This window comes from Chanodichthys erythropterus, chromosome 13 (assembly GCF_024489055.1).
Source record: "Chanodichthys erythropterus isolate Z2021 chromosome 13, ASM2448905v1, whole genome shotgun sequence".
NCBI classification, from domain to species: Eukaryota; Metazoa; Chordata; class Actinopteri; order Cypriniformes; family Xenocyprididae; genus Chanodichthys; species Chanodichthys erythropterus.
In genome coordinates this window covers 50,695,581-50,804,384 of record NC_090233.1, presented here as the reverse complement: position 1 = coordinate 50,804,384, position 108,804 = coordinate 50,695,581, and the positions used below count along the sequence as shown (strand labels likewise).

Below are 108,804 nucleotides of genomic sequence, written 5' to 3'. Positions count from 1 at the left end.
ATTTAACAGATGACTCACTCCCAAAGTTGTTTTGGTGTGTATTTCGATTTTAAGAAACGCTGCTCGTTTTCTGCACGAAAACGTATGAGCCTGCGTGTTTCCTCAGGAGTCCCTGATTGATACAGAACATACAATACTGATGAATAAGCACGCAAACTGAATGCACTTTTTGTTTATATCATTTAACGTACACGTATTTACGGACGTAACCACAACAAAACAATACATTAATCAGGCATGTGGCAAAAAGACAAGTTAGCGAAATCAACGCGTGTTTCAATAAAATATAAAAAAATATATTGTGGAACTATCATAAACTAAACATTAGCGAACTTTTTTCATAGCGATTTTAACAAATCTTTTTTGGAGAACATAACCGTATACATGAACACAAGATTAAAGGCAACATAAAACAAGTGATTATTTATTACTAAAATACTGTTTTCCATAAAAAAAATACTTACATTTATGGGTCTCTCTGCTCGCCTGGTCGGCCATGTTGGAAATTTATCATACCCCTTCGTCTAAAGTGTGGTCCCGAAAAATCTTCGTTTGAAGGGCTACCTGGCCCTTCCCCTCCAACCAAATGAGAATTGGGACACCCCTACCCCTTCACGTGAACACGCGAAACAAAGGGGAAGGGGTAAGGTGTAGAATTGGGATTGGGCCTTAGTCTATCTTTTTATGCTCAGGTTTACTGTAGTCAGCCGGATCTGGGCCATATCCATATCAGATGGAGGACTTGAGCCTAAACACGAGCACAACATATATCTGAAGAGTCGGCAGAGATTGCGTCAAATATCCCCTGTGAAGGCCTCATCGACACGACAGCCATCGGCACACATCCTCAACTAACCCGTCTCCATACCAGCGTGATGAATACGATCTGACTTCTTATTGTCACGGTCACCATCTATCTCACCTTCCCTGGACTCCATTTCCCATCATCCCTCCTGTTGCTCACCTGCACACACTCAGCAATCACCTGCACCTGATCTCCATCACCTCACCAGCACAGCAGCATTTAAGCACTCACTTCACCCTAGCACTTTGTCTGGTCTTGTTTGTATATGGACCAGTTTCAAGAATGCACATTGGCCATTGTTTACTAAATCATAGTATGGTCAGGATTGGGAAACACCAGACTGGATATTGTGACAAATGTAGATCAGAAAATATGGAAACAGTAGAACATATATTATTAAAATGTGAGGCATATGATAGAGAAAGATTTAAATTATTTCAAGCATTAAGAGAAATGGAAGTTTTTTCTATTAAAGCATTATTAGGTAATGGTCCAAAGCAATTTAAAATATATGAAGAAGTATATAATTTCTTAAAAGATACACATTTAATTAACAGGATTTAGGTCACTACTACCATAATGTTATCCACACTCCAATCCAGTAGGTGGCGGTAATGCACCATTTTAGTTTGGTTTGCCAACTGCCATAAAACTTAAAAGAAGAAAAAGAAGAAGTATATGGATGGACATACTTACTTCTGGATTGTGTATACGTTATTCCTCCATCATCTCTCCTGATCCTCTATGTCTCCTTCATCTCCTTAATCACCTGTGTCTCCAGCATCTTCTCCTCTGGACTCCAACGACTCTCCACTCACCTGCAAACCAAGAACTGTCAGTATTATGATTTAATAAAACTCTCATATTAATTTCTATGTTGTTGTGAGTCTGTGTTCACAGAATCATAATCCTGCACTGTTCGCTGTTGGCCAGAGGAGAACCGGCCCCCTGACTGAGCCTGGTTTGTCCCACTGAATTTTTTGGAAATTTTGAATTTTTTTCCCCATTCTGTCGCCGGATGGAGTTTGGGTTCCTTGCCACTGTCGCCTCTGACTTGCTTAGTTGGGGACACCTAATATTCAACAATGTTTTTGATCTACCTGCATTGTATGCAAAATGAACTGAGCTGGATGATGACATCACTATTTTTCTCAAGAGCTGCTGTATAGATGAATGAACTAATTTAATAACTAATGATTTTTACAATGGAAATTAATCAATGCTATCAGTGTAAATCTGCTTTAAAACAATCTGCATTTTAAAAAGCGCTACATAAAAGGTGACTTTTTACTCGTGTGACTCTAAACGGCTCAAGGCTGTAAGGAATTTTCCTTTTTACACTTTAAAATAGTACTTCTAGTGAAAGCCAAATCATTTAGCTGAGTGAACAAAACACTGCAGTTGTGCTGAGCTTGGACTTTCAAACATGTAAAAATATACTGAATTAGGGAAGCGAGAGTAATTCACATGTAAAATCTGATCTGTTCTAAGGATAATTTAATATGATTTGCTGGGCAAATAAGGCAGATTGTACAAATGAACAGAACCAACGAGATGCTATAGGAGCATGAGGTTTGAGTCTGCCCTGAATAATACTGTGTCTTGCTTTTAATGTGCATGAAAATACTAATAATCAATCTTTTTAAACATACTGATGATTGTGTGTGATTTCTTTTAAAGTTCAATGAATGTAAGGTAAATAGAAGTTTTACACCACTTTTGTTTGATGATGGTCAGTTACTCTCCTGTAGCTCAGTGGTTAGTGCAGGGGTACTCAACAGGCGGCCCGTCAGCATTACATTTGTGGCCCGCATCATGCTACATATAAATGTATATTTATTATAATTTGCGTCCAAAATTAGCGTGAATATTACTTCCGTTTTTTTACACGAACACAAGGGTAGGCGTACAGTGCACGTGACGCTGTAATCATCAGCAGAGTAGTGATGGGCATTCCGGCTCTTTTTCGTGAGCCGGTTCGTTTGACTCAGCTCCTTGAAAAGAGCCGGCTCTTTTGGCTCACAAACGGCTCTTTAAATAATACATGTTTTAACTATGACTTTGATTATGATAGGTGTGAAAACAGTTCTAATTAAATTATTAAATGAACTCATACTCACAATGTCTCACAATTTCTTTAAAAATGCATTGATTTTTTATTAAAAAAAATACTATTAAACATTTGTATTTAAATTACAACTTTTTAATGTATAGAACCAACATTCAAAACAAATAAAATCTGAACAACATAATAGAACCCATATTAAATATTAAAGAAAAATAAATAACTGAAAGGATTAAACTGGTCCCTCTTTTTCTCTTTTTTTATTGCCATATGAGCTCTCACTAGTTAGGATATATTATTCATAATGAACACACACACACACACACACACACACACACACACTGCTGGCCATATTTTTATTTTATGAGAGATTTGCATTCAGAAATGCTGTTTTTCCTGTCCTCCGAGTTTCGACTACAGACCGTGAGGCTGATCAGACAGTCGAAACGAAAGAGTGTGTGTGCTTATATAGCCTAATTATAATTTTTTGTGTTGTTCTTTGAATTATTAGTCTATTGTTTTAAATAAAATTAAAACCATTCATTAAATAATGATTTAATTTCTATAGGCTATATTTTGAAAAATAGAGTCGGCTCTTCAGATATGTGAGCCGGCTCCCGACGTTCACATAAAAGTTCGCGTTCGCGAACGACCCATCACTACAGCAGAGATGACGTGTAGTGTACGCGCGCAGCACAGTTTTTCTAACCGCAAAGAACAATATAAACTGAAGGCACTTTGCACGCGCGCATTGAATAGTTTTTGCACTAATTTAGTTTGTCCACAAGGTGTCAGCACTGAAACGGGCTGTTGTTTCAGTCTGAAAAGAAACGAAGACAGAACAAGAGTAACAACAGAGCGCTCGTTTGAGGGGATTAAAAGATTCCAGCAACTCTAATTTAAACAAGTACAAAGAGATTTTATTGTAACTATTTGAGCGAAAAAGACTAGACAAGCATGAATCTCTCTAGTGCGCATGTGTCGAGCACTTTGTGTTCGTGAACGCCACCAAAGGCTCGAGACTGTTCGCGCAAGTAAAAAAACAAAGTACCCTTATTTTTACATGATGAAATGCAGTTGACATTCCTCAAACTTTGCAGTGTGTAAGTTGCCGAGCAGCATGAAAAACACACCTTTTATTCTTAATGTCAATGTGTTATAAACAGAAAGCAAGCAGCGCTCCCATTACAGATCTGTCATCACATCATTGAGCTCACGGAGAATATCTGATTTATCATGTTTACAACGTTGGTTATAGTTAGATAATTCATGAGATTGTGATTGAACATTGAAAAAAAAAAAGATTTTTGGATTCTTACCAAATTAAAAGGTAATAATAATATAAAACGTTTATTCTCTGAGTATAAATAGGTGCTATAAAAAGTGTTAAAAAGGTGCAATGGAGTATAAAAAGACTATAAAAAAAAGTGCAATGTTTTCGTCTTATGGACAAACTCTCATCAGCCAGTGAACAACAGCCAGACCTTAAATTTCTTTTGAATAGAAATGAAATAAGGATGAATAAGGAATGAATAAGGATTTCTTTTCATCAGTTCTTGTTTTTCTTTATGCATTTGTACATTAAGAATACAGCAAGACAAGCTATTAATCATTTTTTTAAATGCCATTTATCATGTTAAGTGACACTTTAAAAAGGACACCATACTATTAAGACTTAGCTAGATAATAAACTGCACTTTTAGTAAATAAACAGTAAAACTACAAATATTGTCTTAAGTAGGCCTAAAAAGTCTTACGATCCAAGTTATAACTTGTGGCCCTTCGTGTTTCATTTGGTTGAAATGCGGCCCTCTTGGCCTCTGAACTTGAGTACCCCTGGTTTAGAGCATGGGACTAGCAATGCCAAGGTTATGGGTTTGATCCCAGGGATTGCACATGCTCAGATACAAATGTATAGTATAATGCAATGTAAGTCACTTTGGATAAAAGCGTCTGCCAAATGTGTAATTGTAAATGTACTACAGAAAAGCAGTTGGCTCATTCCTGGAGTTATACTCAAATACTGCAAAGGGTCATGAAATAAACATTACTGACCTTTTGTTGTTTATCCAGTCATTCAACTTCGATGTCATGACCATGAAACAAAAAAAAAAACAAAAAAAAACTTTCATAATACACGCAATATAAATGTGAATCGGAAAGGAACTGCTTACCTGGAGCAAACTCTACTCACAAGAAATCATCCACTCAGTCTTGCCTTAAAGGATTAGTTCACTTTCAAATGAAAATTACCTCAAGCTTTACTCACCCTCAAGCCATCCTAGATGTATATGACTTTCTTGATTCTGATGAAGACAGTCGGAGAAATATTAATAAATATCCTGACGCATCCGAGCTTTATAACGGCAGTAATGCGCTACCAAACGAGTATGAGTTGAAGAAAGTGTCTCCATCCACATCCACATCCATCATAAACATATTCCACGAGGCTCCGGAGGGTTAATAAAGGCCTTCTGAAGCGAAGCGATGCATTTGTGTACAAAAAAAAAAAAAAAAAAATCCATATTTAAAAAGTTATGAAGAAAATATCCAGCTTCCGCCAGACTGCCTTCCGTATTCAACTTTTTAAATGTATTTTGTAAAAACAAAACATTTTCCCCAAGGCTTACCAGATGAACTACTACATGAACAAAGGAATATGATTTTAAAATCACACACCTTAAACTTTTTGCCACTTTGCCCAGTTCCTGTGTGTTGGCCAGCACAAACTTTTCAAATGGTTCTGGATCTTTGCGGCCCATCTTCTCTTAAAATGTCTCTTGCCTGTCAACCACTACAAGATGGTCAAACAAATAAAAGAAAACTGGTCAAACAGAATCAGTGATTCTCAGTTACATTACTTTGCAATTTGTTGCATTAAATCAAAGCTAGTCGTGTCCTTAATTTTTGGTTATTGGTTGAGTCAGAAGTTGCCCAGCTCTATGAGACAGAACTTTAAGATAAATTACACACTTCAAGAAGTACTGTCATTTCTTACCTTCTCTGTGAGTGATGCGGTTGGGGGGAATGGGCCCTCGCACATGGATAATGCCACAGCGGTTTGGCATCTCATCCTCACTCGGGTACTCACAGGTGTTGTAATAATCAATCGAGTGTACGATACGCAGATAGAAGAGGAGACGATCCAACACCTGGGAGAAAACCAAAACATATTACGCTCCTGAGGAAATACAAACTTCATTTGTTAGTGGACCGAAAAAGCAACAAACTGAGATAAAGACCTGAAAGTCTGACTTAAAGTTCATCTCATCCAATTTCACTGACAGAATCAAATACATTACACATATATAGTAGTCAACATTTGAAGTAGATCAAAACCTTTCATCAGAGTTGTCCTAAAACCTTCCTCTTAGGACAACTTAGTTCTTAGGACAGTTTTGATTGTTTATTGCTGTGTGTGCATACTTGACGTCACTTTCACTTTTTATTTAGCACAAGAAGTCCCCTTATGACAATGAGAATGATCAAAAAACTTTGAAAAAAGGCTTAAATTTCTTATTTCTCGTATTTTTAGGGTGAAATATGTGCTGGACATGTTCTTGCATATCACACTTGTTAAAATCTCTTTCAGACCTTGACAAGTTTTTCATCTCTCTCCACAGTAATCTCGGTGGGATTTCCCTCTTTGGATCCATCCTCAGATTCGGCTCCTCCTGCACTTCCTAGAAGCTCTTCCTCCTCTGCGCTCACTTCCTCTATGAGGTAATCAGTGATGTTTTTCAGAATGGGGTTCTGAGCAGGAATCTTCAGAAAAATGGAGAAAAAACAAAAACAATTTTATATATAAAAAAATTAAGTTAAGATGATGCACCAAAGTGACTTTATCAAAACCAAAACCAATCAAAACCAAAATTATATATATAAATACAAAACGCTAATATCTAATCAGCCATACAGAGGGCAGTGAATATATGTTATGCCAGTGAAGTGATTAAAAACCAGTTAAAATCATTGCAAGAAGAAACAGAAATTCTCATGCACAAAATTCACAAGCAAAAGAATGTGTTCAGCCAAAGAAAGATAAGTCCCTAGTAAAATGCACAAAATGTGGATGCCCTGCAACAAAACAAATGCCCTGCATACAGACAGATAAAGCCTGTCACAAAAAGAATCATAATGCAAAAAAGTGCACGAGTCACGCACAATCAGAGAAACAACTGAAGAGAACTGTATGAAATCAATGAGAAGTGAAAAAGAAAGAACTGCAAACTGAAATGGAACAGTGGACTGAAACCCTCTTAGTATACAAACAGAAGCTGATCGTAAAATTAGACACAGGTGCAGACTGTAATGTCATGTCATAGTGCGAAAACTGAATGCATTAAAGATTGACAAATGACATGAGAAAATCAGAATGTTAACTAGTGACGTATTCAGGCCACAAGATGTCGACCTTGGGTCAGCAATGCCTTGAATGTCAGTACAAAGATGAGCTGTACACTCTTGAATTTCAGGTCATAGAGCAAAATGCTTGTGTAATTCTGGGAAGAGAATCATGCAACACATTGGGAGTAATAAAAAAATAATGTATGAAATAAAAGGAGAATTTGAAGATTTATTTACAGGACTGGGTTGTGTTCCAGGAGTACACCACATTCAGACAAAGCCTGAGGCCATGCCAGTGAGTCATGCTCCCAGTGGCCTTGAAAAAAGACATTGAAAGAGAACTGAAACATATGGAAGATATGGGTGTCCTCAAAAAACAGAGTGAGCCCACAGAATGAGTAAATAGTATGGTGACAATAGTAAAACCCAACAAGATTAGGATCTGCACTATCCTTTCAGAATGCTTGTGGAAGTTGTTGCAGAAATCTCTAGAGCTGAGATATTCTCAGTCGTGGATGCCAATCAGGGATTTTGGCATATCCGGCTGGATGATGACAGTTCTAAACTATATACTGTTAACACACCCTTAGGGAGATACAGTTTTACAAAGCTTCTGTTTGGGATATCATCAGCGCCAGATGTGTTCCGAAGGTTATTGTCCCAGCATCTGGAAGGAATGGAAGGAGTTGTTAAGGGGTTCGTTCACCCAAAAAATGAAAATTCTGTCATTTATTACTTACCCTCATGCCGTTCCACACCTGTAAGACCCTTGTTCACCTTCAGAACCCAAATTAAGATATTTTAGTTAAAATCTGATGGCTCAGTGAGGCCTCCATAGGAAGCAATGTAATTTCCTCTCTCAAGATCCATAAAGGTACTAAAAACATATTTAAATCGGTTCATGTGCGTACAGTGGTTCAATATTAATATTATAAAGCCACGAGAATATTTTTGGAGCGCCAAAAATAACAAAATAACAACTTATTTAGTGATGGCCGATTTCAAAAACACTGCTTCTTGAAGCATCAGAGCACAAGTGAATCAGCGTGTCGAATCAAGATTCGGATCGCGTGTCAAACTGCCAACGGCTGAAATCACGTGACTTTGGCGCTCCGAACTGCAGATTCGACACGCTGATTCACTTGTGCTCCGATGCTTCATGGAGCAGTGTTTTGAAATCGACCATCACTAAATAAGTCGTTATTTTGTTATTTTTGACGCTCCATTCACTGCACTTAACTGAATAACTTTTGTAGCTTTAATAAAAATATATCTATATTTTAATCTAAATGATGCAGTGAAGACTGAAGTGTCTGATAACTTCTTTGATTCCGATATGTCCTACCTGTTAGATCAAATCTTTAAAACGTGCTGTCTTTATGTTGTTTCTACATTAATTTGGAGATTAAATAAAAAATAAAAACATTAAAAGCTTTAATGTTAGGTGTGAATAATCGTGATTAATTACTAAAGCAAAGACAAGACACTAATCAATGGTCACTGATCTGGATATGTACATGTTCAAATATAAGTGCAGTGCTTGATTAAAATATCTCTGTTTAAGTTCTCACCTGTGATCTGAAGATCAGGTTTGACTGAAGTTTGATTGGAACTATGAACGTTCATCCAACTCTCCAGCTCTGACAATGTTCTTTGTTGATGAAAAACTGTGTGTGAAAACAAATTATTTTGTAAGCAGCATAATTTAAAGGCTGTATAAATGCATACCCCTACCATAATGTACATAATTTCAGTTTCTAACTCACTTTCTAATTTCAATTATTTGATTACATAACACATTTAAGTATGTTGTTTAATCCACTCACGGATGACAGAGGTCATGATCATGAAAATAATCATGCAACTCTTACTAGAAACACAAAGATTCCAGTTTTTCTGCTACATGGACGACCTGCAGAAAACAACACACCATGAGAAATAAAATTGTAATTTCTTTTATTTCTGATTCATTTTTGTATCAGCCTTTAAAGCGATACAGCCTTCCTGTTGCTCAAACAGTAGCACACGGCACTAACAACACTAAGATCATGGGTTCAGCTCCCAGGGAAAGCAAGAACTGATAAAAATGTGTATCTTCAATGCAATGTGGATAAAAGCGTCTGCCAAATGCATAAATGTGATGTGTATATGATCAGAAAAGTGTTTTATGAAATAATTCAATTATAGGATAAATTCCAAACAATGAATCATTACCTTAATAAATAACACATTATCCTCTGCTTTCACAGACAAGGCTTAAGTCTGGTTCCACAAGGATTATTTCTCATCTATTTTAAGATAAGAAATAATGAATCCTGAAAAAAGTATCACAGGTTCCAAATTGATAATAAATCATCATATCAGAATGATTTCTGAAGGATCATGTGACACTGAAGACTGGAGTAATGATGCTGAAAATTCAGCTTTGATCACAGGAATAAATTATATTTTAAAGTATATTAAAATAGAAAACCATCATTTTAAATTGTAATAATATTTCACAACATTATTGTTTTTTCTGTATTTATTATGAAATAAATGCAGCCTTAATGAGCATAAGAGACTTTGTTCAAAAACATTAAAAATAGTAATGTTTCCAAGCTTTTAACTGGTAGTGTAGGGATTTACTGCTTCCACTGTTTCTCATGAGGCCATGGGAGAGGAGTTATCTGAATGAATACATTATGATACCTGAGAATGGTCCAATAAAAAAAAAAATACTGTTGTTAACGTAATATATCTTGATGTTTGAGGAGCTTGATATGTAAGACAAAAGAGTTCACTGTGAGCCGTTTAGTGCTTGCTCTGCTTTTTATTTCCATGTTGCGAAATAGGTTTTGATTGAAATTACAAAATTGTAAACCTTTCACCCTTTGTTTAATAAAAGATATCTGCCTGTCTTGATGCAATAGACACACAAACACTTTTTGCTCAGTAAATCTGACTGAATTTAGCAGTTTAGAAAAAGATTGGGTTTTAGATTAATTTGGTTATATGTTTTTTAAAGAAGCCTCTTTTGCTCCTTAAGACTGCATTTATATTGTCAAAAAATAGTTTTTTTTTATTGTAATATTTTACAATATTACTATTTTCTATGTAAACATTTAAATACTGTATTCCTGCGATGCAAAGATGAATTTCTGATGAGTCTTCAGGAAAATAAAGGTCATGGGTTTGATTCCCAGGGTATGCATTAAGTTAAGGCTAAAAAATAATTTTTCATTTTCGATTATGAAAACAAAATAATTGACATAAAACAATTATTGTGCCGCTGCTGCACTCAGTCCAGCGCTCCACCTTTCCTTCACAGCAGTGCGCTTCCGTTCCTCCCTAAGCCAAAATTAACATCCAGTTCAGCCGAATAAGTGAGTGTTGTAAAATGCAGTCCACTGTTGCGGGGCATACTTGATATTAAATTACACATATCAAGAAATAAGACTTTGTTCATATCACCCACCAATAATCCTGTGAAATAATTGATTTCAATATTGACCAAAATAATCGCGATTATGATTTTTGCCATAATCGAACAGCCCTACATTAAGTGAAACCTTGAATGCGAATTGCTTTGAAAAAGTAAAGTAAGAAAGGTAACATAACTAACTGCAAATATTCTATATTTCAGTTAGACAGAAGCCACAGATACAGGATGTGTGAAGCAAACTTCTTCACCCGAGTGTCGAGGTCAGTTAAGTGCAGAAGAGACTCATCATCATAAGCAAAGAAATCATGCTTTGCTTGTGGTTGATCCACCAATACAAAAATTATACTAATATTAAACTTATTTCAAAAAGCTAGCACAATGTTTTTCATGCACATTTTCAGCTAAAGCAAAACTGGATGTGCTAAGTGATTTTAAATCTCTATGTCAGTAAGGTTCAATTAGTGTCCTAGTAATAAATTAATTTTTACATGATAAACCTAGTTTTTAATGCATCAAATGTCTGTACTGCCTTGTCTTCATTTCACTGCTTTTGTCCAACAAGAAAAATCATACAATAATCATTTTAAAATAATGACACATTTTGAAGTTTTCAAATCATTTATTTAATCACAATATTCAGGACCTCATTAAGATCCTTTCTATGGCATGACAGATAGGCAAGTTATTTTATTGCAGTTTATCAGTGTGAATCTGTTGATTTGTTGACTGTTGAACATTAAAGCGAGAAGAGTTCATTGGTAGAATGAGATATTAATTTGGTCATATTAGTAGTAACTACACCACAACATTGATAAACACATCATTAATGTGATTTGTAATTTACAAAATTAAAGAAAGACAAACAATTTCAGGACATTACCCAGACAAAAACTCAATACACTCAAAGCAAAGCCTATCTGCACAGTGTTTTTAGAATTTGATTCATTCAATTTTGACCAGACTTCGCTGCAGCTACATTCAGTCCTGATTTCCCTTTTCACATATGTACTTCAGTTTGGAAGAGCAGTGGATGTCATTAAGCATCCCATCATATGAAATTTGCCCACAATCCTCTCCTTCCTCTCCCTTCCCTCCCAAGCCATGGTCGGTCCATTCATCTGGCTGCCCGGGTCTCCAATGTCTGCAAAGATAAAATCTGTTACTAGGGTTGCCAAAAATAGCAGTTCGGTACCAAGTTGGTACTAAAAATTTTAAAATGTGATGTTACCAGCATTTCTGCCAAACGCAGTGGCCAATCAGAGGTCTTTAAGTTCATCAGAATCCGCTCAACACTGCTCAAAACACCTGAGTTTTCATTCACTGCACGCTTTAGAGCTCATTTCAGTTTTACCAACAAAGTGTAAACACGATGTAAATGAGAGATTCATTGTGCAGTGAAGACTTTTAACGGGAGTTTTCGGAGGGGTGTAGATCTCAGTGAGCAGTTGCTTCAGTGGTTATTTGCTCTGTTTATAATCCAATAACTCATATACAATTTGAATAAAACTGCAAAGTTTGTATTTACAACTGTATTGAAATGCACGATTGAATCTGAAAATGCAATGATTGACAGTGATATAACCATAGCAACAGACGGGGCAAAACAATCTGATATTTTGTCAAAATAGATGTGCATTAAATCTGACAGCAGATGTAGATATTTAATTAAATTGCAGTCTTTTGCGATTAGATAAGGACACAAGCCATATCATGCTTTTGATTTCAGTTTTTTTGACAGATACTTTGCCAAAGCAATGGCAAAAAACACAATGTTAGAGACCTTTTATGTTTAAAAACATTTTCGGTTCATTATGAAAATATGATGGGCTGCCAGAGTCCAGGTAATGAATAGTAAGCATTTAGTATATGCATCTCTACCTGACCTGGATCATGTTTGTGACCCATGCTGGCAAAATGATTTGAATGCGCACGGGCTAATTTCAAGTTACAGGCAAAACAAAAATGTCAATTATGTTCGAAATTGAGTTCGAAAGTTCATTAAGCCCTCGTCTAGCGATCATAATGTTCCAAATGGCAATTAAACATCTAAAAGTATCTTTATTTGTACATTTTCTGAGAGGAGTACCTTTCCTTTGACCTTGAAAAGTGCTGAGTGACTGGCGCTTCCCCTGAGCACAAGTTTGGTATCGTTGTAAAGCGCAGCATTTCTAACTTTGTGAATATTCATAGAGAATTCACGATAGCATGAGTCTGAACCAATGCAATGTAATTTTCAAACTCATGCTGATGTAAACAAAATGATTTTACTCGTGCTGGCTGACAGATCCGAAGCGCGCACACAAAGACGTCGCGATCCCAATATAGCCTACATATGCACAGAATTACAGTATTTCAAAAAATCTTTTTCATGTAAACATTTTCTGTCATGTCTTAAGTGAACATTTGGTTAACTGTCCATGCCATGCCACATTGATGCTGTAATTCATGCAAAAGGAGGCCCAACCAAGTATTGAGTGCATAGAAATGAACATACTTTTCAGATGCCTGACATTTCTGTTTAAAATATCCTTTTTTATTGATCTTACGAAGTATTCTAATTTGTTGAGATAGTGAATTGGTGGATTTTTGTTAAATGTGAGCCAAAATCATCACAATTAGAAGAACCATAGATTTAAAATACTTCAGTCTGTGTGCATTGAATTTATTTAATACACGAGTTCCACAATTTGAGTTGAATTACTGAAATAAATGATTTTATTGAGATGCACCTGTGTGTGTGTGTGTGTGTGTGTGTGTGTGTGTGTGTGTGTGTGTGTGTGTGTGTGTGTGTGTGTGTGTGTGTGTGTGTGTGTTGGTTTTTGTGGTTTACGAGGACTTTTGACCTGAATACGCACCGGCATTACGGGGACATTTGGGTTTATGAGGACACAGGCCATGTCCTTGTAATTCCGGCAATGTAGATGCCTTTCTCTATGTCCCAGAAGCACCCTCTCCAATTTTCGCGGCATGTCCTTATATACCACAAAAACCTGATTTTATACCATACACTGTGTATCCTCTGTGTACGAGAGTGCGCCCCTGCAGCCGGGTCCTGGTACTGTACCGGCGTCATCGAAAATTTGCATTTTTCACACAAGTGTAAGTATTGAGGCCTGTGACTGGTCAGATCGGTACTGGTAGGCGGGAAATCACGAAAACAAGATGGCGCCGACGGGCGGAGCCTAATTCTGCAGCTCCTATTGGTTGCATACGCAATGAACAACAGCAAGACAAGATGGCGCCAGTGGGCGGAGCTTCAATCAGCTTCAGCTTCAGCATAGGTCTGTATAACAAGCGAGTTAATGCAAAATACTAATTATTTAAGTGTTATTGCCTATAATTTTTTATTTGTGAATTAAATATATGAATAAATAGTGATCCTCGATTAAAAATATCCCTTAAATGTCATGTAATAAAGTATAAAAATAACTTGAATGCTGTTTACTCAGTATTTATACAGTTTATTTAGCTCGTTAGCATATGCTATTCATGTAAACACAACCACACATTAACTCGTGCGCTCACATCACATATATTTATTATTATTATTTTAATCCCGCGTATATTATATTAAGTATGGTTTATAATAAGAGTCTTCGCGTTCATTTCCTGTTTGGGCCGGATAGAAGCTGCACCTGAGAAGACATCTGAGCACCTGATGGAGGCTACTATTATTTTAAAGGTAAGTTGTTCTGCTTTTTAAATGCTTGTGGGTCCGTTTGGCTTGTTTGTTCATGTTTTGTAAGCTCTTTGCAGCTCGTTTTACAGTTATAAAACAGCTAGCTCGCGATGCTAACGGCGCTAGCGAGATTGTGATTGTGTTTAAAGACTGTCAGGAGGGAATCAGCGATGCTTGTCATTTAAAGCTGGTTTTCGATTAAACTATAATTGTAACTGCATCATTTTCTGATCGCATGCAATAACCTAGCCAAGCCATCATAATAAGGCGTTGTCATGACTACAGTCTGAAGGGGACGGCATTTCACCCAGTACAGTATCCTCACATACCAGCCTACTGTAAATATTACTACAGTTCTGCTTGATTTAAAGACATTAAGAAACAAAGATTTACTGGCTATGATAAGATGTATCAGAACTGTCAGTCTTATTCAGTCAAATTAATGCTGTCAGTATTATTGTCTATAATTTATCAATTGTGAAAATTTATGAAGGAATATTGATCCTCAATTATACATAATTCTTAAATATCATACAATAAAGTATGAAAATAACTTGCTGTTTACTATAATTTATCTTTTGACGTTTATACTAAAAACAGAAGATGACAGAAGACACATCAGATCATGCTGAAGTGAAACAGTGATGGAGAAAGCCCAATCTCAGGAGGAAGACATACAGTATTCACAAAGATTCATCAGTGATTTCACCTGTGTCAGGTATATTATATGTTATTTACAGTCATGATTTTACTTGCTTTATTATTAAAGGTTAAATGTTACTCAGGGAAATAGGGCTACACAATATTGCAGAAAAACTGACATTGCAATATTTAGTTTTTCTGCAATTTATATATTGCGATATGAAAACAATTCCACCAGATGAATTGAATAGCACTATTTGAAAATAATTAATCATTCTAGGATGATTGGGATCATTTTGTAGGGTAGTGCATCTGCTTAGAGAATAATAAACGAATTACAAGCTTAGATAAACACAATAAAAATAAGATACAAATTAAAATAAGCAGTGCTTTATGTTTTTCAGGTTAATCTAACTGTATTGAGGTACACACATTGAGGAAAGCATGTATGGGTCCAATATTATATGCATCCGTTTTCTTAATTGTTTACAACACAGAACCAACTGTTTTCGCTGAGAGTGTTTGTTCAAGCTCAAAGATAAGAGAAAGAGAACTGAACTCTGTGTTCACGTGCTATCTGTCTGTCAGAAAACAGCGCGAGTTCCAGTCATAGTGCGTTTGATGTTTAAATTGACAGGACTTAAAAACACAAGCAAATGACATTTGTAAAAGTCACATGCGCTCTTAACCGGGGGCAGCTGGACCGTTCGGATCAACTACGATCCCTACACTTGACATTGCACATCCTGTGATGTGACTTTTGTGGATGCACACATCGGGATACAATGCTAAAACCATACATCGTGCAGCCGTAGTCCGTATGGATCGCAGATCAACTATGATCCCTATAGCCTACTTGACTTCATTTGTACTGCAATGTCACACCCACAGATAGGTATCAGTGACAAAACTATATATTGTGCAGCCCTACATGGCTTTATATATGCATTAGGGCTGCACGATATATCGCATGCTTTTGTCACGCGCATTTCTTCAGTAAAGCCGGTTCCCTGATTACCGCTAAATCACCATCACCTGCTTTCAAATGGAGCGCCATTTAATAGACAGAGCCGTAGATCACTGAAAAGCCACGCAATATCGCGTTCATTATCGAAGGCGATTCATCTGCGATATGAACGCGATATTGCGTAGCTTGTCAGTGATCTACGGCTCTGTCTATTAAATTTGAAAGCAGGTGATGGCGATTTAGCGGCAATCAGGGAACCGGCTTTACTGACGAAATGCGCGTGACAATCACATGCGATATATCGCCCAGCCCTAATATGCATCACATTACATGCATGTTCATGGCAGTATGTGAGGTGGTGTGTAGCTTTACACCTGTTTTATGAGGACACGTGTTTTATGAGGACATCATGCGAACATGTTCTTCATGTTTGACTTGACTGAAGAATCTCTGTGTGTTGTTAGATTGACACAAGCCTGGTCTATGAGGACACTCGTTTTACCGGGACTCTGGGGTGCACCCATATGGAAGATTGGGATTGATACTGATAACCCATAATTCACAGCTCACTGTAGCAAATGTCAATATTGAAAACTCATTATTGTGTTTGTTAGATTAGATATAATCATTTTAGAAGTAGGTAAAAAGAAGCACCCTCAGTTGAAATTGACTTTCAATGAGTAATACTGCAATGAATAATTGTTTTTTTTTATTTTGTTTTGATTTTTATTTGCTTTTCTTTCTTATTTTCAGATGGTAACTGAGAAGAATCAGATTCAGAAGAATAAGATACAGCAACAATAAAGGTATCAAATAAAAGTAAAGTAATAATTGAGTTAGTCCTTAAAGGTGGTAAAGAGGATGTTTTGTTTTATACATTTTTGCAATATTACTTGAAACTGTGTTTACTAACTGATAAAAGACTATTTATTAGGTGCACTGAAAGTAATAATATTAATATACATAATCTGTGCACGAGGTAGGGCCTTAAAAACATCAGCCAATCGTGTAAACGGTTGGCCCTCTGGCTTGTCAATCACTGCCGTGACGTTCCTTGTGAGAGACGAGCGCGGCTGCGCTCCAGTAACTTTCCAAACTCCACAGGCGCCGCATGCAATGTTTTTGTCAGGAGACAGGAGTAACAGCTGCAGATTATGAGTTACCTGCGGTGAGTCCGACATAATGAATCCACTAACACGACACAGCGAATGCCGGTGGTAAACACTCGTGATCTAATACTTGTGCAGGAGTTTTGGGAGGCGTTCCCGTGAAATGAGCTGTGAAGGAGGGGAGCTGTTCTTACGCATGCGCTCATTTCAAAAACTCAGTAACAGTCTTTGGTTTCTCAGTCGACGAAAAGATCCTCTTTAGCACCTTTTAAAGAATAGAACAGATTTCAGTGTTTCTAAGAAGCAGATTGTTTGCCACAGTTATCAGTCACTGAATTATGATTGTGTGTGTGAAAAGTGAGTCATGATCACTTACTGTACAACTAGCACACCTCGTTTCACCACTATCACTCTCATACATACCCCTAACCTAACCCTAACCCTAACCCTAACCCTGAACTCAGGGCGCCATCCAAATGTATCTAGTTATCAGTGTCCCGTTAAAACTAGTGTCCTCATAGACCAGGCTTCTGTCAATCTAACAACACACTGAGATTCTTCAGTCAAGTCAAACATGAAGAACATGTTCTCATGATGTCCTCATAAAACACGTGTCCTCATAAAACAGGTGTAAAGCTACACACAACCTGACATACTGTGATGAACACACACACATAATGTAATGCATATATAAAGCCATGAACATTACCATGGGTTTTTAAATATTGAAATATTGATTTGAAATGGATCTATTATGTGATCTTGTATATGATCTTAAATCAATATTTCATGTGCACATATTTATTGATCGGAAGCTGTGAATGGTTGACACTGATCATCCTGTCCATGTTTAATTTGCATTAATTACTGTCTAACTGTACATTACCCCTTTGATATATTTCATATATACTGAAGGTTTGCAACTCTTAGTTGAAGTGATTGTATATAAAGCTTTATTTCTTATTTTCAGATAAGCCGTGAGACCCCGCTGTCATCAGTGACGATTGTGCTGCTCTTACTGTGGGCCTACACCAGGTAAGTGAGAGTTGTGCTGTAAGAGAATGAGCAAATGTAGCAGAGACTCTTGTGAGATCTAGGCTGTTAACATATTCAGACCAGTGTTTATGTCTAATTTGATGTTTGCAGACTCTCAGTGAGGTTGGACCCTCTGCTCTCAAAATGAACACTCTGTCCCAGTCAGAAGTCAGAGATGTACAGAAGGTATTGTTTTTCTTTTTGGAAATCAAATTAGGCATGTGCTGACAGGAAAATTTGGGCCAATTTTGATAACCAATAATTTTTTATATTTGAAAGGTGATAAATGATACATTGGCAGATAAATCTAAATCCAAATTCTAATATACTTTGAGAGCCTGATTACAAAAACAATAGACCGTGTCCCAAACACTTCAGCATAAATCAAACATATACAGTACAGCAGTCTAGTTTGATCCAGTATAAGATTCCTTTACTTTTACAATTATTTTGACACTACCATTCAAAAGTTTGGGGTCAGTAAGAATTTTTAATGTTTTAAAAGAAGTATCTTCTGCTCACCAAGTCTGCATTTATTTGATTAAAAATACAAACAAAAACAGTAATATTGTGAAATATTATTCCAATTTAAAACGGCTGTTTTCTTTGTTAGTATACAGTAAAGTGTAATTTATTCCTGTGATCAAAGCTGCATTTTCAGCATCATTACTCCAGTCTTCAATGTCACATGATCCTTCAGAAATCAATCTAATATGATGATGCGATGCTCAAGAAACATTTATTATTATTATCAATGTTGAAAACGGTTGTGTACAATTTTTTTTCAAAATTCTTCGATGAATAGAAAGTTCAAAAGAACAGCATTTATTTAAAATAGAATATTTTCTAACATTATAATTGTCTTTACTGCCACTTTTGATCAGTTTAACTTATCCTTGATGAATAAAAGTATTGATTAATTTTATTTCTATCCCCCAAAAATAAAATTAAAATTCTTACTGACCCCAAACTTTTGAACGGTAGTGTTTAATGTTACAAAAGATGTAGATTTCAGACAAATGCTGTTCTTTTGGACTTTCTATTCACCACAGCATCATAAAAAAATGTAAATAACTGTTTTCAACATTAATAATAATCATAAATGTTTCTTGAGCAGCAAATCATCATATTAGAATGATTTCTGAAGGATCATGTGACACTGAAGACTGGAGTAACGATGCTGAAAATTCAGCTTTGATCACAGAAATAAATTACACTTTACTGTATATTGACATAGAAAACAACTGTTTTAATTTGGAATAATATTTCATAATATTGCTGTTTTGTTTGTATTTTTAATCAAATAAATGCAGGCTAGGTGAGCAGAAGATACTTCTTTTAAAACATTAAAAAAAATCATACTGACCCCAAACTTTTGAACGGTGGTGTACATTCATATGGCCAATTTTCTTTATTTAAAAAAAGTGTCAACACTTTACAGTAAAGTTTATTGTTAGTATTAGTTAACATGAGCTAACAATGAATGGACAAATCCTGTCGAAGTTTTATTAATCTTAGCTAAGGTTAATCTCAACATTTCCCAAGACATTTTAGGATCCAGTGTTTTATCTGTTAACCTAAAATATGCGTGTTCATGTTAGTTCACAGTGCATTATTAACTCACATTTACAAGGGTTTTGCTCAGTTGATTCACGTTAGTTAATACAATAACAAATGAGACCTTATTGTAAAGTTGCAAAAAATATATATATTGCCTCACTACTACTACTACTAATAATAAATAAAATTAAATAAAAATGCAAACAAGTTATTGGTCAACATTACTTAGGCTACATAAAAAGAAACACAATACATGTGCTATGGATGAATAAAATGAAAGCCTGTTGGGAAATGATTTACTCAAACCATATTGTTGATGAAAATAAGAACAATACAAGTTGTAATGTTTTTGAAAAAAAAAAAAGTGTATATAAACATCTTTATTAAACATCTTTAGCATTACTGTTTCAAATAACACTGTTTTAGCATGAACCTGAAGAGCTGAATGAACACCCATAAACCAAAGCGCTTTGTTAGATGGTTTTCGCTCAACGGGATGCAACTTATATATGATAAAGTAGATATTTATACAAAAAAATTACAACTTATACCTGCACAAACTCATGCACAGATGTACATGAATTAAGTCACAAAGTGTTCTGGATACGCTCCCCACAACAACACACTAAAAAACGGCAACTAATCCAAAATAATTCACAGCGTTTTATTACAGTCGTGTTCTCATTATAATGTTATGTATATATGACAGTCCCAGCTATAGTTATTAATGTTATCCATTGCTGTTTGAGTGCGCATGCTGAAGAGATGATCACCGGTAGGCCTACAATGAAGCGCTTTCCTGCCGCGTTCATTAACTCAACCAAATGCATCCTATATGAGTTTAATCAGATATATACACAAAATAAAAAAATTCAACTTATAATTCCACAAAAGGCTGCGAATGCACAAGCAAACTGACTGTGCTAGTCATAAAGGTGTAACTCCGCAGATGTGCTCTTCGTGTAACAACGCTCTGATTTCACAGATTTGTGATTCACCGTAACTGTATCTTCCTTCAAGCAGTTCAATACTATCATGGAGAACAACGCACATCATATAATCCATTATTTATCAGTGTTAAAATATCTGCCTAGTTCGGACTGAGAATGATAACATTAAAATGAGCATTTATCGGCCAGTAAGATATGGTGGCTGATATATCATGAATCCCTGATTGGTTATGGCAGTATATTTATAGAGTTTTAACTATATGCATGATTTTAATGTTAACTTGTCACTGTTTTAAATGTGTAGGTCACTACTATAACGCATTAGTTTGATCACTATTAAAACGGAGTGGTTTAAAATGTACCATCATACCTGAAGACATTTGTGTTGAGCATGTGAACACAATAGCCAATCGGATGCGTTTGTTAGTCTGAGTTTTTGCTTAGCGCGAGTGCTGCATGTTGAATCCTTTCATTATAACCAACAAAGTATTGACACAATGCCAATAAAAGATGCACAACGTAGACAGACACACACACACAACTTCATTTATTATAACGGACGTTTCTGCAGAAGTACAGCTTTGTGTTTCTCGTGTTGTAATCGATAGCTTCAGTGGCTAATATGGCAGCGATCTTTGATTTCTGTAGGCCTATATAACACATTTGTTTATGCTGCTAACTACACATTGCATAGTTTCTGGATTGACAAATGTATTTATATGTGCAATTAAATCCAATTGATGCTGATAACCATAGCAATGGGTGGAACAAAATAATCTTGATGCTGTGTGTCAAATGATCTTTTTATTAAGTATTGGAGTGTAAATGTAAAAAAATAATAGACCTCCCACTTTTGCAATGTAATGTATTATTTTGTTCATTTGTTCAAACTGGCCACTCAGTGACTTTTTACTTTTAAATGTACAGATATTTAAATATAAAATTGTTCTAAGCTCTTTCTTTTGTCATCTGTCCTGACAGAATTAATTATTTCATTTGTGAATGAATAGGATATGTTAAATTCCAAACTTTTTCTTCGCATTTATTGTGGAAAACCCTGTAATGTAAAATAGTTTTCATTGTATGTTTTCAGTTGACAGTGATCAGTCAGTGTTAATCAGTGTTAAGTTTCTGTACTGCTTCATTTGGATCATCTCTGAATCCTTTGTCTGTAGTAGAATGTTTATTTTTCTTTCTTTACCTTGCTTTCAGGTGAGCCCTGAGAAGGACCAGTTATCAATGGACAATCAAGATGGTGTTAGACGGAGAAGGTAATAAAAAGAGCATTGCATCCTTTTAGAAAATGGTAGTCTAGTGAGAACTTTTTCACATAATCTTTGGGCCTGTTAACACCTGGTCATTTTATGTGTTTTTTTACTGATTTGTTCAAACAATTTCATTTACGATTGGCAACATAAATGTGTCTGTACAGAATCAGGGGCCATATTCACAAAACATCTTACGGCTAAAAGTAGCTCCTGACATGCCGATTTATGAGAAACTCTATAATCGGCGTGTCAGTCCTAATTTTTGCTCTTAAGAGTATTTCACAAAACATTTTAGTGCTAAAACTAGCTCCCAAATCTGTAAAAGGTTAGGAGTAGTCAGAGGACTCCTAAATCACTAAGACCAAATCACAAACAATCCTAATGGCCGTTGATGCCAATCCGCCCAAAGACACTGAACACTATTGAGACAATAGCGATAGAGCCTTGGGTGCTGAACCTTTTCTTCATACATGTAATAAATATTTGGATTTATAGATTTGAATTTATGAAAAAATGCCAAAAATCTATAATAAATAAATAAATAAATAAAGTCCAATTACCTGTAGCAGTTGTTTTCACAAATTCACACTTACAAATAATTGAATAGAGTAAAAAACCAAGTGTAATAAGTGTATTTGGCGTCCTGTTCAAGGCGGTCGAGGGATCAGAGTTTGAAAATTTAGCCCAAATCCATATTACTTCCTCATATCTCCACTGAGAGTAAGGAACGGGGTGGCGACGGGATGCAGAAAACGGTCGAGGAAACTATAGGTGAGATCGGCTCTAGTCAGTGTATATATACCTCCTCTCGAGCCAATTAGACTGCTTGAACACGCTCCTCCCAAATTTTGTTTATAAAACATCATTTGACGCTTGAATTCTGCAATCTCTCGAGACGCAGACATGTAAGAGGCTGACAATTAGCTGAACGTATACTAGTTTAATTGACCCTTCACCAGGAGTTTGATTGACAAACAATCTAACCAATTATAACGCTAAATCCACCATCCAACCAAAGCTGTCAGGAGTTTAAGATTAACCTCGGTGGACTTGGAAAAATGGTGTACTGATGTCTTTCTGTGTTTTAAACAACATTCCTTCTGATGTTCATTCATGTTTATTTGATGCTATAAATGAACTAGTAGGAAGAGATGATCGATTCACGAGCCGCTTGAGCGGAGGCGCTACAGCGATCTGTCTTCAATTCCCTTACTATACGCAGATTTAACAGTATTCACATCATTAAAAGCTACCGCTATGAGCTCCATTTTATTGATCATGAGCAGCATCAGCACTGGTCAAATCATTTATTCTCACATTTTTTTAATGAAGATGATTGTGTGTTGAGCGTTTTCGACTTTTTAAGTTTCATTTGAGGTATTTTGCACGTCAGCTTACTGAAGAGATACTCATCTGTTCATCTGCGCCAACGCATGCTGCAGTAATGCTGTCATATCTTTCTATAACATGCCTATAACACATTCTCACATGTTTATTATTTAGTATTTTTGGGAGGAGTAAAATGTATTATTGTATAAATGTATATACAGCTATGGAAAAAATTAAGAGACCACTTAACATTGATTTCTGAACTTGGAGTGGTCTCTTAATTTTTTCCATAGCTGTATTGTTTTAGACAACGTCCAAAGTGATTTGAGCGATCGGATTTAAATCCGTCTCGAATGCGTTTTGGAGGGCATTTACACCTGGTCTTTCTATTATTGCATAGCAATCCATTCAGAGAAAATGCATGAAGTGAACAGGTGTAAACAGGTTTAAAAAAACGTTTAAACCAAATGAGCTGAAAATATTTTTATATCCCTCATAATAGTGCTGGGCGGTATGACCAAAAATTTATATCACAGTATTTTTCAAAATTATATCGGTTTCACAGTATATGACGGTGTGTGTGTGTGTATATATATATATATATATATATATATATATATATATATATATATATATATGACTGGGCGTTAACCACATTTTCTACTGATTGAGAGAGGAAATACATATATATATATATATATATATATATATATATATATATATATATATATATATATATATATATATATATATATGACTGGGCGTTAACCACATTTTCTACTGATTGAGAGAGGAAATACTGCAGTAGATTGACTAGAATGCCCTGTTTTACTGTCATGATGAGTGAATATTGTAGAAAAATTCTACACTAGAGTTAATACAGGTTTACAAAACCCCACAAAATGATGCTGTGGGGAGACAACAACCAATAAAACTCAGACCTGCAACACATTCATTACAGACACATGAATATTAAAATATGTCCATGGAGATAGGAAAAAAAGAAGAGTTGAGGGCACCTTAAGCATTTTAAAAATCTAACGCTATATAAAAACAAACTGCCAAAAATAGGGAGAAACGCGGAAAAACATTTAAACTAAGGATATTTTCAGTACATTTAAGAGCACTACAGTCTCTGAACAAATGACACACGTAAGTTTAACACAGAAAGCAGTTAAATAAAGCAGTTACATTTTTTACCATTCTTCTTTGAATTGTCAGTCTATTTCTGTGTTGCAGAATAACCCATCGTGTCATCGCGGTGGTGATCAGACGTACAGTTCAGTGTCCTTTGCATAACGTTACATTTCATTTGAAGAAGACGTGATGAAATATGTGCGAATACACGCTGCTGGCTCATGTTTAGAGCACTAGAGTATATGAAATAGGTCCATAAAAAACGTAAACAGGCTCGCTCCGGTCTATATAATATGATCCATGTGGAGAAAGTTGTTAATCTCATCACGGCGCTCCGCGCAGAAACCGCTCTATCTCGCGCGCTGGTTGAATTCTCAGCTGTAATCAAGGGCTGAATCCGAAATCGCCCCCTATAACCTCAAATAGGGCATTATTTGAGGCGACAGCCATTTGTAGTGGCGTCCGAAACCATAGTGGACGTTATTGAGTGCACTCGTTCAATCCCACAATGCACCACAATGAGTGTACAGCCGATGCACACACAACGGCTGTCCGAATTCACTCATTCGTTTTCATTCATTCTTTCAAGTGAAACGGGACGCTCTCAAACAGTGACGGGCTGCGCCGCGTTCTGAACGTTGGTTAAGCGACACATACCGGTATTGCGGTATCATCAAAATTCATATCATAACAAAAATAAATACCGGTATTCGGTATGAACCGGTATACCACCCAGCACTACCTCAAAATAAGATAAATTTTGGTCTTTGTGTTTTGTTTCATTGCTTTGGCAAAGCATTTCAAACAAACTAAAATCAACAGCACAATGTGGCTTTGTGCCCTTATCAAATTGCAAAAGCTGATAATTTATTAAGACTGTAGTCCGTTGCGCTCCCCGTTTCAAAGTGGAGATCACACTTTGTTCACTCGATCATCTTGTGATTCGGTGTTTTCCATGTCTCAGTTCACAGGGAATGAATGTAGTGAACTCTATCTCAGCAGTTTAACATGCATTTGGGAACGCAACGAGCACCAGTTACACATTTCACATTCGCATTATTTACAAAATTTGTGTGGCCAGTTGTTTCAAGTATTTCACCTGATTTGTAATAAGATGCATTTATAAACCTGTTTTCACTGAAACAGCTTAAGCGAAGAAATGAAGATAGAAGTATTGTAATGTCGTATTGTAAAATAGTTTTTCATTTACAGTAGTAGTATATTTCTGTCTTGGCAATAATTCTAATAATAGTCATCTAAAAGTATTAGTTATTATTTTTATTTTTATTTTTATTTATTATTAAACAGCATAAAGTTTCATAAATTACTTTTGAAAACAGGTTAAACTGAAGATGTTCTTGTGTTTTAAAATTCTGTTTTTCTTCAAGATGAGATCAGTATGATGGATCCTAATGCCAGTGATCCTGATGAAAGCGTTTCTCAGGATGTTGTTCCTGCTGGAGCTGCGCAGGCGTCTCCAGTAATGCTGGTATGTGTTAACTAACAGGTTTATGTTTATTATTATTTTAACCCATTATTATTTTAGATTATTGTCATAAATACAATGCATAGATACAATTATATATTTATAGTTCAACTTAACATTTGTATTTTCACAAAAGAAAAATGGTTTTAAGCCAGTTATTTTTATCTATTGCTGTAGTGTGTCAGTAGGAAATATCAGTTTATATTTCCAAACATTCCTTTTGCCATTAATTGTAATAATTAATGAGCAATAATCAGTTATTATATACAGAGATTTTTGCACTTATATAGTGCAACTTTTCTATAAGAATATTATTGGAATCAGGGTTGCACCAACATTGTAAATCTGGTTGATACAAATGAGTTTATCATTTTTGTGTTGGTAAAAGACTTGGAGATTTTTAAAGGGTAGTTCACCCAAAAATGAAAATTTGATGTTTATCTGCTTACCCCCAGCACATCCAAGATGTAGGTGACTTTGTTTCTTCAGTCGAACACAAATGATGATTTTTAACTCCAACCATTGCCATCTGACAGCTGTATAATTGGTGTCAATGGGAGCACAATTTATGAGTCAAAAAAACATGCACAGACAAATCCATATTAAACCCTGCGGCTCGTGACGACACATTGATGTCCTAAGACACGAAACTATCGGTTTGTGTGAGAAACCAAACAGTATTTATATCATTTCTTACCTCTAATACACCATGTCCAACTGCGTTCAGCACTCGGTTAGTGAGGTCTGATCGCGCTCTGACAGCGGCAGTGATGTCTCGAGCATATACTTCAATGAGTGCTAGACATTACTTCCACTGTTAGACCGCAATCAGACATCACTGGTGTATTAGAGGTAAAAAATGATATAAATACTGTTTGGTTTCTCGCACAAACCGATCTTTTCGTGTCTTAGGACATAAATGTGCCGTCACAAGCCACAGGGTTTCATTTGAATTTGTCTATGTATATGTTTTGACTCTTATGAATTGTTTCCATTGACACCCATTATACAGCTGACAGACGGCAACGGTTGGAGTTAAAAATCATCATTTGTGTTCGACTGAAGAAACAAAGTCACCTACATCTTGGATGCGCTGGGGGTAAGCAGATAAACATCACATTTTCATTTTGGGGTGAATTATCCCTTTAACAGGCTAATAACATTTAATCTCCAGAATAATATTTTGTGTCACTTGAAATTTTATTTTTAGATATCAGGTGTATAACCAGTTTTAAGTTCTAGGTATTTGAGAGTTAAATCTTAGTTTCCTGATCAGTATGTAACTGATTTCTTGCAGATGTTCAGAAGATGCCCATTTGGAAAACTGCTGAGTTTGTCAAGGTACCTGAGGTTTAAATTAGAGTACGACCATCATTGTAAGTACATGAGCTTTGATAGAGTAGGAGCTTAATAAAGTATGTATCTGTACAGAGAATGAGAGTTCGGCAGAAATTAAAAAACGGAAAGGAAAAGGACAAGACGGAAAGGACACAAAAGGTTTGCTGGTCAGATGCTGAAGTTACAGCTGTAATTGATAATTTTAAGGAACATATGACCAAAGGAAAAATTGTGGACAAAACACAAGAGATTTTGTAAGAAATCAAGGAATTAGCTTGAAAAAAAAGCACAAAATAAGTGATGTTGCATTGTGTCTCATTTGATGCTGTTGTATAAGGATTATTATTTTAGTTGTTGGTTATGTTAGTTTCATTCTAGAGCATGAATATACTAAGACTTCACTCTGTAAATCTCTAAAGTTTAACTGTTCTTTAAAGCAGTAGTTTGTCACAAAAACATGACAATTTAATATTCAACATTATTATTGATCTGACTGCATTGACACTATTGTATGAGAACTGAACTGAGCTGGACGATGACATGACTGTTGTCTCCAGAGCTGCTGCTGCTGCTGTATAGATGAAGTGAACTAAATTAATAACTGATGAGTTTTACAACGTAATTGAATCAACACTGAACTGACTCTGGCTGAACAATGACACAATACTCTTCTGCTGTACAGCCCAAACAATCTTTGTTGAACAATGTTCCTGTTATGAGGGCTGCTTTGAAACAATATGTAGTTTAAAAAAGCGCTTTATAAATAAAGGTGACTTGACTTGACTCAACAATACTTTTCACATTTTTCAAAGTTTTGACTGGTTGCCATTTCAATATGTCAAAACATTAATATTGCTGTATGCTTTCTGATTACACAGATTACACAGTTGTCCATGTGTTATTGACCTAGTTTTTTAGTTGTGGATTTCATTTTCCCCTTAAAATGCCATTCCATGATGGTATTACATGGTTAAAACCGGAAAAACTCAATGTTTATGTTGTTATTTTAAGTCATAATTAAAGTACTTCTAATACACACTGGTCCCTGTAATGTTGGAGTGTGTCAGGTGTGTATTGTGTTTAAGATCAGGTACTCATTAATCACCTCAGTCTTGCTAATACACCATATCGTCAGGTTTGTGTGTTGTGTGTGGTCATGTACCATTAAACACACTGGTCCCTGTAATGTTGGAGTGTGTCAGGTGTGTATTGTGTTTAAGATCAGGTACTCATTAATCACCTCAGTCTTGCTAATACACCATATCGTCAGGTTTGTGTGTGTGTGTGGTCATGTACCTGTAAAACACACTAGTCCTTGTAATCCAGAGAAATGACATGTTTTGTGTATTGTACAATAGGTGTCCTCATAAATCAGGTTGTACCCAAAAATCACAATTATGTCATAGGCGGGAACATTTTTGGATGGGCGGGAATGTCCTTGTATACCACTGATATGTCATGTTGTCATATTTTCCGTTCTGTTGTGTGTAAAGAAACTTTAAAGCCAGATGTGTGATCTGCAGATCAAAACAAAATTTTTGATAGTTTTATCATCACTGTAGGGCATCGGGAAAGGTGTGTCCCCCTAAACCACAATCCTACTGGTTTGAGCATCAAAGTCCTCGTAAACCACAAAAACGTGTGTGTGTGTGTGTGTGTGTGTGTGTGTGTGTGTGTGTGTGTGTGTGTGTGTGTGTGTGTGTGTGTGTGTGTGTGTGTGTGTGTGTGTGTGTGTGTGTGTAAGTGTAATATATATATATATATATATAACCAGGGATTTTAAGGTATGGTTGATAGATGATTTTGTTTTGGAACCTTCAGAAAACTTTTACTTTATCTCAAAATTGACTTTGCTGACTCTATCGATTTCAGACAGCTGTAGCTTAGTCATTTTTTTGTCAGATACCAACAAATCATACATCATTTATTGGGGTTTGTTATAGAGATTAACAATTTGAAAATTTGCTCATTGCGACTCATTTTGCCAGAACGGGTTACATTTGGTCATGAATGTGAGTTCTCATTAATAAGACTCTCATTATTTGGACATCCTCTTTTAAAGGGAACCAAATATCCAGTCCTCTATATATTCAACTCACGCTTTACTGGTATAAGGAGTGTCATCCGCCCATCTCCACTTCCCTGTGTTCTGGTCCGTTAGACCGACCCAGTACTCTTGTGGTTTGACGAAATTGGTAGCAAATTCCTAGGAAGGGAGATAAAAGTTAATCTCTGAAAGGCAGAATGGAAGGTATGAAAAGGGTTTTTGTGTGTGTCTGTTACTCACCCACTCCTTCTCAGAGCCTTCTTCTATTTTTAAGAGTAATGCTCCCTGTTTTTCACAGTAATCTTTTGCTTGGGTCCAGTTCATTGAATCATCAGAGAACAGGTAACAGCTGTTGCTGAATGGGATCCAATCAAGTTCAGAACAGCCTGATGGAAGTGAGTCTATGTAAGAGAGAGAGAGAGAAAGAAAATGCATAATGGTATAATCAGAAAAGACACTTTTTTTATTTCATCATTCAACATTTAATCAAAACATCAAAGTAAAAAAAAAAAAAAAAAAAAAAAAAACGTCTTAATTAGACATGACTAATTAAACTATTATTGAAATTGATATAATTTTCATTTTAGTTAACCTCCCCCATTTGGGCAGGAAGTGTTTTCTTGCCTGGTGCACCCTCATTATGAACTTTATTAATAAAATAAATGGTTATTCTTCTGCATAACAGCATTAAAACAGAAGCTGCATATATTTGAGCACAATATTGCATCTTGAATTTAGAGTTTACTCACTGGTGAATGACAGTTTATAAGAAACCTTTCGAACAGATGATCGTATTTCCTCCAATGAACGCTTCACGTCTGTCAGTGAGCCTGACATGTCAACTTTAGTTGAAGACAAAAGTCAGAAAAATACAAAATATCAGCACAATTACTTCTAATATGGGAAAAGCTTAATTCTGCAGAACAGAATATTTATTTATGTTTATATTTAAATTAGTATGTGAGTTTATTTTAATTAACATTGTAGGTCTTACTGGAGATGCGGTGTGTGCGTGAATAAGACCGTAGAGAAAGAAGAGATGACATCAAACTATCCGCTATTGGAGGGAAAAAAAAGAGAAAGTTTGATCATTTTGGCCAAGAAACATACAGCTTCAGACACTTGATATGTTGTTTTAAAGTACATCCAGCACTCACCCAGATTTTGTAGGTTTTCCTCTTGTTTGGATGTGTGTGAATTCAGTGATGAGTGAAGCTCAGTTATCAAGGTCTCAATATTAGACAACTTCTTTTCGTGCATTTCTTATGGATATAGGGTGAGAGGGACAATTAATGCTTTTTAGGCACTTATAATATAATATATAATATAAGTCAGTTAAACTGCCTTGTAATCTCTTACAAAATAAGACATCAGGGTTAAAGCAAAGTCAAGACACTAACCGTTGATCATTGGGTTACTTGGTTCAGACGTATTCAAATATGAACTCAGGCTGGACACCAAATCCTGCAGCTCAGAAACCTTCTTTTCTAGGTCAGTACCTGTCAAAAACAATTATTAACCCTTGTGCGGTCTTCGTTTGGGAAGTACACTCAGCCTATATATATATATATATATATATATATATATATATATTTTTAACAAATGTAATTTTACTCTGTTTATTAATGTGTTTAATAATTTACGTTTTTGGAGGTTTTATCATATTCTTTAAATTTGTATAAATAAATTTAAATTTTTATTCATATATATATATATATAATATATATATATATATATATACACAAAAACAGCTTTTTATGTAAAATTCACTTTATAAGACCAACATTTCTAAATTTTATTCATGGGGATAACATGGATAATTAGACATGGTTTAGTGTAAGATTGTTTTGCCCATCTTTTTGAAAATGCAGTTTTAAAAGTAAAAAAAAAAACAAACCAAAAATGTTTTTCCAGTAAATGGCTGCAGAGCTCCACTATTTGCTATTTGACTGACTTAAAAACATCTTTTCACAAGTTTTTTTCAGTTAGATTCATATCTAAATATTATGAAATCACAAAAGCTACTTTTTGTCAAAGTTTAGTGTTTTTTAATATTGTTACATTATGATAAGACCCCACTTAAAAAATTGACAAAATTCATCCTCAAAAATCATTTTTGAAAAACTTATTTTTTCAGTACAAAAAGTAATTTTTATTGTTATAATTGTGATTTCATAATTAGATATAAATCTTGACTCGTGAAAAGATGTCTTTCAGTCAGTCAAATAACACATAGCAAATAGTGGAGCTCTGCAGCCATCTTCTGGTAAAAGTGATATTTTTTTTTTTACTTTTAAAACTGCATTTTTTAAAAGATGGGCAAAGATCTTACACTAAACCATGTCAAATTATCCATGTTATCCCCATGAATGAAAGTTAGAAATGTGGATCTTTTATAAAGTGAATTTTACATAAAAAGCTGTTTTTATATAAAAACCTACTGAACAAAATATTTATTTATTTATATAAATTTAAAATATTTGATAAATCCTCCAAAAACTGCACAAATATGAAGTAAAAACATTAATAAACAGAGTAAAATTACATTTGTTTTTTACAAAACAGTTATTTTGTTACAAAATTACATTTTGTTGCCTGGGGTCTGTGGAGACCCCAAAGACCCTGAGTGTGACTTTTTTTTCTACACTAATATAAAAAAAAAAGATATCACTCCAATTTTGTATTTATTTGTAGATCTAGAAAATGTTAACAACTGTACAAAGTTTCATGTCATTTGGATTTTTTTTTTTTTTTTTTTTTTTTTAGCAAAAAACTAAAAAAACCCTCAAAGACCCTATAAGGGTTAATTAAAATTCCATTGCCAAAACTGATGTGGAATAATGATGATGAAACGCTCTCACCTGTAGTCTGAAACTCAGATTTGACAGAGGTTAGATCAGACGTATGGCTGTTCATCCAGCTCTCCAGCACTGAGAACTTTCTTGATTGATTCGAAACTTTGAACCGAAACAGACAAGCAAACAATCTGTCATCTTAAATTCTTCTCCTTATATTCTAATGCAAATCTATAGAGTTTATTTGAGCTTGGTTCAGAGATAAAGATCCTTCATATCACAGTTACAGGGGTGTGTTTTCTCACTGCTTAACCACCATGGTACGATGCATAGGACTAGTCATGACTGTTTCCCAAAACCGCAGCAACTTTGTCGCACATCTGTCATTCAAACCACGTTAGTTGAATAATAATGTCAGATTACTGCTGTAAATAATGAACATGGCATCTGAGGACTGCTTCACTATTTCAGTTCTCCATTGTTTTGCTTTATTTTCAGATATTTCATTCAATTGCTGCATGGTTCCTCCTTCCGTCACTGGGGTTCCCCCTCGTACCAGAGCAAAAAACAAACAAAACAAAAACAAAAACAGCAATTCTCTTCAACTAAAAGATTTAGAATGTAATTTGTATATTTTTGTAATGAAAGATATAGAATTTACTACATGTTATGCTTATTTGCTCAAGAGTCCACATGCAAGAAACTAGTGCTGTTAACCACTGCTGGACAGTTCCAGCCACAAAGTTTTGCGATGCTGTTTGTGAATGCTCGAACTATGGTTTTGGGAAACAGTGAATCATTGAACTATGCTGGTAATGAAAAAATTTAACACTATGTAGAGAGGGACCATATGTAATCTGAGCAGAGTTGCTGTGCAGGTTCTTGCTCTCTGTCTTTATTCACCTTTCTTCCCATGGTTTCTCAACAGATGTTCATAAAAGTTCATTCCAATTCCATTAGCCAATTATATCAGTAACTGTAAAGAATAGTATAGTTCTAATAGTGGATATAATATAATTGGCTAATGGAATTGGAATTAACTTTTAACACAGTTTTATAACGAAGCCTATCTGCACAACAATTTAAACATGGTTGGCGTCCTCTGCTAGTTTGTGAAGCATTAAAGAACTATCTAAACTGCTAAACAACAGATTGGAGATTACAATAATATCAGATTTGTGTAATTTTAAATAAAAAATATGGATGAAAAATTAAATTAAGAAATTTACTTTTGCTATTGTTACATAAATGTTCAGTGATAAAGATTGGCGCAATTATTTCTATACAGTTGCATGAAAAAGTATGTGAACCACTTGCAGAATCTGTGAATAATTTTAATAAAATAAGAAGGATCATACAAAATGCATGTTATTTTTTATTTAGTACTGTCCTGAGTAAGATATTTTACATAAAAGATGTTTACATTTAGTTCACAAGACAAAACAATAGCTGAATTTATTAAAATAACCCCATTCATAAGTATGTGAATCATTGATTCTCAGTACAGTGTGTGGTTTCCTGATGATCCTCGACTGTTTGTGTGTTTTGTGATGGTTGTTCATGAGTCTCTTGTTTGTCCTGAGCAGTTAAACTGAGCTCTGTTCTTCAGAAAAATCCTCCAGCTCCTGCAGATTCTTCAGTTTTTCAGCATTTTTGCATATTTGAACCCTTTCCAGCAGTGACTGAATGATTTTGAGATTTTGAGGACAACTGAGGGACTCAAACTCAACTATTAAAAAAGGTTTAAACATTCACTGATGCTCCAGAAGGAAACACGATGCATTAAGAGTCGAGGGGTGAAAACTTTTGAACAGAAGGAAGATGTCACAATTTTTCTTATTTTGTTTAAAAATCATTGTTTTTCATTTAGTACTGCCCTTCGGAAGCAACAGAAGATACTTGCATGTTTCCTGGAAGAAAAATTAAGTACAATTTACCTTGATATTTGAATTCAAAAGTTTTCACCCCCCGGCTCTTAATGCATCGTGTTTCCTTCTGGAGCATCAGTGAATGTTTGAACCTTTTTTAATAGTTGTGTTTGAGTTCCTCAGTTGTCCTCAGTGTGAAAAGATGAATCTCAAAATCATTCAGTCACTGCTGGAAAGGGTTCAAATATGCAAATATGCTTGAAAACTGATGAATCTGCAAGAGCTGGAGGATTTTTCTGAAGAACAGAGCTCAGTTTAACTGCTCAGGACAAACAAGAGACTCATGAACAACCATCACAAAACACAAAAACAGTCGTGGATCATCAGGAAACCACACACAGTATTGAGAATCAATGCTTCACATACTTATGAATTGGGTTATTTTAATAAATTCAGCTACATGTTTGTTTTGTGGATTACATGTAAACATCTTTTATGTAAAATATCTTACTTATACTAAACAAAAATAACATACATTTATTATGATCCCTCTTATTTTATTAAAATTATTCACATTATCACAGATTCTGCAAGGGGTTCACATACTTTTTCTTGCGACTATATATTGTCGAAATACAATAAGTTTCATCACGCTAGCATGTGTGGAGGCATTTAAACCATGTGTGTTACAACTAACCCTGCGCTTCCTTACGTTGATCTAAAACTATTTTATAACAAAACCAAAGTGTTTTTGTTTTTTTCCATAGGCCTATATTTTAGAATTTTATATTAAAGGAATAGTTCACCCAAAAATGAAAATTCTGTCATCATTTACTCACCCTCAAGTTGTTCCAAATTTAAAGTTTAAATTTCTTTGTTGTGATCAACACAAAGGAAGATATTTGGAAGAATGTTTGTAATCAAGCATTGACTACCAGAGTAGGGGAAAAAAAGAAAAAAAAAAATTGCATTTTTGGGTGAACTATCCCTTTAATTGAGCAATTACTATTTGAGCAAATAATACTTTTAAAAACAAATTTGTCACACCACGGGACTGAACTTGAACTTGAATTGGAAGAAAAAACGTAACCAGTTATAGCACATAATATAAATATAAAGATTTCCCTTATACTATAAATTTGAATCTAAATCTTGATCATGAAATTAAAATTTCACATCTATATTATTTGTCACGCTAAAAACCACAAAGCCATTGCAGTCAATACCACTGCCAAATGAAAGCAGTCTAGTTGCAATACACTAAAGACTGTCGTTTAATCCACTCACAGATGACAGAGTTCAGGATCATGAAAGTAATCATGCAGACTGTTCCTAGAAGCACAAGGATGCCAGTTTGTCGGCTACATGGACGACCTGCAGAAAACAAAGATATGTCCTTGATTCATGTATATTCTTAGTTAATGATTAATAGCTCACTGGTTAAAAATCTGACATGTTAACCAACCTCCCTGTGAAAGAAATATTCTTGTCTTTCTCAATTCCAATTACATTTCAAATTTAATAATAAAAGCTGTTAAGACATTTAAATAAATGTAATTGCAGGAATTATTGAAATGTTTTCTATTTCACCTGAGCTGTAAAAGCCAAATTAATTTAATGCTTTAATAGTTTGTTTCTCACAGTTTATGTGTGTTCTAAATAGAAAGTAATGTTGTAAATATTCCAAACCTCTCCGTAATGATTTCTTGGATTCACATTCCATTTCCATTTTAATGTATTCTTCAGAACGATCCATTTCTATCTTCTGAGGTTGAAAAAAGGGGGAGCAAAAATTAAAAAGTGACTCTTGCTTCTTATTGTTAACTTAAAACAACACCTCTCTTATATACTTATCATTTATGAAATCTTGTTCCTTAAAAACATTAACTTCCACATCATTCTGAGGAACTGATATTCAGGGGATCCTGTCTGGGAAGATTCTATGCTGTTACCGAGAGACACAGAAAAAAAAAGTGCTAAAAAATTGCTAAACTTCTTTGCATGTACATTTTCATGACTGTCTACTTTAAATTATGCATTTTGTTGATTTGCCAACATTATAGCTATTATTTAGCTAAAGATTACCAGTAAATTAAAAATGAGTCCCATTTTATACATCTAGTTCATATGTGTCAAACTCGGTTTCTGGAGGCACAGTCTTGAAGTTTATCACTTGATCAAGTCATTGAGGATTATTTGAAAACTACAGGCATGTGTGTTAAACTCTTCAGGGCTGTGGCCCTACAGGAACTGAGTTCGACAATCCTGATCTATTGTCATTTCGGTTTCCTTTAAATATTCTCTGTCCTATGCATTGACTTGCTACATGATCTTTCTACATGTCTTTTTTCTGAAGGCGTTAAAAAAATTCCCCTTTACCTTTTAAAACAGCACTTCTAGTGAAAGTCAATATTTAGCTGAGTGAACAAAATACTGCATTTGTGCTGAGCTTGGACATTCAAACATAAAAATATACTAAACCAGGGAAGCGAGAATAATTTACATGTAAAACTGGATCTGAAACTGTTTTAAAGATAACTGAATATGGAGTTACGGGGCAAATAAGGCAAAATGTATAATGAGAACCACCTTCAATAAGATGCTGTTAGGAGTATAAAGTTTGAGTCTGCCATGAATAATCCTGTATCTTGCGTTTAATACTACACTCTAAAAAATGCTGGGTTGAAAATGGACAAACCCAGCAATTGGGTTGTTTTAACCCAGCAGTAGGGTTAAATGTTTGCCCAACCTGCTGGGTAGTTTTATTCAACTCAATTATTGTTTAAAAATTACTGTATTGCTTAATTAAAATTAACCCAAAGTATGTTGGAAATGAACATTTATTAATGTTCAATGAATAATTATTAAACAATAAACATTTATTAAATTGCTTATTAATACATTTATATTAAAACTATTAAACTATTAAATTTATATAAGTAAAATATTAAAGCTTATTAATAAACATTCACCTTTTGTCTATTATTGTTGCCTCTAATTGCATCTGGTTTTTAATTTCCCAACTATTTTGGGTTCATTTTAAGCTAGCCATATAGCAATTTTTAAACAATAGTTGGTTTAAATAAAACTACCCAGCAGGTTGGGCAAACATTTAACCCAACCGCTGGGTTAAAACAACCCAATTGCTGGGTTTGTCCATTTTCAACCCAACTTTTTTTTAGAGTGTAATCAGAGCTCTGAGTGGCTATCAACTTAATGCATCTAATATTTGGAGATGAATGAAAGAAATCAAAGTTCAAGGAATATTGTAAGAAGTTAAAAGGATTAGTTCACTTTAAAATGAAAATTACCCCAAGCTTTGCTCACCCTCAAGCCAGGCGTATACAACTTTCTACTTTTTGATGAACACAGAATATTAAAAAAAATAATTCTGATGCATCCAAGCTCCACACAGGGGTCAATAAAGGCCTTCTAATGCGAAGCGATGCGTTTGTCCAAGTAAAATATCTAACTTCCGCCAGACCGCCTTCGGTATTCAACTTAAGAAAGCGCAATGCCTCTTGCAGTTCAAAATGCTTGTGCTTTGTTCTACACCTTCTCTATTCAACTTATGAAAAAGCTTTTTTTGTGGAGTATGTTTATGATGGATGCACTTTCATGAGCCTCATTGGTCCAGTTCACTGCCATTATAAAGCTTGGATGCGTCAGGATATTAATATATCTGTTCATCAGAAAGAAGTCATATACACCTAGGATGGCTTGACTCATTTTAAATTGAATCCTTTAACTCAGCATTTGTGGGATGATGGTCAATTACTACAGAAAAGTATTTTACCTCATTCCTAGAGTTAGAAGAATTTGAAGTGCATAGAGCAATGACAAACATTCAAATGCACTCTAAAGTACAGCCAAAGACTTGTTATATGTGTTCTCAGGACCTTTGTTATATTATCCAGTCATTCAACTTCGATGTCACAACCATGAAACGCTGGAAAAGTGTTTATAACACGCGTAATACAAATGTGTGAACCAGAATGGAACTGTTCACATGGTGCAAACTCCACACAATTTAAATACCATTAAAGATCAAGTAATAAACTTGCTTTGTAAATTCACAAAATACAAGCTTCCCATTTTTCAGCAATGTTTACACAAATTGTTAATGCCATAAAAAAAAAAAAGGAATTTAAAAATCAAATTATACATGATTAAAATCAATTTTAATTTAATTTGAAAGACCAATACTGTACACAAAGAATCCAAATCAAAATTTTAATTGAAGAAAAAAAGGCCACAAGCTCAATCTATAACACTGAGAACGTAAAGGACATGCGTTCACTTCAGGTGGAGCGCTACTGAAAATACATGAGTGAACAGAAAGACAGTAATGAGCAGCTTCTGGAATGAAGGACAAGAAAATGCTGAAACTGTAAAAAAAAAAAAAAAAAGGATTAAAATGGAGAGAATAAAACTGGAGCTCTAAAAGAAGTCCACATCATCTGGTGCGTCTAAATCACGATATTCAATGATATTGCGAGGATCTCCGCGCATCATTCTGGAAAAGACCGATTAAAAGGATATTTTATTAGAGCTTATCCATTAACATCCTAAAAGAGTATATAATACATCACTTGTGTGTCCTGACTGCATTCAGATAAAACATACTGAAATACAAATCACCTCACCGATTGTTTCTAGGTTTTCCAGGGTAACCGCCTTGTCCGCGGAAGTTGTCGTAGTTGCCCCTGCCACCTCCACCATACTGGTTAGGTGGGTAAGGAGGTCCACCTGTTAAAGTTAATATGGCATAATTTAGCATTGATAAAGGTGACAGGGCTGGGCAAAATTTTGATTTACAGATGCACTGCAATGATGGTCTGTCAGTGCACAGAGTCAGTTAATTAACACTGCAAAATTCATGCAAATTCTGTACAGAATTGAGCGAGTATAAATGCTTTCACTTTTAAAAAGGAACTGCTAGATCTACCATAATTGTTGCACCAGAGTTTAAAAACTGAAATGCATTAAAATTGATTTGGAATTGCATCACGAATTCCAGATGATGATCATTCTCACTCTAGCTATACTTCAACACACACCTCCATAACCCATAACTGGAGGTCTGGGCTGGCCAAAACCCATGAGACCTTGAGGAGCCTGAGGTGGGAATGGGAGACCTCCGGGTGAAAGCACTCCTAAATAGAGAAAGAAAAATAGAAACGTTCATTTCATATCTCTGATAACATGATTTCTTTCAATACTGAATCAACATGATTGACAGATGAACTGAAAACAATGTGTAGAAACAATTTTCAAATTGCTTTTAAAATGACAAAGAAACACCAGGTAACGCTTTAAACTGAAATAGTATTTTCTTGTGAAACCAACTCGAATAATCTTTAAAAAGGGAAAATAATAATATTATAATATATATATATAATTTTTTTTCTTTTACAGCTTGCTTTACCTTGTCCTGGACCTGGAGGGGGTGGTGGCTTCATCTCTGGGATGGAGGGTCTTTTTGCATCCATCAGGAAGTTGTTGAAAAAGACCACCTCTTTCTTTACTTCCTCAATCTTGTCACCGTGTTTGTTTAGGATGTGCTTCCTCACAAACTCGGGGCCCTTGAGAGAGATTGATTGATCTTTTTATTGATTTTGTATAAAACAAAACATCCTCCTTAAAGCTTAAGGCTACCAGATGAACTATTACGTGAACAAAGGAACATGTTTTTAAAATCACCCACCTTAAACTTTTTACCACTTAGAGGACAAAGCCACTTGTCTTTGCCCAGTTCCTGTGTGTTGGCCAACACAAACTTCTCAACTTCCTGTTCTGGATCTTTGCGGCCCATCTTCGCTGCCTCATCTTCAGACAGGTTTTCCTTCACACTGAACAAGTGGCCCAGCTTCTCTTCAAATGTCTTTTGCCAGTCAGACACTACAAGGTGGTCAAACGAATAAAAGAAAACTGGTCAAACAGAATCAGTGATTCTCAGTTACATTTCTTTGCAATTTGTTGCATCTAGCCCTGTCCTAAACCTTTGGCTATTGGTTGAGTCAGAGACAGTACTTTAATGCTAGATAAATTACACACTTCAAGAAGTACTGTCATTTCTTACCTTCTCTGTGAGTGATGCGGTTGGGGGGAATGGGCCCTCGCACATGGATAATGCCACAGCGGTTTGGCATCTCATCCTCACTCGGGTACTCACAGGTGTTGTAATAATCAATCGAGTGTACGATACGCAGATAGAAGAGGAGACGATCCAACACCTGGGAGAAAACCAAAACATATTACGCTCCTGAGGAAATACAAACTTCATTTGTTAGTGGACCGAAAAAGCAACAAACTGAGATAAAGACCTGAAAGTCTGACTTAAAGTTCATCTCATCCAAAATAATGAAATATATAAGACATATTTATTGGAACAAGTGGCCCAAGATGAATCATTATAAATTAAACCTATTTTATGGGTTACAGTTTTTTGCATAATTACATCCATGACAATTTAGCACAAGAATTCCCTTTATGACAATAATGAGAATGATTATAAAAATGAAATAAATCTGTGCTGGACATGTTAAAATCTCTTTCAGACCTTGACAAGTTTTTCATCTCTCTCCACAGTAATCTCGGTGGGATTTCCCTCTTTGGATCCATCCTCAGATTCGGCTCCTCCTGCACTTCCTAGAAGCTCTTCCTCCTCTGCGCTCACTTCCTCTATGAGGTAATCAGTGATGTTTTTCAGAATGGGGTTCTGAGCAGGGATCTTCAGAAAAATGGAGAAAAATAATAATTACAGATAAAAATCTCAGTCAAGATGATGCACCAAAATTACTTTACTTTAAAATTACGTATTGAATTATTACATGAGACATGATACATTTCAGTAAGTTGTATTGTTTATTTAAACATACCTTCTGATGTTCATTCATGTTTATTTTGAGATTTAACTAGTAAACAGGAAGAGATGATCTGTCATGCCACAATACTGACAATCAAGCTAGTGTCCTAACAGCTGGCATGTTTCCTTATTGCACCTTATCCACATTGTGTGCATGAAATAGACCCTGACAGTCAAAACGCATCAGAGAATCCAGTGCTTCCCACAGGTTTGAAATATACTTGCGGTGGTAGCCGGGTGAAAAATCCTCCTATTACCCAACACAAAAATGGTCTACTACATGTGACAGACAAATAATGTGTGATTTTTAACAGTATTTTTATTTATTGAAATTAATTTTAATTACATAGCATACTATTACATTTAATTACATACTAATATTATGCATTGTGAATTATGTAAAATTACAGCATTTAAATGTTTATCCTTTTCCTATGTTCTCCTTGCTGTCATATAGTGTCTCTCTCAGTGAATGGGATAGATTTTACTTGTAAAATTTATAAAATGAATAATATATGTGTCAAATAATGTTCTTAGTCTTTTCTTCCTGTGGGGGAGACTACAATTATTTACTATGAATTAAATGGAAACCAAATTAAATACAATTTATTGTGTAACCAAAATACCAATAATGCCCAAAAGAAAAAGAAAAAACTTTTACTTTGACTTTTGACTACTTGACTTTTAATTATAAACAAGCCCGAAATACACCGGTACTCTTATTTTGAAATGTCTGTACTATTAATGGCTGATCCTTCAGATTCTTACAACCGTACAAAACATTTTATATAAAGGCTATGAAGTAGACATTGTAATAATTCATCAACTTGAGTTCATTAGCAATCGCTTGGCATAAATTTGCGCTTTTCACTGATTGAGAATCACTTTGAAGCAGTCTGAAGCTTGTAAAATGCGCAACAGCGCCACCTTGTGACTTTGCAAAAGGCAGCGCCTGTGGGAATGTCAGCGGGAGTAAACTGTTCTGACGCACACATAACGATCAGGTACTAAACGACTAACGTTAGCTATTCGATCGCGGATGGTTTCATTGATAAAGACAAATTTTGGTGCATCACTAGTCAAGGCTATTTAGAATTGTATCAGTCTGAGGTTGTGCAGGTGAGAATACCTCTAGAGCGGCTGTCTCTTCTCTGGGTTTGTGGCTCCAGAGCCTCTCCCTGTCATCCAGTGCATGGATCAGTTTGGCAGCCATCTTGATGTCATTACGGAGAACCTGCTTATGCTGAGTGATTCCATTCACATTACGCACACGACGTGCCAAATCTCGATTGACTCCGGGAGCCAACTCACAGTCCCGCAGCTGGTCAAAGAGAAACAGGAGGAGAGAATGAGCGAGATGTTTGATATACATGATGGTTCTGCGGCCGCTGATTCTAGAACTCACCCGGATGTTCTGCAGGTTCCAGCAGATCTCTTTGATGTTCACACTTCTGTCAAAGGTCACCCAGCAACGCCTGAAAAACCTGATTCACACACAGATGAGTCAATTCACACATATTTCACATGGATTAGTTTTATAATCTCGCTATGAACTTTTTGAAGCGTCAAAGTGTCAGTTGCGTAGCTGTCAACGGAGGAACAGAATTCAACTTACCTACGCTCTGGCTGTGGTTCTGACAAACAAACACGCATAAATCCTGGATAACGTCGACACAGCTGCCAAAAAAGTGCCAAGTCTTTTAGTCATCAGCATTCAACAACAACGACAATAACAGGTAAATTCAGCAGTGTTTGGTGTGAAAACTCACAGCGACGATCTCCGCTTTAGATATGGTTGGAGCGATGCTCCTCATGAAGAGAGAGCAGGTCCTGTGAAGAGGTCGAGGTCGTGGAGGCTGATCATCCTTCGGCTTCTTCTCCTTTTCTTTCTCCCTTTCCTTCTGCTCATCCGTCCGCTCCTTTACATCAGCGGCTTTAAAAGACCAGAAACATGGTTGTCACAACCATGGGACTTTGACACTGATTATTTACTGTAAGAAGTCTCGACACTGACCTTCCCCCTCCTCTTCTTCCTCTTCCTCCTTATCCTCTCCCTCGTCGGGTTCTCTCTCTTTCTCGGAGGGTTTCTCAGAGCAGTGAGAGTTTGAGTCGGAGTCAGAATCGGATTCACTCTCAGATGCACTGGCTTCATCTTCACTGTCTCCACTGTGCTTCCTTTTCCTCTTCTTACTCAGCTAGTGAAAGACAATTTGCCACAGGAGTTTACATAATTAATGGGAAGCACTGGAATGGCAATATACTGAATTGCATTGAATGCAAGTACAGTCCAGCCCAACAGATGGCGCATAAACTACCCAAAGCGGCAGGACTTGGCCAACTAACCTTCTTGGGTTCTGGGATTGGTTCGGCAGGTGCTTCTTTCTCATTCTTCTCTCCTTCACTCCCTCCTGCAGAAGCAGCTGCATCCTTCTCAGTCCCCTCATCACCCTCTCCCTATTGAGATACAAAATTTAGGCATCGTTCTTCCAAATACTGCATGATCCTTTGCTCCATTTTGAAACACTCACTCACCATCTTCTCCTTTTCAACAGAAGGTTTGCGCTCAACATCCACAGGCCTGGGCTCATCCCGTTTGGGAGGTTCAGAACCAGGTCCACCAGATGAGAGTCTCTCACGCTCCCTCTCCCGCTCCTCCTCTTCCTCATTTGGCAGTTCTAAGATGCGCAGGTCATTTTCCCCTCCTCCTTCCATCTTTATCACGGCTAACAAAAACAAAGGAAAAGCATGCATTGAGGAAATGTACATTAAAGGCCCTGATATAGGATGTGGCGAAGAGACATTGTGATTGGGTATGGGAGTGGAATTAATGACCACACATTTGACAAAACATTTGAAAATACATGAACAGCAGTTTACTGATAGTGAACATCCTGACGCCACTCACACTTCTGAGATCGATGTTTAGATGAATATGCAAATATGTTAATGAGATGATTTGATTTACGTGCAACCAAGTCAAATAATGTTTAGTGAAGTTTTAAGTATCAACTGAAAAGAGCACAGATTTTGGGTAATTAAAATGAAGACTGTTTTTAAAAAACTAGAAATAGATACTGTCAACCCAGATAGTGTTCAGAAAGCTGACATTTATCTGTTGTAGCTTTTACACATTGTGCACACAAAATACTGACATTTAAGTCGTGCCACTGGAGAAACACTAATCAAATGTCACCGTTCCATTCAAAACGGTCCAATGAATTGATTTTTTTTTGCATCAACAAATGGACAGTTTTGAATGACATGAAGGTGAGTAAATGACAATTTTCATTTTTTTAAGATTAAAATGAGCATGCAAATGAAAAGCACTTCTCCATACCTGCATCTAAAATCTTGGTGATTTGTGGAGCACGCTCTATGTCCAAAGAGACGGGTTCAAACCAGTTATTGTCCATTAGATACATGTAGACGCTCAACCGGTTCTGTAGAGCACTGTGGGATTCTGCTTTGCGCCTCCCAGCCTCATCCGGGTGGTACTTTGAACGGAACCTGACAAGTGGACAGAGGAGAAAGAGGGAAAAATGGGGTGTTTGGGGAAGAAAACAGTGCGTTAGCAACTATTTCCCAGTCATGCAAGCTCTAACCTCAAATTAGTAGTCCTAACCTGCCTTCTAAATACATCTAATGCTTTGATAAATCTAATGTCAGCCAACATTTTTTTAAACTAAACAATTATATCTAACAACCTTATCCCACATAGTTGTCCCACTTTCTGTCATATGAGCTCTGTTCCAAAATTACTGAGCTGCCTACACAGGCAACATAAGCATGCTACCAAAAGTTCAGCAGCATAATTTTGTTGCCTTGCAAGATTTGTTCTTTTGACTAGATTCAAAGACAGCACTGCATGTTTCCTTCCAAGTTGAGAAGAGGAAAATAAAAATAATATAAACATATATTCAGCAATATGTCATTGCCAAACTGCAGAGCAATTCAAATCATTCCACTAATGAAGTTTTGTTCCAGTTAAGATGCTGCATTAGAAGGTAGCTGCCTATTCGGGCAGTAGACAGCTCACTAGGTTTTTGAACAGAGCAGGACACCAATCTGTTGGCTAAAGTTAAGTGCACTTGTCAGTCATAAAACAGAATATAAAAAATAACATGTGTGTTTAAGTGTGTGTGTAATACAGTAACACTCACCACCAAAGAAGAAAAAGTAAAAAATTAAAAACAATAGAAACTGATGCATTATCAAGAAATCAAAGCCAAACAGTTGGGTGAAACATTTTCCATTGTGTGCACTAAATTTACCTGATGTACTCCCCGCATTACAACACATTTACACTGAGAGCGGTCTTCTCAGAGGAGTGTGTACATTTGGGGGGGGGTTTTGATTGATCCAAATATCAAAAACGAAAAAAGAAAAGGGAAGAAAGGCATCACACACTACAGAAAAGAAAAAAAAAAATCTTTCCGTGAACGCGGCGGCGGGTTTGGATTGTGAGTGTTCGGCTGTCTAGCTAAGAGCCCTGGTACTTGGATTCTAATGGCAGCTGCATTGTGCGCAGTGCAAACCCTGACTAACTAACAGCGACTCCTGCGATGGGTCCAAGAGCTTTTCTCATCTTCCAATGCCTTGTGGTGATGGAGGGGAGAAGGATTTGTGTTAATTTGTAAACCAAAAAACAATATGCAAAAACCTGAAATGAAATGAATGTTTAAAACATCTGCATCAAGTCAATGACGAGACCAATTCAGTTGCTGTAAAGACAAACTGATGTCATTATAGACATTATCATTCGAACTTATGACAAATAAATGATGAAAATTTCAATGTAAACAAACAAGCCTCAAAATACTATGGTAATTTATTAACTATGCATGATGCACCAAAATTTTAGCAACCAAATATATTTGGTCAAAAAATGAATTTGTCCAAAACAGTAATGTTTAATTATCACTCCTCTGATGGTGCGTTTCAACCTGAGTCAGTGTCTATTTTCACTGTATCCGCATCACTTCAAAGCGCATATGAACTGATCATCTCGTCCTCTATACTACTGGTTATAGCAGGAAATAAACATGATCAGATGGTGTTGGGGGAAAAAAAGCAGTATCATCTCTCAAATTACAGTAGTCAACGTTTGAAGTGGATTAAAAAAAAAGTTCTAAGTTGTCCTAAGAAGAAGGTTTTAGGACAACTTTGATGAAAGATTTTGATCCACTTCAAATGTTGACTACTGTATTTTCGCTTTAGTTTTTTAGCTAAAAAAATAAATAAATTTCAGTTTCGGTAAAAACATTTCGGTGCATCACATATTTGACTACAAAGTCGCACTGATAAGTACAAAAAGACAAAACTCTATGGCCTTTTAACAATTAATCCATTCTAATTAGAGGACAAATGTAGTTATAAACAGAAGTGTCAAATCTTCAGAGGTGCAGGATGCAGAAATTAGCCTCTTCTTTGTTGAGATGCAGGACTTGTTTCGCCACTCTCTTGCGATCGCTAGCTTTATGCACAAACATCACCTAAGCAAAACACTAGAGCATAAACAGCAACTGTTGTCGTACCACTCTTCATCTTTATGGGCCAGGAAGAAGTCCTGCATCTGCTGACGCCTAAAATCGATCTTGTACTCATTGTAGCGTTTGACCGACTCCGTCTCATCCACAGAGTCATCCAGAGACAGCAGGAACTCCTTAAAGGTCTTCATCACAGGAGGGGGAGGACCAAGATCCATATCGTGGATGTTTCCCAGCCTGGAGGAAGACCAGAGAGAAGAAAGGTTTAACACGGAGGTTAAATGATAGACTTTAGAGATGCTCATTTCCTTCCTGCTCACCTGGCCTGAATGGGGATGCCATGATGGGGCTGCATGAGGTGCATGTCAGGGTGACCCCACGGCTGAGGAGGGGCATAGCTGGGTCCTCCACCACCTCCATAACCCAGATCATAGCCACCATGGTAAGGGTCACCTCCATGATCATCCCTGAGAATACACATGAAAGAGAGGAAGAGCGATTCTAAGACAGGGGTGTCAAACATACAGCTCGCAGGCCGAATACAGCCCACAAAAGTGTCCAATCTGGATGATTTGAAGAATAATAAAAAAAAATAAAAATCAAAACAGAGCTGCATGGTCCACCAGCTATATCTCCAGTTTAATCTCAGCTAATCTCTGTTCTGGCAAACAAACTGGGCACTCCAGCAATATATGACAGGCTAAACAAAGTTATTCTTTTTCTATGCAAGTTCTTACCAGTCTCTCCTCATGCGCTTCTGCTGGGGGCTCATGTCATGACGTGGAGGGGAAAATCTCTCTCGTCTGCCCCTTTCGTAGTCCCGATACTCTCCTCGGCTGCGCCGCTCACGGCCCCTGTCCCACTCTCTAGCCGAGGGCCGCCAGTAAACGACAACGACAAGAAATATATATAAAAATGTGCAAACATGCAAGCCTTTTGACTAATGTCATACCCCAAGAAATTAAAATAGACAACATACCCCAACTGAATTATAAATACCACTTGCCAAAGCATGCAATAAATCACAGTCAGTTGTGCATACAGTAACACTTTGCAATCAATTGGCTGGAAAAATAAGAATGTTAAAACTGATGCCTTGTCCAAATACCCACAATTGCAGTCTTGGCCACTTGAGAGCTTGTGCATGCATCAGGAAGTAAGTGCTTAAAGGGTTAGTTCACCCAAAAATTTAGACCCTTAAGACTTTCGTTCATCTTCAGAACAAAAAATAAAGATATTTTACTTGAAATCCGATGGCTCCGTGAGACCTCCATAGGAAGCAATGTCACTTCCTCTCTCAAGATCCATAAAGGTACTAAAAACATTTAAATCGGTTCATGTAAGTACAGTGGTTCAATAATATTATAAAGCGATGAGAATATTTTTGGAGCGACTTATTTAGTGATGGCCGATTTCAAAAGAATGCTTCAGGAAGCATCAGAGCACAGTGAATCAGTGTATCGAATCTGCTGTTCGGAGCGCCAAAGTCACGTGATTTCAGCAATTGGCAGTTTAAAACGAGATTCAAATCTTGATTCGACACACTGATTCATTTGTGCTCCGATGCTTCAAGAAGCAGTGTTTTGAAAATCGGCCACCACTAAATAAGTTGTTATTTTGTTATTTTTGGAGCTCCAAAAATATTCTTGTCACTTTATAATATTAATATTGAACCACTGTACGCACACAAACCGATTTAAATATGTTTTTAGTACATTAATGGATCTTGAGAGAGGAAATATCATTGCTGGCTATGCAGGCCTCACTGAGCCAATGGATTTTAACTAAAATATCTTAATTTGTGTTCTGAAGATGAATGAAGGTCTTACGGGTGTGGAACGGCATGAGGGCGAGTAATAAATGACAGAATTTTAATTTTTGGGTGAACAAACCCCTTAAATGTACACTAAACCCACACTACTACACTATTCGAGGCTAAGCGTATCCCATCATGCATTTTGTTCGGGACCTCACATGCCCCGAAATCACGAGATGTCAAGGAAAACATACGACTGTAAGTTTGTTATATATATATATATATATATATATATATATATAAATAAAACAAAGTGTTAAGCATTTTATTGATGCAAAAATGAGTAGGCTATATGTATTTTGTACAACATTTGCAACTGCTTTTTATCAATCAAAGAAGCTCCACAATTTTAAAATAGTGTCTTCTGTTAGTTACATAGTGACCGCTGAACAGACATTTAGAAGAGTATTTTAAAATGCAGAGTACTGAAAACAATAATAATAATAATAATAATAAAAAGAGCTGTAAACACTTGCATTATTTGAAGCTGTAAAGTGTGGTGTTGCATGGTTTCAACAAATTAATATTATAGTTTTATATACTGTTGACCGCTCTCTTGCGCAGATTAATTCCCTCTTCCTCACCTGTCATTCCAGTCATCTCTCCGGCGGTCCTCCCTCTCCCGCGAACGATCATAGTCGCTCCTCTCTCTGCGGAATTTGTCTCTGCGTCTGCGGTCGTACTCATCATCGCTGTCGGCCATGGCGTTTAAGGAGGAGTATCAGAAAAGATTTGCTGTGATACACAACAGTGGAAATGAATGGTTATTATTGGTAGATTTTTATCTAGACCAGATCTTACAATGCACAAATCACAAATTCATCAAAATTCCAATCCCACATTTCTCTTAAAGGGATAGTTCATCCAAAAATGAAAATTATATCATCATTTACTCACCTTCAAGTTGTTCCAAACCTGTTTGAATTTCTTTCATCTACTGAACAGAAAAGATATTTTGAAGATGTCAGAAACCAAGGCCCCATTGACTTCCACAGTATTTTATTGCCATAATATGCAAGGCAGTGGGGTCCATGAACTGTTCGGTTAAACATATTCTTCAAAATATATTCTGTGTTCAGCAGAAGAAACAAACTAATGACAGAATTTTCATTTTTGGGTATCCCTTTAAAACAATGACTCGACACTTCCTATTTTTGTTAATAGCTTGTCTGCAGACACAGAGAGGACTGTATGAAATTAATAATACAACCATGAATACACATAAATCACATCAGTAACACACAGACTATGAACACAATAGGCAGCGCCATGCGCGCGCGCCGAAATCGTATGTCCCGATAAATCAACCATCAACTTAACCAGGAAAACCAGTGTAGTGTAAATTATCGACCATTTTAGACACCCAAATAACATGTAACGCGATTATTCATAGAATAATCACAGATTAAGAACAAATGGCGCGTGTTCATACCGGCTCCGTCGAGTTACGTAAGGGAAAAAAGTCGCTAACCGCAACAAAGCGGGACACGTTCAGACAAATTTGGATAAATATAACGTATAACTCTCAGTAAATGTTAAAAAAATATGGTAAAACACACAATATTAGTTTTATGTCCAATACTAACCAATAACTTGGTTTAAAAGGCTTTACCGAGGCGAGCTCCCGCCAGCGCACGACCGTCCTAAACTACAGCAGCGGAAGTGACGATCAAATACTGAACTACAGCGCCACCTTGTGACTGGATGACCGCAATACTGCTGAACTATGGAATTGGAAATGTGTGTTTTTTTCTTTAACCCTTTGATGCACAAGCTATGAAAACCCCTTCTAATGCGCAACATGGGTAAAAAATGACCCGTATTCATTTCCTATGTAATTTCAATCATGGTTGAGTGTTTCTTTGCTGAATCTTTGAAAGAAATGTATTTTATCATTAATTTATTCCAGGTATTCCTTAAATATCTTGTTTTTGATTGACAAAAATCATTATGTTCATTTTTTCTTTCTTACTTTATAAACAAACACAGTTTTTGTCTGTCTACATCAATTTTACACACATGGGTCAAAAATGATCCGTATTCATTTCCTATGTAATTTCAGTCATGACTGAGTGTTTCTTCGCTGAATCTTTGAAAGAAATTTATTTTATCATTTATTTATTTCAGGTATTACTTAAATATCTTGTTTTTGATTTTCTACAAATAATTATGTTTATTTTTTTTTCTTACTTTATAAACAAACACAGTTTCTACATCAATTTTACACACATGGGTCAAAAATGACCCGTATTCATGTAATTTCAGTCATGACTAAGTGTTTCTTCGCTGAATCTTTGAAAGAAATGTATTTTGCCATTTATTTATTCCAGGTATTCCTTAAATATCTTGTTTTTGATTTTAACAAATCATTGTGTTTATTTTTTCTTTCTTTTTTTCATAAACAAACACAGGTTTTGTATTTCTACATCAATTTTACACACATGGGTCAAAAATTACCCATATAGAAACCTTTGCAAATTTTCGCAAGAAGGAACATATTTACTGCAGACAACTGTTCATCCGCCACACATTTCATGTCTCAACATGGCTGCTTTTGAATATTTGATGGATGAAAGACATATTATATTTCATATAATAGGCTGTATATTATATTTCATAATTTGTATTTTTTGTCATAAACCAATGCTACTGGTCACCTTTTACATCTATCAGTGTTCCTGAAAGTAACAGTTTTGAACAAGGTTTCTGTCCAACAGGGAAAATATATAATGAGTGTATCGATCAACAGTGATTTTGAATTTCTTTATCTAGAGTGTTAATGGCTGGTCCTCAACAGAACTGAGGTGGATGATGACATCACTGTAAAAAAAGCTGAAAGTGTACTTTGTGAACAGTCAAACGCAATTTAAATGTGTATGTGCAGGGTTGCACATACACAGTTACAGAAATCCGATGGAAATTATAAAAAGTTACAAAAATCTGTATGCTGACCCTCACGTACACATAAAAAGTGAAGTATACGTTGGCCTTTAGAAAGGTAATGACACACACATTCAAAAAAATTCATTCAAAAAGAAAGGAAAAATGAAAATAAGGATTTGGTTATTGAGTAATAGATGGAATAATGAATGATAAAATTAATTTATTGTAATATATGCGATATAGAAAATAACTAATTCGGGTCACTTTTGACTCATGTTGTATTTGTCCAAAACTGTTACATTTCAGGAACGCTGACAGACATAAAGGATGACCAATTGCATTGATTTATGACAAAAAATTAAAAATTATGAAATATATAGCCTAATATATTAAATATAATAAGACTTACATCCATCAAATATACAAAAGTAGCCTTGTTAAGATGTAAAATGTGTGGCAGATGAACAGTTGTCTGCAGTAAATATGTTCCTACTTGCAAAAATTTGCAAATCTTAAAGATTTCTATATGGGTCATTTTTGACCCATGTGTGTAAAATTGATGTAGAAACTGTGTTTGTTTATAAAGTAAGAAAGAAAAATAAACATAATTATTTGTAGAAAATCAAAAACAAGATATTTAAGTAATACCTGAACTAAATAAATGATAAAATAAATTTCTTTCAAAGATTCAGCGAAGAAACACTCAGTCATGACCGAAATTACATAGGAAATGAATACGGGTCATTTTTGACCCATGTGTGTAAAATTGATGTAGACAGACAAAAACTGTGTTTGTTTATAAAGTAAGAAAGAAAAAATGAACATAATGATTTTTTTACAATCAAAAACAAGATATTTAAGGAATACCTGGAATAAATGAATGATAAAATACATTTCTTTTAAAGATTCAGCAAAGAAACACTCAACCATGATTGAAATTACATAGGAAATGAATACGGGTCATTTTTGACCCATGTTGCGCATTAGAAGGGTAGTGATACAAAAATGATTTTTATTAAAAAAGTAAGAAAGAAAAAATTAAAATGAGGATTTGTGATGATCAAAAACAAGTTAATTGAGGAATACCTGGAATACTGAATGGTTAAAATAATTTCTTGCAAAGATATAGAAAATAAAAACTCAGCCGGGTCATTTTTGACCCATGTTGTGCATCAAAGGGTTAAGAAAAACACAATTATATGGAGCCTCGCACATGACATGCAAGAAAAAAGTAAATAGTGTGCATTTTTTTGTAAATCGAGGGATCAAATAGTAAATAGTGCACACATTTTAGTAAACGAGGGAACAAAATAGTAAATAGTGTGCATGTTTTAGTAAACGAGGGAACGAAACAGTAAATAGCGCACACGTTTTAGTAAATCGAGGGAACAAATCAGTAAATAGTGTGCATGTTTTAGCCTACTATTTTTTTCCCTCGATTTACTAAAAAGTGCGCATCATTTACTATTTCATTCCCTTGTTTACTAAAACATGCGCACTATTTACTATAGTGCGAAACAGTAAATAGTGAATGAAATTGTAAATAGTGTGCATGTTTTCGAGGGAACGAAATAGTAAATTGTGCGCATGTTTTAGTAAATCGAGGGAACAAATCAGTAAATAGCGTGCACGTTTTAGTAAATCGAGGGAATAAATCAGTAAATAGTGCGCACGTTTTAGCCTACCATTTTTTTCCCCTCGATTTACTAAAATGTGCGCACCATTTACTATTTCATTCCCTCGTTTACTAAAACGTGCGCACTATTTATTATAGTGCGAAACAGTAAATAGTGAATGAAATTGTAAATAGTGTGCACGTTTTAGCCTACTATTTTTTTTCCTGCGTGTCATGTCTGGGGCTCCATACAATTAAACTAATCATTAACGTGAACATATTTTTAACTATTCTAAAATATTAACTATTAAAACTAGTAATTTTACAAGGATTTTCAAACAGATAATTTGTTTAGACTGATAAACTTGCCGATAAATTGTGACACTATTGTAAAATCAGGGGTCGAGACAAGATGGTGGCCAAGACAGACGTTGAAATGGTTTTTGCTTTGTCTGGCTATCACCAGACCAAGCTCAATTTAAAAGAGTGGGGGTTCAATCTTCAACTGGCTGGCGGCAGCAGCCACTGACAGGTCACATGACCTGGTGGCAGCTGCCAGTCTGATTCTGGCAGGTCACGTGACCTGCCAGTGGCGCAGGTGGCAGCTGCCAGTCTTGATTCTGGCAGGTCTGTCAGCGGTGGCTGGCAGAGTGTAACGCGTTCCTTATTTCTATCGTTGCATGGAAATACATAATTGTATTATTATTAATATAATCTTATGACTCTATTCTTTTGTATAATTCACGTTTTAGATGGGTTTATCTCAATTAAAGCAGTAAAATGACCGTGATCTCAACTGGTGGAAAATGACGCTCAGCCCAGCCAGCCACTGCTGAGACGCGAGTATAACGCGCTCTCTAATCACTTTCGCTGCATGAAAATACATAATTTTATTATTATTAATATCATATTATGACTATATTGTTTTGTATGATTGACGTTTTAGATGGGTTTATCTCAATTAAAGCAGTAAAATGACCGTGATCTCAACTGGTGGAAAATGACGCTCAGCCCAGCCAGCCACTGCTGAGACGCGAGTATAACGCGCTCTATAATCACTCTCGCTGCATGAAAATACATAATTTTATTATTATTAATATCATATTATGACTCTATTCTTTTGTATGGTGGACGTTTTAGATGGGTTTATCTCAATTAAAGCAGTAAAATGACCGTGATCTCAACTGGTGGAAAATGACGCATAGCCCAGCCAGCCACTGCTGAGACGCGAGTATAACGCGCTCTATAATCACTCTCGCTTCATGAAAATACATAATTTTATTATTATTAATATCATATTATGACTATATTGTTTTGTATGGTGGACTAGCATTATTCACATAACTGGATAGTCCTTCAACCAATCAGATCAACGATCCGGGTGACGTACTTTTGCAGAGCGTCAGCGATGCAAAAACTCCAGACAGGTTTAGTTTGTATTGGTTTGTAGCATTGATCAGCGGTTTGCAGAAGCAGCAATGGCATCGAGCGATTTTTGCAGGTTGTGCAAAAAAACATGAAGGTGAGTGAGATTTAGAAATATTTGCCATAGAAAGAGCTCTGTACCTGCCAATAGCGAGCAAGGTGGATAAGCCAGTCTGTGATTGGTTTCCGCAAAAGTGTAACAGATGCAGCAGAAATGAATGTACGGGTTTCCCAGTCTAGTTTTTGCTTCTATCTTCTTTGAAACGACTTGTCATGGTTTAAATCTTAAAAAAAAAAAAAAAAAATTTGACATTCTCAAATGTTCTGATCATTTTTTAGTTCGACATATATTATATATATATATATATATATATATATATATATATATATATATATATATATATATATATATATATATATATATATATATATATATATATATATATATATATATATATATATATATATATATATATATTATATATTATATATAAAGGATTTATTTATTTATTGATAAATTATAATAAATAAAATAATTCTTCAGTTGTGCATAATGGAAGAAAATAATTAATGGTCGGTAATGGCGCGCTGGAGCGGAAACTTCAGATCTCTATATCATACACATCGACGTGAGACCCGCTCAATCCAGTGCAGCTGTAGTCGATCCGTGTATCTTACAGATCGGTGACGTCTCCGTGCGCGGCGCCTGAAAGAGGAATAATAATCAACCGAAGAGAGACGTGCTTCCTGCAAGACTCAGCAATGGATGTCAGTCGCTGCATTAAAACGCCCAGAGAATGGCTCGGCGTGCTGTGCACGCTACTTTTATTCTCCGAATCGGTTGTGTGTGACACTGCAAACGGGAGGAAGGAGCAGGAGTGTTATAACTACGCCGGTGGACACGTTTATCCCGGAGAGGCTTTCCGCGCCCCCGTCACTGATCATTCCTTACACCTGAGCAAAGCCAAAAGTGTGTTAATCTCAATTATGCACATGAAAATCACATGCATGCCCAATGTATGCGTTTAAATTAAAAAAAAAAAATGGGCTTAAGTATTTTTTGCAAAGCAACGTTATTGTGCATTAATCTCTAACAGCTGTCAACATATTAGCCTGTTAGCATTTTATATTATTTGGAAAATACATGGAGTGATTTCAAATGAACGTCTGTTTAATTGTTATAAAACTTATTTTGAGAGAATGAGAGTTGCATAAATTGTTCCAGCAGGATATTTTGTCTGAATTTGATGCATTGTCAGTATAATTAATTCACATCCGCGTTTGAGTTATTAATATCTGCTATTTGTTTGTGCAAATCGAGTCTTTCTCACTCAGTTTGTGTTTTTCGGTCGCAGCTTTTAAGGACACGTCATGGTTTAAGACTTGGATCCAAGACAATTTTTTCCAGCTTGCATTAGGAAGGCTATTGAATCTCTTAAAGGGACAGTGCTTCACATACATGCTGATAGATCTGCATTAATAATGTGCTAAACATTTTGTGATTCTTTCTTTTTTTTAGTCTCAAAGCCAGCGCCACACTGGGAAGGAACAGCTGTGATCAATGGAGAGTTTAAGGAGCTGAAACTGTCAGATTACAAAGGAAAATACCTGGTTTTCTTCTTCTACCCTCTGGACTTGTGAGCATACTTTGACTACATAATGTACACTACCTGTCAAAAGCTGCAAAACATTAAGATTTTTTAATGCATTTACAATAAGTCTCTTCTGCTCACCGAGGCTCTAAAATACAGGAAAAATGTGAAATATTATTACAATGTTTTCTATGTGAATATATTGTAAAATGTAATTCCTGTGATCAAAGCTGAATTTTCAGCATCATTACTCCAGTCTTCAGTGTCACATGATCCTTCAGAAATCATTCTAATATGATGATTTGATGCTCAAGATTTGCTGCCTAATATTTTTTTGGAAACTGAGATACCTTTTTTTTATTCTTTAATGAATAGAAAGTTAAAAAGAACAATATTTAATATTTTTTTGCAACATTATAAATGCATACATGTTTGTCACTTTTGGTCAATTTAATGCATTCTTGGTGAATAAAAGTATTGATTTATTTTTTTGAATGGTATTGTATCACGGTTTTCACAAAACCGTTTTCCAGCTGTTTTCAACATTGATAATAATCAGAAATGTTTCTTGAGCATCAAATCATCATATTAGAATGATTTCTGAAGGATCATGTGACACTGAAGACTGGAGTAATGATGCTGAAAATTCAGCTTTGGTCACAAACGATTTCTCGTGAATCCGATTACACAGCCTCCTTTGTCTTGATCCACAGCACGTTTGTGTGTCCCACTGAGATCATCGCCTTCAGTGATCGCGTGCACGAGTTCCAGGACATCAACGCAGAGGTGGTTGCTTGCTCCGTGGACTCTCAGTTTACTCACCTGGCCTGGTTAGACCACACACACTCTCTGGAGTGTTTTTGTAGTGTATGATATGTTATATAAGTGAGGACTAGGAATTGACTCATTGCTTTTTTCTATCAGGATCAACACACCCAGGAGACAAGGAGGTCTCGGACCAATGAAAATCCCTCTCCTTTCTGACCTCACTCACCAGATATCCAAAGACTATGGTGTCTTTCTTGAGGATCAGGGACACACACTCAGGTACTGAAACCAGGCCTTGTATGATTATTTCAACTTGTTTTTATCAATTGATTATTTTTATGACTGGTCACTTATAAATGCCCTTTAGAACATCTAAAATTCAGACGTTTTTGTAACCAGATTTTTGAATATTTTCATTTTTGGGCCTCATTGACCATATTGGGCCTTATTATTGAAAATTGAGTTTTACTAAATGTTTTTTCATCATCTATTTATGAGGTGTAACACTCGTGTCATGTTTTGGTTTGATACATGATACTAATGTCATAATGCTTTAAACAATGCCAAAATATTTAGAATTAATAATAAAAAAATATATATTTTAAGATATGATAAACAGTTAACAAAAAGTACTGTTCATGAAAAGGCTAAAAGTGGTATTACATCAGGGCTGAACTTGATTAGTATTGATTATCTAGAAGACTTCAAGTGGTAACTTCCAGGCTCCACGGAAACACAAACACACCACGAATGGAATGATGGACTCAGATGGGTTTATTCCCCTTAAACAGAGTAGCGTGAGGCAATATTAGTATACACACACAATCAGGCCTACTCTCTCATTCCTGCTTCTCAGTCCGCATACACTTTGCGTCCGAGCATGAACGCTTAAACTATAAACTATATTTAACATGAGATTGAGTATATGTAGTACTCAATTATCTGACATAACATGACAACGTAAAAGTAAAAACGTATTAAACATTAAATACATAACATTTGCAAAAGTTAGCATCCAAATATGCTGTGGACTCATAGAAATGCATATGTAACATTTACTATAAACTCTGAATTGCATCAATTTGATTGTTAAATCATGTACAACAAAGTTCTCTTTTTGCACAAACACACTATCATAGCATGAAAATGCACCACGAGGCAGTTAGTATGGAAGGTCTAGTATACACTCAAGTATACATGCATTCTAAATCAACTCGCGAATAAATTCAAATTACAAAATAAACATTTAAATTAATCACAGATTGAAACAACGTACCTTAAACGGAGTAGCGTGAGGCAATATTAGTATATACACACAAACAGGCGTACTCTCTCATTCCTGCATGGAAAAATACACGTGCAAACTTTTAACACGGTTAAAAGTACTACTTTCAAAGAAAATACGCTAATCACTCGAATACAAGTTATGACAGAAACTCTTAACAGTGTTTTAACATAATAAATGTAGCGATCACACTATAAAGAGACAGTTAATGCAGGATTATGTGAGAGAGAAAACTACCTGCTTCTCAGTCCGCACCGCATACACTTTGCGTCTGAACACGAACACTTAAAGGAGAAGCTATGGCTGCGTCCGAAATCGCATACTTCCCTACTATATAGTATGCGAAAAACAGTATGCGAGGCGAGTAGTATGTCCGAATTCATAGTATTCGAAAAACTGTAGGTGAGAAGTACCCGGATGACCTACTACTTCCGCCCGAATTCTGTAGTAGGCATTCGATCTGTCTATGCATTCGATGGACGCTGCGCTATCCCGTGATGCCACAGGAGAGGTTGATTTTCAAAAATGGCGGATATATTTCCCTTCGGTGTCTCACTAATTAAGGCCCCACCTACAACAATTGATAGGAACTCCCAATCGAAACCATTGAATACAGAACTTAATGAAAATTAATTTGATACAAGTTTTGCTGAAGTTAACCAAATTTACAGAACATTTCTCTTTGGAAAGAAATATCAAATTAAATAGATGTCTCAGGTCAACTGGCTACAATTAGGACTTTTTTTTCTCCCATATGCACAGAAATATTCCCAATTCTGCTTTGCTAATAATGCTGAATTATGTTAGACACTTATGCTTGCACTCTGCCCCTGAATACATACATTTAAAATATTGTATTAAATGATGAATTTTATTTTACATTTTTTTATTAATTATTAGTTTATTATAAAATAATTATTAATAATTATAACATGAAAGATTAATGCAACCTTCTGGTTTTACGGTATTTGATGCGTCACAGTGCTATTACTATATTTAATGCTAAATTAAATCTGTCTGAATTTCCATTATTGTATACAATACATACAGTAGCGCTACCCATGATGCATATTGTTGCATTTTTGTATTGCCATATATTGTGACATACTATTTATTGTTATACCCCTAATCAAAAACAAATAGAAAATCATAGACTTTAATTGCAGAACCTTGATTTTAAAGCTTTTTAAAGATTTTAAATCCGTGTCATGCCTGTTGAGTTGCATGGAAATGTTTTTATTCTCTGTTTTCTTTCAGAGGTCTCTTCATCATTGATGATAAAGGTGTTCTCCGGCAGATCACCATGAATGACCTGCCAGTGGGTCGCTCTGTTGACGAGACCCTCCGACTGGTGCAGGCCTTCCAGTACACTGACAAACATGGAGAAGGTACGGCATTTATTCTTACATTGCCTTCTTTATAAATTCCTAGTTTTATCTGACATGCATTTTTTTTAGATTTATAATCTTAAAATGTTGTTTACTAGAGCTGCCAATGTTAATGCATTGATTTATGAGAATAATTGTTTAATCTATTTCAATCCTTAAAACATTTGAATGCAAACACATGTTTGGGATTAATTGTTTGAACTTGTTTGAAAAAAATCATGGTCCTTCAAAATGGTAGACAATGGGTTTTCCTATTGCTTTACATTCAGGACCAAGTTATTGTTAACTAAAACTATAAAAAAAAAAAAAATGGTTTTCGATAGTTGAAATACAGCTGAAATGTTATAAAATACAAATATTCAATGACAAAAATAATCTTAAAAATTTGCATTTAATTCGAAATGTTGCCTTGGCAACTAAATTAGTTTAAAAAGAGTGAAAACAAAAAATAAATTAAAGCTATATAATAATATATTTTTTTTAAAACTAATAAAAATTACTAAAACTAAAATTTAAAATCGAGACTGGCAATATACAAATAATAGCGAATTCAAAAAGTGTAATAAATACTATAACAATATATAAGTAATACTAAAATGACACTGGTTCATGAACGTGATCAGACAAAGTGAATTATTATTATTATTATTATTATTATTATAATATTATTAAATAACTATCCATACATTTATTTCTAGTGATTGTGCTATGAAAGGTAATGTCCAAAATGTGAAATTCAGCTAAGAAATGGTTGATTGATAGGTTTGATTTAGAATTAAAGTAAACTAACCAAAGAAGTATTTTTTTGTTATTAAAAAAAAATATTACATGATTAAATAAAGTGTTTAAATAAAGAAAAAATAATATTCTTTAAATCTGTGGCATATCAGTATTCTTGTCAGTAGATTTAAATTATTTTCTATAAAAATTTTATATAATGATATACATTATCAGCCTAAATGTTGAAATGAAAATCCACCGCTATGTTCCTCATGCCAGAGTCCAGTATCTCTTAATCATATTTTATTAAATTTATATGGTTTAAGTTCTCTACACAAATGATAATACTCTGCAAACACTTTTTTTAATAGTCAACCGTGAATCCATGTGAGTTTTTATCTAAAGCAAATTTTAAATTGCTCTCTTAAAGTTTTTTGAACTTGTTACTCGCCATGAAAATGGCATGGCGTTAAACACCAACCAACCAGAATGTTGTAATATAAATGGCTTATATCATACTTGAATAAGAAGTATATGAGCATGCGCTGACATAAATGTAAGTGTTTTGGTGTTACTGACTCTCTGTGTCTGCGATGTCAGTGTGTCCCGCTGGATGGAAGCCTGGCAGTGATACGGTAAGATTTGACCTCAGATTTCAGTGTGTTTGTGTGAGCTCATGTATGTGTTTCTTTGTAAATATATAAAGTATCTCTCCCCCTCTCTTTCCTCACAGATTATCCCAGACCCCGCAGGCAAACTGAAGTACTTTGATAAACTCAAATAATGCAACACTTGCAGTTTCACTAGAGGAGTTTGTTCTGGTTTCTGACCAATTACTGTTCCCAAAGCACAGAATAAAATGAGAGTTTTGATAAACATGTAGTCTGTTTTGTCTCTGTGATACGTGTCTGATTTGTTTGAAGGCCAGAACAGGTTTCCCATGAAATGAATGAAATCTTGGCAATAAACAATAGAAAATTCTATTGAGAGTTTTACTGCATTCAAATTTCAGACAGTTTTGGGTAGTACTTCACAATAAGGTCTCATTTGTTGACATTTGTTAATGGATTAACTAACATAAAACTTTGTTAATGTTAGTTAATGTTCATGTTTGTTCACAGTACATTAACTAATGTTAACAGATAAAGTTTGGATTAACATGAACTAAGATTAAAAAATGCTGTAGAAGTATTGTTAATGTTAACTAAATCTTATAGTAAAGTGTTACTGAGTTTTGTGAAATAAATAGAAATTATGCCATGCCATGGAAATTAATTTGTCAAAGGTGTGGGAACCCTGAAAGAAACAAGCATGTATGGATCAGGGGCCTGTTTCAATAAGGAGGTTCAACCAACTCGGAGTTAAAACTTGAACTCTGAGTTGACTTAACTCAAGAGTTTCCAATCTCAGAGTTTGTTTCAGAACAGCTGAATTGAGTTAGTTCAGTCGACTCTGAGTAGGTTGACTTGGAGTTAAGCGCGTGCACCACGACTATGAAAAGCCATCATCAATGGAGCTCCGATATTACGATTCACCATGGCAACAGCACATGACAAAAGGACGTCCGGATACTTCAATGCAAGTTTAATTCTTACCATTGTTATAATATGAAAGGTGAAAACTTGTAGAATGGTAAGTTATTGAACTAATATTCATTTTCATGGTATCCCACATGCAAAAAAAAGAAGAGGAAAAAAATAATGCTGGATGCTATAATAAGAGAGTAAATTATTTTATCATTATTAAACACTCGTTAAGCAATTTACTTCCACTTTTAGAAAATTTTCTTCATTTTTTATGGAAAATAAATGCCTTTCTGATGTGATATGTGATGGGAAAAGGAAAAATACAAGCTCGGCAAAAGGCAAATTCGAACCCAGTTAATCACATCACAAGTTAATTGTTCGCACCCAACACACCACTGCCTACACCACTGCAGCCACAAGTACGCCTGTCAATTTTAACCTGGTGTGACATTGGTGGGTGGAGCTTCTGTAAATTTGTGCTTAGTAATAACCAAGTGAAAAAAAAAAGTATACTTGAGTGCATTCAAAAATTCTTAAATACAAGCAAGTACATTTGTAGTACATTCTTATTTTGGTGCTAAATAAAAGTGTCAAAGTTATACACTATAAATACACTATTTTAAATTATATTTGTACTTCAGTAGTACTTCACTGCATTTGGAAAAGTATACTAAATACCACTACTACTTAAATTGATTTTTAGTGCAATGAAATAAAAATATACAGGTATTATTACATATTAGTGTATTTGTTAAAAGTGTGCTTTCAATGCTTTAAAATTAGTTAAATCTTAGTAGACTTTTATACAGTAATCCTAAGTTTAAATGACATTGATTTTCTTACAAATATATTACTAATGTGCTAGTTATAAGTACATTTTCCCCCCAGGTGAAAAAAAAAGTGCAGTAGAATACACTTTCTTTTAATACACTTAGTACACTTCCATAATGTACTTAAAGTGCTCTATTTTTGTGCACTTATTTTGTACTTAATATACGAAAAGCTGTATTTTAGTACTTCTTAAGATAATCTTAAGAACATCTAAGTGTACTCAACTGTGCTATTTTGAGACACCATAAATTTGAACTAAAAAGTGTATTTTACTGCACTTTTTTTTTTCTTCAACTGTTGACATTCCGACACTTTCCGTTTGCATTAAGATTATTTTTATTACCACACTGGCAGATATTGATAATTTTACTTAAGTAAAATGCACTTAATTTAAGAATTTTTAGATATTTGTACTTGAAATAGGATGAAAAATACTAATTTTTGCAGTGTAATGAATGAGTCACCTATTTAAACATCACTTTCACTTTAAAAAGGAGGATACCGAAGGAAACTCTGGGTTTACTAAAGAAAACCTGCTCCCGACCAGGTTAGGTTCACAGAGTAAGTTACCATGGTAATTGACTCTGAGTATAAGTTACCTCTCTTTCAGAAACGGGCTTGACTTACCCTGCTTTCTCAGGTTTGACATACCTCCCATTCTGAAACAGAAAACCCAGAGTTTCCCTCATTTGGGTTAACATACTCAGAGTTTTCACTTAACCTCCTTTCTGAAACGGGCCCCAGATCTGTCTGACACTAGAGGGGGATGTGGATTCAGTTTTTATGGCACACAACTCTCAATCCTGTCATCAAATTAAAGGAAATAAACAGTGTGATGCTTTGCAGCTGCTGGGACTCTGAATAGGAACCATTTGGGAAGGGGTCATAAAGTGATTTTAATGTTTCTTGAGAGTCTCTTATTATAATGTTAATAAAGCAAACATAAATGCGTAAAAACAGTTATTTTCAACCTTTATACTGAGCCTCTGTCTGAAATTACCCATTTTTTAAGGCCTGTGCCTTTAAAGCTTGTCAGTAAAATGTTATTGAATAGGAAACAGTACTCACTGTTGCAAGAGTAAAATAATATCCAATAAAAAAAATTCATTTACTTATGGTTTGTGATGCAGCTGCTGTCAGATCCAATACAGTTGACTGCTTCATCTGTCAATAAAAGTTTCATAGTGAACTGTCTGTTACATCATGCCCCATTTACAAAACAAAATGCTGTGAACAAACATATAGTCCTGAACACATCTGTATACTGTATCAGTGTAGAAAGTGTCAGTGACTATAATGACTTCAGAAACTGAACACATCTGTATTTTATATATGGAAATGTGCTGTAAATGTCAGCCGTTAAGCAACTGAATGCCAGTGGGAGTGGCCTATGGTGCAAAGATGTATAACTATTGGTCGAGGTCTTTTGCAAATGAATTTACCCATTTGACGTCACAGATCCCACAATATCAGAAGGAGCAGTTATGGAGCTTGATTTAAATAAATGCTTTATTTATAATGAGGAGGATGCTTTAATCTATTAATTGCAGGATGTTTTAATGGTAAAAATACCTCGTATATGTCAAAAGATCAAGGAAATTTGATTTCTCATGTCATGACTCCTTTAATGAAAGGCCTATATTGCAGGAAACATGTGCAGCTGCCATAATAGTGTCACATTGTTAAAGACTAGATAAGGCTGTTAGTTGACCCCGTCTCAGACAGATGTGAAGGCCAAAGTGCAAACATATGAACTGCCAGATAATAAACTTATGTTAAATCATTATTAAAGCTGCAATTTCAGTATTATGAACTCGTAACTGAACTGAACTTATGCTTTAGATTTAGATGATCATTTTAACATTGTGATGAATATATTTGGGTTTCAATGGTCAGAAAATCTGCAATTGTCAGGAAATTGCAACGCCTAGCAAATAAAATCTGAAAAGTCATGGCTATTTCTATAATCAATCAAGTAGAGATTGTATTTTATACTTAATTGTATATTTAAAATGATAAAGTGTTAAACTTACTCCAGTAAGCACAAATGACTATAAACAGTAAATCACAGAAATTCATTGGTTATGAGGTGCAGGAACCCTCTAATACTTATAATGTAAGGAAAAAAACTATAGCTAATGTGTTTGAATGTCATTTCAGACCCGCTTTCATTCATGAACGAGACCTGCTGTACCACTGCAGTTGAGAATTGATGTAAACAAACTGCTGAATTTGTATCCCAATAGTTTGCATATATCTTTTGTTTTTGTAGCACTGCTGAAAATGTATATGCATGATAATACTCCATTATGAATCTCAAAATAGCCAGGACAAATGGACCAGTTTCTTTGTAATACAAAGGCTGGAGAATTGCTCCCCAGAGACCTGATTTTACTTTAGTACTTTAGACTGTTTTGATATATGCAGCACAGGTCAATCACATGTTTGGGTCAAAGGTGTGGTGCGAAAACTCTGGAAAGTTTTCCACGAAAAATAGTCCCAGTGTCATGTTTCAAGAACAATGGAAAAGTCAGCATATGAAGTTACTCAGTGCAGGAAATTGTGCTGTAATATTAACTTTATTAATTTTAATACATTAATATGTCATCCAGTTGCATGTGCAAACATTTCTACGTCATTCGCACCCGTTTATTTTAAGATCTTTTCACTCAAAGCATATATAAGAAAAATATTTGCAGAAACACTTCCAGATTATCAACCTGAACAGTGACTTCACTGAAGATGATGTTACTAATAAAAACATATCAGAGAAATATCCTGAGGCTGTTCGCATTTTTGCCGTAACAGTTTCCTTCAAACCAACTGTTAGTCAGGTTGTGTTGACAACACACAAGAGCACGTCATGGCAATATACAAAGACAAACTCATGGCAAAACAGTGCACAAACTTCCTCAAGCACACTGACCCTGAATTCTTTAAGGTTTGCATGTATAAAATCATGTGCAAACCTGAAATAGTATTTTTTTTATATATGATTTTATATGGGTTTTGCAGATTTCACGCATTGTTCATATTCATGATGTTTATTCGGTTATAAATTCATCTATCTTGTTTTGTGAATTTTGGAAAAATGTTTTTTAAAAGAAGAAATACTAGTATGCATTGATTTTCTAGGCTTTGAATTTAATTTCTATTACATTTATTGACTGATATTTAACTTTTTCTGACCAGACTATCCTCTTGCTGATTAGAAAAAGTGTCTAACTGTTTATAAATGTTAATTTTGTGTAAATATTATGTAAAATAAGTGTGTACATTTTATTTTTCTGTCATTAATGTGTATTATTATGTATATTTCAGCATTATACTGGCCAATCTGACCTATAGATATGCCTTAACAATTCGTTTTTACATATAATTTCAATATTGCCTATCTGCAATATTGAAATAATACACTTTATTAGGTAAATCAGGATTGTAATGTATTACATGACCTTTACATGATCTGCAGTGAATGTGCATGAACCGGACATCATCTTTCCAGAATGGTAAACATTAACCCACATAGCTTTAAGTGAACAAACAAGCCACTTTTTTCAGGAAGGACCAGATTATATTACACTGGGAGGGGCTTGAAGGTTTCTGCCCCTTTCTGAGCATCAATAAAAGGAGGAAACGTCCCGGCTTTGAGCACAGCTGATGCTTCACCAGAACAGCCACTGGATGCCTTTCCAAACGGGAGAGATCAGATCTCTGACCTGTAGCTGAGGGTAACCCTCTGAGAAGCGGATGAAGAAACAAATCTTACTATTTTTCACATACAGAGGACTAGTGAGCAAAGGAAAAAAGAGTAAAAGAAGAAAATGGCCAATTTTATATTGCGGAAAGCCGAACCCAAGGACGTTTCTGACATACTGCGACTCATAAAGGTGATGAATTCAGTTTGAAACCTGAATGATGCTGTATAACTATAAAATACTGATGATAAAGATGTGTTTGTGATGATGATATCTGAAGAGCTGCAGTAGTGCTGTCAAATCAATTAATCACATCTAACATTAAAGTTTGTAAATATACATACACACAAACAAACTTTTATGATAGATGTGATTAATTGCAATCAATCGATTTCATAGCACTACTATTTAATAATCCTAACCTTTTAACCTGAATATGTATCTTTCATATTAGGAACTGGCAAAATTTGAGGAAATGGAAGATCAAGTTATTCTCACTGAAAAAGGTAAGTACATTTAAAAGTACACTAGACGTCAGACGTTTGGAATAATAATAGTTTTTTTTTTTTTTTAATGTTTTTTGAAAGAAGTCTCTTCTGCTCACCAAGGCTGCATTTATTTGATGAAAACAGTAAAAAATTGTGAAATATTACAATTAATGATTTCTGAAGCATCATGTGACACTGAAGACTGGAGTAATGATGCTGAAAATACAGCTTTGACTACAGGAATAAATTACATTTTACACTATATTGAATTAGAAAACAGTTATTTTAAGTTGCAATAATATTTCACATTTTACTGTATTTTGATCAAATAAATGCAGCAGAAAAGACTTTCAAAAACAATAAAATTATTCAAAGCTTTTGACTGTCAGTGTAAATGCAATAACTTTCACAATTTGTAGCAATTTGTTTCACAACTCTTTTGCTCCTGTAGATCTCCTGGAGGACGGTTTCGGAGATCATCCGTTCTATCACTGTATAGTGGCTGAAGTGCCTAAACATCACCAGAGTGCCGACGGTAACACTGAACCTGCACAAACTCTTCACTTCAATGCACAATATGTTTTTTACACCCCCAATTCAGGTTGAAGTGAGCACACCTGGAGTGTGTTACACCCCACAGACGCTTGGGTTACCAAAAGTGTTTCTGTGCATAATGACACAAAACAGTGTTTGGTAACACTTTGCATTGCAGTGCCCGTGTTACGCATACTATAAACATGAAGTACATGCAGTTCGTTAGTATTAGTTCACCCAAAAATTAGATTTTAGGAACATTATAATTATGCACACTCCAAAAAATGTTGTTTTCCAGTAATATCTAAACATTACTTAAGATATTAAGTCTTTATTTTAATGAAATTAAGAGAGCTTATGCTTAAAACAAGAAAAAATATCTGCCAATATTGTCAAAAAAATCTATTTAATTCAAAGGGAAAACAAGATTATTTTTCTGACCCAATTGGCACATATTTGTTCTTGTTTTGAACATAAAGTGATCAATTTTTCAGAAAACAAGACTTAATATCTTAAGTAATTTTGCTTCTTAAGTGAATGTATCTTGATTTAAGAATGTTTAGATATTTGAACTGGATAATTACTCAAAAATACTGAGGAAGAACATTTTTGGGTCAAATTTGGGTCTGCTTCTACCAATTGACTTCAAATAACTTGGATTATATTACATGTATAGTTTTGGTTTGCTGTAGCTGTTGTTGTGTTGAAAAGAGTTGCATGGAAAATTTGGTTTAGAATGACATGAGGGTGAGTAAATAATGCCAGAGTTTCTTGTTTGGGTGAACTGTTTACCGAACTAACACTGTCACATGAACACTGGAATGTAAAGTGCCTTTTTTGTGCATCTGAACATTCATCACAGAGAATTTCAGCTGTTTGACCTTTGCCAAAAACGCTTATCCAACCCCCCTCTGTAATTTATTGTCTTCAGGCTACAGTCTCTTGCTTCGCCATGTACATTGCCCGTGGCGTGTACATGGATGGGCGGGGAGGTAACTGAAAGATCGGTTACATTAGTGTAACATATACAATAAACCAGAGGTAAGGCCCACAGCACCTGGGGCGTCAACAGCCTTACACCACACAACAATATGCCCAAAAATAACAACTTCCTTACAGAGGGATCATATGGATTTGTTACCATACTCACAACTAGGGATGGGAATTGCAAGGAATGAACGATTCCATCAATGAATCTTTTAGTAATTTTGAGGAAGTACAAATGGGCAAATGTTTGGGAAAGATTCTAATTGCATTCTAATTGCCATGGCAACGGCAGTGTTTATTTTGTAACCACATTCCATCTCCATCTGTGGAGGAATGAACATCATTAAAAGTCTTTCTAGTGTGTTTTGATTCCCAATCCTACTCTGCTGCACTGCAAAAACTGTTTTTCTTAATCAGTATTTTTGTCTTGTTTTCTAGTATAAATATCTAAACATCCTTAAATTAAGATCAAAAAATTACTTCTGATATTGAGTCTTGTTTTCTGAGAAATTGATAAAAATGAAGCAAGTTTATGCTTAAAAATAAGCCAATGGGGTCAGGAAAATAGTCTAGTTTACCCTTTGTATTAAGTTTGGCAGATATTTTTGTTTTAACCCATTTAACCGCCGGCACAAAAAAATAAAATAAATAATAAATAAATAAAAAAGTTCCCAGCCAGTGCCAGCATTTTTGATAATTTTCACAAAAGTTTCATGGCCCCTAGAATATTTTGTTGTATGAATATATGAATATATCAAAAGAAAAAACAGAGCCTCTGCTTTCAAACAAAAAGTAGCTTCATGCATTGTTTTGTATCAACAATTGAATGCGTGAAAGTTTCATTAAAAAAGGCAACATTTTGAACAAAAAGCTGAGAAAATCATTGTATTCAGAATGATGATCAAAACACAGATGGAGCAGATCGAGTCCATCAACATCCCCTGTGCTTTACAGTCATTAACCCTTCCTGAGTTAACATTTCATTCAGTAATGTTAGGCAGTTTTTATTTATACTGTTAATGTTATTTTACATACGCATAAGCAATGCTTCTATCATTTTTTTCTGCTTCATCTCCTTTGTTTTGATCCGGAGATTCTGTACTCTTTCAGAGGATTTGTAATAGTGCCCCCTGCCATATAACAGTGAAAACATGGATAGACGGAAAATTCTGGTTGGGAAAGAGTTAAGAACAGACTCACTTAATTTTGATACATTTTTCAGGAATCAAGTCATATCATTTTGCTTCTCAAATAAATCTGTCTTGATTTAGAGGTACGTTTACACAAAAAACGATGTAGTAAAAACTTAAACGTTTTTCATTCGCTTTTTCATGTAAGATGACAACGTTGTCATTTCCGCAAAAATGACTAAAAACGCTGTATTCTGCTGCCAGGCCAGTTGATGGCGATGTCACTTTGTAAAGAAACACCACGTGCCAATAGACTGAACACGTAACACACATGTGGATCACCGTTTTCACAAATTCACGTTTTTGTAGTTTTAGATGATAATGGTATCGTTTTCAAAAACTTGCACTTTGAATGCCATTTTCAAAAGTTTGCGTTTTCAGGCCCCCAAAACGCTGTTGTCCTGTAAATAAATGGCCAAAACACATAAATTGATTTACTTTTTAGTTGAAAATGTTGTGTAAATGACCCTTAAGAATGTTTTATATACAACTTAGTCTTGTCAACATTTTGTGTTCATTGAGATATTGCTTAAAATGTTACTTTTAAAAGGGGGTGTACTCATTTATGCTGAACACTGTATATACACTGTATATATATATACTGGAAATATGAACTGGAAAACAAAAAATACTAAATAAGGAAAAATATTTTTTGCAGCGTGGTATAAATGTTTAAATCAACACAAATAAACGTGAAAATAAAAATGTGAAATGACAGATTAATCTAAAATTTGACACCTGGAATGACGAGACTGTGGTGTATGCGAGGGTCGTGATGCCAATAATTTCACCCAAAATTAATTTCAGCAAAGCAAATTGCAATTTGTCTCCATGTAAACTCTGTCTTATCTGTGATTTTGAAGTTGCTACAAAATGTATTCACTTGCTGCAAACAATAGAGTGATTGAACCTTTTTTTCCAGGTCATGTGATTATTGGCTTTGCCATGTATTATTTCACCTATGACCCCTGGATTGGGAAGCTGCTCTACCTGGAGGACTTCTACGTCATGAAGGAGTATCGGGGTATGAATGTGACCTTATGCATTTGTGAATCATCAAATTGTCAGATTTATGAGACACCGTCATGTAACACACTTTTCCTTCTGCTCAAATTAGGTTTTGGAATTGGGTCTGAAATCCTGAAGAAACTGAGTCAGGTAATTTCCTTTATAACAGCTAAAGATCAATAGCTTCTATTTCTATGAGCTTTTCCTGTTTGTATATATAAATATACACGCAAAGTTTTATGTTAGAACTTTTATGTTTCGATTTGACAGCACTAATATTAACTAATACATTTTCATTTAATTGCAAACAAAAACATTACAGTGTAGCCTACTTCTTTTTTTTCACAAGAGTACCAAAGCTCAAAGTATACATTTCTAGTTAATAATTAGTCCCAGGTTAATGATCTGACATTATACAATCTTCATGACAGTATATCTTGTACTAAATCAGTGTTTCCAATCATTTACTGGCTCTCTGCAGACGGCGGTCAGGACTCGGTGCAGCAGTATGCACTTCATCGTGGCAGAGTGGAACAAACCCTCCATCGAGTTCTACAAGCGGCGCGGAGCTTCAGATCTCTCTCTGGAGGAAGGGTGGAGGCTCTTCAAGATCGACAAGCAGAACCTCCTCAAGATGACTGACGAGGAGTGAACCGGATGGCAGGAGGAAACATGTAGTGTTGTGTTTAGTCTATGATTGACCCTCTGGTGGACAGATCGTTCAGGGTGTGACGTTACTTTCAAAACCTTTGATTCTTACCCATAATTCTGTATAGCTGTCCTCTTTATATGTCATTGTGTTTTTTTTAAATAACAACAAGTATTAAATAATAAATGTATGCAAATTAGTGTATATATAAAGTAGAATGCATCATTAAACATTACATTTTAGAAAACTTGTAGTACAAAACAATTACTGTGATTAATCAATGATATCTATTTGTTAAAATTTTTACCCTGTTCACCCGAGTGAATAGGTGTCTCAATAAAAGCACTATTAAATATATTACTCAGTTTTGTTCCTGTCTGTTTTATTATGATGTTTGCTCATACTTACGATTTGAACAAACATCTAAACATTAAAGTCACAATGAATCAAAGTTGACATTTGTTATTTTTTTATAGAATATTGCCATATTTATTAAAAATTATCTGTGCACAACACTTTTCAATTCATGTGCCTCATAATCTTTAATCAAAATCCCACTTGCAGTGACTTCTGTTCTCTGATGACAAGTGCGTGCGGGGCAACCTGTCACTCACATGAGATCCACAAATAGCAAACCACAAGCATCCAATAAATTCCCCAAAGTCAAAAACAAGCCCCGCCCTACATCTGCTATTTTTCGAGAAGCTGTTTCACTGTTTTTTTGTTGTTATTTAGTTATCTATTAAGACAAACACTTCAATACAAAACACCACATGCAGTCCCTCACCTAATTAATTGGTTGAGTACAGTTTACAATATATTAAAAAAGAACAATATGTAATAATACAGACATTAGTCAAAACAGAGAAAGCCTTAAGCCTAAAGTTCACTTTTTACGCATACACGAGGCTCAGGGTACAGTGTGTGTGACGCGAATTTCATCATCAGAATCACATGCAAGCTACAGCGACAATGGAGGTCTACATAGACGAGAGATTGTGCGAAGAGGTTAGAAATTACCCTCATTTGTACAACTCTAGCATGAAAGAATACAAAGATGTTTACATTGTTTGTGACTTGTGGCGAGAGATTGCTCAAAACTGTGCATGCGCCGAACGCTTGTGTATGCTACGAGTCAAATGAAGTATACTTTGCAAGGCTGTGCATTCAACTGTGCGGCTTAAAGGTTCAACCTTAATGTTATGAAGTGATGAGAACACTGTTTGTGTGCAAAAACAAAACAAAAATAACGACTTTATTTGACAAATTTGTGTCTCCCCGTCTCTGCTAGGCTATTTTTGCTGCAGTCCGAACAGTGGTTCAGTATTGGCCAAAGCTGATCACGTGAACAGGAGCCGACCAATAATGAGCCGGCATTTGGACATAAACATGGAAATAAAGCACTGCACCAAGTGCATAACAGACTGACAGGGAAGAGGAAAAGTTTTTGAATAAATTTGTGCGCACAAAAAGTATTCTTATCGCTTCATAACATTAAGGTTGAACCACTTTAGTCACGTTGGCTATTTTAACAATGTTTTCAATGGAGGATAAAAAAAACCTCTTGGATTTCATTAAAATATCTTAATTTGTGTTCTGAAGATGAATGGAGGTCTTACGGGTGTGGAACGACATGAGGGTGACTGATTAATGACAGAAAATTCATTTTTCAATGAACTAACCCTTTAAACTGACCCTTCGCCGGGAGTTTGATTGACAGGTGATCTAACCAATCATAACGCCAAATCTGCTGTTATGTCCGACAAAGCAGTCAGGGGAGTTAGTAGATTAATGTTGGTGGACTTGAACTTGAAAAATGTTGTGTACTGATGCGGTTGAAACAACATTCCTTCTGATGTTCATTCATGTTTATTTGATGCTATAAATTAACTAGTAGGAAGAGATGATCTGTTCACAAACAGCTTGAACTGAGACACAGCGATCTGTCACTAAAAAATGTGAGACTTTAAATTTGAAAAATATAATAAAAAAATAATAAAAAGGGGGGATGTATGAAAATCGAGTCATGCATGTAGAAAATAATATGTGTGCTACTAACATGACAAAAATGCTCAATCAAAATACGTCTCACACGTGTGAGAAAACTCGACAAAAATGGACGCCAAATAGCAGAGGAGGACATATATTAACAGACGTGGAAGTTCGGAGTGAGTCAAAAACAGACTCCCAGAGGAGAGCTGAAGCAGAATGTGGTTCCCAATCCTGGTCCCGGAGGCATCCCAATTTTGCATGTCTCCTTTCTCCAACACACCCAATGTGCAGTGTTGGGGTGCCTCCAGGACCAGGATAGGGAACCACTGTTCTAGATGACTCGGGAACATCCAAGTTAATTTAATTTTAGAACAGTTTAGGATGTATGTTGTCCTCAGGTGTTTGTCCTCATGCGTCTCGTTGGGGAATGTTGTGCTGCTCCTTTACCACTGAATAGCAAAGCCCTACAGCGCCTAACAACTTGGCAGCAGCTTATACACAGACAAGCGTCTCTCAGTCCAGCTGTATTACAGTCTGTTGTTTGCTGGAGTGTATTCCTCTGTAAGACATTTATTAGAAATTCCTGGGAACAGAGCCAAACTGAATGATAATTACAGAGTTATTTGTAAAGGCCTGTCCGTTGCTGCTGTATATGCTGCTGCAGGCAGGTGGAATGTGACACTCTGTATGTTCAGGGGTTTTTTAAACTGTAATTAAAGGATTAGTTCACTTCAGAATTCAAATGTCCTGATCATTTACTCACCCCCATGTCATCCAAGATGTTTATGTCTTTTTTTTTCAAGTTGTAAAAAAAAAAAAGAACGTTTTTGAGGAAAACATTCCAGGATTTTTCTCCATATAGTGGACTTCACTGGGGTTCAACGGGTTGAAGGTCCAAATGACTGATGGTTTCTCTAGATTAGACTCTTATTCCTCGTCTGGGATCATGTAGAGCTCTTTGAAGCTGCACTGAAACTGACATTTGGACCTTCAACCCGTTGAACCCCAGTGAAGTCCACTATATGGAGAAAAATCCTGGAATGTTTTCCCTCAAAAACCTTCATTTCTTTTCCCCTGAAGAAAGAAAGACAAACATCTTGGATGACATGGGGGTGAGTCAATTATCATGAAGTGAACTAATCCTTTAAACTTAGAGATGGTTAATCTTGGAAATTCATCAATATGTGATGCAGGTTCTTTCTTTCTTGATTGTTTCATTACAATACCTTCCTGCCCTGTGACGTCTGAGACATCCTTACACACAGTTTTCAATAGGTCGGTTGCCTTATTTTACAGATATTAAGAAAAATACATGAATGCTTTTGTTGGGTCAAGTGTGCTGGAAATGACTCGGTCTCCATGTCGTCAGAGGAAACTCCTATAAGTCTCCCAATAAAGAATTCCAGCTGAGAGCGGATGTGAATGAGTCAGTGCTGATTGTATCCCATTCAGAAATACAGTCTGGCTCATGGACTGAAACTGTAACCGGAAAAACACTTGTGCTTGTGCTTGGATATGGGCTACTGTAAACATCCAGAGATATTGGGTCTAAAAGAAAGTTTGCAATTGTGTGTTTTATTTACACACCAGTTTTATTCAGAAGCCCAAACTGAGCAAAAAATGTGTTGAGGATATTTATGTGGCCAAAAAGGAAGATGAAATCCTGATGCTTGTAATGTACATCATTGAGATCTTTATAACAGTATAGCAGATCTGCCCATAATATGTATTAATAAGATGATGTTTAAAAGTTTTTATGGCCAAAGCTCTGTACACTGGTTTAAAAATGGACAAAACCAGCAACTGAGTTGGTTTAACCCAGGGGTTGGGTTAAAAATTTGACCCAACCTGCTGGGTAGTTTTATTTAACTCAACTATTAGTTAAAAATGACTGTATTGCTCACTTAAAATAAACCCAAAATAGGTTGGAAATTAACATTTATGAATAAGTTTAATGAATAATACTTAAACCATAAACATTAATAAAATTGCTTATTAATAAATGTTCACCTTTTGATTATTATTGTTGCTTCTAGTAATTATGTGTCTGATTTTTAATTTCCAACATATTTTGGGTTCATTTTAAGCCAGTCATAGTAACAATAGTTGAGTTAAATAAAACTGGCCAGCACGTTGGTCAAACATTTAACCCAACCGCTGGGTTTGTCCATTTTTAACCCAACTTGGGTTGTTTTTAACCCAGCATTTTTAAGAGTGTAGTTTTTATTGTGGGGGCAAAACATATAATGCAATGAATACAATGATGATTGAGAGATGACCAAAGCCTGATGATCATATCTGATCACATATTAAAATTATATTTCTAAAATATGATGTATGGATAATCAAATATACGTAAGTTGCTTCATTCAAGTAAGTGTCCATATAAATATTACTAACAGTACTAACAGTTAGTCTTACATTTACTTTATAAAAATCATTAAAGATTGCACAGCTAAAAGCACTGCATGAAATATGTATTTTGCATTGCAAAGACATTATTACACTGTTAATAATCTTATCTAACTTGACTACTCTTGGAGCACACATCACGCACATCCACTATATACTTGACACCCACTTAAAAACAAGAATAATGTCACATATAAATATTCTTATTTACATAATGGTGTTCATGTTTTTAGACTGATCACAGCTTTAAAGGGCAAGGTAATTAATATTCGTCAAGTATTTAAAGGATTAGTCCACTTTCAAATAAAATTTTCCTGATAATTTACTCACCCCCATGTCATCCAAGATGTTCATGTCTTTCATTCTTCAGTTGAAAAGAAATGAAGGTTTTTGATGAAAACATTCCAGGATTTTTCTCCTTATAGTGGACTTCAATGGGCACCAAACGGTTGAAGGTCAAAATTACAGTTTCAGTGCTGCTTCAAAGAGCTTTAAACGATACCAGACGAGGAATAAAGGTCTAGTGAAATGATTGGTCATTTTCGAAAAAAAAATTATATGCTTTATGTAAACAAATGATCGCCTTTGGAAGTGTTTCCGCTATTCTTCAAAAAGCTTACGCTGTATGTCCTACGCCTTCCCTATTCTGCTTACGGAAAAAAAGAAACTGGCGCTGCGTTCTTTCTGTAAGTTGAATAGGGCAGGTGTTTTTTTGAAAATGACAGATTGTTTCACTAGATAAGACCCTTATTCCTCTTCTGGTTAAGTTTAAAGCTCTTTGAAGCTGCACTGAAACTGTAATTTTGACCTTTAACCCTTTGGGCTCCATTGAAGTTCATTATGAGGAGAATAATCCTGGAATGTTTTCATCAAAAACCTTCATTTCTTTTCAACAGAAGAAAGAAATACATGAACATCTAGGATGACATGGGGGTGAGTAAATTATCAGGAAAATTTTATTTGAAAGTGAACTAATCCTTTATGGTTATTCAACCTTTGAAATACCTATCATTGCACACAGAGCTTGATGCATGCTAATGCATGCCTCTGTATATCAATATCTGTGACATCAATCTCCATTATCAAAAACAATGTATATCCATGGTTGCTCATCCAAAGAAGTATGCACACTCAGTTTGACCTAATGAGACACACTGACAAAAATAGTATCCCTACATCTGCAAACAAAGCATAATCACAAATGATAGTAATGGAAATATTTTAATATATCCTGTTTTCACTCAGCAGTGGATTAACCTTTGAAGTCTACAGTTTCTTCCTGCTCTATAGGTGTGAAGCGTTTGATCTCACATCTGCAGAGTTTCCGTGCATCTTTCTGCAGACGATGTAAACACATGTACAGTAAATATGGGAGTAAATGAAAACAGAGTTTTCATTTTTGAGTGAACTATTCATTTAATTGTTTGAATATTTGAGCTCAAGTAGTTGCTATAGCAGTTGAGATAGGCAACATGCTTTTGTGCAAACTGCGACATATGCTGTTCCTGTCTTTGCTTTATATAATGACACACTATGAGTACTAGAAAATAAAGCAGAGGACACTGTATTCTGCAGTCAAATAACCCTCTGACCCTCTCTCTGTCAGCGACGAGGGATTTACATGTCATAAATGTAGGAAAACAGTCAAGCTGACAGAGAGAATTAGAAAAGAATTAGAACAGAGAGAATTAGAGACACACATCCAAACTTTAATCGAGGATAGTAAGAATGCAGGGTCTTCAAATACTGTTTTGGATGCGACTAGCTTAGTGAACTCTGTACATTGTTCGGTTCCAGCTGTAGAGCCCGCGCAGCAGGGCACTTGGGTAACGGTGAGGTGGCCTAGCTACGGAAAACACCACTCTTCCATTCCAATAAGAACATCAAACAGGTTCTCCCCACTCAGTGACGCACCCACTGAGAATCCTGTTGAAAGTGCCCTAATTATTGCCGATTCTATTACACGGAACATGAAAATAGAGGCACCAGCTACCATAGTCACATGTTTGCTGGGAGCCAGAGCACCTGACATCAAAGCAAATTTAAAAGTGCTAGCTAATGCTAATCGTAAATACTCTAAAATTATTATTCACGTCGGCACAAATGATGTTCGACTTCGCCAGTCAGAGATCACTAAAATTAACATTAAAGAGGTGTGTGAACTTGCAAGTACAATGTCAGGAGAAGAAATTTGCTCTGGTTCCCTTCCTGTTTGTCGGAGTGTTGAGATAGTTAGCAGATTATCATCACTCAATGGCTGGCTGTCTAAGTGGTGTCCGCAAAATAATAGGTTTCATAGGCAATTGGAAAAGTTTTTGGGGCAGACCTGACCTGTTGAAAAGAGACGGTATTCATCCCTCTCGGGATGGTGCTGCTCTTCTCTCTAGTAATATGGCACATAGTCTTAGAACTGAAACATGACAAACTGGGGCCCAAGTCAGGAAGCAGACAGACTGGCTAAACCGACTGTCTGCTAGCTGCCTCATGTTACAGAAGTCAGATAATTCCCAACACATAGAAACTCTTACACCTAGATATTATCACATAGAGACTGTGTCTGTACCCTGAATTAGTAAAAACAAAAAAACTTCCAAACTCATTAAATGGTAAAAATTGAATTGATGTTCAACAAATAAAAAACAGACATAATAATGATAAACAAATCATAAAACGTGGGTTGTTAAATATTAGATCCCTTTCTTCAAAATCACTTATTGTAAATAATCAATAATCTAGATGTGCTGTGTCTGACAGAAACTTGGTTAAAACCAGACGATTACATTACTTTAAATTAGTCTAGTCCGCAAGGTTATGATTATCGACAAAATCCTCATCAGAAAGGCAAAGGGGGATGTGACGAGCAGGGCGGGCGAGAGCCGTGAGGGAACGGCGCGAGGCCGGTGACGCATGTGGTAATGAGCGTCACCTGCGAGGCGTGCCGGCCTCGAGTCTCTCACGGAGGAGCTCCGGAGGCATAAAAGGAGGAGCGACTACAATGAAGGACGAGAGAGGACCAGGCCTGGACTTTATTTTATGCTATATTATGTTTGTGTGGCCGGCAGACGTCCACGAGGGTCTGCCGGCATTACTTTCGTTTTGTTTGTTTATTTTGAGATTAAAGTTTTGTTGAATGTTCGCCGGTTCCCGCCTCCTTCTTCCCATATTTACGAACTGTGTTACATTGGTGCCGAAACCCGTGAGGAAGGAGGGACATGCTGTCGGAGAGCCCTCGCTGCTGAGGGGGATCGCGGTGCTGCGGAGTTCGGGCAGCGCGGGAATGTGAAGACCGCGAGAGGCTGCCCGAGGCGGTGGTGCTGGAGCCAAGTGGAAGGTGGGACGGAGACCCGGATGCCGTGCTCCTGGGACGAGGTGGGGTGGCTGCCATCCTGGACCTGGAGGGAGCGGAGGAGTCGCCGCTGTCTGCCGTGGACCGGAGCCTGCTGCCGTCCGCCGTGAAGGGGAGGAGCAGGGGACGGGGGACTCGATGCCGGCTGCCCTCAGTCGGAGGAGCCATCGCCGGCCGCCAGGAGGCGGTCGAGGATCGGGCCGTCCACCGAGCGTCCAGTGCCACCGCATGGCACCGCGAGAAAGAGCCTCTTGGCAGGCTGAGGACCGAGCGGCAGTGTGTCGGGGAACCGGACCAAGAATTTTTTTTTTCCTCTTTCTTTTTCCTCTCTCCCCTCTCTCGTTCTGTCGCTCCCCTTGCTTCCGTCTCCTTTCTCTCGTCTCGTCTGTCCTTACCCCCAGGTGCTGCGGCCGCCGAGACAGGCCCCGCGGGGGAGTAAGCGCAGTCGCGGGAGTACCCCCCGGCCTGCGAGGGGCGTTGGGGGTATGTGACGAGCAGGGCGGGCGAGAGCCGTGAGGGAACGGCGCGAGTGGTAATGAGCGTCACCTGTGAGGCGTGCCGGCCTCGAGTCTCTCACGGAGGAGCTCCGGAGGCATAAAAGGAGGAGCGACTACAATGAAGGACGAGAGAGGACCAGGCCTGGACTTTATTTTATGTTATATTATGTTTGTGTGGCCGGCAGACGTCCGCGAGGGTCTGCCGGCATTACTTTCGTTTTGTTTGTTTATTTTGAGATTAAAGTTTTGTTGAATGTTCGCCGGTTCCCGCCTCCTTCTTCCCATATTTACAAACTGTGTTACAGGGGAGGTGTTGCTGTAATTTATAGTAATATTTACAGTATTAGTCAAAAGTCTTTCAAATATAATTCCTTCGAAGTGATGGTACTTTACGTAACATTATGTAAGTTGACATTTGTGCTGACTACTGTATACAGGCCACCAGGACACCATACAGACTTTATCAAAGAATTTCAGAGTTAGTACTAGCTGCAGATAAAGTCCTTGTTGTTGGTGATTTTAATGTCCATGTAGATAATAAAAAAGACTCATTGGGATTGGCATTTGCAGACATTCTAAACTCAACTGAAGTTAGAAAACACGTGTCAGGACCCACTCATTGCCGTAATCATACTTTAGATCTAATATTGTTACATGGAATCGATATTGATGCTGTTGAAATTCTGCAGCAGAGTGATGACATCTCAGATCATTATCTAGTCTCGTGTATACTACATTTAGTCAAGGTGGCTAAACTGCCTCCCTGCCATAAATATGGTAGAACCATCACTTCTATCACTAAATATCGCTTTATAAATAATCTTCCCGATCAGTTTCATCGCCTTAGCATACCAGACATCTTAGAAGACCTCGATGTTGCAACAGAAACTATTGCCTCTGTCTTTTCCAGCACATTAGACTCAGTTGCTCCTTTGCTTTTAAAAAAGATTAAGGAAATTAATCCAACACCATGGTACAATGAGCACACTCGGGCCCTAAAGGTAGCAGCCAGAAAAATGGAGCGCAGGTGGAAGAAAACTAAACTAGAAGTATTTCACATTTTGTGGAGAGAGAGAATGATTGAGTACAGAAAGGCCTTAAAATCTGCTAGATCTGCCTATTTTTCAAAATGTTTAGAAGAAAATAAACACAACCCTAGGTATTTATTTGATACAGTGGCTAAATTAACAAGAAATGAAGCTTCGACTTCTGATGTTTCCAAACAGCACAGCAGTAATGACTTTATGAACTTCTTTACTTGCAAGATTGATAATATTAGAGAAAAAATTATAACTATGCAACCGTCTACTACAGTATCGCATCAGGCAGTGCATTGTAGTGTCCCTGAAGAAAAATTCAATTCATTTACTGCTTTAGGAGAGGATGAATTGTTTAAACTTGTTAAATCATCAAAATCAACAACATATATGTTAGACCCTATACTGACTAAGCTATTGAAAGAGATGCTTCCAGAGGTCATAGATCCTCTTCTTAATATCGTCAATTCATTTTTATCACTAGGATACGTACCAAAAACTTTTAAGCTGGCTATTATTAAACCTCTTATTAAAAAAACACAACTTGATCCTAGAGAATCAGTCAATTACAGGCCAATCTCAAATCTCACTTTTCTGTCAAAAATACTTGAAAAGGCAGTATCATCACAACTATGTTCCTTTTTAGAAAGAAATAGTATCTGTGAGGATTTCCAGTCAGGATTTAGACTGTACCATAGTACTGAGACTGCTCTCATTAGAGTTACTAATGATTTGCTCTTATCATCAGATCGTGGTTGTATCTCTCTATTAGTGTTACTGGATCTTAGTGCTGCATTTGACACTATTGATCACAATATTCTTTTAGATTTAAAATTCTGTTGGCATTAGTGTAATTGCTTTGTCATGGTTCAAATCATGCTTATCTGACCGTTACCAGTTTGTAGTAGTAAACGAAGAGAGGTCGTATCAAACACAAGTTAAATATGGAGTACCACAAGGCTCAGTACTAGGACCATTGCTTTTCACTCTGTACATGCTACCATTGGGAGATATCATTAGGAAGCATGGCGTTAGTTTTCACTGTTACGCTGATGATACTCAGCTCTATATTTCTTTGCATCCTGACAAAACTTACCTATTCACAAAATTAATGGAATGCATAGCTGATATAAAAATTGGATGACCAGGAATTTCCTAATACTAAATAATAATAACTAATAATCTAGAATACTGTCTAACACTTGATGGCTGCTCTGTTAAGTCTTCGTCGTCAGTTAGGAACCTGGGTGTGCTCTTTGATACCAATCTTTCATTTGAAGGACATGTTACTAGCATCTGTAAGCTAGAGTTCTTATTGGAACTAGGAATTATGACCATATTAGCCCAGTTCTGTCAACACTGCATTGGCTTCCTGTTAAACATCGTATAGATTTTAAAATCTTGTTAATTACTTACAAAGCACTAAATGGTTTAGCTCCTTAGTACCTGAGTGAGCTCTTAAAGCATTATAGTCCTTCACGTCTATTGCGATCTCAGAATTCAGGCCAGCTGATAATACCTAGAATATAAAAATCAACCACAGGCAGTAGATCCTTCTCCTGTTTGGCACCTAAACTCTGGAACAATCTTCCTAGCATTGTTCGGGAAGCAGACACACTCTGTCAGTTTAAATCTAGACTAAAAACGCATCTTTTTAACCTGACATACACATAACACATTCTCAATTTATATTTTCAAATCCATTAAAGGGTTATTAGGCTGCATAAATTAGGTCAGCCGGAACTGGGAACACTGCCTATAACACCAGATGTACTCGTTACATCAGAAGAAGAATGGCATCTACGCTAATATTAGTCTTTCTGTTTATCCCGAGGTTTACTGTAGTCAACCGGATCCGGGCCATATACAGGTGAGACCAAGGACCTACGCCTTGACACAACCACAACGCAGCCCTGAAGTATCAGCAGAGATTGAGTCAACTAGATCATCCACTGTGAAGGCCTCATTGACACAACAACCTGTGGCGCAGCTCCTCAACAACCGTCCATAAGAGTTCAGGAGTTCCTGAACCGTTCCTAAGAGCACAGTGGCCTCCATAATCCTTAAAAGGAAGATGTTTGGGATGACCAGAACTTCCTAGAGCTGGCCGTCCGGCCAAACTGAGCTATCGGGGGAGAATAGCCTTGGTGAGGGAGGTAAAGAAGAACCCAACGATTACTGTGGCTGAGCTCCAGAGATGCAGTCAGGAGATGGGAGAAAGTTGTAGAAAGTCAACCATCACTGCAGCCCTCCACCAGTCGGGGCTTTATGGCAGAGTGGCCCGACGGAAGCCTCTCCTCAGTGCAAGACACATGAAAGCCCGCCTGAAGGACTCCAAGATGTTGAGAAATAAGATTCTCTGGTCTGATGAGACCAAGATAGAACTTTTTGGCCTTAAAAAAAGCAGGCACTGCTCATCACCTGTCCAATACAGTCCCAACAGTGAAGCATAGTGGTGGCAGCATCATGCTGTGGGGGTGTTTTTCAGCTGCAGGGACAGGACGACTGGTTGCAATCGAGGGAAAGATGAATGCGGCCAAGTACAGGGATATCCTGGACGAAAACCTTCTCCAGAGTGCTCAGGACCTCAGACTGGACCAAAGGTTTACCTTCCAACAAGACAATGACCTTCAAGACTTCAAGACTTCACAGCCACGCCCTAGCAACCATTTAGAGTACCCTAGCAACCCAAAGCATAGAGGGATATCTTCAAATCTGAATATCATAGAGGAATGGTTTATATAATTCATACTGGCAAGCAGCCTTTGGAGTATCAACATTGGCAGCTGCCAAGCCACTCCCTAGCGACCAAACAGAGTACCCTAGCAACCATTTTGCAAGATCTATATCTCTGCATCAGAACATCGTACAGACATGGGGGTTGGCTTATATTGGCCAGCAGCCTTTGGAGTATCGTCATTGGCAGCTGCGAAGGCACTCCCTAGCAACCAAACAGAGTACCCTAGCAACCATTTAGCAAGGCCTATATCTCTGCATCAGAACATCATAGAGACATGGGGGTTGGCTTTTTTGACTCATGATAGCAAACTGTACTTGCAACATGCCACACATGCTAACAGTAAATAGCTACATGCTACTAGCAATTAGTTTAGGGTTTATGACACAAACAAGTAAAAATGTGTTAGTATCATGCTAATATCATGCTAATCATGTTAGCGTGCATTTTCTGTACATTTCATGTTGACAAAATATTTCTGTCACAGGGGATATATACAGTTTGTACAGTTAAAAAAAAAACATTATGTGTGTGTTTGTGCCTGCGTGTGTGTGTATGTGTGTGTGTCAAATTACATTTTTCTTAACAAGATTTTGTACAGACCTGCATTTTTCCACAATATATTCAGACACACCTGTTCAGTGGAATTCAAATAAACCTGTTTTGCATATCCATTGTTTTTTTTTTAGTTTTTGTTTTTAACTCTCATACATTTGGCATGAGGCAGAAGCTTTGTCTCACGATACACAACAAAATTTCCCAGCCAATAACAAGCAATCTTTTTCTGACTTGTTTAGTCTTACACAGATATACTTTTCTTAATTTGGGTAACATTTTAAAATACTGCTCCACCATTAATGAATGACTACAGGAACAAATGAGTAACACAATATCAACATTATGGTAATTATTATTAATTAACAAGACACTCAGATTAATGAATTAGTAAGTAATAGTGCTCAGTTGAATGAAGTACTTTACTATTAGCTAATCATTAACTCATACACTCGTATGCAGCTGTGCATAGAAGAGCACCAAAGCCAGCGACGATTTCCATCCTTCCTTCACCAGCCCGAATCCGTCAGCTCCCCAGAACCAGCCAGCCCCGAGATGCAGATTGACAGATCACGTCTTTCTCCAGCTGAGCGACAGAGGAGGCTGACCCAGGGTCTCTGTTTGTATTGTGGCCATCCTGGGCATTTCAGAGCTGAATGCCCCAATCGTCCAGTGTGATCTATGGTGTGTCATCCTTCCTACGTTCAATCATCAAAATCTACTCACTATTATTGCCAACCTCACTGCTGCTGATATTTGTATTCCAGTCAATGCCTTCATTGACTCTGGGTCAGCTGGAAATTTAATCTCCGGAGCCCTCTGTCGCCAGCTCAACCTCAAGACCATCAGTTCGCCGAAAGTTTACCAGATCCATGCAGTAACTGGTCATCCTCTCCATCAAGTTCGTCACATGGTGGGCCCTCTGCATCTGCAGATTGGCGTTCTTCATCAGGAGGAAATTCATCTGCTGGTTCTGGAGGATTCTGCATCTGACGTGATTCTGGGGCGCCCATGGTTGGAGCAGCATGATCCCATCATCTCCTGGCAGACAGGAGACGTCCTGAAGTGGGGTAATCAATGTTTTCCTGGATGTTTCCGGGTACTACTAGTTCCAAGTCAGGTTCCAAGTCAGGTTCCAAGTCAAGTTCCAAGTCTAACTTCAAGTCAAGTTCCAAGTCAAGTTTCAAGTCAAGTTCCAAGTCAAGTTCCAAGTCAAGTTCCTAGTCAAGTTCCTAGTCCAGCTCCAAGTCATGTTCCCAGTCCTGTCCAAAGAATTCCAAGCTCTAAGAAGATCCATGTCTGTGTTACGTCCATTGAGAGTCCATTGGAAAAGAGATCCATTGACATACCTGACTGTTACTCCCACTTCAGTGACGTTTTCTGTCCAAAGAAGGCCTCCAAGCTGCCTCCCCATCGGCCATGGGACTGCGCCATCGATCTTATCCCAGGTGAGCCAGTGCCCAGGGGAAAAAATCTATTCCTTGTCCATCCTGGAGGAGAAGGCCATGGAGGAATACATCACTGAGGCGCTATAACAAGGCTACATCCGCCCGTCTACTTCCCCTGCTGCATCCAGCTTTTTCTTCGTTGCCAAGAAGGACGGAGGCTTGCGGCCTTGCATTGATTACAGAGCACTTAACAAACTAACAGTCAAGTTCAGATATCCACTTCATCTCGTCCCGTCTGCGCTGGAACATCTCCGCGGCACCACTGTGTTCACCAAGCTGGACCTCCGCAGTGCATACAACCTCATCCGAATACACAAGGGGGACAAATGAAAGACAGCCTTTGTGACCCCTACTGGACACATATGAACTCGTCAACACCCCCTCCGTATTTCAGGATTTCATGCATGAGGTGCTCCGGGAGTTCCTGTACAAGTTTGTGATCGTTTACATCGATGATATCCTCATCTACTCCCGGAGCCTGGCCGAACATCGCCACCAAGTTGCGGAGGTCCTCCAATGCCTGAGGGACTTCAACCTTTTCCTGAAAGCAGAGAAATGCAGTTTCCATCAGCCCTCAGTGCAGTTCTTGGGTTATAACATCGACAACAGTGGCGTCCGCATGGACGAGAGGAAGGTATCAGCTATGAAGGACTGGCCCCTTCCCACCACTGTCAAAGAACTGCAGAGATTCCTTGGATTCACCAACTTCTATCGAAGATTCATCAAGAGTTACAGTACCATCACTTCTCCACTCACCAACCTACTCCGTGGTAAGCCCAAGTCTCTGTCCTGGTATCCAGCAGCGAAGAAAGCCTTCGAGGACCTCAAGACTGCCTTTACGACTGCTCCCCTCCTTGCCCATCCTGATCCAGAACTTCCCTTCGTGGTTGAGGTCGATGCATCCACCACAAGAGTGGGAGCGGTCCTGTCCCAGCAGCAGGGGAAACCAAGTAGACTCCATCCATGCGCCGCCTTCTCCCGCAAACTCAACCCGGCAGAGGTGAATTATGACATCGGCAACAGGGAGCTACTCGCCATCAAGCTTGCCCTGGAGGAGTGGAGGCTTTGGCTCGAAGGAGCCCGACATCCCTTTCTGGTGTTAACCGATCATAAGAATCTGGAGTACCTGCATGAGGCTAAAAGATTGAATCCATGTCAAGCAAGATGGGCATTGTTCTTTATGCATTTCAACTTCACCATTTCCTATCGCCCTGGTTCCAAGAATGTCAAAGCCGATGCTCTATCACGTATCCATAGTCCCGAGGAAGGTCCTTAAGATACTGAGTCCATTCTTCCAGAAAGCCTCATTGTCAGCCCCATAACCTGGTCCGAAGAAACGCTACCCGAGTCAAATGCGTCCACCAACACTCCACCGGGTTGCCCCCCAGGTTTGTAATACATACCACGGACACAATGCATTCCACTAATCCACTCCTCCCACGCGTCGCTGGGCACTGGCCACCCATAGGTCACCTGTGGCCCAAAATGGCAGCAGATGTCAGAAGGTATGTTAAGGGGTGCAGGGAATGTGCCATGTCCAAGAGTCCCTGTCATCTTCCCTCCGGAAAGCTACAACCTCTGCCCATTCCAACTCGCCTGTGGTCACATCTAGGAGTAGGCTAAAGATGGGCATACCTGCATAATGGTTGTAGGGGACAGATTTTCCAAGTCATGGCAACTGATTCCACTCCCAGGACTTCCTACAGCTCTGGCCACAGCTGAACTCCTCATTACCCATGTGTTCAGATATTTCAGATTACCTGAGGATATTGTGTCTGACCGAGGTCCACAATTCACTTTGCATGTCTGGAAAGCATTCTTCAAGCTCCTAAATGTGACCATCAGCCTCTAGTCCGGATACCATCCTCAGACGAACGGGCAGACAGAGCGGAAGATACAGGAGATTGGCTTTTTCCTGCGTACCTTCTGTCATGGCCACCAGGACTCCTGGAACCAGTTCCTGGGCTGGGCCGAGTACGGCCAGACCTCCCTCCATCAACCCTTCACTGGTTTCACCCCTTTCCAGTGCGTGCTTGGCTATCAGCCCCCACTGTTCCCCTGAGATGGGGAACCATCAGATGGATTACTGGTTCCGGGACAGCAAGAGGGTCTGGGACTCAGCACACCTCCAACTCCAGCAAGCCCTTAGGAGACGCAGGTTAACAGCGGATCTTCGCCGTTCTCAAGCACCTGTATATCAGCCTGGAGATAAGGTCTGGTTATCCACTAGAGACATCCGGATGCAACTTCCCTGCAAAAAACTGAGTCCCAGATTCATTGGCCCCTACACAATCCTCAGGCAAATCAACCTAGTCACTTAGCAGAAGTTGTTGAAATTCCATGAATTTCAGTTTATCCTTCATTCTGACTTATTTTGCCTCAAGCAGCGGACAGTAAAATAAGTTTCCATTAAATATAATAGCCTACTACTTAATCATAAATGTTTATATATGTAAATCAGAAACTGTATTTGAAACAAAATTAATAAGGATCAATAAATAAACACTGATACAAAAAAATAAAAATAAGAAATGACATTTATTGATTATGACTGATTTTATTTGACATGCACAACAACACAGAGTGATGGGACAGAAGCACACAGCGGCGTGCTGATTAACGGGTTCATATTGAAGAGTGGCTAACAAAGTAATCTTTTCACATAATCGAGTCGACTAGATCATCCATTGTGAAGGCCTCATCGACACGACAGCCAGTAGCACAGTTCCTCAACAAACCGTCCATACCGACGTGATGAATACGATCCTCAACTGGATGGAACTGAAATAAATACTTTGATTGTTGCGATCCTATCAGACTTATGATAGCAACATGATTCGTAACAAAGCACTGTTTGCCAGAGGAGAACTGGCCCCCTGACTAAGGCCGGTTTCTCCCAAGGTTTTTTTTTTTTCTCCATTTTAACCCTTAAACAGGCAAGAGTGGAAAATGATAAGCAAAAAATATTTTCATGATATTTTTTATATCATCTGAGCTTAAGTAAAACATATCCAAAAGAATTTTTGAAATATTTGATATATTTTGGATTTTATGAGTTGTGACTCCCAGGTCACGTTGCCTGATTAGGGTATAAAAAAAGGACCAAGTCATTAATCTGTTAACTGTTACTGGCCTACTTGCCACTGCATGCTTAAAACAATTATATCCTATACTTTACCTGATGTAATGTTGACAAATTATATATCATTCAAAAGCTTACGAACTCAAGATTCATCCTGTGAAAACCATTTTGAAATCGGACCTTGCTTTACCATAAAAATGGTACTTTAATTTCTTTTAGCAAGCTCCTCACCTAGTGGGTGGTGTCAGGTTTTGTATTACACAATTTATTTGAAAAAAAATTCTAATCTTGACAAAACACATATCATTGGAAAGAGTCTCACGGTCCCATCTGCCAACTGTTTTTTTGATATTGAGACTGAAATGTATAAATTTGATACAGGAGAATGCATTAAAAAAAAACACCCAGTGGCTATTTTTGGTACAACGCCTAAAAATATCATGGGAGGTTACATTTTGTGATATTAAATTAAAATTTAGAACACAAATTGGTTAGACATATGACTTTGATTTGATAGTAATTTTAGACTAAAAATTATTTTGTAAAATATACATTTTATATAAAATATTTACAGTACAGTCCAAACGTTTGGAACCACTAAGATTTTTAATGTTTTTAAAAGAAGTTTCATCTGCTCACCAAGGCTACATTTATTTAATTAAAAATACAGCAAAAACAGTAATATTGTGAAATATTATTACAATTTAAAATAACTGTGTACTATTTAAATATATTTGACAAAGTAATTTATTCCTGTGATGCAAAGCTGAATTTTCAGCATCATTACTCCAGTCTTCAGTGTCACATGATCCTTCAGAAATCATTCTAATACAAAATATTGCAAGCACCATTAATAATATCTGCATAATAATGCATATCTGTGTCCTTCTTTGCTCTGTGTTTGCATGGGGCCGGCCAAATCAGTGTGAATTAGCTCTAAGGGTTTCTTTGCCTTTCTGTCTGGCTCCGTTTCTTGTCTGAGGGAATTTTCCCTGTGTACACACTTCACATAACTGATTTTGTTTGACTGTGCTTCCTCTTATCTCCATGCCTCTGACTACACCTTGTAACTTTTGTACATCTTCATAGCTACAATGTTCCACTGAATGAGTCTCAGGTTGAAATGAGCTGTCGAAGCTTTATCACTTACAATGTGAGATGTCGCTCCAGCGTCTACCATGATGCCTTTCATCTTAACGTCCGAAAAATCCCAACATGTGGGTTACCACGTTTAAAGATGCTGGCAGGCTCTGTCAGACCATACTTAAAAATGTGGTGTAAGTTGTACCCCTGGGGCGCAAGACCTGCCCAAGGTTGCTCCATTTACCTACTATAGTGAAGCCATGCCCATGAACCAGGAAGTGACTGTGTTTTTCCTACAATGGTAAATTACATAGGGATTTTGTATTGAACATCACTCTGGATCAAAATGTCATAGGTCACGTTCACACAGAAGCAGAATACAGTTGTCAGTCCTGTATTTGAGTCACTAATACGGTTACGTTCACACCCAGCACGGTTATCTACGGGTGTGACAACCGCATTCTGTAACCAAATTCACACTGGTAAATTTTCAGGGCTCACAACCGCATTCTCAGAATTAATGACATGGGTATTACAACATAAACATTCCTGTGTCCTCGTAAACCAAATGGCTTAAAAAACATACTAAACAGTGGGGTTTTTTTTTCTTTTCAATTTAAAATGTTGAATGTTTTCTGTGATGGGTAGGTTTAGGGGTAGGGGTAATGTAGGGGGATATATACAGTTTGTACAGTTAAAAAACCATTACGCCTATATGGAATTAAACCACATATACAAGTGTGTGTGTGTGTGTGTGTGTTTGTGCCTGCGTGCGTGTGTGTCAAATGACATTTTTCTTAACAAAATTTTTTACAGACCAATCTATTCAGACACACCTATCCAGTGGAAGTTCGGTGGAATTCAAAGATACCTGTTTTGCATATCCAATGTTTTTTTTTTTTTTTTTTTTAACTCTCATACATTTGGCAGTAAGCACAAGCTTTGTCTCACGATACACAACAAAATTTCCCGGTCAATAACAAGCAATCTGCTCATAGGATTTTCTGAACAACTTTTTCCGACTTGTTTAGTCTAACACAGATAGACCTTTTTTAATTTGGATAACATTTTAAAATACTGCTCCACCATTAATGAATGACTACAGGAATAAATGAGTAACACAATATCAACATTATGGTAATTATAAATAACTAACAAGAGACTCCGATTAATGCATTATTAAGTAATAGTGCTCAGTTGAATAAAGTACTTTACTATTAGCTAATCATATACTACTATTTTTCATACCTCTTAGAGAACTACTAAGAACTGCTGTATACAGGTTCATAATTAATGTGAACAATGCATGCTTTATTCTAAAGTGAAGATCATGGTAACCTGCAAGCAATTGAGGTTATTGTGAGGTTTTGGATTGTAATGATTCAAACGTTACTACATCCTTCAGGAATTACTATCCAAAACCTTTAAAAACCCTCATATGCTTCCAGTGATTTCAGTCATTATTAGGGCGCTAACATGGTTTTCACTTTAGAATACTGATACAAATAATTGGTAATTAATTTGGTAATATTTAGTGTGTTTACCATGATCTTTACTTTGTAATTAATTATTCATTGTGCATTATTAATTTTAATTATATCCCTGCCAGGGTTCGGAAAGTTGAATGTATTTCACTACAGATTACAAAATACATGCTTTAAAAAGTAATCTGTAACGTATTTTGTTACATTACTCAAGTTTAGTAACTTAATCTAAATACTTTAGAATACTTTGAAATACTTAACACAAAGGACCATATTAACTTGATGTTCTGTTTTAAGTTTACAACCTGTAAATAAAAATGACCTCTACCCACCAGGATTTGGTTTTCCACTAAATTGTATTTTTAACATCAGTTACAAAATATATGTCTGCAACTTATTAGACATAACCTATGTGTTGGTAAAGAATTTCAATATCTTTATAAAAAAATAAGAAAATATTTGTTTCTTTTAACATTACATCCATTTATAATTACTATTGATATATCATTCCTAATTATTTGTTAAGATGTGCATCAGAGGGCAGTGGTGTAGTCTAGTTTTTTGTAGTGAGTATACTGTGAACAACCCCCCCCCCCCCCGTTGGTCACGAGTTTATGGTCAATGAATATTGAAATTTGTTCTGAGGTAACATTACAGGCATGAAAACCGGTCAGGGGTGAAAAAGGTGAGAAGGATATTACCCCTCTAGGGGGGTCCGGGCACATGCTCCCCCGGAAGAAAAATTTAAATATTCCACATTTTAAAGCATCAATCTGATGCATTTTGAGATGCTTTTTTTGCCAACCTGGGGAGAGCTGGAGAAACTTAACTTCAGCCATGAGTCAAAAATTATTATGGCCTCCTTACTAAGTATTATGCAAGCCATTTCATGCCAGCCTGTCACTGGGTCTAACATTTACAGTATATTTGGGGGAAGAACCTAGCGCTATGATTGGTCGAACTCTTCTTCTTTTGCTGTTGCTTGATTTGAGGACTGTGCGTGCACAGAGGCGTCATCAGGTTTTTGCGTAGCTTAGAGTTACAAATCGTACCAGCGTACTTTGAAGTCAAAATGCGTATCCGCTACGTAAATTGTGTACAGGTTGGCAGGTCTACTTATTAGAACAGTGGACCACTTTACCTTCTGCCTTGTCAGTCCCCTCACCTCAAAATCTGACTCTTCAAAAACAGTAGCATTAGCTAATAATTTTCCACCGGAGCTTTAGCTAGCTGGCTAACATTGTGTTCTCTCCTACTGTGTTCAATGACTCAATTCATCAAGCTGTAGCTAACGTTAGCTAAGTCTATGTCAACAGAGCTCCTGGGTAACTTATATACCAGAAAATATTAAAATTATTGAAACCATTCAGGGTTCAACACTAAGGATTTTTTCTGCTGGCCCAGTTGGGCCAGTGATTCAAATTTTTACTTGACCCGCCGAAATTTTCCGGGCCCCACAACAAAAAAATTAATAAAAGTAAAAGACAAGAAAATGGGCCTATAAAATAAGCATAGTTATTGATTTCATTGTTTTTGATAAATTTAACTTCAATACATAAGGTTATGACACCAAAAGCTACTAGATTTATTTTAAATATTATTAGACAAATAAACAGTAAGTAGTAAAATAGTAACAAATAATCAAATTACGAGTAATAGCACAAATAAATACAACAGAACAAACATATTTATGAAATGGTGCTTTTCAAGTTTTTTTATGTAGGTTTAAAAAGAAGATTTTCAGGTACAGAAATTGTAATCTAATGTATAACTATATAATAGATAACTTTATTAAAGTTAATCAAGAGCAGTTACAGATGCATAAAAATGTTTTTAATGTTCAAAATATAAAACGTTAAATACTGTTATTTGAAATTTTTAAAAAAGGAAGACACTTTAAATGTGAAATTTAACCCGCCAGTAGGTGGCAGCCAATCACTGTTAATGAGCGAATCATTGAGATTCAACTGATTCATTCAAGCAGCTGATTCATTCAGGAAGTGTTGCTCAAAGACGCAAAACAATTCGGTGGACTTTGGAACTATTTTCGTTGGTGAAATACAGCGAAACAGACGATTTGGTGTCTAAAATGTAAGTCACTTGATATTAAGTTCTTGTTCATTAAATTGTATGCTGAATAAAATCAATATCACATTTGTAATCATGCTAATATTTGGAGAAAAACGGAGCTCTTTGTGTAATATTGATAAACTTTATTAAATTATATATGAAATATATACAGGGCCATTTTTGCCCCTTATCTTGAATTTTGGGGGCATTTTAATAGACTAAATCACGCAGTGAAAGCGTACACTTTAACCGTAACAATAACTATGCTGTTTCTAGTAACATAAGACTGTTTTTGTAAAGTGAGGGACATACTCGATAATTTCAGAACGTTAAATCAACAATTAGCCTACGATATTATAGACGATATATAACGCACACCCTACAGCACTGGCCCGATCGGGCAAGTGACCGGTGCGTCTACTGTCCCGAGCGTCGTTCACACTGGCCCCGGGCCATCGGGCAGTCCTGTCGAGCCCTGCCATCACTCACCAAATTCAGTCAGGTAAATCGCCGAGGACAGGCGTGCTTTCAGCTTCTGATGGTGGTCTGTGATGCAAGGCCCTTCGCGTTAATAGCCATATCACCCTGTAGCCCAAGACTGGTTGCCCACTGAAGCTAAGCAGGGCTGAGCCTGGTTAGTACCTGGATGGGAGACCTCCTGGGAAAACTAGGTTGCTGCTGGAAGAGGTGTTAGTGAGGCCAGCAGGGGGTGCTCACCCTGTGGTCTGTGTGGGTCCTAACACCCCAGTATAGTGATGGGGACACTATACTGTCAAAAAGCACCGTCCTTCGGATGAGACGTTAAACCGAGGTCCTGACTCTCTGTGGTCATTAAAAATTCCCAGGATGTCCTTCGAAAAGAGTAGGGGTGTAACCCCGACATCCTGGCCAAACTTGCCCATTGGCCTCTGTCCATCATGGCCTCCTAATCATCCCTATACACTGATTGGCTTCCTCACTCTGTCTCCTCTCTACCAATAAGCTGGTGTGTGGTGGGCGTACTGGCGCAATATGGCTGCCGTCGCATCATCCAGGTGGATGCTGCACATTGGTGGTGGTTGAGGAGATTCCCCCTTCAATATGTAAAGCGCTTTGAGTGCCCAGAAAAGCGCTATATAAATGTAAGGATTATTATTATTATTATTATTATAATATTTCCATGCACTCGCGCGCCCTTCTGGCACGCGCATCTGTTCACAGTTCACTGAATCGCAGGTCGCAGTTCACCGAATCAACCCCCCCCCCCCCCCCCACATTTAAAAAAAAAAATTCTCATCGAATCTACACGATTCAAGTAAGTCACCTATTTTGGTTTCAAAACGGCGAATTTCGCCGAAAGGTGAGGGATTTCCATGCCTGAACATTAGCCTAAATTTGACGTTACGTGACATTGTTTACAAGCTGTTATTAACGTCTTTCCGCAGTTGAAACACCGATTATGCGAATACACAAGACATGATATGGATTTCATTAAGTTGTTCTGTATCTTTTAACATACCTTTAGAAGTTCATTCATGTTTATTCAACGCTGAAACTGGTATGAAAACGGAGTAGAGGGTCAGTTCATGTGTGCTTTACGCTACCGCTTCTCTTGAACTGATAAGGCACATCAAAGAGCGCCAAAACGGTATTTATGTTTTGTTTTTTTGTTTTTTTTTTCGTTGCAAAATGGGCAGAATTTGAAATATGAAACTTTGTTTCATGTCAAAAGCAACAAACCACAAATCTTATTGTGATTTATTGGATGGTTACATATCCTTGTGCTTTTTTAAGTGGGTATACGGAAATCCTTGATCTTTCCTAGTGGGTATACGGCGTATACCTGCGTATCACGTAGACTACACCACTGTCAGAGGGATAACAAAATATTAAATAACAACAATAAAATATTGTTAATATGGGTTGTTTATACGTGTATTAACCATATAAACAACAAACAGCAGAAAAAAAACTTTTCAAAATAATCCTTTATTTCATATATATATATATATATATATATATATATATATATATATATATATATATATATATTTTTTTTTTTTTTTTTTTTTTTTATTAGTGATGCACCTATTTTGATTTGTCATGGCCAATAGAAGCAAATTGGCCGATTCTGATACTGGTTGCAGATTTTTTTAAAGCAAATTTATTTGTTGTTTATTTGTTCAAAAAATATGTGTAGCTCTTAGATATTAGATATTAGAGGCAAACACTGCATTTTCTGACTTTAGCTTTGTGAGATTATGCTACGTAAGACACCTGCACAAAACACAATCAGCAGACGGACTGAATGAAATGCAAATTCACTCTCTGACAGTAGGTGGCGCTTATGGAACAGCAGTGATATAGCGTTTCCATGGTTACCACTATACACAAAGCAGCGTGCTGTGCTGGAGATAAGAGGAAACACCATCAAAACTTTTCTGAAGACAGTTCCATTCAGAGATACATTCATATCAACTCCAATTCAATATTTATATTACTCTTCCTATATTTCGTGAACAGCGACCTTGTGCATGGTGCAGTATTTTCTCTGCGGGCGCGTCTGTTCTCCTTTTTGTGTCCATATTCAGCGTGTGCCTGTGTTAACATCCTGTTGACAGACTTTGTAATAATTTCCCAACATTTCAGGAAATATTTACTAAGCAGTTTGTTTGCAAGCCCGGAATAAAAGATAGACCAAAATAAGACAAAAAAACCTTTGGATTTATGACCAGTGGACTACTGCATCTCTATTTTTGATCATGAACTCGAGTAGGGCCTACACGCCGTATGTTATACACTTGGAATTAATTATTAAGATTTAAAGTTTGTCTGTAAAGTACACCAAGAAATTGGCTTTATAAAACATTATTTAACAAATGATTAATTGGATGTTAATTCTATGAGGATTTTGTGTTATTTTTCAGACCTATAAATTCTTATAAATTAAACGTAGGCTAATGATAACCATACAAAGCTCAACGTACGAGTAAATTGGAAAATAAGGAGTAAATAAGGAAAATAACATTTTAAAGACCAAGAACAGCTTAGGCCTACCTCAAGATGCATTTTCAGATTAGATGTTGAATCCTGAAGCCGATAGAAGTTTTGTTGCAGGTAGACATAGCATTGCACTATGATGTTACTGTACATCCATTTTCATGTTTATAAGTAAAACTGTCTTTGAATTTCCACAAGAGAAATGCATTATGCCTTGTTTTCCCTTCCATTTTTTACGTGCAATCTCATGTCTGCACTCAGCAGGTTGCTTTATCTGAACAGGCTGCGCGCTTTTTTCTTTTTCTTTTTAAGCGGACAGATCTGAGAATCATCAACATTGGCTCGTTGGTTAAAAATCCTCAAACAGCTTATGTTAATAGCCTATTAAATGAAATAAATGACATTAAAATTCAAAGTAATCACTTTGGTAATCTAAAATACTTTTTCAATGTAACTGTTATTTAATTACCATCTATTTAAAATGTAACTGAAACGAAATACAGTTACTCAAATTTTGTATTTTAAATACGTAACGTTGTTAAATGTATTTCATTACTCTCCAGCCCTGAACCCTGCTGTCTTGAACGCACCTACCGTCATACACACGACTTCCCACCTCGTAAATACGAACTTCCTAGGAGGACTTGAACGCACCATATGACATTGTGATCTAAATTTATGTTCAATAAAAAATCCCTATGTAATTTCCCATAGTAGGAAAAACACACTGTTTCATGGGCACGGCTTCACCATAGTATGTCTATGAGGAAATTTGGGCAGCTCTTGCGCCCCAGGGGGTACAACTTACACCCCATTTTGAGGTATGGGTAGGCTGCACCGTCCTCCATGATGATAGGAAGGGGGGGTTCTTCTGCATCACCAGGCGAAGAACAGATGGATGGTACGTTTTTAGCAGGGACACAAGGAATGTGGGGTGAATTCTGATTTCAGGAGGAAGTTGTAACTGGTAAGTGACTAGGTTGATTTGCCTGAGGATGGTGTAGGGGCCAATGAATCTGGGACTCAGCTTTTTGCAGGGAAGTCGCATCCGGATGTCTCTAGTGGATAACCAGACCTTATCTCCAGGCTGATATACAGGTGCTTGGAACGGCGAAGATCCGCTGTTAACCTGCGTCTCCTAAGGGCTCGCTGGAGTTGGAGGTGTGCTGAGTCCCAGACCCTCTCGCTCTCCCGGAACCAGTAATCCACTGCCGGGACATCTGATGGTTCCCCATCTCAGGGGAACAGTGGGGGCTGATAGCCAAGCACGCACTGGAAAGGGGTGAGACCAGTGGAGGGTTGATGGAGGGAGTTCTGGGCGTACTCGGCCCAGCCCAGGAACTGCACCAGTGCCGCCCGCCACTGCAACTTCAAGATTGCCGACCCATTCGTACTCAGTCGCCACATCTTGTCCGTTCACACGAAGGAGCAGCAGCAACCGCCGCAACAACCGACTCCACCCACTTCGGAGTCGCCGCCACCACAAGCCCCGCCCACAGAAAAGAGCGCCCCCAAGAGGACTATAGGGGCGGCGCAATTAGCAGCGCCCACTGTAAAGAAAGCCGGCGGCGCCAAGGGTCCGCGGGAAAGGCGGGTGTATCAGTGTCAGTATTGCGACTACAGCACGGGAGACGCGTCTGGCTTCAAAAGACACGTTATTTCCATCCATACTAAAGACTATCCTCACCGCTGTCAGTACTGCTCGAAGGGCTTCCGGAGGCCTTCGGAGAAAAACCAGCACATTATGAGACACCATAAAGACATGGTGCCGGCAGAATGAGCACCACCTCTTCCTCCGCTCACTTCCATAAAGACACTAAACAACCATTGATTCGAAATCCCTCATGTTAGGAACCTCTTACAAAGACCTCTCATGCATAGCAGTGCGTGTGTGTTGTGTCTGTATGCGAGAGTGTGCATATGAACTTGCTTTATGCTTAATGATCACATGGTCTGCAGTCTTAAAGGAACAGTTCACCCTAAAAATGTAAGGGGTCATCATTTACTCGCCCTCATGTTGTTTAATACCTGCATGACTTTCTTTTTACCAAGGAAGGTAAATGGTATTTTAGAGAGAATATCCTGGTTCTACTTTTTCGTATTATAAATGTATTATTATTATTAAAATATTGCTTTAGTAATTTGCAGCAAAGAATGATAAACAGGTAACCAGACAGGATCAGGAAGGCAGACATGGAATAACCGCTCAGAATTGTTACGGGGTAATCAAGACTTCACCATGAGGTGGTGTGTGTGACAGTCCTTTATAGTCCTGGTAATGAGCTGCAGCTGGGTGTAGTGATTAGTGTAGTGATTGGTGGAGTGAGTGCAGGTGATTGGCAGAGAGCATTATGGGGAATGTAATCCAGGAAGTGACAGGAGCAGATGGTGATCGTGACAACTATACTATACTATATTGTTTATACTTAAACTTTGTAATTTGTTTATACTATAGCTGTTATATTATCACAGCAATTATATAACTACCACAATAAATTAATTCAAGTACTTTACTATAGTATGGTTCAAAAACACTATAGTATTTACTATAAATTACTATAGTATTTTTTCAACTGGGTTTAAATGAACATTCAAAACAAAAGGTTATGATAAAATTAAGAAGTATATGAATATTTAGTGTTGTTAAATCATTCTACGATCATTAGATATTCATGCCAGTTTTTTTTTTTTTTTTTTTTTTTTTTGTCGCTATGGACCGTGAAATTATATTATAATTAAAAATAATAGTTCTAATTTAATATTAATTCATTATTATAGTAATTTTGTGTTCTCTCAAGTGCTGAAAAAAAAAACTAAACTACAGTCAAGTGTAAAATGTTTATAAAAGGACAGAATCAGTATCTCATACTTCATTGGTTGGCAACTTTACACAATATCCGAAACTACTGCATCTTTGATCTGGTTCGTACTGGTTATCTCGCTGTACTACTACTGATGATGTGGATTCAACTCAGTACTTCCTGTCGCTGACGTCAACGCCCAGCATATAAATAGCGCTCGAGCTCAGCGTTCAGACAAAGCGCTTCCGGCGACGACTTCATGTAATTCTTCACTGACAGGGTGAGAAACCCAGACTTTCAGCTGAGGGTAGCCCCCTTGGAACCGAATGAAGAAACAAATCTTACTACATTTCACATACCGAGGACTAGTAAGAAAAGGGAAAAAGAGTAAAAGAAGAAAATGGACAAGTTTATATTACGGAAAGCCGAGCCCAAGGACGTATCGGACATACTGCGACTCATAAAGGTACAAACAGAGCTACGGCGCATGCGTATAACGTTACGCATAATTATATTTTTACTTTATTTTTTTATTTTTATATAAATGTGTATAAAATGTTTGTTTGCGGAATAATTTACGCCATTTAATACATTTTAGGAACTTGCGAAATTTGAGGAAATGGAGGAACAGGTCGTCCTGACCGAGAAAGGTACACAATTGTTATTCGGTCTCCAAAATCGAGCGTTTTCGTTTCAGTTTATGATATATGGATGTTTTTTTGAACGTATGGTGATTATTTATGCCTGTTTATTTTTTTAGAGTTGCTCGAGGACGGTTTCGGAGATCATCCGTTTTACCACTGCGTCGTCGCTGAAGTACCGAAAGATAAACAGTCTCTTGAAGGCAAGTTAACGACAACATCAGTGTTTTTATATCAAAAAATAACTGAGCTACACACATTCTCATTGTGGATACAATATTGTTGGAATTTTTTACAATTTATCTTTCTGCGTCATGCGTAAGAAATGACGTCAGAGCCGCTGAATCAGCGTCCCGTTAGTTTCTCTTCTCTTTAATCCTCATGTTTTCCACTTCAGGTTATACAGTGGTTGGCTTTGCCATGTACTACTTCACTTATGACCCCTGGATTGGGAAGCTGCTTTATCTGGAAGACTTCTATGTGATGAAGGAATTCAGAGGTATGAATAATAGATTCTTAAACTGCTGTAAACAAAGAAGAATTGCTTTGAATTGGTCATATATAATGTATCTTTCTGCTATTCAGGTTATGGGATGGGCTCTGAAATCCTGAAGATGCTGAGTGAGGTATACATAATGCATTATATTTTCTGCATAAATATTGCATACATGTTTTCTTGTTAATATGGGTTTAAGTCATTTTAAACTGATTTATTCTAATCTTTTTGTCTGTAGACGGCAGTGAAGACTCGATGCAGCGGCATGCACTTCATCGTGGCCGAGTGGAACACGTCCTCCATCGAGTTCTACAAGCGGCGCGGAGCTTCAGATCTCTCCCACGAGGAGGGATGGCGTCTGTACGAGATTGACAAGTGCAACCTACTCAAGATGTCATCCAAGTAGACGCCAGTGCAGGAGGGAAAAGTTAAAGGAGCATTTCAACAGCAATAGAGTAGATCAGTGTTTCCCAGCCCTGGAGGCACACCAGCATGACACGTGCTCCTAATCAAACGCACCTGATTCAACTTGTCAGCTTGTTTGTAGAGACGCCTAGACCAGAAGTAGAAATGTGTGCTGTTGGTGTGCCTCCAGGAACAGAGTTGGGGAAAACAATAGTTGATACACCTGCAATGTATCGTTTTTAAAATAAAGCTTATACTTTAAGAATGAGACCGTGTGATTGATCACTGATTGATCCTAGTGAAGGTTTTGTTGCATCAGGATGTAAAAGAAACGCTAGCAACTCTTATGTTTTGGTTCTTCGCTGCAGAGTTTTCTCTGTGACGTATTTCAAATTATAAAATCATATCTTGACATGTCGAAAGTAACTTTCTTCTAACAGACCGGTTAAATGTCACAAGATGCTTTCGAATCGCTCTTGCGGTACTTTCATAAAACATCGTCAAACCAGCATAATGACATACTTTAGAAAATGTTTTAATCATATGATGCTGTTTGGGAACAAGCAGACGTCTAAATCAAGACAAAACCAGTTCAGAGGTGGTTTTAATGCTTCCAGTTGCAGATTTGTTTGTGTAGAAAGAGGAAGTTCAGACTCAAACAGTACATGCTAACCCCAAATAATGTTTCCTCTTAACTTTTTTTTTTTTTTTAATATAAGTCAGAAAACACACCACCACATCACACTGTGTATATATATATATATATAATTTATTAGAGAATTTTTAACACAATCCCAGTAGTTTAAGTTAAAAACCTTCCAGATAGACCACTAACTCCTCCCTGATTGAAAAGAGGAAGTGGCTAGTGCAAAAGCAGGTCATAAAAGCGAGCGAATGATGGAGATCCCACATCAGCCGTATCACAATAACCTGAGACGTGATGATGTACCTATAAACAAACAAACAACACAAGGCAAAGTTATGCTGATTTCTGAGAAAGTGAAGATTTGGTAGTACTGTGAAAAACAGCACAGCTCAAACAAAACACGCCTGAATGTCATTGCATTAGTTATCAAAATATTACACCAAGCAGCATAAAACGGTTAAAGCAAAACATTTAAAAAGGTATTGTGTTCATTTGTGATTGGATGAAAATGTTCATTAATGTGATTTTCGACACCTGTGTAAACTGACTTCCTACATTCACTAAAACGACAGCTCAGAAAAGTGGGTTTTATTGTGGGACACTCACTGAATAAGGTAATCTGGCAATTTTACTATCATTTAACATGTTTTATGTGTTATCAATTATCAGTGCAATACGGAAAAGGGCTTTATATGACTTCATAAATGTTGTTTATCCATTTTGTGCACCTGTGTCATGTTTATTATTTTGTACCTAAGCTTTGGTCTCCCCGCTGGAACTCGTTTCCGCTTGATCCTATTAAAAACACAAAGTGAAGTTAAAGCTCAGTGTGTTTCCAAACACATCTGCTGTATCTGTAGCTAGAAACACAAAGGTCATGCGTTTGATTCCCAGGGAATGCATGAGCTTATGTAAAAATGTATAAGAAATATGTGTAAGAAGAGACAAAATCACCTTCTGCTGACTCTTCTTTGAGGCTGGTTTGTCTTTGATGAGCTTCTCCACAGTAACATAAGCCTGAAGTGCCAAGTCGTATATGGAGTCTCCTGTTTTCTGTGTGGTGGAAAGATAAAAAAGGTCACTTCAGTGTAATGAGTTATTCACACATACAGGGATTTATTTCCCACTGGAAGTGTGTGTGTATGTGATCTATATAATTGCCTTTCCAAAAGCTTATATATATATATATATATAAGCTTTTGGAAACCGGTCTTAAATGCATTACCTGTAAAAAATAAAATTGTATTTTAATTTCACAAAAAATGTGTTTTCTTGTTGCTTAAAATTCAAAGCATTTCAGCATGATATCATGAACAAGATTTTCATGTACAGTGCTCGGCGCAAATGAGTACACCCCCTTTGAAAAGTAACATTTTAAACAATATCTCAATGAACACAAAAACAATTTCCAAAATGCTGACAAGACTAAGTTTATTATAAGATGTTTAACTAATAACAAGAAAGTAAGCTTAATAATATCAAATTAGCTTGATGCAAAAATGAGTACACCCCACTGAAGGTCTCTGGAGTGATGAGACCAAGATGAAAGATTTTGGAGCTGGTGCCTTCAAAACTGTATGGCATCGCAAAGGTGAGGAATACAAAGAGAACTGCATGGTGCCTACAGTGAAACATGGTGGTGTCAGTGTCCTTATGTGGGGCTGCATGAGTGCTGCTGGTGTCGGGGAGCTGCATTTCACTGATGGCATCATGAATTCACAGATGTACTGCTCTATACTGAAAGAGAAGATGCTACCATCACTCCATGCCTTTGGTCGTTGTGCACTTTTCCAACATGACAATGATCCTAAACACATCTAAGGCCACTGTTGGATTTCTGAAGAAGAAGAACAGGGTGAAAGTGATTCAGTGGCTCCTGATCTGAACCCAATTGAACACCTATGGGGAGTTGAGCATCACTCTCCATCCAGCATCCAGTCTCTAAAAGAGCTCATTGTTGAAGAATGGAAAAAGATAATGTTGCAAAATGTCGCCAACTTGTTCATTCAATGCCTAGAAGACTTGGTGCTATCATTAAATATCATGGAGGACACACAAAGTACTAGATGTAGTAGTTTTTGTTGTGGGGTGTACTACCCTAATTTGAGTAAAACTGAAAAATGTGTAATCTAAGTTATATTATTAACCTTACTTTCATGTTATAAGTTAAACAGATCTTATATTAAACTTAGTCTTGTCAACATTTTGGAATAGTTATTGTGTTCATTGAGATATTGCTTAAAATGTTAATTTTCAAAGGGTGTACATATATAATATATATAATATATATAAGGGGTGTGAGGAGACTAAACCGTGACGAGATTTCTCGTCGAGGCGAAAAGTAGTCTCGTGATGTTGCCATGACAGAGTGGTAGGATGATTAGGAAAGAATATGGCACCGCTACATTTACATTACGCCTCCACTGTCGTTTTGCTTTGTATTTAAATAAAAAAACATTTAATTCAGTTGGATAACGGTCGCCGCCGCTCCATATTTACAGAGTTACGCGATCGTGAAAGTGAAAGTAAACACAAGCGTTCATTCAAACGCGATTTCAATACCCGCATTTTGAAAGCGGCTCCCTGATGCATGCAAATATCTCTCAATATGAAAGCTATTTTAGGCTGGACAGTGTAGTTGTAACCATCTCTCAGCTTTGTATATTGAGAGAGTGCGATTATGGTTGCACTTATTGTAGTGTTACCATGAAAACGAGTAACAGTTTTCTCTTAAACTTATTAAGCACAAACAATAAGGTTTCATTTGTTAACATTAGTTAATGCACTGTGAACTATCATCAACTAACAATGAATGACTATTTTTATTAACTAACATAAACAAAGATTAATAAATACTGTAGCAAATATATTGCTCATTGTTAGTTGATGTTAGTTAATACATTAATGTTAATAAATGAGACCTTATTGTAAAGTTAACATTTTTATTTATACTGTTTTTATTTCTATGATCCGTTTGTGGAAAGGAGGTCAGTTAGGAGGTCTAAAGTTGTAGAAGCTCATAAATCATGTACAGTAAGGTCTGAAGAGACAGAAATCATACAGAAGATAAGTCAGTCAGCTGAGTTTTGTGGCAAAACCTTTTACAGTACTTGAGTATTGTTGTCTTTTACTGCATATGATAATTCATAATCAGAAAGCAGAACTGAAATGACATTCATTACAAGATGATTAGTTAAAACATTTCAAATACACCTGCAGAATATTTTTTTTCTAGTCATGATTTCACCATTGAGGATTTCTTAAAAATAGTGTGTAAAAATCTTGTCTCGTGAGATACCTGTCTCGTCACACCCCTAATAGATATATATATATATCTCCCCATTTTGCTGCCAAAACAGCCCTGACCCGTCGAGGCATGGACTCCTCTAGACCCCTGAAGGTGTGCTGTGGTATCTGCACCAAGATGTTAGCAGCAGATCCTTTAATCCTGTAAGTTGCGAGGTGGAGCCTCCATGGATCGGACTTGTTTGTTCAGCACATCCCACAGATGCTCGATTGGATTGAGATCTGGGGAATCTGGAGGCCAAGTCAACACCTCAAACTTGTCGTTGTGCTCCTCAAACCATTCCTGAACCATTTTTGCTTTGTGGCAGGAGCATTATCCTGCTGAAAGAGGCCACAGCCACCAGGGAATACCGTTTCCATGAAAGGGTGTACATGGTCTGCAACAATGCTTAGGTAGGTGGTACGTGTCAAAGTAACATCCACATGGATGGTAAAACCAAAGGTTTCCCAGCAGAACATTGCCCAAAGCATCACACTGCCTCCACCCATGACCTTGTCGCCGGTTCACCACTGTTCCTTCCTTGGACCACTTTTGATAGATACTGCAGACCCGGGAACACCCCACAAGAGCTGAAGTTTTGAAAATGCTCTGACTCAGTCGTCTAGCCATCACAATTCGGTCCACAAGATAATGCAAGTACACAAGTCAACAAAATATATAACACTGTTCTAGTGGTTTTTGGATATTTGAATCCAAAAATCATACATTTTGTGCCTTTTAAGAATGTTTAGATATTTGTACTGGAATACAAGACAAAATTGGTAAGATTTTTTTTTTTTTGTCTAGTAAATAAAATGTCTCCAATTTATAAGTTATAAGCTACTTTTGATTGGCCGTCAATGAAGAAAGTGCAATGCATTTTGGGGCCAGATGGTATATTAGTGTTGTGGTCTATGCAATAATCCAAATAACCTTGACCACATGATGTGACCTGAAGGGGCATCAGGGTCAAATCAGACCAAGCAATCAAACCAAGTGTGAAAACAGCCTGGTGTCTGCCTATTTTGGGCTGTTTTACGTTTTTACCCAGTGACCCCGCTGGCTGATCAGGACATATCACTCAGCATATCTGACAGGACGAGGACATGCAGCTTTGAAACTGCCCTTTAGAGAGATTCTAATCTAAAACCGCTAGCTTGTGTCGTGATGTGTGTTGACAGGGTTTCAGCAGGACGCGTGTGACGGCGAGAGATAGCGAGAGAGGTTCAGACCACTTTCCACTGCAAAGACCATATTAGTTACTATCAAAACAGACAAACGGCTGATAACGCAGTGTTGATGCACATCTCAGCGTGAGGCTCAGTTTGTGTCCTTGGGAGTTTTTAGGAATGTGTTTCATCTGCTGTTTTTAAACTGGGCTGATGTGGTGGAAAGTTACAGATCGTCACCTCGCCTCGCCCTTTTCCTCCTCCTCTCGCTTTGTGGCGCGTTTCATCAGCAGTGTTGCACATGAACGCTCAAAAACACTGTCCCAGACGATAACAACCTCTCACAACCCTACAGCCAATAAAAATCAAAGGCACACAGGAACTCGAGACACACCTACCTTTGCGATGGTCACTGCCTCTTGAGGATAATACATGGACGCTCCCACAGCCATTAGACCAGTAGGGTAGATCAGTCTCTTCAGCCTGGAGCCTAAAGTACAAAATAACCCTAAAACTTACACTACTGTTCAACAGTTTGAGGCCAGTCAGATTTTATTAATTTATTTGGAAAGAATTTAATAGGACACATTAAAGGATTAGTTCACTTTCAAATGAAAATTAGCCCAAGCTTTACTCACCCTCAAGCCATCCTAGGTGTATATGACTTTCTTCTTTCTGATGAACACAGTAGCTGATGAAACTCAGAGATCTATTAATAAATATCCTGACGCATCAAAGCTTTATAATGGCAGTGAGCAATACCAAAGAGAATGAGGCTCAAGAAAGTGCCTCCATTCACATCCATCCATCATAAACGTGTACTCCACACGGATCCGGGGGGTTAATAAAGGCCTTCTGAAGTGAAGCGATGCATTTGTATAAGAAAAATATCCAGATTTAACAAGTTATTAAGTAAAATAGATAGCTTCCGCCAGACTGCCTTCTGTATTTTAGTTACAGTTTTCCGTAAGCTAAATAGGGAAGGCATAAGCGTTTTGAAATGCAAGAGTTTTACACTTTATTCATTAGTTGAATACGGAAGGCAGTCTGGATATTTTACTTCATAACTTGTTAAATATGGATATTTTTCTTGCACAAACGCATCGCTTCGCTTCAGAAGGCCTTTATTAACCCCTTGGAGCCGTGGATGGAAGCACTTTCTTGAGTTTCACACTCATTTATCCCGCTCACTGCCATTATAAAGCTTGGATGCGTCAGGATATTTATTAAAGGTGCCCTAGAATTAAAAATTGAATTTATCTTGGCATAGTTGAATAACAAGAGTTCAGTACATGGAAATGACATACAGTGAGTCTCAAACTCCATTGTTTCCTCCTTCTTATATAAATCTCATTTGTTTAAAAGACCTCCGAAGAACAGGCGAATCTCAACATAACACCGACTGTTACGTAACAGTTGGGATCATTAATATGTATGACCCCAATATTTGCATATGCCAGCCCATGTTCAAGGCATTAGAAAAGAGCAGCCAGTATTAACGTCTGGATCTGTGCACAGCTGAATCATCAGACTAGGTAAGCAAGCAAGGACAATAGCGAAAAATAGATGGAGCGATAATAACTGACATGATCCATGATAACATGATATTTTTAATGATATTTGTAAACTTTCTAAATGTTTCGTTAGCATGTTGCTAACGTACTGTTAAATGTGGTTAAAGTTACCATCGTTTCTTACTGTATTCACGGAGACAAGAGCCGTCGCTATTTTCATTATTAAACACTTGCAGTCTGTATAATTTATAAATACAACTTCATTCTTTTATAAATCTCTCCAACAGTGTAGCATTAGCCGTTGGCCACGGAGCACAGCCTCAAATTCATTCAGAATCAAATGTAAACAATATAATAGTATACAATACTCACATAATCCGATGCATGCATGACGAACACTTTGTAAAGATCCATTTTGAGGGTTATATTAGCTGTGTAAACTTTGTTTATGCACGGTTTAAGGCAAGCGTGAGCTCCGTGGGTGGAGAGCGCACGATTTAAAGGGGCCGCAACCTGAATCGGCGCATTTCTAATTATGCCCCAAAATAGGCAGTTAAAAACATTAATAAAAAAAAAATCTATGGGGTATTTTGAGCTGAAACTTCACAGACACATTCAGGAGACACCTTAGACTTATATTACATCTTGTAAAAAAACATTCGATGGCACCTTTAATATATCTCTGATTGTGTTCATCAGAAAGAAGTCATATACACCCAGGATGGCTTGAGGATGAGTAAAGCTTGGGCTAATTTTCATTAGTGAACTAATCCTTTAATATTTGTAGATTAAAGTTCTTTCAAAATTTATCAAAGAATTCTGAAAAGCAAAATGCACCATTTTCCACAAAAATATTAATCAATAATTAATAATCAGAAATGTTTCTTGTGCAGCAAATCATATAGAATGATTTCTGAAGGATCATGTGACACTGAAGACTGGAGTAATGATGCTGAAAATTCAGCTTCGATCACAGGAATAAATTAACTTTTAAAATGCATTTCAAAAAAAAAAAAAAAAAATGCATATTAAGTTGTAATAATATTTCACAATTTTTAATTCAAATAAACGCAGCCTTGGTGAGCAGAAGAGACTTCTTCTGACTTCAAAAACATTAAAAATCTTACCGATCCCAAATGTATGAATACTTTTGTATTTAAAATATCAGTGGATGCAAGACCGCAAACAAAGTTTTAGGTCAGTTCATATTTTTGTCCTTTTAAAGATGCAATGTGTAAATTTTGGGAGGATATATTGACAGACATGCAATATAATATACATAACTATGTATTCAGTGGTGTATAAAGATCTTACATAATGAACCGTTATGATTTATTACCTTAGAATCAGCTATTTCTATCTACATACACCCTTACATTTTAAGTCGCTATTTTGAGCCGGCATATTTTTACAGCAGACCTAAACGGACAATCTGCTTTCGTCACTATGTTGTTCTTCTTCACTGGTGTTTCTAGAAGCAGCTTGCATCGTCACTACGTTGAATACACACGAGGGAGGAGTAGTATGACTAGTAGTAGTCGTCATCTGGTTTATTAGAAGCAGAGACCGTTCTTTGCTGAAAGTACGAAGAAATCTCATAGCTTGACTGGTTACTTTCTGTGTCTCAGACGATGACATCTTTGTCCTGTATCGGCCACCGTAGCTTCTTTATATGCTTCGAAAGGGAGGGGTGAGCAGTGGACTGAGAACAAATTTACACACTGCACCTTTAATGAAAAGCAGGTTCATGAGCTCTGAAATATATCAATACCTCTTCCTAGGAAAAGGCCCAGGATCCCAGCGAAGCCGATGATTCCAGCTCTGGGGTAAAACTCAGGTGGAGGGTTCTTCAAGTAGGCATAACTGTCTGGATTACAGTGCAAAAGATTCACTTCACTGATGTAAGTTTACTGAAAAAGTCATGTTGTGTTTGTGTAGGAGCGTTCGCTTACTCTGCCCAAACTGTACAGTGCTGTCGACCTTGGGTTTCACCGTTCCATAGACACCCTGAGATAAGGTGCAAAAACAGAATGTTACTCTTTACACTGTTACTTCGAGAAATGAGGATCACTAGTTGTTTTTACTTTTATAAGAATCACTTGATTTAGTGTTATACTGGTCTGAAATGACATGACAGTATTCTCATTTTCGCCTGAATTATTTCCTTGAACCTTTGTAAACTTCTGCAGGGTCCAAAGGTTTATTAATGTACTTCATAACATCTAGGTTATATTTTAAAATTTGCTAAATGCACCTCCTAGACAAATCTTTATCAGTAACCATAAACCTATAATGCATGAGCGACAGAGATATAAGAGTCTATATCTTACAAATCAGATAGTCTGCTATATGTGCCCTAAGAGATAAGATAATATATCTGATAGATAGAATATGCAAAAGTGAAGTGCTTGAACAAACTAAAGACAACTATTAAATAAAATTCAAGATTAAACAAAATGGGGAAAAAATGTGACAGAAGGCTTTGGAGATTGTGTGCAAATGTTAACTTAAACTAT

The 108,804-nt window shown here is 36.8% G+C and overlaps 6 protein-coding genes across 16 annotated transcripts in view; 3 read left to right on the top strand and 3 right to left on the bottom strand.

Annotated features, from left to right (window-relative positions):
• Positions 1-11,314: 11,314 nt before the first annotated feature.
• Positions 11,315-36,625, bottom strand: asgr1c.2 (asialoglycoprotein receptor 1c, tandem duplicate 2). Of its 2 annotated transcripts, XM_067407576.1 has the most exons (11): positions 35,707-36,625; positions 35,541-35,617; positions 35,139-35,225; positions 32,050-32,145; positions 30,589-30,687; positions 30,346-30,450; positions 30,183-30,245; positions 29,938-30,030; positions 29,429-29,589; positions 29,241-29,347; positions 11,315-11,782 (listed from the first exon to the last, which is right to left on the bottom strand). In XM_067407576.1, coding segments are annotated over exons 1-11 (1,053 nt in total). In that variant the 5' UTR covers positions 35,709-36,625; the 3' UTR covers positions 11,315-11,619. The 2 variants fall into 2 exon arrangements, with proteins under 2 accessions (XP_067263677.1, XP_067263678.1); XM_067407577.1 differs by having other exon boundaries at positions 35,541-36,625.
• Positions 36,626-37,729: 1,104 nt separating this feature from the next.
• Positions 37,730-49,722, bottom strand: srrt (serrate RNA effector molecule homolog (Arabidopsis)). Of its 4 annotated transcripts, none has more exons than XM_067407054.1 (20): positions 49,608-49,722; positions 48,607-48,756; positions 46,943-47,087; positions 46,526-46,672; positions 46,254-46,442; positions 44,057-44,226; positions 43,252-43,442; positions 43,063-43,173; positions 42,734-42,914; positions 42,489-42,652; positions 42,335-42,396; positions 42,125-42,203; positions 41,849-42,040; positions 40,414-40,584; positions 39,934-40,087; positions 39,559-39,752; positions 39,280-39,436; positions 38,912-39,007; positions 38,493-38,600; positions 37,730-38,367 (listed from the first exon to the last, which is right to left on the bottom strand). In XM_067407054.1, the coding sequence occupies exons 2-19, from the start codon at positions 48,722-48,724 to the stop codon at positions 38,494-38,496; spliced, it is 2,628 nt and encodes an 875-aa protein (XP_067263155.1). In that variant the 5' UTR covers positions 48,725-48,756; positions 49,608-49,722; the 3' UTR covers positions 37,730-38,367; position 38,493. The 4 variants fall into 4 exon arrangements, with proteins under 4 accessions (XP_067263155.1, XP_067263152.1, XP_067263153.1 ...); XM_067407051.1 differs by having other exon boundaries at positions 37,732-38,367; positions 38,498-38,600; XM_067407052.1 differs by having other exon boundaries at positions 37,732-38,367; positions 38,498-38,600; positions 49,634-49,691.
• A 4,928-nt stretch (positions 49,723-54,650) lies between these two features.
• On the top strand, positions 54,651-60,585 carry prdx4 (peroxiredoxin 4). Its single transcript, XM_067405866.1, has 7 exons — positions 54,651-54,914; positions 55,464-55,581; positions 56,250-56,366; positions 56,461-56,583; positions 58,847-58,977; positions 60,298-60,332; positions 60,431-60,585. Exons 1-7 carry the CDS (start codon positions 54,707-54,709, stop codon positions 60,479-60,481), a joined length of 783 nt encoding a protein of 260 aa, XP_067261967.1. The 5' UTR covers positions 54,651-54,706; the 3' UTR covers positions 60,482-60,585.
• A 5,138-nt stretch (positions 60,586-65,723) lies between these two features.
• LOC137034633 (diamine acetyltransferase 1-like) lies at positions 65,724-70,967 on the top strand. 2 transcript variants are annotated; one of them, XM_067407725.1, is made up of 6 exons: positions 65,724-65,944; positions 66,207-66,258; positions 66,692-66,775; positions 69,874-69,975; positions 70,069-70,109; positions 70,441-70,967. In XM_067407725.1, the coding sequence occupies exons 1-6, from the start codon at positions 65,879-65,881 to the stop codon at positions 70,609-70,611; spliced, it is 516 nt and encodes a 171-aa protein (XP_067263826.1). In that variant the 5' UTR covers positions 65,724-65,878; the 3' UTR covers positions 70,612-70,967. The 2 variants fall into 2 exon arrangements, with proteins under 2 accessions (XP_067263826.1, XP_067263825.1); XM_067407724.1 differs by having other exon boundaries at positions 69,874-70,109.
• A 27,392-nt stretch (positions 70,968-98,359) lies between these two features.
• sat1a.2 (spermidine/spermine N1-acetyltransferase 1a, duplicate 2) lies at positions 98,360-99,941 on the top strand. The gene is made up of 6 exons (XM_067406055.1): positions 98,360-98,597; positions 98,730-98,781; positions 98,892-98,975; positions 99,170-99,271; positions 99,358-99,398; positions 99,507-99,941. Exons 1-6 carry the CDS (start codon positions 98,532-98,534, stop codon positions 99,672-99,674), a joined length of 513 nt encoding a protein of 170 aa, XP_067262156.1. The 5' UTR covers positions 98,360-98,531; the 3' UTR covers positions 99,675-99,941.
• Positions 99,942-100,483: 542 nt separating this feature from the next.
• apooa (apolipoprotein O, a) overlaps positions 100,484-108,804 on the bottom strand; it is a 16,791-nt gene continuing 8,470 nt past the window's right edge. For 2 of the 6 annotated variants that reach the window (XM_067406052.1, XM_067406054.1), the window contains 5 exons: positions 108,241-108,295; positions 108,060-108,155; positions 105,173-105,264; positions 101,274-101,372; positions 100,841-101,114 (listed from right to left, as the gene is read on the bottom strand). In XM_067406052.1, coding sequence (XP_067262153.1) covers positions 101,073-101,114; positions 101,274-101,372; positions 105,173-105,264; positions 108,060-108,155; positions 108,241-108,295 — 384 coding nt within the window. In that variant the 3' untranslated portion in view covers positions 100,841-101,072. Of the gene's footprint in view, positions 100,623-100,840; positions 101,373-105,172; positions 105,265-108,059; positions 108,156-108,240; positions 108,296-108,804 lie in introns of those variants that run through there. The other 4 variants (XM_067406049.1, XM_067406051.1, XM_067406053.1 and 1 more) reach the window with 3 other exon arrangements.

What these genes read in the sequence shown, in the direction of transcription:
- asgr1c.2 (XM_067407576.1), bottom strand. An exon ending in GATCCTGAACTCTGTCATCT is followed by an intron (nt 32,146 to 35,138) that starts GTGAGTGGATTA and finishes TTCGGTTCAAAG; the next exon opens with TTTCGAATCAATCAAGAAAG. An exon ending in ACGCACACACCGCATCTCCA is followed by an intron (nt 30,031 to 30,182) that starts GTAAGACCTACA and finishes CTTCAACTAAAG; the next exon opens with TTGACATGTCAGGCTCACTG.
- srrt (XM_067407051.1), bottom strand. Translation starts at nt 48,724, where the DNA reads ATGGCCGACAGCGATGATGAGTACGACCGCAGACGCAGAGACAAATTC. An exon ending in GCCCATAAAGATGAAGAGTG is followed by an intron (nt 44,227 to 46,253) that starts GTACGACAACAG and finishes TCCACTTGTCAG; the next exon opens with GTTCCGTTCAAAGTACCACC. An exon ending in GAGATGAAAAACTTGTCAAG is followed by an intron (nt 40,088 to 40,413) that starts GTCTGAAAGAGA and finishes GTTTTCTCCCAG; the next exon opens with GTGTTGGATCGTCTCCTCTT.
- prdx4 (XM_067405866.1), top strand. Translation starts at nt 54,707, where the DNA reads ATGGATGTCAGTCGCTGCATTAAAACGCCCAGAGAATGGCTCGGCGTG. An exon ending in CAGTTTACTCACCTGGCCTG is followed by an intron (nt 56,367 to 56,460) that starts GTTAGACCACAC and finishes TTTTTCTATCAG; the next exon opens with GATCAACACACCCAGGAGAC. An exon ending in GGAAGCCTGGCAGTGATACG is followed by an intron (nt 60,333 to 60,430) that starts GTAAGATTTGAC and finishes CTTTCCTCACAG; the next exon opens with ATTATCCCAGACCCCGCAGG.
- LOC137034633 (XM_067407724.1), top strand. Translation starts at nt 65,879, where the DNA reads ATGGCCAATTTTATATTGCGGAAAGCCGAACCCAAGGACGTTTCTGAC. An exon ending in AGTTATTCTCACTGAAAAAG is followed by an intron (nt 66,259 to 66,691) that starts GTAAGTACATTT and finishes TTGCTCCTGTAG; the next exon opens with ATCTCCTGGAGGACGGTTTC. An exon ending in ACATCACCAGAGTGCCGACG is followed by an intron (nt 66,776 to 69,873) that starts GTAACACTGAAC and finishes CTTTTTTTCCAG; the next exon opens with GTCATGTGATTATTGGCTTT.
- sat1a.2 (XM_067406055.1), top strand. Translation starts at nt 98,532, where the DNA reads ATGGACAAGTTTATATTACGGAAAGCCGAGCCCAAGGACGTATCGGAC. An exon ending in ACATACTGCGACTCATAAAG is followed by an intron (nt 98,598 to 98,729) that starts GTACAAACAGAG and finishes AATACATTTTAG; the next exon opens with GAACTTGCGAAATTTGAGGA. An exon ending in AGATAAACAGTCTCTTGAAG is followed by an intron (nt 98,976 to 99,169) that starts GCAAGTTAACGA and finishes TTTCCACTTCAG; the next exon opens with GTTATACAGTGGTTGGCTTT.